Below are 144,179 nucleotides of genomic sequence, written 5' to 3'. Positions count from 1 at the left end.
TTTTTTTGGACTTCATGCATACGTTCCTTTCATGGCTTCCACAACTTGGTCTGCTTCTCAAGGACGTCCCTGTCCTTTCTCTCAGTGTGGCTCACAATCTGTTTCCACGAATCAATCATACCATGCTTTGAAAGTTTTCACCCATGGCGGACCTTTCTGATACACTGCTCTGAAATGTTTTTATACGGTAATTTGCAATTTTGTTTCATTAAACCACAGACAACACTGTGTGTGCTCCACACCATTGTATACCTCCATGGTGACTGCATCACATTTCCCACCAGATAAGCGAGGATAGGTCAAAAACTTGATGATATGGCACAAGGTTTGACATGCATCTGAATAAATTTCAGTCAGTTGTTTTGAAATCATTCATTGATACTTTCAGATAACTAATTTAGAATAACCCTATATGTATAGCAAATTGTATGTAAATTAATAGCATTTACCAACAGAGGATCCTGAATTAACTCAACTGGAGGAGGAGGTGGAAGTTCTCAAGGCCGAACTTGAGAGGGAAGAGAATGTTCATCAAGAGCTGAAAATGCAGCTGCATTCTGCTGAACAAGAGCATAAACGCTTGTTGAATGAACCTTCGACTGGGATTGAGTTCAAACAGTGAGTTTTGATTCATTCTTTTTATGTAAGAGAACGGCTATTGCATCTCTTCAGATTTTGTTTTCTAAATACAAGAATGATTTAAAAAACAGGTAACTAAAAATTTCTTTATAAGATTAAAATAAAATTTGGACTTTCATAATAATAATAATAATAATAATAATAATAATAATAATAATAATAATAATAATAATAATAATAATGAAATGAAACAGCTGCATGTTTTGGGACCAACCATGCTCATAGATAAGATTTACAAATGAAATACAGTAGTTAAATGATTGTTTAAGTGTTTACATTACTACAAAATATAGACAGCATTACAATTCACACTGGAATTATTTTCATGATTGAGTTAATCCTGAATTTTGCATATCACTCCCTGACATCACTCAGAAATTTGTTTTTGGAGTAAAACTTGACCAGAACCTTTGTGTTTATATTGGAATGTCCTTATATCTACTATTAAAGTATGTTGTGTAATCATATTTCTACTATTAAATTCATTAGCCCCAGAAGCCATAAATATAACCACCGGTATTTGCCTCATGACTGGGCATCAAAAAAGTAACTATATTTTTTTATAATAATGAAATAATTAACTGAATAAAATAATATGATTAACCAAAGTGTCCATAATTGGTTACCAAAGTTCATCAAATGGATCGCTCAAATTTAAATAGAGTATCTCTTCTCTCCCAGGTCGTATACATGTGTTGCATATTGATACAACTGTTATGTGCCTTACCTAGCCCTCTGAAAATAATTAAACATGTAAGAAGTGCACATAGGTTCTCTAATAACTTCTCCACTGATTATAAAATGATATTCTGACTGCATTAGTGCATGAGCACCTTATCAATACACAAAAAATACATCATTCACACTCAAAACATTTGACAAATGCCCTTCACTGTTTTTGTATATCAACACAAATTTTCAGACTCTCACCATCGATGCATGGTTTGACACTTTGATTCTGTACCTCATTATATACACCGATTCTAACACTTTATTTAATTCTGCTTTCACTTTGAACAAACATACACTATATATCTATGTCTTGAAACTGAGAAATAGGTTATAAAGCACTGTTATCCTTGACTACATATTTATTCATTGCACCAAATTGTATAGTTCTGGACTTTGTTTTTTACTTTAGGGCAGTCGCCCCCAAGTCCGCACCCCCTGCATGGTGATCAACACAAGCTACATTGCCTCTAATATGGTGTTAATACTGTAAAAGAGACAGCAGAGAAGGGTTTGGTAGTGATGATTTGAAAGAAAGTACCATGCCTGTCCCCATGTCAAACATGCTACGAAGTAGTTCTGGTATTAGGTTGCATGGTACTGGAGGATGGTGATAATAGCCAGGAGAAAAACCCACTTTTTTGCTTTGGTTTGAAACCCCTATCACTTGATCTGCACATTGAACATCTATAAAACATTGCAAACAAATCTTGATGGTATGTCAATTTCTGTATTGGAAATAAACTATACCTTCACTTTTACCTATAGGTAAAACCTGGACGTTCTGCATAGCAAATGCAAGGAAATGGGAATGTTCAGATAATGTTAGTCAAGAACAAGTATCATGCACAAGTCATAAACAAGTTCCAAGCTTGTCCAGTTATTCAGGACATCAGTCCTCCTAGGTACTGCCCCTCCTCCCAGCCTTAGGTCTGTGAGGGCATGGGCAACTCCCTGTAGCATTATCTCCTTCCTCCTGGCTGGGGGTGGTGTCGGTAGGCATTGGCACCTTTATGTTTTCCCTGGCCTGTAGAGCACATTTAAGTATCTACATCATGAAGCTGGTGCTATCAGGCTGTAATGGTTGGATAGCAGCCTCTGAACGCCAGGGGGCGTCTGTCCCCACTTCTCTGCAACCATTCTTAGTCCGGGGCACCATCTTGGATTATGCTTGGGTGATAAGGCCTTCCTGGGCAGGCCGTGCAGATGGAGGACATTCCTGACTGGCTGTTTTGGTTGCCTGTGTCCACCTCAAGAAACAGGGCAGGATGACCTGCGGCATGCCATCCAGTCCAGTCCTTGTGTCTGTGGCCTCCATGACTGCAGAGGGGCACAAATCCATGCCCACCTGCTTGTGCCTCAGCCTCTTGGCATGGCGGCAGTGGTCATCGTCATCTCTTCCCACAGTGTCTGGGTTGCTGCCCCCTGTCTGCCATTGTCCTCTGGCCTGGCTCCCATGACAGGCAGCCAGATAACCTGGAAATCATGAGACAAGTTCCTCTCATACCAGGTGAACCAGCTTTGGTTCTCAGGGCTAATGATGAACGCCTGGGGCAGGACCTCTTTCACGAGTGTCACTAGGTCCCCAGTGCCATACTTCATAAACTTGGTGAGGTGACTGAAGATAGTGCACATCTTCTTGAGCCTATCAGAGCTGGTAGGGCTGGGTCAGTTTGCTCGGTCTTTGTGGTGACCTCATGGGTGTAGTTCTCCAAGGCCACTTTGAGTTCATCTGCTGTAAGCTTCTCCATGACTGTAGTTGCTTCTGTAGTAGATCCTATGAGAAAAATAGTACTGATAAGTACTACACAAATACTCTTGATGTGCACATATAAGTACAAAACAAATTGCTCCTTGTGAGGAGATAGAGACTAACCATAAGGCACATTTATCTGTTTGCAATCACAGTCAGTTTTGCACCTTGTCCTGGAGCGGCTGCCATCACACATTTATATAGAGATCCCCTTCTCCCACTCCATCTCAACTTGGATTAGCTTGCATAGGCGTGTCTGTCCAATTAGAAGAAAAAGATTTGCCATGCTGAGATTCCAACATGGCTATCCCATGACCACGTCCTGAATCTGGGGCTTCCATGACAAATTCACTGCTCTCCAGTTCTGTCAGATGACCACACTTCCTAAAGTGGGCATAGCATGGACTTGCCTCACCCTAGACTTGGATTCTCTTTGATGACTCAGCAAACGTTTCCTGTGTTATTTCAACCCCTAAAAATAACATTGCATTTCCCAACTACTTGTACAAAATAAACTACTAGGATCCAACATAGAGACCTTCTAGCTTCAGATATTACTACATTAATACACAAATAATAATATTAATAATATATTGTAATAAATACACGTTTACAAGGATTAAGAGGAATAGTATGCACATGATCATATGACTGGATTCTTAGAAACCCAGCATGTGTAAAAATAATACATTTTCTTTCTTTTCCTTGTGTGAAGAAAATAAATAGATAGAGATTTTCAGGATTTTCCCTTTTAAAATTTGAGACTTTAAATGACCTAAATTTACCTGCATGCTTCATATTTTAGTTTTAATGTTCTCTGTTTCTCTCTTTTTTCCCCACACTTTTTGCTTGGGTTTGAAACCCCTATCACTTGATCTGATTATCTCTTTCTTCATGTACCTTTTTCAAGATTACAGGAGAGTTTGCGATGGTCCAAAGAGGAGACTGAGGCAATTGAAGCACAGTGTGAGACGCTGCAAGCAGACACTTTCAGGGTAGAACAGATGCTCCAGCAGAATATGATGTTATGCAGAAATAAGCATCTGGATCAGAATCCTTCTCCAGCTCAGACTCAAAAGCAAATGCGTAACTCAACACTAGGTATAACTAATATTTTTGAAATACAAATCTTTGGTAGCAGCAATACTGAAAATAAAATAATCTCACTGACAAAAAATATAAATGAATATTTAAATGATTTTCACGAAAACATCATGGATAGAATATTTTTTTTTTTTTTTTATAACAATGAAATTATACTAATATCTAAATGAAAAATTTTATGTTCAGTATTTTGTTATCCAACTTTCTCCTTTTTAGTGGAACTTTCACTTATCCCAAGTGTCAACCACCAAGGGATTAAGCTTGGACATTATTATTTTATTAATATTACATAACCATTTAACAAATATTTAAATGTTTACTGTTTCTCTCTTCTTCATCACATTTTTGCTTGGGTTTGAAACCACTATCACGTGATGGGCTGGTTGAATTCAGCACCAATCATAATTTTATCCTTGCTAATACTTGGTTCAAATACCACAAACAATAGCTGTATACGTGGACGAGACCTGGACACACTAAAAGGTATCAAATAAACTTCATTATGATTAGGTAGAGATTCAGAAACCAGGAGCAGATTCTGATTCTAACCACAACTTGTTGGTCATGAAATGCTATCTGAAGTTGAAGAAATTGAAGGAAGGAAGAAATGCAAGAATATGGAACCAAGATAAGTTGAAAGAAAAGAGTATGAGGGATTGTTTCGAGGAACATGTTGCAGAAGGACTAAATGAAAAGATTGAAGGGATCACAATAGAAGAAGAATGAACAGTCATGAAGAATGAGGTCAGTAGGGTTGCTGAAGAATGGTTAGGAAGAAAGGAAAGATTGCAAAAAGTGAGCAGGGCAGAAAAGAATACAGGCGATTAAAGAATGAAGTGGATAGAAAGTGCAGGACAGCTAAGGAAAAATGGCTGAAAGAGAAGTGCAAGGATGTTGAAGGTTGTATGGTCCTAGGAAAGGTAGATACTGCATACAGAAAAATCCAGGAACCCTTTGGAGAAAGGAAAACTAGGTTTATTAATATTAATAGCTCAGATGGAAAACCACTTCTAGGGAAAGAAAACAAGGCAGAAAGATGTCAGGAACATATCCAACAGTTGTATCAAGGTAAAGAAGTAGGTGATATGGTTCTGGAACAAGAAGAAGCTGTTGATGCTGATGAAATGGGAAACCCTTTGAGGTCAAAATTCGACAGAGCTTTGAGAGATCTAAATAGAAACAAGGCATCTAGAATTCATGACACCCTAAAAATTACTGACTGCCTTAGGAGAATCCAGCATGGCGAGCTGTTTGCAGAAAGTTTGGAGAATTTGCTGTGGTATGGACACTGTCTTGGAGAAGGAATACGAGATGAAGGAGAAGTGCCATCTGATTTTTGGTGGAATGTTGTTATACCTATTCCAAAGAAAGCCGATGCTGACAAGTGTGAAAACTACCACACCATTAGTTTAGTGTCTCACACCTGCAAAATTTTAACACATATTATTTACAGAAGAATGGAAAAACAAGTTGAAACTGAGTTGGGAGAAGATCAATTTGGCTTCAGAAGAAATGTAGGAACGCATGAAGCAAACCCGCTTTGCCCCCAGGAATTAACCTGGTACTCATTTTTGGTGTAGGCTGAGTGAACCACAGGGCCATATGCACCTCCGGAAGTGGAAATCTCGTTTCTTAAATTTTACGACTTCCTGATGGGGATTCGAACTCACATCCTTCCGGGCGAACCGAGCACGCCTTTACCGCCTTGGCCAGGCAGCCCCTAACTTGTTATAGACAGTGTTAATTATGAGGGTCAATTTTGTGTGTTTTAACTTTAATGTGTATCTTTGTATAATGACCCAATTTGGCTGATGATGATGTCCATGGATGTTGAAACCGCTACCATTTTATAATCTTGATTAATTAATTTCATTATGTTCCGTATTGATATCTACCATATATCATAGAAAGAAAAGAAAGATCCACCTGATCAATACTTATTTATTAAATTTCTTAATAACAGAACTGGTTTCGACTCCTCACAAAGTCATCTTCAGCTCTCTTGTACATTTACATTATATTACATATTCTTAAGTGTTGTGCCTTGCCAATTGAAAAGATTGTATTTGACAGTCATTAAGTAGTCATGTTTCAGAGTGGTTAGTCCAATGTTTGCATACTTAAGTTTGTTTGAAGACTTAATACACATATTAAAATGACAACTATTTAAACACATTAAAAAGATTAACAATACGTGATAAAAAAAATATTTCTATGTACATATATTCTATTACCGTCCAAGTTTTATGGGTAAAACATGTTCTTAAAACAACTTTGTTATCTTTCCTTATTATGATTCGTCTGATATAAAAAGATAATGTGCTCGAGTTCAGCTTTATTATGCTCTTGTAATGTATTGCATCTAGGCTTTATACTTTGTCAGATGAAAGAAAGTGTGTCAGAAGCTGAATTAACATTTTTCAAGTGAATAGTATTACGCTCATAATAGTGGTATGTCAGGTAACCTAAAACTTATGTTAAATGACCTATTAAGCATAAACTACATAAAGTACACCAAATACAACACAAGGTAAAAGTACACTTTAAGATGCAAATGTCTAGTTATAAAGTGAAGGGTATAAACATTCATGCAAGTTTATGCTGAGTTCGTATGGGGCGTTTGTATCATTACGTAAACATTTAATAAATCAGGTTGTAATTTTAATCAACAACATATCTTGTATTGAAAAGGTGGATCTTGTACAATTTAACTTATTGTTTTGTAATCTCTATTCAGTACAGACCAAACATGAAATTCTTGACTTTAAGTCAGTAGGATGTAGCGCCATATTGGGCCAGTTCAGTTTTAAAGGGAGCCATACAGCCGTATATTCTTCTGAGACAATGTTTCAGCTGATCTCGCACATTTTCTCTTAGAGACAGATTGAGGGACCCTGTTGGCCTCAGGAATGTCATATGTTGTACGTGTGGATGAATGTTGTCTTGTTGAAAGACAGGACACCAGTTATCACTTAGGTACCATTATGCCATTATGGTCTGCTGAATCACTACCAGAGATGAACTGTAGTCATATCCTATGGCCCCATACACCAAACTGCTAGAACTAATGCTGGTTTGTTTCTCCACAATGTTGGAAAGATGTGCCCTCTTGCCTCGGTGCCATCATACTCATCACACGATTTTTTATTTATTTTTTAAAAATTTTAATGTATGGCTTTTAGTGGGGAGTGTCTAAAGAACATGTTCAGCTCGCCTAGTACAAGTCATTCTATCCTATGCCCATGGGCAACCTGCTCATCTGTGTGTGAGATGATGATGATGATGAGGTAGAGAGAGGGTGAAACCTGGTGTCAGCACATAGCCTACTCCTGTCGAATAACACCAAGAGGCTCAAGGCTTAATATCCCATTTGACAGAAGAAATACCATCAGCAGCATCATATGCTCTCACTCCATATGAACTCTGTGGAGAGGTTTGGAGTTGAATCCAATCTTTACGCACCCAATCTAGTGATTAGGAATTGTATACCACCACCTCTCCTAGCCTGCCGGCCAACATTCTGATTTTTTTTTTTTTTTTTTACCAACAGGATTCGAACCAGCTAATGATGAGGTCAGACCATATAGACTTGACAACTTAATGATTATGGCTAACAGGTGGCTGCTATCACACATGATAACAATACTAATACTAATAATAATAATGATCATCATCATCATCATCATCATTATCATACATCCTCAGCTACTATGTGCAGGCAATGTAATTTAATGCCATTTAGGCCTGCACATCAATTTCGATGTTCCATTTTACTCTATAAGATGACAGAGTAAACTGGATCTCTCTAAGGCAATCTGTGGCTGAGTTTGCCCCATCCATCTTGTTGCAGTTCTTTCCCATGGTCTGATGCCCTCACCACTGCTTTCTGTGATTAAATTCTCTAGATTTTGTCCATGTTGTCTCACAATGTACTCAAAGAAATGAAGTATTCTTTCATTGAAATGAGAAGAAAGGCAGTATAAAATCTTCAGCTCCTGAAGAATGGACACATTGGTTCTTCTTGCGGTCCAATGCACACAAAGCATTCTATGCCAGCACCACATTTCAAAGGCATCGATGCATTTTCTGTCCAAAGCCTTTACAGTCCAGGTCTTATGGCCATATGAGAAAGCAGAGAATACAAGGGTTCCAACAAGATGGAAGTGGAGAGATTCCAATTCTTTTCTCGTGATCTTTTTCACGCATTTTCAAATCCACCTCCAGATAGCCCTCCTTTGAAGCTGAAGGTAACAATAAGGAAGTTAGTGACACACCAATATCCCCCGCTCCTCCACCTTCTCAAGTACATGAACAAGAAAGAACGCATCACTACTACACCAGACACAAGACCGTAAAAAAGACAGGAGATACTGTTCCAGAGGAAAGAAGGTTTAAAAAGAATTGACAACTAGGAATTAGTAATATTTTCATTACTATTGCAGATGAAATAGTTGTAAATCAGTGAAATTTTTGTTGGATATAAATATTGAAATTGATGATGAAAAGTGTTTTTGATCAATTTTCAAATGTAAAACAATTCAGAGCCACATATGATGAAAAATATGAACCAAGCCAGAAGAAATGGTCCAAGTACATTAAATTGTATAACAGTGAGGAACAATTTAATGAATTATTTAAAATTGTGCAGTTCTTCTTTGTAATGCCAGCCCATAACACTCGTGTTGAGAGGTTGTTCTCCATAATACAGGCACAGTGGACAAAGGAGTGAAATAGACTGACAGCTGATTCTGTAAAAGGGAACTGTTGAAATGATTCAGTCCCGTGAGAAATATTTTATTTTGCTTGTTTCTTTTGTCAATATAGCTATTTAACAACATAAAATTGAACTAATAATGTTTCATTTTGCAGTCCTAAAAGCATGTTGATCAATTCCATTGAGGGTGTCCTCATTTCAGGGTTTTAGAATATGGTAACCCTATGTTTAATCCATACACTGCATTTACATTCTTCACTTTTGCCAGTAAGTCGGGAAGTTTATCTTTGCTGCTGGGAAGGAGAGGGGTGTCATCAGCAAATCACAAATTATTACCCCTTTCACTCTGGTTGACTGCTCTAGCAGTCAGGAGGGTAGCAGTCATGCTGGAGCTGTGCCTCATTCTCGGTCGACCGCTGTAGAAGTCGCGTGTTTTTCAGCTGTTTTCCGTTTCGCTACGATAGACTGCTGGGGAAGTTCGGCCTTGGAGATCTCTTGTGGCTGACTTGGGAGTCTATAGTCACGGCTATGATCACCAGATGACAGGAGTGATCAGTTCGAAGACAATAGCAATCTGTCCAGTATGCTGCTCACTTCGCACCTAGTTGCTCCCCTGTGCTGATGTGTGTGTGCTTCTCGATTTAGCTTTCAATTGCTTTTAAATTGTTAAAGGCCTGATGATGGAGAAAAGATATACTGCGGAGGAAGCTCTTGTCCTCATATTGGGTAGTGATTTTGAAGATGATGATGATGATAGTGATTTATCACCTGATTCTGGTGACGGAACGACTTCAATCACACCTTTAAGATGAAGATAGTGAGGATGAAGACCAGGTGCCTGAACCACCGAGCAGAAAAATAAATTGGAAAAATAAGAATCTGAATCTTAAGAAACATAATTTCGACGCAGCTAATTCCGGACTGAAAAGTTTAGTGTACAATGCTACCATGTTAAATTTCTTTCAGCTGTATCTTAACACGAGTATCATAACTCTTGTGTGCAAGGAGTTTAATACATACTTTTCTCAGAAAGTGGCTGCAGGCAGAGTTCTGCATTTAAAATAAAATACATTTAATCTCTTCCCGTTCTTTCCTCACATCGTGAGCCGTATGCGGACAGGAGAGTGGAGCGAGACAAGTATCCCGTATAGCGGGCTCGGTGAGCCGCTCACTGCTGGTGTCCAGAGGGTCATGCCACCATACTCGCTACACCAGAGTAAAAGGGTTAATAATTTGTCTTCCAATTGAGATGCCTCCTGTCCATCCATCAAGACCTTTGCTGATGATATGCTGGGCGTGGATGTTAAATAATTGAGGAGATAGGAGATATCCCTGTCTGTCACCCATATATACCGGTACTCTGAAGATTTAAGAAACATCAGCACTTTTCTTCACAGCAGCAGTGTAATTTCTGTTAAGCCCAAAGAGTAATTGCAATACATTTTTCAGAAAACTGAGTTTTGTCACCATCTACACATGCATTAATGTTTATTACATACCTTGCCAGATCTGTTTTAAAAAATGAAGCAACACTTTGTTATACTTATGAAATACTGTCCATTTCTGAATGTTAGTTCAGTCAACAGTTGTTGTCATCATAATCATCATCATCATCATCATCATCATCATCATCATCATCATCATCATCATCATCATCATCATCACCGTTATCATCCTTCCCCTTGTCCAATTTGATCTTGGATTGGATTATGGATAACTGACCTCCATCTCTGCATGTCTTTGCACCATTCTTTATCAAAGATATCTTGAAAGTTTGCTACTCTCTTCCATAGCTCTTGTTCAGTTTGTTCCCTCCATTGTTTCCTGGGTCTACCTCTAGGTCTTTTTCTTCCAACCTCTAGTTCAGGCATCAATTTCAGAATCCTTGTTCTTCCTATGCTTTTCACATGCACATACCACCTCAGCTCCTCAGTCTCAATCGTTCTACCCTCTCTCCCACTGTGCGTACACCTAGTGTTCTTGTATTACTGTATTTTGTATTCAATCCTGTCTTGTCTTGGCCAACATACTTCTTAGGAATTTCATTTCACTTGCCTGGATTTTATTTTCCTCTGTTTTGGTTGTTACCCAAGTTTCTCCTCTACACATCAAGATTGGAAGAAAGTAGTTCTTGTATATGATTTCCTTGCATTACTCTCTTTCTCCATAGTAGTCCTCTCACAAACCAGTAAAAACCTCCAGCTAAATGCGCTCTTCTGTTTATCTCGTGTGTCATTCTTCCAACTTCCGACATCACACTCCCAAGGTACTGACATGTTCTTACTACGTCTAGTGGTTTCCCTTGAATTGTTACACCTCCTCTTCCATTCCTTGGTCCTCATGTAAGAACAACAGGTTTCCTCTTTTCTGTTTTAATTTTCATTCCTAATTTTTCAATCACTTCATACCATATATTTACCTGTTCATATCACGAAAGTTCTGGAACATGAGGAAGAAATCAGGAAGTTATTTTGTTGCTTAAGTACATCTGTTTTCAAAATGCTTACTCATGCCTATTGTACCTGCCATACTCAGCAGCCTGTTGGAGTGGAGAATCTATGATGATGTCTCATAATACTCATTGTTATACTATAGTACAATATTTTATTGACTGTATAGTGAAATAACTGGTAATTTGGTAGTTTTATAATCATCCCACCTACTTGAAACTTTATACCGGAAGAATAAATACATAAACATGTAGATATTGCTGAGCTATTCAATAAGATGATTATACAAATGTTCTCTGTAGACAGGCTCATGACTAAACTGGAGCCTTACTTAAGGTTATAGGACATTTTAAAACTATAAGAGATGCAATTGCATTTATTAACGTCAAGTAACTTTGTTTTTGAAAAGTACTCATACTCTGTACATATTGATTGTCATGAAATTTGTCTTATTTAGATTCATGGCTACGTTCAGCAGTCAGAAATGTTGATACAGCAGTAGTCTACAAACAGGAGGAACCTTTAGTTATATCCACTGACAACCCTAGTTGTTTCAACAGAGAGGCAACACAACTTGCAGTTCCAGCATCCACATCAAGTCAGAAAGGAGACATGGTATTTGTTTTTGCATTTAAGTTTATAATATTGTCAATTTGTAAAATTAATTTCAATATGTTATTTTTGTTCTTTCAACTTGAAATCTCATTTGTAGGAAAGAAACAACAATAACAACAATTACAAGAAAGGTGATAGAAAGGATGTCAATTATTACAGAGGCATCTCTCTCCTTCCCGCTGTGTACAAGCTATTGTCGTAAGCACTTCAACAGAGTGGAGGTCTACTTAGACAAGCAGCTGGGAGAATACCAGGCACAGTTTAGAAAAGGGCAGTCTTGTGCAGAAAAAATTTACATCCCTAAATTGCTGATTAGAATTAGGGCACTGGTACAGAAACGATTGATTATAACTTTCGTGGTTTTCAAGAAAGTGTATGATTCAGTGGATCGTGAGACACTTCTCAGTGAATTTGCAGTACATGATGAATTGCTAGCACTAATACAACGGACTGTCACTGACACACACTTCCAAGCAAAGTTCCTTAGTGAGCTATTGGAACCATTTGAGATAAGAGCAGGCCTGAGTCTTCAGACAGCAGTAAAAAAGGTGGAAATTCTTCAAGAAATAGCTTCTAAAACAAGCTTACGGATTTTCTTTGAAAAGACCGAGTATATAGATTTAGTAAAGACAGACTCCTCTCACAGCACTGAGATGGCTTATGGGATTGTCCAGAGGATCATAAAATATCTTGGCAAGATTATTATCCTGAATGACAATGAAAAGGAAGCACTGTGGGAGAGAGCAAGGAAGATGGAATTAGCATTTAAAATGAACCATGATACTTACAGATCCAAATCCATCTCCTACCAGGCTAAATTGAGACACTGCATAGTAGTGATATCAGCATGCCTTTATGCTGCAGAAACACTAGCAAAAATGGAAGATATGTTGATTGAGAAAAAGGAACTCGGAAAGATTTTGGGTCCTAAGAAAGTGTCCAAGGGTTTTGTCTTCCACCTGAGGTCAAACAAGGAACTATATGCGAGAGTCGAGAAGATCGCTACCGTTATAAAGAAATGAAGGTTAACCTTTTATGGTCACCTAAAGAGACGGAACCTGAAGAGATTGGTGCACAAATTGCTCACTTGACAGGAAAAGTGAAAATCTTATCCCCGCTGGCTGAAGGAGATACACAAAGACATGCAGATAAATTATATAAGGCAAGAAGACATAATAACTTACAAAATTTTCAGAAAACCAACCCAAATAGCAACCACAATACGGCAGGATTCTTCACACCCTCAAGCACATAAACGTGTTACTTATAACAGCCTAATTTTTCGTGCCTTCAACACCCCTATGTCTGAAAAAGATTTAAATAACAAATTGAACACCATCCGTACTATCGCTATATTTAATGGCTTTAACAACTCTTTCATAAACCGTATCATCAACAAATTCAAACACCGTCCTAAAAGCACGTTAACAAAAGACAAAACCAAACCCACTGCATTTTCCACTTTTACTTTCACTCAAGATGCTTATAAAATAACCAATGTTCTTATAAAACACAACATGAAAATTTCTTTTAGAACCAATAACATAAACCTTGATATATTACACAACTCTAAATCATTAAATAAATCTAATGCTTTTTCTAAATATGTAGTATACAGATTCAAATGTAACAACTTCAGCTCCTCGTACATTGGACAGACTGGACGCAACTTTAATATCAGATACTCCGAACGTATCAACGCATTAAATACAACAGATTCTCTGCTATAGGACAACACATACAAGACTCGAAACATAATTTCACCAATATTAAAAAGGACATAAAAATACTTAAAATCATTAACAAAGGCCCCCTTCTAAACACTACTGAAAATTGTTTTATTCACCTTGACCAATACTTCAACCCAAAGTTCAGTTTAAATGACATTTCTGAAAAACCCAATATTCTATTCGACTTCCTAATTCTTCTACTCAAAAATGCTAAATTTCTAAACCCGAATTCAATTTTCCATGCCTGACACAGTTCCTACCCACGTTTTCTACCTCCAATAACCCATCCTCCTAACCCACCCTAAACTACCCCTCCTTTATTTCCCTATTCTATCTTTTCCCATCTTCTTTTAACTTCCAGTTCTTTTAATCTTCTCTTATCTACTAATCGTCCTCCTTTATTACCTTATCCCATCTTTTCTTATCTTTTCTTTTCCCCTCTCCTCTAGATTTTAAAACAAAAATCTATTTTCTGAATTGAACTGTGTACTCTAATACCACCTACAGTTCAGATCATTACAACATTCAAATTTAAACTCATACCTTACGCTACCTTACGCTACCTCAAGTACGACCCGAATTCTTATCTTCAAAAAATAACACGCTATGCATATGCGTTTTTCATTTGATTCCAATATTGCACTTTTTAACATTTTTCTCCTCACAATTGTTTTTTACGTCAACTATTCTGCATCTCTAAAGAATCTACAAGATCCTATTAACATTGATATATAGGTACTTCAATTATATTAACTTGTATTATATATTTTTGCGAATGGAGCATTTGCAGGCTTGTTCTTTAAGCTATTCACTGAGTTTCGTCGACATTTAAAAGCACAGTGTCGGACATTGCGTATGTTGCGCTGATCTTCAGGAGCTAACATTTTACTTTATATAAGCGACTTGTCTTCCAACTTCTACACAATTTTGGGACTTCAGATTTATTAAATCGTATTGTGACTTTGCACCTGGCAGTGTTTGCAGGCTTGTTCAATGAACTGTTCTCCTCTTCTCCTAAACATTTTAAGGCACAGTGTCGGACATTGCGTGTGTTGTGCTACTCTTCAGAGACTTGCGCCTTGCTACATATATGTGACTGATCTTCTACTTCTTCTGGATTTTATGATTTATCGCGCAGTGCTAATCCCTATTGTCTTATGTTGCTTCTTGAACTCCTTTTGTGAAAGACTTATCCTTTAATTTTTTGTTCTCCTATGCATTGTTTTTGTATTTTTAATCGGCTGATGATGGCCCAGATTGGTGGTCGAAACTGGTACCGCTTTTAACCAAATAAGAATGTAACACTACATTTCTCATTTACTTGTATTGAATAGGTTGAACCACTTTATTTCTTGTTTCAATTTAATTCTGGTGTTGTTTAGCATCAATTTCACAAGTCTCACTAACTTTGGTGTTATTCCCAAATCCTGTAACATTTTAACAAGCCCCCTTCTGTTAACACTGTTATAGGCTGCCTTGAAGTCCATATAAAGTTGGTGAACCGTTATGTCGTACTTGTAACACTTCTCCATTATTAATCTGATGGTGAATATCTGGTCTGTTGTTGCTCTTTCCTCCCTAAATGCACACTGGTATTCTCCTATAGTGGCTTCTGCATATGGTCGTAGTCTCTTGTTCAATATCTTAGCAAATACTTTGTAAGGTGCATTAAGCAACGCTATTCCTCTATGATTATTACACTTTGTCCTATCACCCTTTTTATATATTGGTTTAATAATGGCTGTGTTCCAGTTTGTTGGCATTACCTCGCTTCTCCAAATATTCTTTATCAATCCATGCATTTCCTTTAATAACTCTATACCACCATACTGCACCTGGTATCTTATCTCCTCCCACAGCTCTATTATTTCTCATCTCCTGTGCAGCTTCAGTTACCTCTTCCAATGTTGGTTCTTCTTCCTCTTCATAGCTGTCATGTTGTTCACCGTGTTCCTTATATTCCCATTCCTGGATTTCATTCTTTGAAATATTCTTCCCATCTTCCAATAATTCTCATTTCATCACCGATCATCTTTCCTTCTTTGTCCCTGCATATTGTTGTACGGGGCTGCCATTCCTGTTTTATCTCCTTTATACCTCTAAACATTCTTCTTATGTCCTTTTCGTTTCTACATTCTTCAATGTCTTTCAATCTGTTTTTCTCAAATTCTCTTTTTTTCCTTCTAATACATGGTTTTTACTTTCTCTCTCTTTTCTTCATAGTTCTGTCTGGTGATGCATGTATCCTTTTGAAGCATATTCTTTCTTGCACTACTTAATTCTTCTATTGCCTTCTCACATTCCTCATTGTACCACTACTTTCGCTTATCTCTGTTTTCCTGAACCAGCTTGGAGTCCATTGTTTGCCTTATTGCTCTTTCCATTTTTCCCAATGTATCTCAGGGCTTTCCTCCTCCTCAACAGTTACCACTCTTATTGCTTCTTTCATTCCTCTCTTTCTTTTTCATTGGTGCTGATTCTAGTTACGTTATACTTTTTATCCCTTTCTACGTACTGTAGTTATAGATGGTTGTTGATATCCTCTGTCTGAACTTAACCACCACCATATAGTGGTCTGAATCAGCATCTACCCCTCTCATCACCCTAATATCCCTTATATCTGTACCATGTCTTCTTTGAATAAGCACATAATCTATCTGATTGACTGTGGTTCCATCCGTTGACATCTATATCCTTATGTGGGAAAATAGTGCTGCTTATGGTGAGATTTTTGCTTACCGCAAAATCAACCAGCCTTGTTCTGTTGTCATTGCACTCTTCATGTAAACTATACTTTCCCACATTTGGCTGATACACAGTTTCCCTTCCAACCTTGGCATTCATATCTCCTAGAATCACTTTCACATCATTTTTAACAATTGTATCATATGTGCGTTCCAGTTGTTCATAAAAGGAATCTTTAACCTCATCAGTCGTTTCTTCTGTTGGAGCATGAGCACAGATCATTGTCATATTGAAGAATTTCATTTTAACTCTCAATGTGCATATCCTGCCAATAATTGGTTCAAAGTTCAATGTCGCCGCCTTATATGCTCTGTGTGCAAGGAAGCCTGTTCCAAAATTAGCTGTCCCACTACTACTACAAAACATTGTGTAGTCCCCCGAATCAATCGTGCATGTTTCCTTCCGCCTAATCTCCTGTAAAGCTGCTAGTCCTATCTGGTACTTCCTCAGTTGATCTTTCACATTCTTGAAAGCTCCTGCTCTATTTAAACTCAGTACATTCCACGTAGCCATTCTCACATTAGTCCGTGTCCATTGTTTCATCGTCGCCATTGAGACTGTCCAGTTTCTACATGTGTTCGACATTTTTGTGACTACTTATTTTTTTTACGTGGCCCCTGTGCATAACCAACATGGTGTCTGCCCCTTCACAGCCTGTTGGGTGTCTGCCTTTTCTGTCGGGGATGTTCCCTTAGCCTTTGAGGATCCCTCCTCTTCCTCCAAGGCAGTAGGTTGCTACTGTTAACGTCAGTTGCCAGTTGCCAGTTGCCCCTTCTGCCAGTTCCACCGTACCAATAACTTTTATTTCCGCCTTCACTGCCATTGAGGTCTTTACCGTAACCCTGGTTAGGGCCCCTTGCAAGGTATTATCGCCCAGGGCAGGCGACCCAAGGTTTTTTAAAGAGGTGTTACTCCTCTATCACTCGCCATTGATCCTGACTTGTGACAGGCAGAGCCTGGCTTCCTCAACAGAGGTCCAGGTTGGTTGGGGTTCTTTCTCATATCTACCACAGCAATATTGAAGATGGAAAAAATTCTACTTACGATTCCTCTTGGAAAAGAAATATCAAACTCCATCACAAACATGTTAACACTTCTTAATAGACTTTAAACATATTATGGTAATAATTCTTGGAGGAGATTATAGGCATGTCTTCCTGGCAGTCCTACACTGCTTCTAGACAAACAATCATTGATACTGCATCAAGTTCTGTCCTGTTTGGAAAGAGTTTAAAAGTGAATTGTTTAGAAATATGAGGAATTAAAATTTAGTGAGTTTTGGTAATGGAAAGTTTTGTTTACTAAGTAAATTAACCATCAGGACCAACAAATGTTATTGATTCACCATCTACTTTTATATGGACATATCAGTATTTCAGAAATTTTTGGAGAAGGATTCACATTTCCAGATCATTTTTTAAACCTTTCAATTTTTTACTATTCTTGCTTCAAAAAGAGAATTGTAAATAGGACACAAAGACAAACTTTAGATCATGTTGATACCCTTGCCCCAGCCACCTATGGGAATCAACAACTATATCATCTGACGGCCAGGCAGGCATCAATTTTTGGAAGTGAGACATAGTCTCTCATAGTGCATTGGCACTGCTGGTGGCTTCAGGTGGCCTATGCAGTGGCCTCCACGGTATGCACTAGCCTTGCGTCTTGGTAGGTGTGCTAAGTACCAACTGATGAGCCTAACTTAGCACATGAGGGTGAAATGCAGGCAACCAGGAATGAGTTAGCTGGAAAATTTATAATGTCCAATAACGGCCCATTATATTGGAGCTAGGTGTGTCATTTGATGTTTCTCTGTTGTGTGTCATGTTTTGTTTATTGATTATCTTAAGGTAACCGTTTTTTAGGGCGGGGATGACTGTATTGAAGATGATGTTAGTTTATTCTGTAATTTTATTTATGTTGAAATTTGGATTGGTATACTGATCTAGAGAAATGTAAAATTCTTCTGTTATGTTGAGCAGGAGGCCCTTGGGGTTTATGTTCAGGATTTGCATGTTATTCTCGATGTTTGTGAAACTGTGTTTATAGTCTTCGATATATTGGCTTATTGAGGAAAAATGATTGTGTTTTACAGCATTTATGTGTTCATTATATCGGGTTAGGAAGTTCCTACCGGTGCGTCCGACGTAGCTTGTCTCGCAGTTATTGCATTTAATACGGTATACCCCTGAGTGGTTGTATTTATTGTTGCTGTTGACTGTCCTGACATTGTGTATGATATTGGTACTGTTGTGTGTAGTTTTAAATGCTATTCTTAAGTTATGTTTTTTAAAAGCATTAGTTATGGGGTATATGTGTACATTATTGAAGGTGAATAGTATGTAATCTTTCTTGGGTTTGTCTACTTTTGTTAATTTAGTTTTGGGTTGGGATTTTATTTTGTGAATGATTTTGTTAACCATTTCTTTCTTGTATCCATTGTTTTTAGCTATGTCATGAATTAGTTGTAATTCTTTATTTAAATCTTCTTTTGTTAACGGTATATAACAGTATAACGCTCTCGCGCCGAAGCTCCTGGAATGTTCATGTGTGTCCAGCTAGAGCGCTGACTCATGACTTGTGACGTCAGTCAGCCAGTATAAATTGGAGCTCCGATTCCGCCACTGCAGGCAGTCAGCTGTGTCCAGCGATCAGCTCTATGCTGTAAGTCAGACACAGAGGTACCCCTCATCAAAATGTGGACTGAACTCGGATCGAGAGGTCTCACTTCCGGACTAACTACCACCTGAAGATTCCCGCCTTCCTTATAACTTAGCCTACACAATTATAACATTCTGCTAGGAAGAACTGTGCATTGCATTCAAGCCAGACTTCCAGACATTAGATAGCCATCAGCTATCAGTCATATGTTAGTGACATCTACATCATCAATATAGATCCAATTGTACATAATAGGACAAAATTGTATAAATGTAAATACGTCTTATTCAAACAGCAAACTTACTCACTGTATTATTAGTGTGTGCTCCAAATATGAAACAAGCCTCAAATATATTTATTTTGTGTGTTGTGCGAAAGATTTCAAGAAAATAAACTTTTAAGTTGTGTTATGTATATTGTGCTTCTTGTATACAACATGCCTCTTACTTGGAGGCCCTGGGTTCAATTTACACCCAATCCAAAGATTTTAATTTCAAACTGAATGCTGGAACGGGTTTCACACAACCTCGTGAGACCTACTGTGGTACCGTCTGATATGAGAGGCAGTGGATAGCAATAAATCTGAGGCTGTCATCATACTGACCATGCTACACTCCAGTATCTGCAGGTCATCTTCTTGGGCAGCAGTTGTTCTGGCAGATCAAGGCCCTTTAAGTTAGCCATAATTGAAATTTGAAAGTTAAAAATTATTCATATCATTTCTATGAATTTTTTACCACTAATTGCTATCAATTTTATAACTATAACTTCAAAATTTTAAGTAAATTGCTCTTATATTTTCTGAGTTATTGAATATTTTATGAAATTAACTGCTGCATTACTAAAACAAGCGTTCCTTGTGCAACAAATTTTATTATATTCCATTGATGTTTTGTCTGTAAGTCACTATTTATGCATTTGGCTTCTAGATGTATTGGTTAGTATTGCCATTTTGGCTAAAACAATCTTAATGTATTTTTTATTTTCCCTGTCACATAAGATAGCAACTATTTAAGCAATTCAAAACATACCCTTATATGCAATCAACACCTAGATCCATAGCAACTTCTGTTTTCTGTATCTTGATGGACATCTGTACCAAACTTCAACCTTGCAGTACTAAAACAGTGATTCAAGGAATCCTTTAAAGGAAAAGGAGTGCAAATAAACTTAGGTTTGAGAAAGATGCAGATACATATTTTCATGCAATTTGTCTCATTTAAAACTGCCCAGGCCCATCAAGGGAGGGTCCTTTTGTGCTCTTTTCACTTGGTTAGCTGCAATCAACATTCATGCCAACATAACAGTATATGGCTACCAAGATATTGAAATAAATATTTCAAAAAACAATCAATCCACCACATTACAAAAGTTGACATGACCATGACCTCTCATGGCTGTTAATCATCCACATGCATCCCTTTAAAAAATATGCCCCCAGACATTTAAAATGGCACAAAGTGACAAAATTAACATGTTTCTTGCAGAGCAAAGTGTAGGGAATCTTTCAAGGCACAAGTGCAAATAAATTAATTTTTGATTTAATTTCAATTAAATTTCACTCATGGTTATCTTTAAGGGCTTTTATGCCATGGTATTATTTTACTTTTTTGGTCAAAGATGAGAAATTAATTGACTTTTCCACACATTTCACATTTTGTGGACATTTAGAAGCATTTGTAGAAGAAAGATGATCCTTTAAAACAGCTCAAGTTCCATGCTTCAGAGAGAACGTTTACAGTGCACACACATACACAAAGAGAACACAATATTCCCTTTGATTCAAGAAGGTTTATGAGATTGTTAGAAATTCTCCATAATAATCACATTGAGCAGTAATTTGTAAAATATTTGATTTCTTTATAGCATAAACATTAATTCCTTTCCTTCATGATAAGAAAATTTGACTAAAAATGATTATTGATTATTTGTTAACATCTCCATTGCATAAATTGCTGTTATTTGTCCATGTATCTGAAAACATTTTCCTAATCTGTTTTTCTTTTGTTTAGGTACCGGCACTAAAGTCTTCTTTAGAAAATAAACCTCCTTGCAGAATGTTTACTCCTAAGAGACCCAGTGCAGTTACGATGCATTTACAGAATAAGAAGCGGCTAAGTATGATTATCCAAGAGAATCAAGAAGAATAGGAACTTACGACAAAATTATAGAAGTTGAATTTCTAAAATGTTTTGAGAAATTAACTGCTTCAGACCACTGTGTGTTATTACTAGTACCTGAACTATTCAAATTTTTCTTCAGCTATACTACAGTTTTGTGTGATACTACAATTGTTACTGGCAGTAAAAATGATGTAAATTCCAAGAAAAGTATACAACAGTTAAAATATTAAAGACACACACACAAGCTAGTGGCTTTACGTCGCACCAACACAGATAGGTCTTATGGCGACGATGGGATAGGAAAGATCTAGGAGTTGGAAGGAAGCGGCCATGGCCTTAATTAAGGTACAGCCCCAGCATTTGCCTGGCGTGAAAATGGGAAACCACGGAAAACCATCTTCAGGGCTGCCGACAGTGGAATTCAAACCCACTATCTCCCAGATGCAAGCTCACAGTCGCGCGCCTCTAACCGCATGGCCAACTCGCCCAGTACACACACAAACCAACCAACAAAGGTGAAGGTTAAATATTTTCTTGAAAACTTTTTTTTTTTGTTGTTGACTCAGTTAATACAACTTTAAAGCTTTTCAGTCTGTCAAAACAGTAATTACCATATGTATAAAACTATAACATAAAAATTACATAACTTATAACAACCATTGATTTTTAGTTATTTTCCTCAATGTTCTTCAAAATTTGCATAATTGTAGTTTATTGATATGGTATTTTTTAAATCTGTTTTTCTGACTGCATTTAACGTGACCCACTTGAAATGTGGTTCTACATATACGAGTAAAATAATGAAAGGGAGGAAGTAAAATGTCATGTTGAGATTCCAGGGGCTTTATCTGTGAGGTGCCCAATACTAGGGATGTTCGTACACCAGTTTCAGTTGGTAATGTAAGTAAGATGCTTCCTTAGAAGGGCATTTATAACCATAATGAGTTTTCTTTCATTTATTTGTAAATTATGAAAAAAAAACAAAAGAAAACTATTCTTTTGGTCAGAAGTTGGGGACTGCATAACTTCTACATTTGTAGCACAGGTAGAATTGTCCATCATCAACACATTTAAGACTACAGTATTATGGAGAAGGGAAGCGAGGAAAGAGGACAGGAACAAACACGAAGGATGAAACCAATGGTCTTGATAAAGCATATGAACCTCCTGAGATTCCTGTTAGTCACTAACAACATGGACAGATATCTTGCTGAGAGTAAAATGTGCCACACTGCTCCTTTGTTGTCTTGATGAAACACCACTGTTGTCTTCTGAAGTGATCAGAGTGTAATTCTGTTGTGAGGAATTGAGAGTTTCAGTATGATCACAAATGCCTTTATGAAGCTCAGGATGAGCTTATGATACAAAACAAAGATTAAACAAGTTATAAAATTAGTACAAGATAGAGAACAGGTTATTTCTCTCTCTCACTTGCCTGTCCATGTATTTATCAGGTACCGAGCAAGTGGCTGCGTGGTTTGGGTCACGTAGGTATCGGCTTGCATGCGGGAGATAGTGGGTTCGAACCCTACTGTCGGCAGCCCTGATATGGCTTTTCGTGCTTTCCCATTTTCACACAAGGCAAATGCTGGGGCTGTATCTTAATTAAGGCCACAGTTGCTTCCTTCACACTTCTAGCCCTTTCTTATCCCATTATCACCATAAGACCTATCTGTGCCGGTGTGACGTAAAACAAATTGTAAAAAAAGTATATATATATGTTTACCAGGCTTTGTTCTTATCCAATACTTCCCATACCTAGAAATGGCTTTTCAGGAATGGACACCTCAGTGGATGTAGATACATATGATCTGCTGAAGCTGGGAATCAATAACAAGCTTGTGAAGGACTGGGGGAAACAAATGTAGAAAATCTGGGTTCAATAAGAAGAGAGTGCTGTCTGACTATGGGGAGTTTCTTTCACATTTTTCTTTGTTTCTGTTTTCTGTCGCTATCTCTCCCCACAGTAACCTTTCATTAGTTTCATCCTTCGTGTTTGTTCCTGTCCTCTTTCCTCACTTCCCTTCTTCATACTGTAGTCTTAAATGTGTTGATGATGGGCAATTCTACCTGTGCTACAAATGTAGAAATTCTGCAGTCCCCAACTTCTGACCAAAATAAGTTTTTTTTTTTTTTTTTTTCATAAATTGCAAATAAAGGAAAGAAAACTCATTTTGGTTATAAATGCTTTTCTAAAACTGGTGTACGAGCTAAATGTAATGACTAAATTTACTTCATGACTGTTAGAAGAATGTAAAATTAAGTCTAAATGGTGTTATCTCTAGCAGAACATAACAATTAATCTCTAGTATAAAAGAACATAGAAAAAATGTAAACAACTTTATACCTGGTAGAGGAATACCAGTATAAGAATAAATGTAAATGACTTTACCTTTGTTTGAAGAACACAATAATAAAATGTAAATGCCTTTATCTCTGTTAGAAGAACATAAGAATTAATGTAAATTACTTTATCTCTGGTTAAAGAACATAGGAATAAATGTAAATTATTTTATCTCTGGTTGAAGAACATGGGAATAAATGTAAAATGATCTTATCTCTGGAAGAAGAACATAAATGTAAATGACTTCTCTGGTACAACATGTAAAAGATTTTCTGTGTTAGAGGAAAGTTAGAATAAATGTAATTTATTTTATATTTAAGATTAAATTTTGCAAATCTTCTTGGCTTCTTTTTCCAAGTTTGTTGGGTTCAGCATTTTGTGGTGATTTGTCGCAGTTTTATGAATGGATGCCCTTACTGACACCAATCCTACCTGGAGGAAAGTATTCACTACTGTATTTCACATTCTTGTGGTATTTGATAATGTATCAGGCAGTGGCAAATAAACCTGATTCCCTAAGCGAGGCCGGATGAGCTCCTTTAAGTGGGTGATGGTCCCCCAGTGGAGGAAATGCTATCTTCATGGAGGGCATTTCATTGTCTCCCTTTTGATTTTCACATTTATTGGCACTTTTGTTGGGAGGGGGCATTTTCTTAATAGCAGTGAATGTGTTAAATATGGTCCTGCTCATGTAAGTATATCTGAAACATGGCATGACTATAGCAATTTGGGTAGGCATAATTCCAGGATTCAATGGCTGAATAACAGTGGCTTCTCTATAAATCTTCATGTCCCCATATGTGACCCGTTTAATGGAAAGGGATCTATGAAGACTCGAACTGCTTCATAAGTTGGTTTGTTAAGAAGACCCACAGGTAGCGCAGGAAGCAAGTTTTTCAAAATGTATGTTGAAAGTAACTGAAACTCTGGACTTACTATATCCAAATGGACAGGTTATTAGTGAGTTGATAAAGAAATATTTCATGACCTTGCAGTAATTTGTACCCCTTGTTTACCATGGTTATTATTATACCTTGAAGAAATCTACACTGCAGTTTGCAGACACCATTCCTGTAAATGATGATGCTGATGACGAAGATTAATGTCATGTGTATGTTGTCAAATGTTTGAATAAAGTTTGTATTGCAATAACGGCCTATTCCACATGTTTTGTGTAACGGCCAAATGCGCCAAACAATAGTGGCCTAACCCACACCAAAATGTCCAATAATCCATTTTTTTTTTTTACATAGTTTATACCCCCATTGGAGCACTTTAATCAGTCATATACATTAAAGTCTAATACTGTAGTATTAAATAGAGTCAGCTTTACAGTTTCTTCTTCTGCTTACAAAACTTATTCATCCAGTCAGACCTGGCTGCCCTTTGGTTGTCAGCAATGGTATACCTCCTTCGTTCAAACGTTATGAGTTTGAATTGTGTTTATTCCTTAGAATCCTCTTCTCTGCCTTCAATTTGGAGCATTGGTAAATTTAATTCTTCTAAATCATTCAATTATCTCTGTGAACCAAATGTTCTTTGTTACATTTTTCCAGAAGTAACTAAATAACTGCTTCACTAGTTGGGTTTTGGGCAGTCTGAATACATGACAAAATAATTCTTCTATCTACTTTCTGCAATTTATCGGTTGTTGATTTAGTGTTCACCTTGAAGAGTGTTTCACTAGCATAAGTTTCTTCGGGTTTTACAACTGTATTATAATGTCGGAATTTAGCATTCATGGAGAGAGACTTTCTTAGGCCAGGTCATTTGCTGTGCTGTTTTCAGTTTAGATGTTCTGCTGTCGATCAATGTTTTCTCTATTGTGTTCCAGGTTATAATTTCCCAAAGATATTTGAACTTATTCACAATCTTAATTTATTTGCCATTGTCGAGGTGAATGGTTGGTGTTTCAATTCTGATAGTTGGCATCACTTCAGTCTTTCAAACAAGATTTGCAGTCCGATTTTTGCAGCAAAATATCTCGAGTTCTTCAATTTGAAATTTAGCTTCTTCCACACTACTTGCTAGTAATGCAAGATCGTCTGCAAATGCTAGGCAATTAAGTTTAATATTTCTGCCTATCTTGATGTTTGAATGACATTTCTTTACCCATTCTCGTATGACTTCCTCCCGTGCACAGTTAAACAATAATGGCGAGGGTCCATCTTTCTGTCGAAGTCCAGTGTGGATTTCAAATGGCTCAGACAATTCACCTCTAAAGTTTTGGCTTAGTATTCTTAAGAGTGGTTCCAATAAGATTGATGAGTTTTTGGTGTAAACCAAATTCTTTAAGGATTTTAAGTAGTGACTCACGATGAACAGTGTCATAAGCTTTGTTGAAATCAACAAAAGTTATGATTAATCTCTTGTTACAAACTCTATGGTGTTTCATGATCCACTTAAGACTGATGATTTGTTCAGAACAGCTTCATCCTGATGGTAATTCTATATTCCCATGGAACGCCTGAAAAGCCATACATATAATTTTTGATCTGATTCAGCTTCATCCTGGTTGAAATCCTCCCTGATATTCTCCCAGTTCCTTGTCAAGTTGTTCCTGAATTCTCATATATATAATTTTAAATAAAATCTTATAAGTAACATCAAGCAGAGATATACCCCGATAATTACTAAGATCCGATCTATCACCATTTTTGTGCATTGGCTGGATTATTGCTGTAGTCCATTCCACAGGCATTTCTTCAGTGTTCCAGATGTCTATGATATGTTTATGTAAATTTTGAAGGGTTCATTTATTTGCATTCTTCCATACTTCTGCTACCAATTGATTCTCTCCTGCAGCTTTGAAGTTCTTGAGAGAATTTATTGCTTTGATCACTTCATTATAAGTTGGTGGTATAACCTTTCCCAGTGGAGTTTTATTTTTTGGGGAAGGATCAAAATCGAGTTGTTCTTTTGGATCTTCACAGTTAAGTAATTCTTTAAAACAATCAGCCATAATTTTAGCGTTATCCCTCTTATTGTATGCCATTTCCCCATTTTTATTTTTCATCATAAGTGTAGGTGGAGTGTACTAGATTGATATTGTTGGAATGTTTTGTAATAGTCTTTTCTTTATGTTGACTAAATGCTTCTTCTGTGGTATTCAGTGTTTCTTTTTGATGAAATGAAATGGCGTATGGCTTTTAGTGTCGGGAGTGTCCGAGGACATATTTGGTTCGCCAGGTGCAGGTCTTTTGGTTTGACGCCCATAGGCGACCTACGTGTCATGATGAGGATGAAATGATGATGAAGACAACACATACACCCAGCCCCCGTGCCAGCAGAAGTAACCAATGATGGTTAAAATTCCCGACCCTGCCAAGAATCAAACCCGGGATGCCTGTGACCAAAGGCTAGCACGCTATTTAGTCATGGAGCCAGACTTCTTTTTGATAATTTCTTTTAATTCTTCTAATTTCTTTGACTGTTTGTCTTCTGGCTTTGATAAGTTCTTTGCAGGATTTTTCGGTTTTCCGTTGTTGGTTAGATAACCATGCTTTATGGCTTTCTTGAATTGCACTGTCTCATTCCACCAAGCATGTTTCTTTCTCTGTTTAATGGGAGTAGTTTCCTCAGCTACAGTTTTCAGTTTGTTAATTATCGTCCCCAATTTGTCACTGAGGGGTGTTTTAGATCTCTCCATATATATTTTATTATTTATTAAATAACTGGGATCATAATTTCTTCATCTAGTGGATTGAGATTTCTTTTGTCTCCGTTTAGGGGTTAACTTTATTTTTGATATTTTTGATCTGAATCAATGTCGTTCCCCAGAGGACTTTCCACATTATAAACTTCTTTGTAGTAATCTCTATCCATGGCTACATGGTCAATTTGAAACACCCCCAATTTTACATTAGGACATTTCCAAGACATTAATTTGTGTGGTTGTCTCTTAAATCTTGTGGTTTCCAGAATAAACCCATGGTCCTCACAAAGTTCAATTAATCTTTGCCCATTTTTGTTTGTGAATTTATGAGCTGGCCATCTTCTCACTACTGCATGATATTTTCTTTCTTGCCCTATTTTTGCATTGAAATCTCCAAGCAAAGGTTTAATGTTTCCATCAGGGATGTTTAATAGTAGATGGTCCAGTTCTTCCCAAAATTTGTCAGTTTCTTCTTTTTCCTTGGCATTTTTGTCATTTGTTGGAACTAGGGTTACCAACTGAAAATTTCCAAATGCAGGACATTGCTTAGCAAAAAGCAGGACATTTAAGAAAAATGCCTGACAATTTCAATCGATAGCAAAATTATACATATATTACACACAACTTTTTACAAAAGGAAATACCTTACTTAATGATCAGTCCTTGCTGCAGTTCATTTCCTTGAAGCTGTATTTTTCAACAGAACCTACTTTTGAAAGAAGACGCGAGTTATTTTCTTGAAGTACATATTTATAAAATTCTTCACACGACACATCTTTGAAATTGAACTTCACAAGTAACATTCCTTTCACTGATTCTACCAACAAACGGTTCCTTTCCTTTGTCCATTGAGCATTTATGAATGAAAACACATGTTCAGTGGAGGCATTGCTGCCTGGTATGGCAAAGAAAAACTGGCAAATGTTCAAAAGTTCAGAAAATACCTCAATGTTCTGGCACTTATTAAAAAAAAACAGACCATTGTTGGTCTTGTTGTATCTTTATCCAAAGTTGAAGTTTTAGAATAAGCCCTTACGTTGCAGAACTGGTCGAATAATTTTGAATCATCTATTTCTACACCTTTTGACTGTAAGTACTGAATACATGGTACAATATCGTCAAAGCTGAGGTCTTTAATGTTTTGAAGTTTCTACCATTTGAAACACTTGAATTCCTCTATAGGATGCATCCATTTATCCAAGTACCATACTCAGTGCAGGTTTCATAGAAACAAGATACATTCTCCATAAACACTTTGCATTCTTTATCCAAACCATCTTCTGAAAATGTATTTAACATCTGTTTGACCTTCAAGTCTGCCTTTCAATGAAGATTGGACAGATTCTAATAGTTCAAGCACTTCTACAACTGAATTATGTTCTTTCTCAAGTGACAAAAAATTTTATAGTGAAAAATGTGCATGGTTGAGGAAAGAAGCAAAAGATAGAGCTCTGAAAAGTCATTTTCAAGGAAGTTTCTAATTGATGAAGACACTGACTTCCTACCGTGAGAAAGTAGGATTTCAGAGCTGGGAACAATTTCAGGATTCTTTCAACTGCTGGATACAATGTTAACCACCTAGTCTTAGAATGATTTAAAAGCTGCAGATAATTTACATCAACAAATTCACAAAAGTCTTTCAGTTCCTGAGTGCGCACTACATATATATGAAAGAAGTTGAACATTTTCATCACCACAGACTCAATATCAACAGGAAGAGCATCAGCTCCATGTTGCAAACAGTTATGTAGAATGTGAGCAGGACATCCAACACCTACTATGTTTTCATTCAAGTCTTTTTTGAGAGCAGAGAATACATTCTTCCCTTCCCTGCGTGCAAGGCCTCCAAAATTAACATTGGCATTGTCTCCAGAAAATGCAATGCATCTAGAAGTAATTTTATGCTTTTTGAGAGTATCTGAAATATAGGAGGAAATACATTCAGAACTTTCATTTGGACATGCTTGTAAATCAAGAACTTTTATCTGAATGCCATTATTTTTGTAATCAAAGAATTGGATGACAATTGGAAACAACTTTAATGAACCATGATTGCTTACATCTGTTCCTAGGCCAAAAAATGGAACTTTATTGTTAAGAGTTTTAATTACAATATCTGTCGAGTGAGAAGCAATAACATTATTTATTATGGCTTCTGTTTTAGTTCTTGCACAGGTCAGTTTCTGTGCTACTTCAGAACTTAAGAACATACTCTTACTCAATTTAGCTGTGCAGTCCATTGATTTGTACGACTGGTGATGGAAAACTGTATGAAATGACATTGTAGCTTCTGCGGCTTGAACTTTTTTATCATCTGGTGAATATGTGGGAGTGACAAATGATAACATTGAACATGATATTGACCTAGTTCTCACCGTCTTTTTGTGTTTTTCACTGTTAACGTGTCTTTCCAAGTCACCAACACCTTTGTATCCGACATTGACATAACTATCACACATTGCACATTTCGCTTCACTTTCACTGCATCCGTGAGTAAAGCAAGGATACTTATGTTTTAGTTTATCTGAAAATTTACACTGTCTTTTTTTAGATTCACTCCTTTCAGGTTGCAAAGATGACATACCGGTACGTAATAGGATGCAATGAGATTAATATTTCACTCCACTCGCTGCATACTCGCACTATAGTTTACGGCGACAACCAGATAACCAAACACGATAGCTGCAAATCATATGGCAAGCACATGTAAACTGTAGCTCTTGACACTTCCGGTTTCTCTCAACATAAACGTGGAAATGAAGCGCGTTGATTGGTTGATCGATGCCTGGACTTTGAGTTCAATATATCGAATATTAGTATTACTTATTTCCACCCTCGGAAGTAGTGCCCTGACCACATGGAGTTGATGTACGATACAATAACATGCTGTCTACAGCTCAAAACCTAAGTGAGCAATCTTGTAACAAAAAATGCCGGACAGTGTTGATAAATTAGAAATGCCGGCCGGACATAACCAAAATGATTGAAAAGCAGGACATGTCTGGCAAAAGCCGGATGGTTGGTAACCCTAGTTGGAGCATGGACATTTGTTTTAGAGTATAAGTTTCATTCCCCACTTTAACTGTTAACATTGCCATTCTTGGAGAGGTTGATGAGAAGTCCTTGATCGATACTGTTATGGACTAGTAATCCCATTCCAAATTGGGGAACATTCTTCAGTACTCTTTTACCTCGAGGGCCTTTCTAAAGGCGATATCCTCTAGATTCTATTGGATCTTGATCAATATTCCTAAGTTCCTGAAGAGCTGTTATTAAAATTTTATGTTGATCCATTATATCTGTTAAATATTTTTTCTTGCTGAGTTTCATTAGTGAGTTTATGTTCAGTGTGGAAAATATGAAAATTTCCCTGGCTTGTTGAATTTAAGTGTTCTTTTAGTTTGCTGTGGCCGCATACTCCTTTGGGCTTCCAGGCGCTTTGACTCGCCTTGATCTTCACGTGACACCCCACCGTATCCGAATGGTGCCTTTGCTCGTATCTGCGATGTTGTATGTCTGAGTCAGTGGATTCATTTGTTAGAGGACTCTTCATGATTGGCTGATTGTCTGATCATTACAATCGAAACATTTCTGACCGAGGTCAGGGTTTACAATTCCAGATGTGATCTGGAAAGGCGATTGGTGAGGTATGAATTGATGATTAATGAGGTTGTGAAGCGAGTGTTTGGTCCGCGAGAGCTATTTTATTTCGCTCAAGTCCACCGTTATACCTGTGTGGACCCCCCTACCTATTACGACACCGTAACAGGTTCATGGCAATAATCCATTATTAATATTAACTACACACATGTCCAACCACTGTACAGCATTCCACGTTATTTATACAATAATCATGTTTATGTATCACAGACTCTTCTTTGGATGCCAGATTTTCATTTTTATTATTTATAAATTTCATTTTCCGTATTGACAGATTCAAAGTATAGATAAGAAAAGTGTTTTTCCACCAATCAATACACAATTTATTTTAAATAGATTAAACTAGTACCGGTTTCGGCTCTTTAATGGCCATCATCCGAAACTGGTACTAGTTTAATCTATTTAAAATAAATTGTGTATTGATTGGTGGAAAAACACTTTTCTTATCTATACTTTGCCAGATTTTCAAACGATCATATCTTCCAGTTGCCATTCCCATAAACCAGAGCACCGAGGACTAGGCCACTATTGCGCTGTTAGCCTCAATTCTAAATCCCTCCTTAGTGTTCATATGGAGTGATGGCAAATGATGCTGCCGATAGTGATTCATCCATTGGATAAGGATGTTGAGCCTTGAGCAGACCCCTTGGTGTTATTCAACAGATGTTGGTTATATGCCAACACTGGGTTTCACACTCTCCTTACATCATCATCACACACAAACAGACATGCAAATCACCCACGGGCATCAACTAGATAGACCTGCATCAGGCCTCTCTGGAGGCCACACGACGTCGCAGTAGTATATCACATCATTTCTCTTCTCCCTGACTGCCAAATTGTACATGCATATCGGTTGCAAGTAAAGCCTTTCAGTCTATGCCCATAAGTCTGATTTTTTTAGTGAAGCTTGCACTTTATACGCTCTTGTTCCACTTGTTACAACTGGCACTGACAGTGCCCAATGGAAGTCTCTCGCATCACCAACTCTTCTTAGCCAGACACAGGCTGTTTCAATCAGTGCATTTTGCACACAGCTCACGGCCCGGTTTGTGATGGACAATACATTTAACTATCGGGACCAGTAACTTTTCTACTGCAGTAAAAATGTATGAGGGAGGGCAGATCATAATTTATCCTCCTTTTCTGCAAAGGATTCTTTGGTAAAATTAACATAAATACTGGTAATGGTAGGTCGCAGGAAATAGGTAAAAATCCTAAGATCAAATATTTCAGTTATTATTCATCAAAAAATCAATTTGTACAGTGGATACGATTGTAAATTTTGCTCTCTGTAGCAGTTTATCAATAGGACCAGCATTACACTGAACCGAGTTGCCGTGCACGAATACCCTATGGCTATAGAACCTGGCTTTCATTTGGGAGATGAGCAGGTTCAAACCCCACCATAGGCTGTCCCGAGAATGGTTTTCAATGGTTTCCATTTTAACTTCCAGGAAAATGCCAGGACAATTTATATTCATAGGCCATAGCCACTTCGTCCACCTCCTTACCAAATTTCATTCACCAACATTAGTTTCTTTTCATTAACTTCTCAACAAAGGTTGGCATCAGGAAGTTTAACTGGCGATAAAAACATGCCGTAGAATTTCATTTCACCTTAACCTTGACCACATATCAGAAAACAGTACTAAAGGGTAGACATACTGTGCGTGTATCAATATTAACAGACATTTGTACATTTATTTTTAGGCCTTCCCTTAAATTACCATTTCACCTTGTGTGAATAAAATTATTTATAGCCTAGATAGAAGTACCCTCTCCCCTGACCTTAAACACTGATTTTCACTAAATTCCTGTTCAGATGATTTTTGTGTGATGCCTGTACATGTACTACAGACAGAGGGACAGACAGACAGAGATGACAGGAGTTTAAAAATTGCATTTTGTTCTAATTCTGGACATGACCAATATATCAATACCAATTTTTAAAAATTCTGACCAAAGTACAGATCTAACTCTTATTTATATAGATTTATTTAGAAAAGGATTGGGAAGGAAACAACTGACATGAATAGTAGGTACCTACCATAAAAGGCATTTGCCTGGATTTGAAGTTGGAGAACAATAATAACCAATTCTAGGATGGCAAAAATTGGGTTTGGAACCACATCTTTTTGTAATATTCCTCACCAGGCTCAGTTCACCTCAGTCTAGCACTCATACTAAAATTTATATTCCATGGCTCAGCCAGGAATTGAACACGGGCCGCTTGGCCAGAAAGCTAGTATTCTGACCCAAAACTTTGGGGCACAGATTAACAGTTCTCAGTACTACTCTTAGCTTCTAATCCTAAGATATTTTAATGCTTTTAGTTGCTTCGTGCAATTCATTTTCACTTTTCAAAGTTCAAATAATGTTTGTGTAATGTCAGTGGAAGGATATAGGATTGGCTGCTAAAGATCAGTGAATTAATATGACCAATAGCATCCACATTAATTGGAGAGTCCATAGTCCAGTACTCTAGAACAGACTTACTCTGCTTTAATACCTTTGAGAATGCTTATGACTAAAACTGCAAGGGATAAGCAGATAAGAATCTACCTGCATTACAAGGTGAAAGGTTGACTATTATGCCACTGGTTCATCATGTCATCATATTAATCATATACTGTACTAATCTAATAGGGGCTGCCTGGCCGAGGCGGTAAAGGCGTGCTCGATTCGCCCGGAAGGACGTGGGTTCGTATCCCCGTCAGGAAGTCATAAAATTAAAGAAACGAGATTTCCACTTCCGGAGGTGCATATGGCCCTGAGGTTCACTCAGCCTACACCAGAAATGAGTACCAGGTTAATTCCTGGGGGCAAAGGCGGCCGGGCGTAGAGCTAACCACTCCACCCCATCATGTACCGAGGTTAACAATGGTGGAAGCCTTTACCTTCCACTCCTCCAAGGACCTTCATGGCCTGTATGGAGGTGACTTTGCTTTGGACTTACCTAATGTTTTTCTGTTGCCCATATAGTGTAACAGTGTTGTCTGGAATGATCAAACATTTGTATATTTTTCAAATAAACTGAAAATGGAATAAATACCAAGGTTGTATTTCATGTGTGTGTGAAATATTTCTGGGGATATGAGTGATTGCATCTATATATGTAAAATAACATGTCGTGACTGACTGACTCATCATCACCGAGCAAAAACTACTTGACATAAAGAAATGAAATTTTGGGGATACATTTATATTACAGTGTAGGTGTTCACTAAGGGAGAATTTTTGAATATTCTGTTGCTAAGGGGGTGAAAGGGGGAGTGAATTTTTAAAATGAGTATATCTATATCTAAAGAACTTAAAACTTAAAAGATAGGAAAATTGGTACCTTTGGAATCTCCTTTAAAAATAAACACATGTTTTTCTTTTCTGAAAATTCACTTGATGGGGTGAAAAGTATTTAAAAAGCAGTTGAATTTTTAAAATGAGCTTACCTACAGTATATCTCAGAAACTTAACATGTTATAGACATGAACACTGATATTCGGAATGTCCTTCAAAAATACAGGAACATTTTTATTTTTTGAACAGCCACTTAACAGGGTGAAAAGAAGTGAGAAAGGAGTTGAATTCTTTTTTTGAGGATACTTATATCTCCAAAACTGAAGATGTTACAGACATGAAAATTGGTATTTGATATCTCCTTTAAAAATAAGAAACACATACTTTTGTTTTCAGAAAGTCCACTTGAGGGGTAGGGGTGTGGAAAGAAGTGAAGAAGGAGTTGAATTATTTTTATGAGGATACTTATACCTCAAAAACTGAAGATGTTACAGACATGAAAAATTGGTATTTGGAATCTCCTTTAAAAATGAAGAAAAATGAATGTTTTTTGTTTTTGGAAAATCCACTTAGGTTGGGGGGCGGGGAAGACTGATGAAGGGGTTGAATTCTTTTTATGTGAATACTTATATTGTATTTGAAAAACTGAATATGTTACAGACTTGGAAATAGGTACAGTATTCGGAATCTTCTTTAAAAATAAACAGGAATCTTTTTTGTTTTCGACTTGAGAGAGGACTATTTCTCACATGCACAGTTCTATGTCACATGTTCCACTGTTAACTCTGCCAGTAGCCTGGTCATCTTAGCCCAAAAAGGTGTTACCACAAACGTGGTTTACACAGAGGTTCTGGGGTAAATAAAACTCAATTTTTTGGTGCGTTTTTATACTTTAGAGATTTTTAGATAATGTCTCAGTGTAGTACCGAGGAACGATTACTTTTATCAAATTATGAAATCCACGCAAGCAAAGCCACGGGTAACAGCAAGTCTAAAACAAAATATCTAGTTTGATATAACAGCAAAAGGCAATCTTATACAGAAAAGGAATGTTGTTCCACATTCTGTATACCTGTAATGCTTCTTAAAGACTTTTTTTTTTTTTTTTTTTTTTTTTTTTTCAGAATTTGTTTTACGTTGCACCGACACAGATAGGTCTTATGGCGGCGATGGGATAGGAAAGGCCTAGGAATGGGAAGGAAGTGGCTGTGGCATTAATTACGGTACAGCCCCAGCATTTTCCTGGTGTGAAAATGGGAAACCACGGAAAACCATTTTCAGGGCTGCCGACAGTGGGGTTCGAACCAACTATCTCCCGGATGCAATAAGGATATTCATAACATGTTTTGGAGTATTATGAACATACTGTATTTTCATATAATATATAGAGATTTGTAATAATTCAATAAATATAATCTTCTTGCTTATTAATTTACATGAACTGTTGAATACAGCAAGTCAGAAAAGTATCTATAGTATTAAATTTGTAGTATTAAAAATTTGTACAGCATAGTTCTTTTTACACAATATTTATTTACATTAAACTGATCTAGAAGCATTATTTTATGATCAGGGTAGTGAAGCAGAAGGATTAATGGCACGATACACTTCCACTCCTAATGGATGACAAACTTCATCTGGAACTTCCTTCCCTACATTGACAGATACATCACCTGTGAACAGATTCAAAAGAAAAGTCAGTTATCAATTCTGATATAACTTAATTCTATGTTTAAAGATAATGGAGTGAAAGAAAAAATGAAAAGGAAATGGAAAATATTGCAGTAACAATATATATATATATATATATATCTCACACACACACACACACACACACAGATAGAGAGAGAGAGAGAGAGAGAGAGAGAGAGAGAGAGAGAGGGGAGCGAATCAAAAAGTAAGTTACACTTCCAAGTTGTGGGGTGATAGGAAGTACTGGCTTTCTCCATGCTGGTGTGGTTCTTATTTGGACATAATTTACAACTGAAGCAAGATAACATATGTCATCTACTTAATTTCATGCCCTATTATGATGCATGAATCCAGGCATGAGACATTTCGATGTGCTATTAAGGGCGATATAATTCTGCAGTGCTGATGGGTGAAACGTGGCTTGAGGTAAATATATTGCAATAGTTTCTTTTGACTGCACCCTTACACTAACAAAATTTCATTTGAATCCAGTACATACATGGCTCGAGTTTTTCCCCTTTCTTTTACTGTATTCTCATCATCATTAATTGATTGATATTCTTCATGCTCTGCCAAAAGTATTTTAATAATTCATGTATTCACAGAGGAATATTTTGAAGCAAACAACATTAATCACTCAGACTTAATATCACTTGTGATTGGTTAATTGTCAATGCAAAAACGTGCTACCATATGTTTTCTTGCAGGTAGTTTTTAAATTTATTACTCAAAATTAGGAAAGTCATGTACAAAAAGCCGCTGATATGAACTGTTCCAGCAAAGCATGGTACTTAACATACGGCAGCTATTTGTGCAATCCGTGACCCTATACATGCATAAAAATTTAAAGCTCTTCTGCAAAGAACACAAGTCACAAATTTGCACTAGGCTGCAAGACAGAACTGGAATAAATATTCCATGCCAAAACACTTCACTCGGACAAAGAAATCTAAGTTGTCTAGGGCCATGGATATACAATGCATTACCTGCAGACATGTTCAGTGGCAACCAGAATACCCTGAAGAAAAGGCTATTCACATGGCTCATTAACAATTATTACAAAGTAAATCAGGTTATATATTTCCATTATAATATTTAAATCAACTAGCACGCTATTCCTCTCTACTAAGAAACCAACCTTCTCCTTAACCCATGCCTCTCATTTCCAGCTCCCTGATTATTGCATTAAATGCAGGAAAACCGTTCATAAAATCAGTACAAAAATATCACCAAAATGCTAATGGAGTAAATGCTATTCACTAGATGCCATGATGTACATATTCTAACTATTGTATTTTTGAGCCCACACACAAATTTACCTTATGTGGGATTCACACTGTATGTTTTACTACCTCTGTATGTATATGTACACTAGTTTAAGCATACGTTACGAGTAAGCAGGGCAACAGGAAATAGACCACAAATCACATGACATATGCACCTACCAGCCTTACGTGTTTGCTCTGTATAGGAAAGGAGTGTCCCCTGCTTCGACTAGCAGCGTAACCGCAAGGTAAACACAGCCAGTGCCTGCGCCCCATATTCCCTCAGTTGTGTTTGCCCTGTTATAGTGTGTGGAGTGTAGCCTCGTGGTGAACGTGACAACATAATGGCACAAAGACGCCATTTGGACCCCGTTTTGCAGGGTAGAATACTCGGCCGCTTGGAAGCAGGCCAGACACAGACCGAAGTCGCCGTATCCTTGAATGTGCCACAAAGTGTCATTTCCAGGCTTTGGAGACGATTCGAGACACAGCAGATGTTAGTCGTAGGCCAGTACCAGGTCGATCAAGGTTAACCATCTCACAGCAGGACCGATATCTGGACTTAATCGCCCGACGAAATCAGAGTGCACCTGCGAGACAATTGTCGGCGGAGCTTGCAGCCGTCTCAGAGGTTGCCGTTTCCCGGCAAACCGTGTACTGGAGGCTCAGAACAGCAGGGCTGTTTGCCTGACGTCCAGCGGTGTGCGTCCCGCTCACTCCAGCACAGAGACGGGCCCGTTTACTGTGGAGCTGTCAACATCGAAACTGGACCATGAATGAATGGAGGCATGTGCTTTTCACAGATGAATCCCGCTTCAGTTTGCAGAACTATTCCCATCGCACATTAATCTGGAGAGAACTGGATAGCCAATATAACCACAGGAACATCGTGGAACGGGACCAGTATGGTGGTGGTGGCGTCACAGTGTGGGCGGCATCATGTTGAATGGCCGTACGGACCTGCACATCTTCATGGGTGGTCTGAGGAACACTGTTAACGCTCGGATATACAGGGATGAGGTACTGAGACCACATGTTTGACTCTTCAGAGGTGCGGTTGGTCCAGACTTCCTCTTAATGGACGATAATACCTGACTGCACCGCGCTGCTCTGGTGGATGAATTTCTGGCTGGGGAAGACATTCATCGCATGGACTGGCCAGCAAGGTCTGCGGATCTGAATCCTGTAGAACATGCCTAGGATGCATTGGGGAGGCAAATTGCATCCTGTCAGCCTCCATAAAGGACCCTCCAAGACCTTCGCATTGCCCTTTTGGAGGAATGGGATCGACTGCCACAAGAGCTCGTGGACCATCTGATAGAGAGCATGCCACGTCGCTGCGAAGCATGTGTGGCCATTAGGGGTAACCATACACCCTATTAACAGCATATTTTGTTGTGGAAGACATTGCCAAGTTTTTTAGTTGATGTCATATGTGTACCTTAGCTATCAGAACCTTTCTGACACTGTTGTTTTGGACAATTTGTGTGACAAATGGTGTGTGATTCAGCTTCCGTTTGTCCAGCAATCTGTCTGACATTCCTATCAGGTGGTATGGCCTTGTTTAGTGATTATGCTTAATTTTTGGACACTAGTGTATGATACTGACCGTGAATAAAAATGTTTAAAATGTAATGTAAAATGTAAAGTTTCTGCAGACTGAAGAGCCTAACAGTTATAAAATAACTGAGTCGAAACTGAAAGGAAATGGCTTCAGATATTACAAATCATTCATTATCATTCATTTATCTGTGATAGTCATCAACTCTCAGCCCGTTTCTATAATTTGACACTTACTGGGACATTCTCTTCGTAAGGTAAACATTGTACATTGACAGTCACTAGTTTACAACCAATGCATTGTTGATAATGCTTATGTGCAAAAGTTTTGTGCACCAGAGCCAATATATTGATGACTGAATCTTGGAAAGCATACTGGCACTCCTAAATTTCTATTTTTACACTGCAAAATATTAATGCAAAATAACAGAAACTTTAAAAAAATCTTGAACAGCTTCCATAGATGGAATGCCACAATAATGAATTAACTTAATCTTCTCATGATGGTTACTAGTGCCTGCAATGAATGTTCATTTCCTTAAATGAAATGACTAAAAATAAGTTAAGAAACACCATGGCACAGTCATTATAAAACCTATTAAGTTTAATGAGCATTGAGCATGACGTTAAATTTGATAACCTAGTACACGAGTTTTTCATATCAAAGTGTAGAAAAGACACTTCATAATGTTAGTTTTGCTATGGGAATGTGTCTGGGTGGAAAGGAGTCTGTGTTAATTGAGTCTTGAATCCACCTATACAATTAGATACTTTGGACTTAAAATTTAGTGATTCTCCTTTCTTTCTTTCTTTCTTTCTTTCTTTCTTTCTTTCTTTCTTTCTTTCTTTCTTTCTTTCTTTCTTTCTTTCTTTCTTCTTCTTCTTCTTCTTCTTCCTGATCATTAGGATATGTGATAGATGGTCACACATCTCTCTTCCCACTTGGCGCTCTAGAAGGTTTTGATACAATTCTGGTTACAGCCCTGATTATATGTTCTACAGTGGATTCACATGTAGGCCTACTCATTTAATATTAATATGCACACCCTAAAATAACACAACCCAGCATTTTCAAACTTTTTTTTTTGCAGCAAGAAGTGTGATAGGTGATCATAACTAATTTTGGGTCGTTGAATTGAATCCGTTGTCCGTTTTTACATATCACGTCACATTTTCTTGCAATAGGTACCGGTGTATCAAAATAAGAGATAGACCTGAATATTGCATGTAAAAAGTACTGAAAAATGTTAATAATTTTGGAAATATTTATAATTTTTGGTATTATTATATATATATTTTGGAATAGTTGAATACTGTCTTCAATGATTAGATACAATGAATAATTATTGAGTATAAAATTACAATGAAATATTTAGCATTTATTGTAATATAATTCTGATTTACACAAACACACACAAACAATGAAAGCAATTTATGTTGACAATTAAACGTGATTTACAAGCAAACAATGTCACTTTTATTCAGTATCTTTATGAATTCATAAATGTGAATAAAATAAACTTTAACAGTCCTAGATGTCCCCTTGGAATGAACGCTTGGCTGCCCAGCATCTGACTGCATCAAGTTTGTCTCCTCTTTTCAAACACCAGCAGTAGTCTGCCATCATTGGTTCATCCCACCTCCCCTGGTATCTTCTTTCTGCCTCCTTGATGTCCTGGTGGAACCTCTTTCCCATCTCTTCACTAACAGCCACAAGATTTTCCAGAAAGTGATCGAGATGAGAATGAAGGAAGTGCGGTTTCAGACTCGTATTACACCCCAACTCTTTCATATCATCCAACATCGTTTTCACTATTCTTTCGTATTGTTCATCCTTTACATTTACTAGGAACTTCGTTGTGACATCTCTTATTGAATTCCATGCAGCAAGTTCCACGGCATTCATTGTCTGTTCAAAATTTCTGTCTTTCAGAAGCTTTCTAATTTGTGGCCTTCCTTGACTTTTGCATCAGATAAATGTGGAAATTTGCTTGCAATGTACTTGAAACAGGGGCTACTTTTGTCCAAGGCCTTAACAAACTGCTTCATGATTCCCAGTTTGATGTGTAGCGGTGGCAAAAATTTTTTGTGGGTCAACTAAGGCAGCATTTGTAACATTTTTCACACCAGGTGTCAAAACTTGTCTCTTGGGCCAGGAAGGTGTAGACCAGTGCTTGTCCCTAGCTCTGCTGTCCCATTCACATAAATATCAAGGGAATTTAGTGTAGCCTGCTTGTTGTCCTAATAGAATACCACACACCTTCAAGTCACTACACACATCTCACTGGTGCTCATGATATTTGATTTTATCTAAAACAGTTTGCATTGTGATATAATTTTCTTTTAGTGAAACGGAATGTGCCACAGGAATTGAAGCTAGAATGTTTCTGTTACAAAATAGTACAGCCTTTAAGCTCCTCTTAGAGGAATCCACAAACAATCTCCATTCTTCAGGATTGTAATCTCTCCCTAGCTGTTCTATCAATCCTCGAATGCCACAGCAGTAGGTCAGATCATCTTCCTTCTTGAAATACTTCCTGAACTCCTTATCTCTATGTATATACCAAGAAAAGGTAGTTCCAGGCGCAAGAAGGCTTTTTCTTTCAATCGTGACCTTAGCAGTTCACTCTTTTCCTTCGTGAGACCAAGGTCTCGTATCAGATCACTCAGCTCCGACTGTTCAAACAATTGTGGACCTACTGCATCTGCGGCAGGTGAAAAATCCATATCAACTTGCTCGTTATCAGAATCTGAGGAACCGTCAGAGTCAGGTAAACTGGTAGGAGGAGAAGGTATTGGAATTTCCAGTCCATGAGGAACAGGTCTCATTGCCGACTTTAAATTCGGGTACACAATACTATCCTTGTTTCTCTTATTGAATCCTGCTACTTTACACAGGCAAAAGTAACAGTCCCTGGTATGGTCCTGGGGCTCGCGCCAAACCATTTCTATCCCAAATGAAAGGGCCTTACGTTTCCCATTGCTCCACTGTCGTAGGTTTTCAAGGCACGTTTTAAGATTACATGGGGAGCCCACGACTTGTCCATGTCTCCTAATTTTGCCTTGAAATATGGATAATATAAACGTTTCACTGATGCAGTTATTGGCCTACTCTGTCCATAATATAACACCCACACATGTAACAGAATGAGTTTGGCTTATTCACACATCTTCTTCTAATTCCTGACACTTTTGCCATTTTCGCAACACAACATTAGTATAAAAAGGTCAGACTTCTGCCACACTCATGACACAACTGACTGGCTTCACCGCATTGCCGCTACCATGAGCTAAGAATAGACTCTGTTATCTGACTAATTCAATGGAGGGGACATAGTCGGTAGAGGAGGTTTGGACTGACAAACGTACTCAACATTAACAAAGCAAACCACGGCCACTCTAACAACAGCCGATTCGCTGTTATCACAAAGCAGCACTGTGCCGCAATGCCACATTTTCAGACAGTAAATGGCAAATAACATGAAAACTAGATGTGATACAATAGAACCAATGATAATTCTGAAATCAGGAGACCTTATTTAGTTAAAATCACATATCAGATGCTTTGCCACAAAAATCATGCTGGGTAGTGTAATCTTTGGTTCCTCAAGTTTTTATTCTTGCTATATTATATAGCATCCTATTGGTGCATTATAGAATCTTAATTTTGTGTAACCATTTAAAGTTAAACAAATAAACTGAATCACATACTTCATATTTTATACATCTAATCATGTTTTAAAACATTTTGCATAATTTCAATGGCTTCTCTTCCTCTTTCTACTGTTGATGTTGGCCATTTGATGAGATAGTTTGAGTTGAAGGGCAGAAGGTGTTCCTTAGGTTAAGTGTCAAGAATATGGTTTTGATTTCTCCATCAAAACTAGTTTCCTTCTCTCCTACTCACGGATAATTATAGGTTAGCTCAGAATGTCCAGTTGCGCCTACATTATTGTATGCTTAATATAGAAACTCATTGGTATGAATTGTCAGGTACACATGTATAGATGGGTTTTTGTTATCAAAGTACACTAGTGTCCAAAAGTTAAGCATAATCACTAAATGAGGCCATACTGCCTGATACGAATGTCAGACGGATTGCTGAATCACACACCATATGTCATACAACTTGTACAAAAAAACAGTGTCAGAAAGGTTCTGATAGTTAAGGTACACCTTTGACAACAACTAACAAAACTTGGCAATGTCTTCCACAACAAAATATGCTGTTAACAGGGTGTATGGTAACCCCCAATGGCCATACATGCTGCGCAGCGATGTGGCATGCTCTCTATCAGATGGTCCAAGAGCTCTTGTGGCAGTCGATCCCATTCCTCCGAAAGGGCAATGCGAAGGTCTTGGAGAGTCCTTGATGGAGGCTGATGGGATGTAATTCGCCTCCCCAATGCATCCCAGGCATGTTTTATAGGATTCAGATCTGCAGACCTCGCTGGCCAGTCCATGCGATTAATGTCTTCCCCAGCCAGAAATTCATCCACCAGAGCAACACAGTGCAGTTGGGTATTACTGTCCATTAAGAGGAAGTCTGGACCAACCGCACCTCTGAAGAGTCGAACCTATGGTCTCAGTACCTCATCCCTGTATATCTGAACGTTAACAGTGTTCCTTGGACCACCCATGAAGATGTGCAGATCCGTACGGCCATTCAACATGATGCCGTTCCACACCATGACGCCACCACCACCATACTGATCCCTTTCCATGATATTCCTGTGGTTGTATCGGCTACCTGGTTCTCTCCAGATTAATGTGCAATGGGAACTGTTCTGCAAACTGAAGTGGGATTCATCTGTGAAGAGCACATGCCTCCATTCATTCATGGTCCAGTTTCGATGTTGACTTCTCCACAGTAAACAGGCCCGTCTCTGTGGCTGGAGTGAGCGGGACGCACACCGCTGGACGTTGAGCAAACAGCCCTGCAGTTCTGAGCCTCTGGTACACAGTTTGCCGGGAAACGGCAACCCCTGAGACAGCTGCAAGCTCCGCCGACAATTGTCTTGCAGGCGCACTCCAATTTCATCGGGTGGTTAAGGCCAGATATCGGTCCTGCTGTGGAGTGGTTAACCTTGATCAACCTGGTACTGGCCTACGACTAACATCTCCTGTTATCATCCTGTTAACATCTCATACACTTTTATTGTTTTATTCCACAGACTTCAACACACCCACCAGCCACACAATACATCTTGAATCCAGTGAACTGCTCTTCAACCTGACACTGAATAACCTCAAAAAGCTCCACAACGAAATAACATACAACAAGTTTATATGGTCATGTATTAATCCGTTATCTAACAAATCTTGATCAAACTCTCTAACAGCATTCTTGCCTTTCCACTTTAAGACACCTAAATATTGATGCTCATTCTTCTAAGGAGTGATACTGATCTATAGAATATTTAGACCTAAAAAAAACAAACAAAAACAAAAAAAAAACATATAAGGTGAACATGTTTCAATGTCCTACAAATATAAAAAGGTACATTTAAATGCTATGACTTCAATAGACTATAATGCCATCCCAGCATCAGCATTTTCTCCATTTGACAGGATATGAATAAGAAATTCCATTGAAACTTCAAGACAAGTTCAACCAGTTCAGTTCCAAAATGTACCATAAGTTTGTGTATATATTATGTAAATTGTTGTAAAACATAATGTTTAAGAATAGTTCTAGCATATGTTAATCTCCAATAAGTTGTAAAAATGTACACATGATTTAATTCCACTTGCAGCAAGCCGTTCTCATTACCGACATTATGAAAGTTAACAGTCAATATATTCCATTAAATGTGAACATGATTAGAATGTCACTTTAGAACTTTAAAACATGGACGGCTTAACCACTCCTTTGTAATATTATATAAATAATATTGACTATGATTAATCCTAAAATAGCACCCACTCAAAGCTCTGACTTGGAGATAGAATGAATGGCTGATGATGCCTGCTATGCTAGGCGAAACATGTACCATACTCAAAGTTAATGTAATGACATTGTTATAGTCATAAAGACTTAACCAGTATTGAATAGGTGGTTTCAATAAATTAATGTTCAACATTTAATAATTGATTTTCAATACGGTCAAAATGAAAATAATCACTTGTTATAACATCTCCTGTGTCTCGAAATTGTCTCCAAAGCCTGGAAATGACACTTTGTGGCACATTCAAGGATAGGGTGACTTCAGTCTGTGTCTGGCCTGCTTCCAGGCAGCTGAGTAGTATTCTACCCTTTAAAACGGGGTCCAGATGGCATCGCTGTGCCATTATGTTGTCACGTTCACCATGAGGCTACACTCCACACACTATAACAGGTCTCTTATTTCTTTCCAGCAAACAAAGGTTCTGGAATGCAAACTGATCATATATGCAAATTTTAATAATGCAGCAACCAAGCATTTCCGGACCTGTGTTGTTATAACCTTCTTGCCTTCACTTCTTAAGGCGGCCGGGCATAGAGCTAACCACTCTACCCCATCAAGTGCCGAGGTTACGGATAGTGGAAGCCTCTACCTTCCACCTCTCCAAGGGCCTTCATGTTTTTTTGGTTTGTTTTTCCGTTCTCTTCTTGTCTTCTCTACAGATGAGGAATCCCTACCTGAAGTTTTGCCTACTTTTTTCATTATACCCTGTATACAGCTGCAGACTGAGGTCAATGCAGTCATTTATATTGTCAAGTATGTTTACAGTTTTCTTTAAAGGTGGATTCTAGGAGCTAAATTTGTATATTATGTCTATGTATATTATGTAATTTTATTATGGACTAGCTGTTGTAGAGCTCAGCCAGGAAGTTGTGACACTTGTGCATGAGTTTAGCTTCAGTGTGCTAAATGGACTTGTCCATCACAGTGAGCAGTGTCAGTTCTGCCTTTAACAAGTTATCCAGCTGGTAACACTTCACTGAAGAATGCTAATTTTGCTGTTGCACATTCTCCATCAATACTCTGGAGTAACCCACTCTTGTTCTTCCACGCTATTCTAACTCACACCACATGCAGGTTGGTGCCATGATAAATTGGCACTGGGCTGAGTGGCTCAGATGGTTGAGGTGCTGGCCTTCTGATCCCATCTTGACAGGTTCGATCTTGGCCCAGTCCAGCAGTATTCGAAGGTGCTGAAATATGTCAGTTTTGTGTTCGTGGATTTACTGCCGCGTAAAAGAACTCCTATGGGACTAAATCCTGGCACCTCAGCATCTCCAAAAACCATAAAAAAAGTAGTTAGTGGGACGTAAAGCCAATAACATTATTATTATTATTATTATTATTATTATTATTATTATTATTATTATTATTATTATTATTATTATTATTATTACTGAGCTCTACTCATTTTTGATGGGTTAGTTTTTTTGTACAATAGCAGCAGTACTATTATCTATTAGAGATGATTGGCTGTGCAAAAGAACAGAGCCACTTCACCTAACAACAGTCAGTCAGCCAGTGTAATGTTAATGACTGTCACCTCTTGAACAAGTGCTTTAACATGTAAAACTATATCCTAGAGAATGGTTGGAGTTACAAAGAAATTACATGCATATATTTTTGTAGAGCTGGCCCCATGGTGTAGGGGTAGTGTGGCTACCTCTTACCTGGAGGCCCCGGGTTCGATTCCCGGCCAGGTCAGGGATTTTTACCTGGACCTGAGGGCTGGTTCGAGGTCCACTCAGCCTATGTGATTAGAATTAAGGAGCTATCTGACAGTGAGATAGCGGCCCCGGTCTAGAAAGCCAAGAATAACGGCCGAGAGGATTCATCGTGCCGACCACACGATACCTCGTAATCTGCAGGCCTTCAGGCTGAGCAGCGGTTGCTTGGTAGGCCAAGGCCCTTCAAGGGCTGTAGTGCCATGGTTTTTTTTTTTCTTTACAGAAACCTAAATTTTAAGTACACAAGCCAGGCTTTATTTCATGATAGGGCTAATCGTTTGCTCATTATTTTGGTTTATAGCAGATGAAATATGCACAAGTCCAGTAAATACTGTATCTATATATTAATGGTTGCCAATTTTGAACGATTACTTATTGCAAAATCAGAATAAGCCTATGTTTTGACTGAACATCCAAGATACATCTACACCAAATTTCAGCTCAATTGGTTTTATAGTATTGGCATAACGGAGTGACAAAATAACAAATACCATCTCATTTTAAACCATTACACAATTTTTTACAAATAATTTCCCAAGTAATATACATTCAGTTCTATATTTCCATATAAAACAGTTATAGAAGTGACAGTTCCCCCTGCAAACATTTGTGCAAAATTTCATGAAATTCTGCTCAACAGTTTAGATTGATAATGTTTCTAATCAATCAGTCATCAATGATCTGCATTTAGGGCAGTTGCCCAGTTGGCAGATTTCCTATTAATTGTTTACCTCATATGTACATTTATTTATAATTGTTCACCTAGTTTTTCTTAAATAGTTTCAACAAACTTGGAAATTTATCGAACATTTCCCTTGATAATTTATATGCTCCAATCTATCCTCATGATTTCCAACTTTATCTTCATACTAGCTGATGTACCCGTGCTTCGCTACGGGATTCTCAGAAAGACTGACTTTGTGGTTTTCTTAACCTGAAATCAACATAGGTCATTACAAAAACGTAAGTATGAATGTAGGGATTAAAAGCAATGCTATCATATAAAATACTCGATCAAATGGAAAGCCGCACGTTTTATCACTTTTAACGAACAGTGCTGCGGTTAGATTGCGGTGCCAATCTAATAGTCCAAAGTTCCAGAGCTGGGATGACCAGACCGCAGATTGCCATGAACACTCATCTGACATTATTCCGCTAAATATGCACACTGTTCATTCCAATCAGTGCCTCAGAGTAGGGATTGAATAGCCCGAATGCTATGATGATCCAGCGTGTTACGTACCAGTAGTATCAGAAAATTTATAAACCAGGGGAATGTCATGCTAAAGAAGAAAGTTATCTAACTCCCCAGCTACTTCCCATCAATATTCAGGCAGGCTGTTACACTCTGTACGACTGGGCGAGTTGACCGTGTGGTTAGCGGTGCGCAGCTGTGAGCTTGCATCCGAGAGATAGTGGATTCGAACCCCATTGTCGGCAGCGCTGATGATGGTATTCCGTGGTTTCACACTTTCACACCAGTCAAATGCTGGGCCTGTACCTGAATTAAGGCCTAAGGCACTCCTAGCCCTTTCCTATCCCATCGTCGCCATAAAACCTATCTACGTCGGTGCGACGTAAATCAGATAAAAAATACTCTGTACGCCGCAGTAATCCTATCTACCGGAGATGAAGGGCAACAGATGACACAAAGCACATCACGACAATGGTCAATGTAATGTTATTGTTGATCAATGTTATGAGCTTTATATATTGTAGGCCTTCACATTTAGTTTTCTTTCGACTCTGTGATTTGTAAAATATTTTATACCATAAACTGTAGTTTCTTATTCTCCGACTTTACATACTGATTTTCATTAAATACTGTTTACCCATTTCTGGTTACTCGGCGCTGATATGGACTTAGTAACAAAAATCCAAAATTATGAATATCTTTGTGATCATAGCCAGTGCAGTAACAATGTATAAGACATGAATAATAGGAAATTTAATACTATAAAACCCTAGTTATGTAGCATTCATCGATTACACCTCTTAATAATAAATATTTGAGAATTACATTTTAGGCATTCCCCTAAACTACCATTTCACTCAGCGTGAATAAAATCATTTACAGCCTAGACTATAGCGACTTATTTCCTGACTTTGCATACCGATTTTCATCAAGATAGGACTACTAATAACAACAATATTTGAGAATTAAATTTTAGGCCTTCCCCTAAACTACAATTTTTCTCAGCGTGAATACAATTATTGATAGCCTAGATTGTAGCAACTTATTCCGCAACTTTGCATACCCATTTTCTTTAAAATACGACCACTAATAACATAAATAGTTGAGAATTCAATTTTAGGCCTTCCCCTAAACTACCATTTAACTCAGCGTGAGTAAAATGATTTATAGGCTAGATTGTCGAGGCTCATCCCCCGACTTCACATACCAATTTTCATTAGACCACTAATAACATAAATAGTTGAGAATTCAATTTTAGGCCTTCCCCTAAACTACCATTTCACTCAGCGTGAGTAAAATGATTTATGGCCTAGATTGTAGAGGCTCATCCCCCGACTTCACATACCGATTTTCATTAGACCACTAATAACATAAATAGTTGAGAATTCAATTTTAGGCCTTCCCCTAAACTACCATTTCACTCAGCGTGAGTAAAATGATTTATAGCCTAGATTGTAGAGGCTCATCCCGTGACTTCACATACCGATTTTCATTAAATTCTCTCCAACCGTTCTCTCGTGATGCGTGTACATACATACAGACAGACAGACAGACAGACAGACAGACAGACAGACAGACAGACAGACAGACAGACAGACAGACAGACAGAAATTACGGAAAAGTAAAAAGTGCATATTCTTGTTACTATGGACATGAACGATACAGAAATACCATTATTTTCAAATTCTGAGCAATGTACAGACAAAACTCTTATTTTATATATATAGATTATGATCTTTCCTACTTTTAAAAGCTCGACTGAAGCTTATTTTTCTACTTATGTCATTCCACACCAACTCACCACTGACAGCTAGAAACATACCACATTTCAGAAGACAGACAGACAGACAGACAGACAGACAGACAGACAGACAGACAGACAGACAGACAGACAGACAGACAGACAGACAGACAGACAGACAGATAGACAGGCAGGTAGACAGACAGATTTCATTTCATTTTTATATAGAGAAGATAATACAGAATGTAAGATTGGGCAGCGCCTCCTCTAAAAGGAGATTTATGACATCATCCATCCTATTATATCACTATTTTTATACATGGTCTATACCGACTACAAAGGTCACCCATCTAGAAACTACCCTAGAAATTAGAACTTCTGTCCCTCTAAGTAAATGATTATGAGACTTACCATGAGGACATACTGACAAAGCAACAAGCAGGTCCATTTCTGCTATAAATTCAATGTAGTCTCCTTTGCGTGCTGGACTGGCCTTCGAAAAGTACTGATGTGTGTCCTGCAGGCAGTACAATAATGAAATTCACTTCCTTATAAGACTTTATTCAAGAAAGTTATGTTCATTATAACACCAAATAGTGAGACATGAATTTCAGTTTCAATAGTATTTATGTCTACCCCTTGGTCCTTGGGGTTGGGGATGAGGTGAGAGGGCTGGATGCCCTTCCTGACACCAACCTTAGTTGAGGAGCTACTGAAGGAAATGATTGATGGTTAATGAAATTGAGTAAGGAGGTCGAAGGAATTGACTGTGACCTATGAATAGGAGCTGTCCCAGCATGTGACTGGAAATGAAAATGAGAAACCACAGAAAATCATTCTCAGGACAGCCAGCAGTGGAGTTTGAACCCACACATCCCTCAGATTCAGAGCTTGGCTCTATAACTATTGCATGTTAACATGCGCAGCCACTCTAATCGGTAATGTCAATGATCATTGAATCATTTATTTGGCATTAAACAACAAGTGCAATAGCCTTTGCCATACCACATTAATATGGTACAGATATTCTCCATATAAGCCAAATGAGCTTGCACCAATGATAAAACTATATACACCTCAAAACATCTTACATGCCAATGATACACTTCTGTATCAATATAAATTTATGCTCTGTAAAAACTACACAATTATATACAAATGTAAATTGACAGATGTGAGTAACAACAAATTAATTATAATATTGTACAAAAAAAGCCTATTGGTTGTAGAATAGTGGAAAGTAGGAAATTTGAAAAAAGATAATTAGCTCCCTTCCCATATATGATTTTTTAATAACACTCTGAAGAGATACATATCATGAACTAAGGAGAGGGACAAAGCTGGTAGGTATTTGATATTTTTTAGTTTTCCAGTATTTCCTTAACACTCAAATTATTTGCACCCTTTTATCACATAGACTAGTCAGTAGGTAAATGAATTCTTGCCGTAGATATTTAGGGACTTTATAATAACACAGGCAATAAATAGTTAAAGATATCAACTACTATGCCTTTGGCTTTAACATTTGCTAAGTTAACTGTAATTGATGTTTTTTTTTTCTTTAATATTTAAACAGGAGAATGTATTACATAGTCCTATTTGTCTATTTCATTGTTATATCCGGTCTGACACTCACCTTTGTGAAACCTGTACACATAAAGATGTTCCAAACATCATGTATATCCTCTTCCTGAAGACCCCAGGGCTTTACAGCCTTTGTTAGGTAGACGTGGCAAGAGTCAGGGCTATCCTGGCCAGTGATCATCTTCATAGTATAACTATCACACCTGGTTCCTGTAAGACAATAAGTCTTAGTTAAAACAATAGGAGCAATAAAGTAGCCCTATAGTCCATACCTATACATTTATCTCTAGCAATTGTCATTTTTATCTAATCTACTAAACTTGATTCCAGTTGAAATTATAGGAGAGTATCAAAGCATGCTAACTGGTGAGACTTGTTGCACACTTCTAAGAGGTGACATATTTATAATAAATTTACGAGGGTTGAGTCATAAGTCATGGCAACATTTTTTTTCTCTCACGAATAGGAGACAACATAGAAAATCTAAGATGTGCATTTGGAAATATAGGGCATGTACTTATGCATTGAAGACAAATTCTGACACCAGGAGATTCTCGTAGGAAAGTGACAAAACACAGGCCATCGGTAAACATTATTTTATTATGATATAGACAGCAAATACACAAGACTACGTACAAAGGACAGGTCTCCACGGTTACAGACCTTCGAAATAATCAACCAAGGTTTCCACTGTGCGTTGTGAGCGGTAGGGCAGGCACTGAAAACCATTCGCTGCATGTGTATCGCTAACGTGTGACACCTCTCTCTGAAATGCTGTTACGATGTCCTCTTTGTTAACAAACCGTTGTCCACATAATGGCTTCTTGAATTTGGGGATTAGATCATAATCCCATGGACTCAGATCAGGCGAATAAGGTGGGTGTGGAAAAACCTCCCATTCCCATGGACACTGGATGGCCTGGGCGAGGCAAATCGGCAGTTGATACTCTACCCCGTTTGAACGTCTCCACCCACCTCGCCACTGTTCTATAGCGCATGGCATGCACACCTAATGCTTCCCGCAGCTCTGCATGGCATTGGCATGCATTTCTGCCGTGGAGAACTGGTATTTTAATATACGATCGTTGCTCCTGCTTGTTGACATCCATTTTGTGACGCTCTCACTCACACACTGAACTTGGGGGCATGCTTAGACCCACACTGCTGTTTACATACACCATCTAGTGGCATCATACACAAGTACATACTGAACGTTTCCAAATGCATATCTTAGATTTTCCGTGTTGTCTCCTATTCGCGAGAAAAAAATAGTTGCCATGACTCCGTATAATTATATTAAAAACTTTTCATTACAACATATCAGGTTTGAATCTTAGATTAATGGACATGAAATTTGTACTGAATAAACCAAAAGTGGGACAAGATTTCTCCTGAATCTTTTGTGTCCCTTATCAATTTTATTCCATTATCATTCATTATCATATTTTATAACTGTTACGTTCTTCTGTTTGCCAAAAGTAATTTTGAGTAATAAATTTGTAAACTACCTGCAGGAAAACATATGGTAACAGTATTATACCAGAAAAAGAAACAACTGAATTAAAATAGAATGACATATTCTTTTAAGAACGAAACATGTTCCAAACATCATGTACATCCTCTTCCTGAACGTAATAAAAATGACATGTTATTTTAAGAATAAAACATTGTTCTATTTTAATTAAGTTGTTTCTTTTTCAGGTATAATATTGTTACCATATGTTTTCTTGCAGGTAGTTTTTAAATTTATTACTCAAAATTAGGAAAGTCATGTACAAAAAGCCACTGATGTTTCCAACATATTTACTGTTCCAGCAAAGCATGGTACTTAACATTCGGCAGCAATTTGTGCAGTCAGTGACCCTATACATGCATAAAAATTTAAAGTTCTTCTGCAAAGAATACAAGTCACAAATTTTCATTAGGCTGAGAACAGAACTGGAATAAATATTCCACGCCAGAACACTTCACTTGGACAAAGAAATCTAAGTTGTCTAGGATCATGGATATACAATGCATTACCTGTGGATGTGATCAGTGGCAATCAGAATACCCTGAAGAAAAGGCTATTCACATGGCTATGAATCATGTGACCTTGCCACGGTGGGGAGGCTTGCGTGTCCCAATGACACAGATAGCCGAGCCGCAGGTGCAACCATATTGGATGGGTATCTGTTGAGAGACCAGGCTAAAGAATGGTTCATCGAAAGGGGGGTAGCAGCCTTTCGAAAGTTGCAAGGGCAGCAGTCTGGATGATTGACTGATACGGCCTTGTAATAATACTCAACATGGCTTAGCTGTGTTGACACTGCTACACGGCTGAAAGCAACGGGGAAACTACAGCCGTAACTAACTCCCAAGGACATGCAGCTCTCTCTGTATGAATGATATACTGATGATGGCTTCCTCCCGGGTAAAATATTCCGGAGGTAAACTAGTCCCCCATTTGGATCTCCGGGTGGGGACTACACGAGAGGGGGCGATCATCAGCAAGATGGATACTGACATTCTGCGAGTCGGAGCGTGAAATGTTTGAAGTTTGAATGGTTGTGGTAGGTTAGAGAATCTGAAAAGGGAGATGGACAGACTAAAGTTAGATGTAGTTGGTATAAGTGAAGTACATTGGCAAGAAGAACAGGATTTTTGGTCAGGCGACTACCGAATTATCAACACGAAATCAAACAGGGGAAGTGCAGGAGTTGGTTTAATAATGAATAAGAAAATAGGGCAGCGGGTAAGCTACTATGACCAGCATAGTGAAAGAATTATTGTCGTCAAGATAGACACCAAACCAATGCCCACCACAATAGTGCAGGTCTATATGCCTACTAGTTCAGCGGATGATGAGGAAATCGAAAGAATATATGAAGAAATAGAAGATTTAATACAATATGTAAAAGGTGACGAGAATCTAATTGTGATGAGAGACTGGAATGCAGTGGAGAAGGAGAAGGTAATACAGTAGGAGAATTTGGATTGGGACAAAGGAACGAAAGAGGAAGTTGGCTGGTTGAATTCTGCACTGATCATAATTTAGTCCTTGCCAATACTTGGTTCAAACACCACAAACGACGGCTGTATACGTGGACGAGACCTGGAGACACTGGAAGGTATCAAATAGACTTCATTATGATTAGGCAGAGATTCAGAAACCAGGTGTTGGATTGCAAAACTTTCCCAGGAGCAGACGTGGACTCTGACCACAACTTGTTGGTCATGAAATGCCATCTGAAGTTGAAGAAATTGAAGAAAGGAAAGAATGCAAAAAGATGGGATCTAGACAAGTTGAAAGAAAAGAGTGTGAGGGATTGTTTCAAGGAACATGTTGCACAAGGACTAAATGAAAAGGCTGAAGGAAACACTATAGAGGAAGAGTGGAGAGTCATGAAAAATAAAGTCGGTAGGGCTGCTGAAGAAATGTTAGGAAGGAAGAAAAGATCAACTAAGAATCAGTGGATAACTCAGGAGATACTAGACCTGATTGATGAACGACGAAAATACAAGAATGCTAGAAATGAAGACAGAAAAGAATACAGGCGATTAAAGAATCAAGTGGATAGAAAGTGCAAGGTAGCTAAGGAAGAATGGCTGAAGAAGTGCAAGGATGTCGAAGGTTGTATAGTCCTAGGAAAGGTAGATGCTGCATACAGGAAAATCAGGGAAATCTTTGGAGAAAGGAAATCTAGGTGTATGAATGTTAAGAGCTCAGATGGTAAGCCACTTATAGGGAAAGAAGACCAAGCAGAAAGATGGCAAGAACATATCCAACAGTTGTATCAAGGTAAAGATGTAGATAATTTGGTTCTGGGACAAGAAGAGGCTGTTGATGCTGATGAAATGGGAGACCCAATTTTGAGGTCAGAGTTTGACAGAGCTGTGAGAGACCTAAATAGGAACAAGGCACCTGGAATTGATGACATTCCTTCTGAATTACTGACTGCCTTAGGAGAAAGCAGCATGGCAAGGTTATTCCATTTAGTGTGTAAGATGTATGAGACAGGAGAAGTCCCATCCGATTTTCGGCAGAATGTTGTTATACCTATTCCCAAGAAAGCTGGTGCTGACAGGTGTGAAAACTACCGCACCATTAGTTTAGTATATCATACCAGCAAATTTTAACACACATTATTTACAAAAGATGGAAAAACAAGTTGAAGCTGAGTTGGGAGAAGATAAATTTGGCTTCAGAAGAAATGTAGGAACACGTGAAGCAATCCTGACTTTACGTCTGATCTTAGAGGATCGAATCAAGAAGAACAAGCCCACGTACATGGCGTTCATAGATCTAGAAAAGGCATTCGATAATGTTGATTGGACCAAGCTATTTATGATTCTGAAGGTGATTGGGATCAGATACCAAGAACGAAGATTTACTGTATCTACAATCTGTATAAAAATCAGTCTGCAGTGATAAAAATCGAGGGCTTTGAAAAAGCAGCAGCAATCCAGAAAGGAGTGAGGCATGGCTGCAGTTTGTCCCCCCTCCTTTTCAATGTTTACATAGAACAGGCAGTAAAGGAAATCAAAGAGGAATTTGGAAAGGGAATCACAATCCAAGGAGAGGAAATCAAAACATTGAGATTTGCCGATTATATTGTTATTTTATCTGAGACTGCAGAAGATCTCGAGAAGCTGCTGAATGGTATGGACGAAGTCTTGGGTAAGGAGTACAAGATGAAAATAAATAAGTCCAAAACAAAAGTAATGGAGTGCAGTCGAATGAAGGCAGGTGATGCAGGAAATATTAGGTTAGGAAATGAAGTCTTAACACATTCCATGCGGTTCGGGTCACCATGTGCCCCGAAGCATGTTACTCTTATCCGTCGGTGCGAACTTCCCAAAATTGCGACGTAAGTAACTACGTCCTAGTTACGAATTTCCGTTAACTAATGGCAGCATAGTGTTCTAATTGAAGTAAAGGATCGAGGCATACTGCTAGTTTTGATCGGCCCACCGGTGACCCGAAGGATTTTTTTTTCATCTTCCATTCATATCGCTTCGGGTCACCCTGAGTCCCGATTGTTGTCTGACCTATATTTTTACGCGGGAATCGCTTAGCGCGGTTACGGTGAATGAAGCCTAGAGTGTTGCTGCCCGCAGATGGTAGATTGTTGTTTAACGAGTACCACCCTTCTGATATCTGCTTTCTACATTGCTCTTAGGTAAGCGAATAAAGGTTATTGGAGTAGTTATTGACATATTTATTATCTTCCGTAGATAATATTTACAAGCAATTTTACGTCCGTTTTTTAGGCATGGAGCCTTCACATTCTGATACACCGGTGGCACGGAAATGAAAGAGGGTTAGGACAGCACTGGATCCCGGACGAATTGTTCATTATTTGGAACAAAGTGACGACAGTGACAGTGATTTCTCTCCTGTATCTGAGGATGACCCTACGTACAACCTCCAAGATAGTGACTCGTCTTCTGACACAGACAGTGACTCTGAAGCATGTGGGTCAGCTATTTATGAGGACGAAACGCTAAGTGATAACTCTCCAAGTCAGATTGTTGGTAATGGCGATGTATGTGATGACGATGTGCCAAGGTGGGGTCCAGTAGGGGGACATGACATTGGCATACCCATTTTCTGTGATGACACAGAAGTGAACATCGTGACTAATTTTGATAGCCCTTCTGATATTTATAACATGTTTGTAACACAGCAAATTATGCAGACTATGGTAACTGAAACAAACAGGCTTGCTGCACAAAAGTTAGAAAAGTGTCCACCAAAGAAAGGGAGGCGTTTATCCAAATGGATTGATACCACTGAGGAAGAAATGGCCAAGTTTTTGGGGATATTACTTGTTACGGGGTTAAATTATGTCCCTGAACTGGCACTTTATTGGTCGAAGAACTCTTTATATGAGAATAAGGTAATAAAAGCCACTATGACTCGTGATCGCTTCTTAGATTTGCTCTCCTGTTGGCATTTGTGTGATAATGAAGCCCCTAGGGAGAGAAATGAAAGAGTGTATAAAGTGAAGCCTCTAGTAGACCAGCTACAGGAAAATTTTCAGAATGCCTTAACCCCTGGGAAAAATGTTGTAATAGACGAGTCTATGGTGCCATGGAGGGGAAGATTGCTTTTCAGGCAATATATTCCGAACAAATCACATAAGTATGGAATTAAACTATACAAAGTGTGCACGGAAGATGGGTATACGTTTGCAGTAAGAGTTTATCAAGGGAAAGACGATGAGCTGCAAGGGACAGGTCACGCTGAAGCGGTCGTCATGAACATGTGTAAGCCATTGTTGGGAAAAGGTCGCATCTTGTTCGCCGACAATTTCTATACAAGTGTTCAATTGGCACAGAATCTCTTGGACAAGCAAACACTTCTCTGTGGAACAATTCGACCTAATAAGAACGGTCTCCCCAAAGATGTGGTTAATAAGCGTCTTAAAAGGGGGGAAATTTGTGGAGCAGAGAATGAAAAGGGGGTCAAGATAATTAACTGGATGGACAAGAGGAGAGTTTTGATGATATCCACTGTACCAGATCATGGTGATATTCTGGAAGACACCGGAAAAAGGAACAGGAAAGGAGATCCAATTTTGAAGCCGAAATCGGTTTTGCACTACAACAAGATCAAAAAGGGTGTTGATCTTGGTGATCAAATGTCCTCATATTACACCCCATTGAGAAAGGGTGTAAAATGGTGGAGGAAAGTTGCCATTGAACTTCTCCTGGGTACTGCAGTTGTAAATGCTTGGATCCTACATAGCAAGCGCAGTTCTGGAAAAAAACAATCTCTTCGTCATTTTAAGGAATCTCTTGCCTTCTCTCTATGTCGGTACAGCACTGCTACATCTTTTACACCTCCAACAAGGAACAGGGCGCACACACTGGGTAAACTGGAAGGACCAGCCAGAAAAATGCGGCGACATTGCACAGTGTGCTACAAGAAGATATTTGCACAACGTGGTAAGAAAATTGCCGATAACAAAACAAAGAAGGTGGTGACATTCTGTGCAGAGTGTCCAGGAGCACCAAAAATGTGTATCGAGTGCTTCAATGAAACTCACGTGAAAAAGTGCCAATGAATGTGTAAAACGCAATGGTGACAGTGTTTGTGTTATATCTCGTCTGGAAATCAGTACTTAATTTTATTTCATGACCTTTCTGAAAAGTATTGGCAAATGATGTTATATTTTTGTTCCGTTTTTACTGTAAATAGCTGGGATTGTTTTCGTGTCTAATAAATATTGTTCTGAATGTATATCCTTTCTCTTTTGTGATATTACTTTTTTACTAAGCATAATATGAAAATAATTAACATAGGCCTCTCATATTCACATAAAACCAGATCAATGAATTAGAATCTAACAATTATTTCCGGGGTCATTTCTGTTTCACGCAATTGTTGAATAGGAACACTGTCGCACAGGTACATACACTGGAATGTCTCCTCAACAATAGCGCACACAACAAGTGCACATGCATTGTATAGGATGTCATACTAGGGAGTAAACAAAGTCAAATTCGTCAGGTCACCGGTGACCCGAACCGATTATAACTAAAGGCAGCATCGGGTCACCGGTGGGCCGATACGACGTAACATTAAGTCATCGAAATTCACTGCCGCAGGGAACGTGTTAAAGGAAGTAGATGAATATTGTTACTTGGGTAGTAAAATAACTAATGATGGCAGAGGTAAGGAGGACATAAAATGCAGACTAGCACAAGCAAGGAAGAGGGTTCTTAAGAAAAGAAATTTGCTCACTTCAAACATTGATATCGGAATTAGAAAGATGTTTTTGAAGACCTTCGTGTGGAGCGTGGCATTGTATGGTAGTAAAACATGGACGATAACTAGCTCAGAAAGAAAGAGAATAGAAGCTTTTGAAATGTGGTGTTGCAGAAGAATGCTGAAGGTGAGATGGATAGATCAAATCGAGAATGAAGAGATACTGAATCGAATTGGTGAGAGGAGATCGATTTGGCTAAATTTGACAAGAAGAAGAGATAGAATGATAGGACACATCATAGGACACCCAGGACTTGTGCAGTTGGTTTTTGAAGGAAGTGTAGGTGGTAAGAACAGTAGGGGTAGACCAAGGTTTGAATATGACAAGCAGATTGGAGCAGATGTAGGATTCAGTAGTTACATAGAAATGAAAAGGTTAGCACAGGATAGGGTGGCACGGAGAGCTGAATCGAAGCAGTCTATGGACTGATGACTCAAACAACAACATGGCTCATTAACAATTATTACAAAGTAAAACAGGTTATAAATTTCCATTATAATGTGTAAATAAACTAGCATATTATTCCTCTCTACTAAGAAACCAACCTTCTCCTTAACCCATGCCTCTCATTTCCAGCTTCCTGCTTATTGCATTAAATGCAGGAAAACATTTCATAAAATCAGTACAAAAATATCACCAAAATGCTAATGGAATAATTGCTATTCACTAGATGCCATGATGTACATAATTTAACTATTGTATTTTTGAGCCCACACACAAGTTTACCTTATGTGAGATTCACACTGTATGTTTTACTACCTATGTATGTGTAAGATTGACCATGAATAAAAATGTTTAAAATATAATGTAAAATTTCTGCAGAATGAAGAGCCTAACAGTTATAAAATAACCGAGTCAAAACTGAAATGAAATGGCTTTAGATATTACAAATCATTCATTATCATTCATTTATATGTGATAGTCATCAACAATCAGCCTTTTTCTATAATTTGATGCTTACTGGGACATTATCTTCATAATTAACACCTTGTTTGCTGCAATAAAAATTAGATTATTATTTACAGATTAAAATGACAGAGAAAACCAAGCCATCCAGATAAAAATAAGTCCTGTATTCACTATTCCCACCTCCAACTACACAAGATGGAACTGTAATGCAGTGTCCAAATATACTGATATTAATCTGACCCTTGCTTTACGTCGCACCTTCACAGATAGGTCTTATGATGAAAAAAATGAAAAGGGAGAGGAAAGGCCTCTAGGAGTGGGAAGAAAATGAACGTGGCCTTAATTAAGGTACAGCATCAGAATTTGCCTGGTGTGTAAATGGGATACCATGGAAAACCATCTTCAGGGCTGCCGACAGTGGGGTTCGAACCCACTATCTCCCAGATGCAAGCTCACAGCTGCGTGCTCCTAAGCACATGGCCAATTTGCCTGGTCTTATATCTTTATTATTTATTAAACTATAACAGCTTACCGGGTGTTATAATGGTTATAGAAGGAATTTTCTGGGTTTGTAGACTATGATCCAATAGGATTTCTGGTTTCTGACATTTCAGTAGGGCAGGGTAGGACATTTGAATTTCAGCCCCTGGTCAAGACCATGATATTGCCTAAGTGGTCCACCAATCCTATATAAAAATAGTACTGAAAAAAATTCAAGTAGGTAGCCTACTTACTCAACATATTTGTTAAAAAACTAAGGGGGTGAATGTCATGAGGATGACCACATCTGAATAAGGCTGTGCATAGATTTTGTTACTGTCTAGTTCACTTGCATGGAAAAACAAATGTTTTTATGTTTAAATAAAAGACAAAGCCATAAGTAAAAGATTAGGTGTACATTAACTACACAAAAATTGGCCATTGCTGAAGATGACTTTCTTTTCAAATTTCTTTGCTGGCCAAGTTTTGTGCAGTTGAGTGCACATTACACTATAAATTTTCTTATACTGTAAATATATTCAATAAGGAAAACTGATGCATCATGAAGAGTGTAAATTTAGACCTTGATATAATCCACAACTGAATCAGATAAAGATATGAGAGCCACATAGTGGATAGTGCTACTAAATGGGATAAGTGCTGAAGAAGAAGGAGTCGAATATCCAGCATCATGCAGAGCAGTTCTCCTCATGCTGGGTTTTTCATTCCTGAGGCACACAGCATATGAGCGTGTGTGTGTGTGTGTGTGTGTGTGTGTGTGGGGGGGGGCTGCATACATGCTTGAGTCAGAGTGACATTGTGGTTATGTCACAGGACTTGAATGTCAATGGCGGGTGAAGGTCTGCCAGTCAATCTCTATCATTATGGTGATATCTGACTTTGAAATGCAGGCATAAACTTATGAGAAAAAGAGGGCTTCATCAAATCTGACTGCAGAGAGCCAGTGGGAAGAACAGTATTCTTTTGTACAAGCAGGAGAGGTCAGATTCCCCCCTATTTGGGCATCTGTTGTAACAGAAAGATAATGTATAATAAAGAACTACAAAATTCAATGAACAGGAAAAGTCACATAATACACTGTGCAAAATGAAGCATTATTTTTTGATTGGATTATTATCATCATCATCATCATCATCATCATCATCATCATCAAATTTATTGGCCATATTGGACCACTTGAGTCGTTCCACATTCACTTTCTCTTTGAAGGTTGTACTGTTTGGTTCTTGTGATCTACCCTGTACTTTTTCATTTGTTCTGATCATAAATTTTTCAATTTGTCTGAAATCTCTGCAGCCCTTCTATGTGTTATTTCTGCTGAAAATTTGTGAGTCTTAAGAAGGATGTTAATTTTATTTTTGTTTTATGCATCTGCTACCTCAAATCTGACTACTTTGTGATCTTCGTGAATTTCGCAGATCCATTGTTGTCCTGTCTTCTTTCCAAGATTTCTCATCACTAGTTGTCATAAAATCTGGTTTGCTGGAAGTCATATGATGTGAAAGAAATATGATATTCTTTCCTTTTTCATTGTGGTGGTGAGTGGGTCAACCTCTTAATAGACAGTTTTATTAGGAAGGATTCTCCAGACTCCTTCGAGCTGGTATTTTTTATTTATGCATGTTCTGATGATACTTCTTTCTTGTTTTGAGGAGCTGATCAGTTCTTCTTTCGATTTTAATTTGGAATGGAGTTTCACAAGTGTCAGTGGTTTCTGAGAGAGTTATGGTTTTATAGTGTTGGATCTTAGTGTCTATTGATAAGCATTTGTTATTATACAGTCATTGACCAGGTTAGAATTCGTTTTTATTTTTTATTTTGTTAGTTCTATTTGCCAACATTGCTTTTGCATTTAAGTTGTGTGTAATGATTTCTCAAAGAGAATTAAATTGTAGAACTATGTTAATTTATTGATCATTTATACTTTATTTATGGTCAAGGGTTTCATGGCCATGATCTCAGTTTTCTCAAAGGATATTTGCAATCCTATTTTTAGGGCAATTTTTTGGAGAATGGTGATCTGGGCACAGACTTCTTCCAAGTCAAAGGCTAAGAGAGCTAATAAATCATCCACAAATCCCAGTCTGTTTCTTCTTTTGAGGGTTTTTCTCCAATTTTGTTTTTTGGTGCGTTTTCCTTTTACCAAATTTTCATGATGTAATCGAGAGCCATACTGGAAAGCAGTGGAGATCCATCACCTTGTCTGAGGCCAGTTTTCATTCTAAAATCTTTTGACACTTTTCCCCTGAACTTTACCTTGGAATTCGTGTTGGTTAAAGTTAGTTTGATGATTTTTATTAATTTGGAATGAAGACTATGATCTGAGCATTTTTAAAAGTGTTGGTCTATGCTTTTCTTGAAATCTATGAATGAGATAAAGGGCTGTTTATTTCTGTACCTGTAATACAATATTCCATTATAAGTTTTAGGGTAAGAATTTGGTCTGGATAGCTTCTTTATGTGCAAAATCCTTCTTGGTATTCTCCAAGTTGTGGTTCCAGAGTGTTTTTTTTTTTTTTGATCCTGCTGTAAATTATGCAAGAGAAAATTTTGTATTTGCAGTCCAGAAGTCCTCTGTAATTGTCTGGATTGGTTTTATCTTTTTTTTAAATAACAGATGGATTATTACTGTGGTCCAGTGCTTGTTTTATTATATAAATATGTTACATTTTAGTGAATCATCTTATTCTTCTTCCTCCTAGTCTTTTCCTAATTACTTGGGGTTGGCACTTTGTATGGATGTGGCCCAGTTTTATGGCTGAATGCCTTTTCTGACACCAATCCCTATATCGAGGGATATGTTTACCACTGTGTGTTTCCATGGTGGTTTGTAGCGTGATGCGTCATATGTGAAGATGCGTATTAAGATGAACACAAACACTGAGCCCCTGAGCTAGAGAAATTAACTACACATAATTGAAATCCCTGATCTGATCAGGAAACAAACTTGGAACCCTCTGATCTGAAGGTCATATGCTGACCATTCAGCCAAGGAGCTGGATTATGTTTTAATAAATAACAGGAATTTTACTTTTATTAGTGGAAATTCTGTCATTCCCATCCAAGAAATAGTAAATCATAGCCTGCAAGGTTAAACCCCATATCTTAGTACAATGTAACAGAAAAATTGTAGCATGTCATTATTCTTTGAAGAAATATCGAAAATAAAACTGTGCCCGTTAATATTGAGCACAGTAGAAATTAAACACAGGTATTTTAAAAATATAGGTTTATTGTACAATTTTAGTGTCCTTTTTTTTTTTTTTTTTTTTTTTTTTTTGTAGTGTACTCCAACATTTAGTTGAAAATGGTGAGAGGAAAGCTTCGTAGTCAGCATCAAACATTACTTCTCCTGTAGTATCCCAAGTGCGTTTGCTTTCTAGCTTAACTGTGACGTATGTGCGGCACGTAATCTGCCTGCATTTCAGTCATGCCAGTTTGGCCATACTGGGCTGATCTCAGTGGGAGCCCAGCTCTGCAACTCTGGTGTAGAAAAATAAACGAGAGGATAGCTTGTCACCATCTTCTTTTTTTTCATATATAATAGGCAGCTTTTGAAATGGATGTATTCTTCTTCAAAGCTGCTTTCTATGTTGCAGTTATAATAACCATTAAAAACTTTTAAGAACACTCTTTGCATGTATGCCTAACCATTAATCCCGTTTCCTAATACAGGATTGGGGATGAAGTGAGATGAAATTATATAGACCATTTTTATGGCTGGATGCCTTTCCCGTTGCCAACCTCGGTTGAGGAGCTAATGAAGATTAAATCAATTATGGTGAATGAAATTGGGAAAGGAGATGGAAGCAATCGGCTGTGGCATGTGAATAAGAACTGCCCTGGCATTTGCCTTGAAGTGAAAATGGGAAACCATAGAAAACCATTCTCAGTACAACCAGTTTTTCCACCCTCAGAAGTTACAACAAATTGGCTACATTGACCATTCCAGTCACACATAACATCATATGAGTCAGTATCTGCAGATTTCTTGTCATGGAAAATATATATCGTGGAAAGTACTTAAGTGACTTCATTGGGTCCAATGTCCGGCTCCATGGCTAAATGGTTAGTGTGCTGGCCTCTGGTCACAGGGGTCCCGGGTTTGATTCCTGGCAGGGTCAAGAATTTTAACCATCATTGGTTAATTTCGCTGGCACGGGGGCTGGGCGCATGTGCCGCCTTCATCATCATTTCTTCCTCATCATGACGCGCAGGTTGCCTACGGATGTCAAATCAAAAGACCTGTACCGGGCGAGCCGAACATGTCCTCGCACACTCCCGGCACGAAAAACCATACACCATTTTTATTGGGTCCAATCTATCACATATTTGCATAATGGAATTTTACTGGATAGATGGGCTATAATCAACAGAAAGATATGTAAAATATCTTGATGAATGAAGAACTTCTCTCAAATGTTGTAAGATTTCTCCTCTAAAAATGTGCAGAACCTTCTGGACTTCCCAGTAGTTTATGAATGTATTATTATTTTTTGTTTTGTTGGAAAATTAAGATTTTTATGAGCAGACTTGATGTTTGGCTTTTCAAACAACAAACATAATCACTTTAGGAACTCAGTCCTTACTGTGATTGCAACTAATCTGAAGATAATTACTGGTACCGTACCGTGATATTTTTCCTACAACTCTCCAGCAAAATAATGATACAGAACCTTATTTTTTACTCTCAGGCTGCCAGTCCTAGGTCCAAATAATTACAATTACTCCCACTCCCACAGAAGTAATATATATATATATATCAATCAGTTTCTACCAACTAACAATGCCTAGTGGCTGGTACAATGGATAGTCTGTTGGTGGCTAATGACTAATGTTCATGAATATGATGAATTTCAAGTACCTAGTACTCGCACAGTACTGGAACTAATATTATTGTAATATTAATTTTTAATCATTAACATATTTGTACATAAATACTGTTTGTTTTATCTGCACTTTGGACACAGGCACAGCTTTATTAGCTATTAATTAATAAAACATATTAAAACACACTCTTCAATTTATCCCAGTTATTTCTGAGGTTGCTGAAGCTACTTCAGACTTTTTTTAAATTTTGACTGGGGTTTTTAGTTTGGATGGCCTACCTGGTGATCTATGATTACTGAGATGAAAATTTTGATCCAAAATGGACCAGGATTCAAGCCTAAGCTATCCAGGTGGAAACCTATACAAAGGAAGAGAATTGTTCTTTGCTGCATACAACGGATTTCATGAATGATTGATTCAAATTGATTCTGTTAATTATATTCTATACTAAAACCTTTTTTTATACTGTAATGTAGAATCCAGTTCATATAATGATGACACTCTTCATTCAAAATGCGTATGAAAGCTGTTGATTTACTGGTTAGGTTCATTCAGTAGTTTGTAACATGGGGGCATACCAATCAATTTTCTTGTTTTTTTAGTGTAACTTTCCTAGGAATTATAATATTGAACTGAAAAATTGTGTTTGATTATAATTTGCCATTATTTTGGCAATGAATTTAATTTTTCCAGTTTTCCATAAAATAGATAAAAATTGTTTATTATTATTATTATTATTATTATTATTATTATTATTATTATTATTATTTAATGTGCCTCAAAGTGCAATTAATGTCAAGAGATGCTATAGTGTGAGAATTTTCTTATGCAAAGTAAGTCTATTGACGAAGGTCTCTTCCATTTTAGAGCTTAATTGCCAATGGATTGTTCATGGATATTATCCTGCAACCTTGAACACAGGAAGCAAGTACCTAATTGACTGAGCTAAGCAGCTGGTCTACAAAAGATCAACATCAGAGAGGGCTCTATTATTTGGGGCTTACCAATTACATCATGTACTCCTGCACCATCTTCATCAATACCATACTTCAGGGAGTCAGCTACCACAGTAGCCATTGGCCGGAGGTAAGGCAAGCAGCTCCATAAACGGTCATACACTGTCAAGTGAGCAGAATGCAACTGACGAGTTTTGCCTGAAAAGAAGTTACGAGCCTGTTTTAGTTTACATTGCTGATGATACCTGAGAAATACAGTCAACTGGAGTTACTTTGTCCACTCAGGGAAACTTTATCCATTCTGTTTCTGTCACTTATTCTCATCTGCCATCTAGAAATTAGTAGCAACATTAATTTCAAAAAGTGCAAAGAGAAGCTGATAGAGGTATTTGTCAATATTTGTATTTCATATTTTCCTTCACTCACGTGGATTTCATAATTTCACAATTTCATAATTTCTTCACTGCACTAAAACATTATCTGAAAATCCCTAAAGTATAAAAAGGCACCAAAAAATTGAGTTTCATTTACCCCAGAAAGTCTCTGTAAATCATGTTTGTGGTATTGCCTTTTGGAGCTAAGACGACCATGTGATATAGAATTGTACTTGTGAGAAACAGTCTTCTCTCAAGTAAAAAAAAAAAAAAAAAAAAAAAAAAAAGAAGGTTTCTTTATTTTTAAAGGAGAGATTCCAAATACCTATTTCCACATCTTTAACATCTTCAGTTTGTGAGATATAAGTATCTTCATAAAATATAATACAACTCTTTTTTCAATTCTTTTCACCCCCGTCAAGTGCCTTATTCAAAATCAAGAAATGCATGTTCCTGTATTTTTAAAGGACTTTCCAAATACCAAGTTTCATGTGTGCAACATGTTAAGTTTTTGACATATACTGTAGATATACCAGTAATTATTTTTAAAAACACCTGCTTTTTTAATTTTTCAGCCCTGAAAACAAGAAAATACATGTTTATTTTTGAAGGAGATTCCAAATACCAGTTTTCACATTCATAACATCTTCATTTTTTGAGATATAAGTATCCTCATAAAAATAATTAAACTTCTCCACTTCTTTCGACCCCCTTTGACCCTGAAGTGGTCTTCCCAAAAACAAAAAAATATGTGTTCCTTTTTTTAAGGAGATTCAAAATACCAACTTTCACCTCTGCAATATCTTCAGTTTTTGAGATATAAGTATCCTCATAAACAGAATTCAACTCCTCCTTTACTTATTTTCATCCCCCCTTCCTAACTCGCTTTCCTGAAAACAAAAATACATTTCTTTATTTTTAAAGGAGATTCCGAATACCAATGTTTAAGTCTGTAACATCACTCATTTTTTTTAGATATAAGTATCCTCACACAAATAATTCAACTAATTTTTCAATTCTTTCACCCCCTTTAAGTAGATTTTTTGAAAACAAAAGAAGGTGTGTTTTTTTTAATTGTTGAAGTATATTCCAAATACCAATTTTCACGTCTGTAACATCTTTAGTTTTTGAGATATAAGTATCCTCATACAAAGAATTCAACTAACTTTTCAATTCATTCACCCTCCCCCACTAAGTGGATTTTCTGAAAACAAAAGAGTACGTGTTTCTTTACTTTGAAAGAAGATTCCAAATACAAATTTTCATGTCTGTAACATCTTCAGTTTCTGAGATATAAGTATTCTCATAAAAAGAATTCAACTCCTTTTTCACCCCCCCTCCTCAACATTAAGTGGATTTCCTACCAAAATGCGTGTTTCTTTATTTTTAGGGGAGATTCCAAATACCAATTTTCACATCTGTAACATCTTTAGTTTTTGTGATTTAAGTAACCTCATACAAACAATTCAACTAATTTTTCAATTCCTTCAACCCCTCTTAAGTGGATTTTTCAAAAATAAAAGAAAACGTGTTTCTTTATTTTTAAAAGAGATTCCAAATACCAATTTTCACGTACGTAACATCTTTAGTTTTTTATATATATTGTATCCTCATACAAAGAATTCAACTATCAGTTCTTTCACCCCTCCCTTAAGTGGAATTTCCAAAAAAAAGTACTTTATTTTTAAAGGAGATTCCAAATACCAATTTTCCCATCTGTGACATCTTCAGTTTTTGAGATACGCATCCTCATAAATACAATTCAACTCCTTTTTTTCACTTCTTTTCACCCCTGTTGCCTTTTCCAAAAAAAAAAAAATTTTCATGTTCCTGTATTTTTAAAGAACTTTCAAAAATCCAAGTTTCACATCCGTAACATGTCAAGTTTTTGACATATACTGTAGATGTGCTGGTACTCATTTTAAAAATTCACCCGCTTCAGTGGATTTTCCAAAAACAAAAAATATGTGTTTCTTTATTTTTAAAGGAGATTCTAAATACCAGTTTTCACATGTGTAACATCTTCAATTTTTGAGATATAGTATCCTCATAAAAAGAATTCAACTTCTTCTTCACTTCTTTCCACCCCTCTCCCCCCTGAAGTGGACTTTCCGAAAACAATAAATGTGTTTCTTTATTTTTAAGGAGATTCAAATTACCAACTTTTGCGTCTGTAACATCTTCAGAATCTGAGAAATAATTATCCCCATAAACAGAATTCAACTCCCTCTTTACTTGCTTACATCCCCTCCCCCTTAAATCGATTTTCTGAAAACAAAAAATATGTGTTTCTTTATTTTTAAAGGAGATACTAAATACCAATTTTCACACCTATAACATCTTATTTTTTTTTAGATGTAAGTACCCTCATACAAAGAATTCAAATAATTTTTCAATTCATTCACCCCCCCTTAAGTGGATTTTCCAAAAACAAAAGAATATGTGTTTATTTACTTTGAAAGAAGATTCCAAATACATATTTTCATGTCTGTAACAGCTTTAGTTTTTGAGATATAAGTATCCTCGTACAAACAAATCAACTTATTTTTTGATTCTTTCACCCCCCTCTCTTAAGTGGTTTTTCTGAAAACAAAGAAATCTGTATTTTTAATTTTTAAAAGAGACTCCATATATCAATTTTTTCCTCAGTGACATCTTCAGTTTTTGAGACATCTCAACCTAGTAAAAAGAATTTAACTCCTTTTTCACCCCCACCCCTCTTTAAATTGAATTCCCTCCCCCAATGCACATTTCGTTATTTATAAAGGAGATTCCAAAAACCAATTTTCAAGTCAGTAACATCTTTATCCTTTTTAGATGTAAGAATCCTCAGATAAATAATTCAAGAAATTTCTCAATTCTGTCACCCCCTTAAGTGGATTTTCTGAAAACAAAGAATACACACTCCTTTATTTTTAAAGGAGATTCCAAATACCAATTTTCACGTCTAAAACAGCTTTAGTTTTTGAGATACAAGTATCCTCATAGAAAAAATTCCTTTCACCCCCTCCCCCTTCCCTTAAGTGGATTTTCCGAAAACAAAGAAATACGTATTATTTATTTAAATGGAGATTCCAAATACCAATTTTCATGTTTGTAACATCTTGAATTCTTTCACCCCCCTCTCTTAAGTGGATTTTCTGAAAAGAAATCCGTATTTTTAGTTTTTAAAGGAGACTCCATATATAAATTTTTTCCTCAGTAACATCCTCAGTTTTTGAGACATCTCTACCTAGTAAAAAGAATTTAACTCCTTTTTCACCCCCACCCCTCTTTAAATTGAATTCCCCCCCCCCCCCCAATGCATATTTCTTTATTTATAAAGGAGATTCCAAATACCAATTTTCATGTTTGTAACATCTTGAATTTTTGTGATATAAGTATCCTCATAAGAGGTATTCAGCCCGTTTTTCACCTTTTTTTACCCTTCTTAAGGGGATTTTCTGAAAACAAAAATGATGTGTTTCTTTGTTTTAAAGGAGATTCTAAATACCAATTTTTTTATCTGTAAACTTTTAAGTTTTTGAGAAATGCTCCTTTAAACAATTTAGCCCCATTTCAACCCCTTAGCAATTGAATATCAAAAAATCATCTCTTAGTGCGCACCTACACTCTAATATAAATGTATCCCCAAAATTTCATTTCTTTATGTCCAGTAGTTTTGGCTCGGCGATGATGAGTCAGTCAGTCAGTCAGGGCATGTTATTTTATACATATAGATGTGGTATGCATTGTTCCAAACAAATGGTTAAACAAAACATTTCAAACTTAATAATTCACTGTTTTCATGTGTGAATTTAACTAAATTTAAACTTTTAGTCCTTTAAATTGAAGCACATGTAAAATATATTTTCAGATTCTATGAACACATTTGTTTCATTCTTCCTGGCATGGCAATTTACACAATCTTTAAGCCTGTAAACACTGAGTTATAACTTCTGATAACTACTGACTCCCCTCTACCCATGCTTATACCTCGTCAAGCTTCCCTGTTAAGACTTGCAGTTTGTCACAATATTTTTTTACCATTAACCATTACCTACTGATTGAAGTGGCCTAAGCAACCTGTGCAAAATAACATCTTCCATATTACACTTACATTCGCTAAAGTTACCCCACGTCTGCGGAAACTTTAGTCACAATTTATTTTAATCAGTTACGTGGAGAATGACACAGAAAAGAACACCGTGCGAGTTGGCCGTGCAGGTAGAGGCGCGCAGCTGTGAGCTTGCATCCGGGAGATAGTGGGTTCGAATCCCACTGTCGGCAGCCCTGAAAATGGTTTTCCGTGGTTTCCCATTTTCACACCAGGCAAATGTTGGGTCTGTACCTTAATTAAGGCCATGGCCGCTTCCTTCCAACTCCTAGGCCTTTCCTATCCCATCGTTGCCATAAGACCTATCTGTGTTGGTGCAACGTAAAGCCCCTAGCAAAAGAAAAAAAAAAAGCAGAAAAGAACATGATTGTAGTGGACAATCTCAATTTACCAGATGTTAACTGGGAAGGTAATGTGAATGACTGAAGGCATGGCCAACAAATGGGTAAATAAGTTTCAACTTGTAAGGTGGTATTTCTGAGACGTACACTGGCGGATTTTAAATCCCAGTACCAAGAAGGAGTTGTGCTAGATAAACAAAATTCAAAAGGCATGTTTGCACATCTGAAAGAAGATGCCTATTCATATATTCATGCTAGTCGATGAAAAGTGGTGGTAGTAGTGCCACTATAACAATGCAAGGCCAGTTTGTTTTAAATACATGCTATACACTTCGTGAGTGTCAGTCATCATCCAGTGTTGTTTTGAGGTAGGTATGAGTCGAACATGCCTTTAAAGAGGTGGAGGAAGCAGTATCAGCAGCTTACTGAGTTTGAACGAGGCATGTAATAGGGCTACGAGAAGGTGAATGTTCTTTCTCTGGTATCACAGAAAGACTTGGCAGGGATGTATCCACAGTGCATCGGTGTTGGCAGTAATGGTCACGGGAAGGCACTGTCTCAAGAAGACCAGGGTCTAGCCCCACATGGGCCACTACAGAGAGGGAAGATCACTGTATTCGCTGAATGGCTGCGGTGGATTTTACTGCATCTGCAGCAGCCATTACAGCTTCAGTTGGCACCAGATTGATACAGCGAACAAATCGATTACTTCAGGAACAGCTCCGAGCCAAACATCCTATAGTGTTTATGCCACTAACTCTGAATCACCGCCATCTGCGACTTCGTTGGTGTCAAGCCAGAGCTCATTGGAGGGTGGAGTGGAGATCTGTTATGTTCTCAGATGAAAGCTGTTTCTGTCTTGGTGCCAATGATGGCCATAGGTTTGTAAGAAGGAGACCAGATAAGCGCTTGGAACCAAGGTGTCTGCGGTGTCAACACACTACACCTACACTGAGAAGTTATAGTCTGGGGAGTGATTGCCTTTGACAGCAGGAGCAGTCTCGTTATCCCAAGAACCTTGACAGCAGATTTGTACGTCAGACAGGTGATTAACCAGTTGTGCTACCATTCATTTGCAGTATTCAAGGGGGTAATGCTCAGGATAATGCTCGTTCTCATACCACTGCTGACAACAAACATGCTCTCCAGAGCATTGACCAGTTACCTTGGCCTGCGAGATCACCAAACCTTTTGCCTATTGAGCACGTGTGGGACGACAAATCCAGCGTCATCCAGTACCATTATTAACAGTTGCTGATCTGAATGACCAAGTGCAACAGGCATAGAACTCCATCACACAAAATGACATATGGCACCTGTACAAGACATTGCATGCAGATTTGCATGCTTGCATTCAAAATTGTGGCAACTACAGCAGTTATTAAATAATCACCATGTCACATGTATTCTCGTGCATACATGAACCAGTGACCTGGAAACTGTTATCAAATAAATATGTTACCTAGACAACTGCTTAGCCTAAATTGAATTCCTCTAAACTAATGACTTCTTGGTGTTGGAATTTCATTTTCAGCCATTATTAGAGACCCTTGATGTATGTTAGTTACACATAGCCACACGTAATCAAACTATTGACTTAAAATTTCTTGTATTGGTACTTTCATTCATCTAACATGAGTTAAAAATGCAAATATTTCATAAAATCAAGCATGCACCTATTATTCTTACTTTCACCCCTAATAGAGAACGGCAGAATCTTTTCCCTGATCATCAGTTTAAATTAACTTTAGAAAAGGGAACCTTTACAAACCATCATTATACAACCAATATTTAGGAACAAATATACCGGTATGTGACTGATAGACTGAAACAGTTAAACAAGTTAAATGACATAATTTTGTCGAAAATCACAGCTTATAAAGTACATAAGTTTTTAGGCCACAAAATTCTTCATTTTGCCTCTTACCTGGAGGTCCCAGGTTCAATTCTCAGATAAGTCAGGAATTTTTATCTGAATCTGAGGGCTGGTTTGAGGTTCACTCAGCCTATGCAATTACTATGGGGTGAATGTTGTTGACCTAAAAGGTCACTGAAAATGATCGATGGAATGCCCTTAAATTTATGGAAAAATTGTATCAAGTAAGTAAAAATGACTTTAATAAAATATTTGACCAAACTGAATTCTGATGACTGTGTAACAGTGGTTTTACGAGTAATATATCCCATTTTACGAGTAATATATCCCTTTTCTATTCACTGCACATCTCTTGTTTTCTACAGAATTATCTCCTAATTTACTTTACTTGGAAGTGTACAGTTATATAATATGATTTCTGAATGTAGAAACTGGGAACCCTTGCTGTTCTTTGCACTCTTTACAGATTTCTGATGTTTTTCTCATTTAGTGTGTTTTTGTACATTAAACTTCCTTTCCACACTCCCTTTTAACACTGCAAAATTTACAATACAAAACATGCCCGTCTGTTGTAAGCACGCCTTTTCCAAATTCATTCACTAGCCGGTTTAAAAATACACTTTGGGGTGGTTTCACTTTTGGCATTTTTGTTGCAGAGACTGTTATGCAGGTATGATTAAAATTCAGCCACCCGGTAGTGCTGCCTTCTGGAGTTATTCGGTGTTTTGTCCTTGACCATGTGCAGCCATATTTGTACAGTTCAGTTCGCGCTGCTCACTTGACGTGTTGAGATGTATTCTTTGTGTTAATCTTGTTCTACTCTTGTGTACAATAAACCCGCACTTTAGATTAATGAGCGTCGTGTTTCACCTCACAACCCATCATTATTAATAGGTTATGGGCCCAGTTATCATGTGTGAGAAAGTAAAATTTTAGAATGACGTGAAAATGTAGTTATGTTATTTGTAACGCGGTGAGAAAGAACAAGAAATGGAGTCGTATGCAACAATGTGCATTGACAAGCTTTCAACAGACAATTTTGATACATGGAAAATTCACATGAAAGCATTATTCATTAAAAATGATGCATGGAACTACGTGAGTGGTGCAAAAGTGAAGCACAAGGTAAATGCAGAGAATGCGGCTGCAGTAACGGCGTGGGAATCAGAAGATAGTGAGGTTATGTCAGACATATTTCTGGGAATCTCTTCAACCGAGTTGAAACAAGTGAAAGGTTGTATGACATTGAGAGAACTTTGGCAAATGTTGGAAAGCGTCTACCAGTCCAAAGGCCCTGCAAGAAAAGCTAACCTGCTGAAACACATAGTGCTTTAACACATAAACAAGAGCGACGATGTTCGTGATCATCTGTGAAGATTCTTCGATGCTGTTGACCGACTCAGTGATAAGGAAGTGCTGATAAATGATGACCTTCTGTCAATATTGTTACTCTACAGTTTACCGGCGAATTTTGATAATTTTCCTATCACAATTGAGTCACGTGATGAACTCCTGAATCCCGAAACATTGCGCATACAAACAGTCAAGGAAAGTGACGTGCAATTGAGTAACTGACAAACATGTCTGCAGAATGCGATGTTAGTGCAGAAACAGAACAATAACAACAGTCAGAACTGTGGTAAACCAGGTAAATCGAATAAGCATGGCAGTGACACATTCATGTGTTTTAAGAGCAAAAAGCTGGGTCACAAAGCAGCAAATTGTTGATTGAGAGTGAAAACTGACCAAAACAAAAGCAAGACTGAAAACATGTCATTGTACACTGTGCCAGTTTCGAGTGTGTGTCATGAAGAAAACGTCTCGTTTGGTCCATTCGACAGACAGACAAGAAAGGTGTTTGGATAGTGGGTATACAGCACACATGGCCAAGGACATTGACAGATTTAAGTGTATTGAATCAAACATTTGTGAAACGTTTAACTTGGCAAACTCCAGCTCCACAAAAATCTGTGCCAAAGGCACTGCACAGTTTATGACACGAGTGAGTGAACCTGAGTGAAGTTTATCACGTGCCAGATTTAAGAACCAATCTTCTGCCTGCCGGGAGGATTGTTGACAAGGGTTATTGTGTGACATTTGATGAACACAAGGCTGAAATTATCAACAAAATGGATGGCAATGTAGTTTTGTATGTGGATCTGGTTGGCGGACTATACTTTATGAGTGGTTCATGTGTGATAGAGCTGCAGAAACCTGCTCTGGCAAGCTGTGAAGACAGGAAATGTTTGATGGACTGGCACAGGAAGATGGGACATCTGAATGTCAAAGATCTTCAAGAAGTAGCGAGAAATCACACAGTGCAAGGATTTGAAAATAGTGACATTAACTGTGTCGTCAAATGAGAGATTGTTTTCAGGGGAAAATGACACATCAGCCATTTCCTAAATCATCTCAAAGGAAATTTGCTCCCGGTGAACTCATAAACACGGATGTATGTGGGCCCATCAAGGTCGAATCAAATGCTCATGCCGGATACTTTATTACATTCATTGATGACTCTACATGTGGAGTGAAGTTTGCTTTCTACAAAACAAGAGCGAAGTACTTGATGAATTCCAGACCTTCAAAACCATGATTGAGACGCAGTTCGACAAGAAGATAAAGTTCCTGCAATCCGATAATGGAATGGAGTACATCAACAAGCAGTAGACAACTTATTGAAGACCTCTGGCATTAAACATCAATTGACAGACCCAAGCAACCCTGAGCAGAACGGGGTAGTAGAACGGATAAACCACACCCTAATTGAAATGGCTCGGTGTCTACTGATCCAGTCTGGCCTCCCACATTCATTCTGGGCAGGAGCAGTGTCAACTGCAAATTACATCAGGGGAACCAACTGACCAACAGCTGCATGGAAGGAATATACCCCCTTCGAAGCATGGATGGGAGAAAAACCAGATGTGGGAAACTTTCAGGAATTTGGTTCATTAGTCTACTGTTTAAATCGAACCAAGTGCACAGGCAAATTTCATACATGTGCGTGAAAGGGCGTGTTCCTGGGCTTTGCTGCGGCTTCCAAGGCCTTCAGAATATTGATCCCTGAGGAACATCGAGTGGAGATTTCGCGTGATGTCCAATTCCTGAAAGAACTTCCAAAGGTGTATCGTCGTCATGATGAAGATTTCCACTCAGAGCAGATGACAGTTATTGTCGGGACTGTTGATGAGAGAGCAGGAGAACATGTATTGGCAGTAGAAACATTCGATGTCATGGTGAACAGGGATGACTCTATCAACGTTCAAGTTCAGCAAGGTGATATACAACCTAACTTGACAGATTCAGAGGAAGAACCAGATTTCTTGGGCTTCGATGTGGATCCACTGCAGAGGCCAGGTAGGCCTAAGAAGGTTCTCGCGGGAAATCCAGGCCGACAAAGGAAGCACCAGATTACTGAAGAGGAAGTCAGATATCATCCAAATGTTGTATACATAGCGGAAGTTCCCGTTAAGTCCACTATCTCTGGTCCCGATGAAGAAAAGTGGATGCAGGCAATAACTGACGAGTTTTCTTCAATACTGAAGAATGATACCTGGGACTTGGTGGAGTGTCCGAAGAATTGTTCAGCTGTTGGGAGTCGGATAGTATTGAAAAAAAAAAAATACAGTGCTGACGGCTCTATAACTAAACGGAAAACTAGGGTTATCACGAGGGCATTTTCTCAATGTTCTGGGATGGATTATGGCAAGACCTATACTCCCATGGCATGACTCATTTCCAGTCGTCTAGGTATGGGTCATGCAGTACAGCGTGGGATGCATGTGCGACAATTCGATGTCTCCACTGCCTTCCTTAATGGCGCTGTTGACAAAGAGATTTGGATGGAAGTTCCAGAGCGGAGTATACTGAAAGAATTTTAAAGTACATCATTGAAAGGAAGTATGGCACTGAAGATGTAATTGATAAGGCCAAGATGATGTTAACCGAGCTACGGAAAGGAAACAGAGTATGCCACATGAAAAAGTGCTGTACGTGTTGAAACAGGCTGGGCATTGTTGGTATCAACGTTTGGTTGAAGAGTAACGAAAGTTCGGGGCATAGCCAACCATCGGGGACGTGAGAGTCTACGTAACAACTATGGGGGACGACCTACTGATAATTATCGTTTATGTTGACGATATTATTGTTCTATATCGGAATTCCAGAAGAATCAATGACCTCTACAGATTCTTGAAGAAGTCTTTTGAGATTAATGAGATGGATGACATACGATAGTGTTTGAGAATCGAATTCAATTGCACTAATTCAAAATCACCATGAGTCAACGAGGGTACATCTTGGACATACTTGATCGCTTTGGAATATCATCATGTTGCTCAGTCTCTACACCACTTGATCCTAGGATGAAGCTATCGAAGACAGACACTTGGGCCATTGAGGACGGAGCTCGTCAGTGCACTCATGTACCTGTCTGTTGGGACACATTCCGACATATCTCATGCAACAGGTGTACTAAGTCAATTCAGTGACTGTTTTGGTGCTAGCCATTGGCGGGCTGTGAAACGTTTGCTACGTTACCTCAAGAGGACATTGGACTTAGCCATTACCTTCACAGTGAGAGGGGGCATTCTAGGTGGTTATGCTGATGCTGACTGGGCTGCCTGCAATGATGACAGTAGATCCTAAACTGGATACGCCTGCACAATGTGGGGAGGTCCTGTTTCGTGGGAGTCAAGAAAACAGCACACAGTTGCACTTTCATCTACAGAGTCTGAGTACATGTCTCTCAGTGATGCCTCCAAAGGGGCAATACACCTATGACGGCTGTCTGAGGAGATTAGCAAGAGTCTGTTGCCAGCTGTCAATATGCACATTGAAAATCAAGAAGCAGAGAAATTGGCCGAGAGCCCTGTGTTCCACTCATGCACAAAGCATATTCATGTGTATCATCATTTTGTGAGAGAAGCTCTGTCTGTGGATGAAATCAACTTGAAGTACTTTGTGATGGAAGAGATGCCGGCTGATGTGCTCACAAAAGGACTACCCAGTGTCAAGCATTGGAAGTGTTTGAAGAACCTCGGTCTCAAGAAGTGAACTATTCGCGCGATCATCACTTTGAGAGGGGGTGTTACGTATGATTCAAGTTGAGCTGCCCTCTAGTGCTGCCTTCTGGTGTTATTCGGTGTTTCATCCATGACTATGTGCAGTAATATTTGTACAGTTCAGTTCATGCTGCTGAAAGGGACCTGTCAAGATGTATTCTTTGTGTTAATCTTGTTCCACTCTTGTGTACAATAAACCCGGACTTTAGATTAACACGTGTTGTATTTCACCTCACAACCCACAACATTATTAATACAGACCTATAGTACATATTTTGGAGGATAATTCTGAACTTATTTATTTATTGTATCAGACGCACTAATATATAGATATAAATACAAACTGTACAACTAAAAGATAAGGAAGATAGGACTCCCTCAAACAATGTACAGGTTACAGTAGGTGTACAAGAGGGAGGGGAAGGAAAGGGAGGAGTTGTAGAAGACAGGTGGTCTAATGTTCTAAGGGGAAGGAGATTGCAGGCCAAGGGCTCTATTCAGGATCAGAATGCAGGACAGGTGTCTGTGCGAAATCGGTACGAGTCACTCCAGGTAGAACAACAGAGGGAAGATGAGGGACAGGGAACTGTTGCTGAGATGCATGGAAGTAGGAGGAAGGGAAAAGGTAGGAAAGGGAAAGGTAGAGTAGAGGATAGGAAAAGACAGGTGGAACAGGGTCATGGGAAGGAGAAAAGGGAGGAGGAAGTAGCTTCTGCAGCTATCAGGAAAGATAGGGCTGACCAGGAGGGGAGGGGATCAAATGAGGTGGGTAGGGTTGAGGCTCTGGTCATGGGGGATTCCATCGTTAGACACGTGGGGAAAGTGTGTGGAGGAAAGGGAACCAGGGTAGAATGTTATCCAGGAATTAGGTTGCGGCAGATGTTGAGGAAAGTAGAAGAGAGGGAGGAGGGGAAGGAGAAGGTGGTAGTGTTTCACGTTGGTACCAACAACGTAAGGCAAGCTGATATAAGTACCAACATAGTTGGAGATGTGTGGGATCTGGTAAATGCAGCACGGGTGAAGTTTAAGAAAGCGGAGATTGTTATTAGTGGAATACTGTGTAGGAGGGATACTGACTGGAGGGTGATTGGGGATTTAAATGAGACTATGGAGTGGGTATGTGGGAAACTGGGAGTGAAATTTCTAGATCCTAATGGGTGGGAAGGAGATAGGGATCTGCGCTCGGATGGCCTTCATTTAAACCGCAGTGGTACGTATAAGTTAGGAAATTTGTTTGGAAGGGTAATAGGGAGGTACATTCAGGGAAAAGGGATGGCCTAGGGAGCGGTGATAAGGGAACAGGGAACTGGAAATCAAGTAGGGATGACATAAAATTGTTAGTGTTGAACTGTAGAAGTATTGTAAAGAAAGGAATAGAATTAAGTAATTTAATAGATATATATTTACCAGATATTGTAATAGGAGTTGAATCATGGCTGAGAAATGATATGATGGATGCAGAAATTTTCTCACGGCACTGGAGTGTGTATGTCTCAAGTATTATTACAATACGTCAACTTCAATACGGAACCAAAATGAGAATAGTTACTTGTAACTGGAGTGTGTATCGTAGAGATAGGATAGGAAAGGTGGGAGGGGGAGTTTTCATTCTGGTGAAAGAAGAATTTGTAAGCTACGAAAAAGTTAAAGATGAGACACATGAAATTCTAGGTGTAAGGCTCATTTCTAAAGATAATAGGCAACTTGATATATTTGGAGTGTACAGATCGGGAAAGGGTAGCACTGATGCGGATTCGGAATTATTTGATAGGATAGTCAGCTATGTGGGAAACGACATGGAAAGAAATGTGATTGTAGCGGGAGATCTGAATTTGCCAGATGTCAATTGGGAAGGGAATGCGAACGACAGGAAGCATGACCAACAAATGGCAAATAAGTTAATATGGGAAGGACAGCTGATTCAAAAAGTGATGGAACCAACCAGAGGGGAAAATATTTTGGATGTGGTGCTGATAAAACCAGATGAGCTCTATAGGGAAACTGAAGTAATAGATGGTATTAGTGATCATGAAGCTGTTTTTGTGGTAGTTAAAAATAAATGTGATAGAAAGGAAGGTCTTAAAAGTAGGACTGTTAGGCAGTACCATATGGCTGATAAAGCAGGCATGAGGCAGTTTCTAAAAAGTAACTATGATCGGTGGAAAACGGTAAATAAAAATGTAAACAGACTCTGGGATGGGTTTAAAGAAATTGTTGAGGAATGCGAAAACAGGTTTGTACCTTTAAGGGTGGTAAGGAATGGTAAAGACCCACCTTATTATAATAGAGAAATAAAGAGACTAAGAAGGAGGTGCAGACTGGAAAGAAATAGAGTTAGAAATGGCTGTGGAAGTAAGGAGAAATTGAAGGATCTTACTAGAAAATTGAATCTAGCAAAGAAGGCAGCTAAGGATAACATGATGGCAAGCATAATTGGCAGTCATACAAATTTTAATGAAAAATGGAAGGGTATGTATAGGTATTTTAAGGCAGAAACAGGTTCCAAGAAGGACATTCCAGGAATAATTAATGAACAAGGGGAGTGTGTATGTGAGGATCTTCAAAAGGCAGAAGTATTCAGTCAGCAGTATGTAAAGATTGTTGGTTACAAGGATAATGTCGAGATAGAGGAAGAGACTAAGGCCAAAGAAGTAATAAAATTTACATATGATAACAATGACATTTACAATAAGATACAAAAGTTGAAAACTAGAAAAGCGGCTGGAACTGATCAGATTTCTGGGGATATACTAAAGACAATGGGTTGGGATATAGTACCATATCTGAAGTACCGGTACTTATTTGATTATTGTTTGGTCAGAGGAGCTACACAAGATGAATGGAGAGTTGCTATAGTAGCCCCTGTGTATAAAGGAAAGGGTGATAGACATAAAGCTGAAAATTACAGGCCAGTAAGTTTGACATGCATTGTATGTAAGCTTTGGGAAGGCATTCTTTCTGATTATATTAGACATGTTTGTGAAATTAATAACTGGTTCGATAGAAGGCAATTCGGTTTTAGGAAAGGTTATTCCACTGAAGCTCAACTTGTAGGATTCCAGCAAGATATAGCAGATATCTTGGATTCTGGAGGTCAAATGGACTGTATCGCGATTGACATGTCTAAAGCATTTGATAGGGTGGATCATGGGAGACTACTGGCAAAAATGAGTGCAAATGGACTAGACAAAAGAGTGACTGAATGGGTTGCTATATTTCTAGAAAATAGATCTCAGAGAGTTAGAGTAGGTGAAGCTTTGTCTGACCCTGTAATAGTTGAGAGGGGAGTTCCTCAGGGCAGTGTTATCGGACCTTTATGTTTTCTTATATATATAAATGATATGAGTAAAGGAGTGGAATCGGAGGTAAGGCTTTTTGCGGATGATGTTATTCTCTATAGAGTGATAAATAAGTTACAAGATTGTGAGCAACTGCAACGTGACCTCGAAAATATTGTGAGATGGACAGCAGGCAATGGTATGTTGATAAACGGGGCTAAAAGTCAGGTTGTGAGTTTCACAAATAGGAAAAGTCCTCTCAGTTTTAATTACTGCGTTGATGGGGTGAAAGTTCCTTTTGGGATCATTGTAAGTATCTAGGTGTTAATATAAGGAAAGATCTTCACTGGGGTAATCACATAAATGGGATTGTAAATAAAGGGTACCGATCTCTGCACATGGTTATGAGGGTGTTTAGGGGTTGTAGTAAGGATGTAAAGGAGAGTGCATATAAGTCTCTGGTAAGACCCCAACTAGAGTATGGTTCCAGTGTATGGGACCCTCACCAGAATTACCTGATTCAAGAACTGGAAAAAATCCAAAGAAAAGCAGCTCGATTTGTTGTGGCTGATTTCCGACAAAAGAGTAGCGTTACAAAAATGTTGCAATGTTTGGGTTGGGAAGAATTGAGAGAAAGAAGAAGAGCTGCTCGACTAAGTGGTATGTTCCGAGCTGTCAGCGGAGAGATGGCGTGGAATGACATTAGTGGACGAATAGGTTTGAATGGCGTCTATAAAAGTAGGAAAGATCACAATATGAAGATAAAGTTGGAATTCAAGAGGACAAACTGGGGCAAATATTCATTTATAGGAAGGGGAGTTAGGGATTGGAATAACTTACCAAGGGAGATGTTCAATAAATTTCCAATTTCTTTGAAATCATTTCGGAAAAGGCTAGGAAAGCAACAGATAGGGAATCTGCCACCTGGGCGACTGCCCTAAATGCAGATCAGTATTGATTGATTGATTGATTGATTGAGTATTTAAAAAAAAACCTGAAGTGGAAAGGTAACTATTGTTTCCAATCTCCTCTCTTTCCCATTTGTTCTTGGCCTTGAGGTTCATACGGCTGGGTGCAAAGGTTGGTGCTTGAGACACGTTAGGAAGTACTTTCTCCTAATTATCAGAGTTATGTATTATGTTTCTGCACATATCTCGGATACAATGGACTCATATTTATAAATACTTTTCTTATCCTTTCTTAGTCACCAACAACTGCTGGTCAGTTTGCTTGACCATGAGAGATATTTGGCAAATTTAACTGTAAGAAAATTTTATAAATTTTTATATTGTCATTTGTGGATTTTTATCAGTCTCACTGAGCGAGTTAGTTGTGCAGTTTGGGGCGCACAGCTATAAGCTTGTATTCGGGAGATAGTGGGTTCAAACTCCACTGTCAGCAGCCCTGAAGATGGTTTCCCATGATTTCCCATTTTCACATCAGGCAAATACTGGGGCTGTACCGTAATTAAAGCAATGGCTGCTTCCTTTCCACTCCTAGCCCTGTCCTATCCAGTCATCATCATAAGACCTATTTGTGTCAGTGTGATGTAAAGCCAATGTTAAAAATTATCAGTCTGACGATAAAGAATACATGCTTAAATAAAAAAAAAATAAAAAAATATAAATAAAAACTCTTCAAAATGCTATATATTGACCTAAAACCTTCTTGGAAGATGAAATAATGACTGATCACAAATCGGCAAAAAATGCAGTATTATCCTTCATTACGGCACAGAAAGAATATCTATACTATTGAGCAATCTTCTAATGCAAAGGGAAAAAAAAGAGATGGCATTTCAACAACATCCGCCCCCTAGTGATTACAACTGAGGAGTTATCTGACTGTGAGACTGTGGCCCCGATCTAGAAAGCCAAGAATTATATATTTTTTTGCTACTTGTTTTACGTCGCACCGACACAGATAGGTCTTACGGCGATGATGGGACAGGAAAGGGCTAGGAGTGGGAAGGAAGCGGCCGTGGTGTGAAAATGGGAAACCACAGAAAACCATTTTCAGGGCTGCCGACAGTGGGGTTCGAACCTACTATCTCCCGAATACTGGATACTGGCCACACTTAAGCGACTGCAGCTATTGAGCTCGGTAAGCCAAGAATAACAGCTGATAGGTTTCAATGTGCCGACCACATGACATCTCGTAATCTTGTAATCTCGTAATCTGCATGTCTTCAAGCAGAACAGTAGTCGCTTGGTGGGCCAAGGACCTTTGGGCTGGTACACCATGAGGTTTGTTTTTTTGTTTTGTTCTTTATTTCTTCACAAGTTTTTATGTGCTCAAGTTTTACACATCTCTTTTTAGTACACTTTAGACAGACTAGGTTTCTTTTTTGCATAGTTAGTGCAAGTAATTTATTTTCCTCTTCTTTCATCTTCTGAGTAGAGCATTTCTTCTTTCACTCCAAGCACTCTTGCTATGCATGCTATTACTTCCTGGTTTATCTGCAGACTTGTGACTCTCCTTTCAAGCTGCAGTTTTACAAGTCTACCAGCCAGAGTTTAAAAAAAAAAATCTAGCCTGTCAATATATGATGCATAAAAATTAGTAATTTTGTTATTAGAGCTAGTTCAATCATAGTGGTCAGAAAGTACCCCATGCCACCATTCACGTTGCACCAACAAGCGCCACCTGTCCAGGGTTAACCTATATGTCAGGACAATGCTTCAATGAATGTGACTGTGGTGTTACGACTCTTTAACAGTCCTGAAGAAAAGCAAGTCTTTTGAAATGTCGTGCTGGCAAAGAATGTTAGCTATACCTTGGACAGCTTTTCGCACCCATGACTCTACTGTTAGACAGCCCCACTTCAGAATCAGTTTTATTATCAATGTATCAACAAAGAGTTTTAAAATTCTTTGAACCTACTATGTTCTGTGGGAAAGACATCTGAGAAAAACTGATCCTCCTTGGAGATGTTATCAAGAATTATCAAGAACGTAGCTAAGTTGGACCTCTTTGGTGCAGTATGTCTGCCTAAGGACACAAGAGATGGAAAAGAATACACAGTAGCTCCTCAGAAATTACTATTCTTAAACTTGAGCAAAAGATACGAGAGAATTACTTCATAAAATCGTGGATTTGATGAGAAACTAATGTCAAATCAAAATACATGTTTTTAGATCATGAACTTCAGCTGCCATGGGCATAAAAACATAGGCAAATGTTCTTTGCCATGAATTTAATGAATGATGTACCGGTAATAATTATATTTATAAATTCTATTCTCTACTAACCTGAGTAAAACCTTTCCTTTGTATTATGTAGATTCCAGAAGTTCAAATCTCCTACCTGTAAACAAAAATTGATAAGTATATGTTATTTTGCTCTGGACATTTATTTGTCATTAGAATTATGATTATTATAAATGGTGTAATTATTCTAATACTGGTAGAGTAAAGATGTGTAAACAAACAGATTCTTCTATTCTCAGACAGTCAAGCAGCATTTAAGGTTTTGCTGAGTCCCAAAGTGACTTCTAAACTGGTAAGAGAATACCACAGAGCACTGTTAACTTGATGAGTGCTACTCCCGCTTCTGGACGGGCTGACATGGCCGGTTCAGCACTGCTACGGCCATCTACAGACGGTCTACAAGAACTCAAAATTTGAAGGTAATCCCAAAAATAAGGTCTATTTTTTTAAATAAATACATAGAGCTGTTTATTTCTACAATTGTTTACATCATTTTACAGCTTGAACATTTAGCTATTTTTCTACATAATCACCATTTCGGTCGATGCATTTTTGTAGATGCCGTGACAGTTTCTGTATGCCCATGTCATACCAGCTCGCCGCCATGCTGTTCAGGAAGATGTGAACCTCATCTTTCACCTCATCGTCAGTGCTGGCACCCATCTTGCGCACACCTTCCGGTATTTCAACTTTTCTGTTAAAATTCTGTGAGCGGAACTTCGGGAAACCTCATGAACCAAAGTGCAGAGATCATCCAGGGTGATCCACTGATCTTCACGCATGATTTACTCAACCTTCATGACTGTCTCGATGGAAATTGACCGTCTCCCGCTCCTTTGTTCGTCGTGAATTTCAGTTAGACCGGCTGCAAACTCTCTACACAACTTACGAACAGTTTTGACATCCGTGCACTTAAGAAGTAAGTATAAATAACCACCTAATCGATACTTTATTAATGCCTCAGGCAAAATTGAATAAAATTACAGGACATGTTTCGACCACTTAGTGGTCCTCTTCAGCTGTATAAATAAAGAACTGAAAAGAAAAACATAATGTTTCCTGCTTGGTTAGCATTCGTATTACAAGTTGTCCATTTCATGACCGTATCGATGTTTAATCAAGAAGTAAGTATAAATAACCACCTAATCGATACTTTATTAATGCCTCAGGCAAAATTGAATAAAATTACAGGACATGTTTTGACCACTTAGTGGTCCTCTTCAGCTGTATAAATAAAGAACTGAAAAAGAAAAAACTTCTTGATTAAACATCGATACGGTCATGAAATGGACAACTTGTAATACGAATGCTAACCAAGCAGGAAACATTATGTTTTTCTTTTCAGTTCTTTATTTATACAGCTGAAGAGGACCACTAAGTGGTCGAAACATGTCCTGTAATTTTATTCAATTTTGCCTGAGGCATTAATAAAGTATCGATTAGGTGGTTATTTATACTTACTTCTTGATTAAACATCGATACGGTCATGAAATGGACAACTTGTAATCCGTGCACTTGGCGGTAACATCCAACGGGAGCTCCATTCTCAACGGCTGCCAAGCCAAGACTGAGTGCCTCAACGTGGCGTGTGCATGTTTATAAGTGAGCGCGGGAAACACTCTTCACAATATTGTGACCAACAGTCACACGAACAGAGTTCTGATTTATAAAATATTAGGTGAACTTATTTTTGGGATTACCCTCATAATATTGAACATAAGTGTAGGATTTTCCATTTGCACTTAGCTTTATAAAGAACCAACATTTATACACATTTAAAGCTAATAACCCCACTGATAAGTTAAAAATTGAGGCTTCTATAAACTTTTTTACATACAAATGAAAAAACTCAGCACTGAGGTACCAAACAGTCAACTGCTAACTCAGTACTTAAAAGGTTAAACCTTGGAGAATACAATGATTTGCATACAAATTTGTACTTTTTATTTTTCTATTCCACCTTTTCAATACAGTTGATTTTGTGTTGTTAGAAGTTCACATTGCTACAACACTACAATAAAAGGGACATGTTTCGCTTGGTTTCAAGCATCCTCAGCCTTTGTAATTTATCTCAAGGTTAAGACCTGTCATTGTTAATTTGCTTATAACTAATTTGTACTTTATTATGATTTTAAACTAAGTGGTAAAATGTGTATACATAGGCATTTGTAAACACAATGGACAGTTTAACAATTTAAATGACAGTGCTAAAATTGGGATATTCGTTGATTCTAATAACATTGACATCCAAAACACAGTTATATCTTCACAATAGCGAGATTTGGCTAAAATTCTCAAATCAACACATGAAGCAGAATATTTTCAAAGCATTTAAGATTTTAAGATTTAGACAATATTGAGTTTTAACAGAATTTATGACTCAAATTTTAATACAATAAGTCAACTAACAATTCTTTTTAAAAAACAAAGAACTTGCTCGGTCATATCAATATTATGCTTTATAAAATATGTATTTTATTGCACAGACGTAGTTTTAAATTTAACCTAATCCAATTTTTGTTTTTGCTAGTTGTTTAATGTCACACTGACACATCGAAGGATTTTGGCAATGCAAGGATAGGAAAGGGCTGGGATAGGAATTTTGGCTCTGCAAGGATATGAAAGGCTGGGATGGGGAAGGTAGCGGCTGTGGTCTTAATTAAGGTACGACCGGGCAAGTTGGCCTTGCGGTTAGGGTCGCACGGCTGTGAGCTTGTATCCAGGAGACAGTGGGTTCGAATCCCACTGTTGGCAGCCCTGAAGATGATTTTCTGTGGTTTCCCATTTTCATACCAGGCAAATGCTGGGGCTGTACCTTAATTAAGGCCACAGTTGCTTCCTTCCCACTCCTAGGCCTTTCCTCTATCCCATCATCGCCATAAGACCTATCTGTGTCGATGCGACGTAAAGCCACTAGCAAAAAAAATTAAGGTATAGCTGCACGACCAACTCACTTGGTCCTAGTCCAATGTAAACTGCACATCTGTTACATGGAAATTCCTTCAAATTTCTTACGTGCTAACATTGTCGTCATGAGGTAAAGATGGCTTGCATGTGAAGTTAGTACATCAGAGCAGAAATTTTTAAACCTCTCTTGAATGGCCTTCTGTTTATAAGCTTATTGCCAGGGGCTTTAAATTTTCTTATCTATATAGTGTTATTTCATAATATTATGTGATTCTACATGCCTTGAACCTTGATCAGTGGATCGTATCTCACTGAACAAAACTTTGTTGGATTGTGTGTTATCTTCTCTATTCTTTGTTCATTGTTCTTTACCACTAGGACTGATATTCAATTAACTTATGTAACAATACTTTTTATCCAGAATATGACTAGACATGTTGTAGCTAGTTCAAGAAATATTTTTAAATACTTAAACTACTTACTTGAGAGCCCGAAACAAGAGAAATCCGACATAAATCTCCACGTTTAACTTCCCATGCTTTTCCTGATTTCTTGGGTACCACCATCTCTAAAACTTTCTCGCCTAGTAGAGCTTCATGACGTAGCGTGTCATACAGAGAATGTGAAACACAGGCAGCAGTAGGTTTGTCATAGCACACCGTTGGCTCACGCTTAGGGAAGACACGAGGCTTATCACCCCTTCCACACCAGCCGCCAGACATAATAGACCTGGAGAAAATAAATTACATTCAACCTCAAAAGAATATTATGAGAGGTTTGGGTATTCTTAATATATCGTCCAATGCACCAAGAAGCTATTGATGCAACATGTCAAAGAACTTCAAACTAGGATGTTATTCAATTTACTGTAAGCTGAATAAGGGAGCCCAGATTTTTAGGTAATATCAAAGTACATATCAGTGAGAGATGTTATTTATGTAATATTCAGAAAATATGTAGAATTATTAGTGAATTTGCACAAAAAAAAAAGTTTGTATATTCCTTTTATTATGAGTTATGGTTTTATGATGTGAATCAATAACATTGTTTTAAATACCTTCATATATTATGACAAAGTCATCCTTGTTACTTTAATTCTGACAGTATTAAATAAAAAAATAAAGACAATCAAAATACTTAAAATATTTAAAAATAATGCTATACACTGTAAATCATACAGTATATTACACAATGTATTATTGCAGCTACTTTCCTGTTGTCCTCATGCCCTGAAAATAAAACAAATAAATATTACTAAATAAAGTGAATATAGAATCTGTTTTTAAACCCCTATTAAGTAACACAAATACTATGGTAAACTTTTTATTGTGATACGCAGTCTGTCACCGAGTACTTCTCCATATTTTTCACTAGCAAGATACCCATGCTTCGTTACGATTTTAAACTGAAAGTTATTATTTAAAGTTTTACAGTTTGGAGAGTCCACTGTCAGCTTAGCCTGTAAAATACGCCCTCAGTTCGTACGTCAAACGGTTTTGGGAGAATGATTATTTATTTTCTGAATTAAACACTCATTTGAACTCCATATGGAAGAATTTGAATGTTTTAAACCCTATCTTATTTAACTTCTAGGATGTAAAAGCAACCAACCTGTGAATTATTTTTTTTTGTATCTCGAAGAGTAATGGAAGAATGAATACTTTTTTGAGGGGTGAATGTTTTTAAATACAGTACTTACTAACATCTAGGATATAGAAGACCACACTTCATAAAAAAAAAGTTTGTGCCTGAAACGGTTTTGGAAGAATGGATATTGTGTTTTTAAGAGTCAACCACCATCTAAACCCTCATGGGGAAAAATATTTTGAAGTATACGATATTTTACTCGTAGGACATAAAAGAAGACCCTTCTCGTAAAATTACAACTTTGTACGTCAAACGGTTTTGGAGGGATGAATAATTTTGTTTACGGAGCTAACCTCATTTAACACTTTAGGGATGAAATGTTAAAAAATATTTCCTACTTCACACCTAGGATTTAAAATATATACTGCCATTTGGAATTTTGTCTTCATAAGTTAAACTGTTTTGGAGGAAGGAATGAATATATTTGTTTTTGGATCTTAACCCCTATTTAACTCTCTGAGCGGTTAAACTTGTTTCAAACCTTCTGTAACTACCTAAGATATCATTTTAAATTTTAATTTCATAATTCAAACAGTTTCATATAAATGCATATTTTTGTCATCATTCCTCCCCCTCCCCCCAGTCAAAACCCCTTTATGGGTCTATTGTTTTTTAAGTCCACTAGTCCACTTCTTATTTTTATCCTCACAAAAAGAATTCAACTCCCTTTACACCACCTTTAAGTTGATTCCTCCCCTCTCAAACCTGCCACAAAATGCGTGTGTCTTTACTTTTAAAGGAGACTGCAAATACCTCCTTTGTTTCCAAGATATAAGTATTCTCAAAGAATTCAACTCATTTTTCATTTTCCCTCTCCCCTTAATTGGATTTTCTGAAAACAAAAGAATACGTTTACTTTTAAAGGAGATTCCAAAAAAAATGTTCACGTCTGTAACATCTTCAGTTTTTGAGATAAAAGTATCCACATAAAAAAGATTTCAACCCCCCTTTTCAGTCAATTTTACAACCTCCACCATTTAAGTGATTTTTCCAAAACCTAAAATATACATGTTATTTATTTTTATTTATTTATTTTTAAAATATACTAAAAATACCAAATTTCACGTATGTAATATGTTAAGTTTTTGAAATATACTGTAGATATGCACAATTTTAAAATTCTCCCCCTTTAACACTTCCCCCTAAGAGGATTTTCAGAAAACCAATTATGCGTGTTCCTTTAGTTTTAAAGGAGATTCCATATACCGTACCAATTTTCACATCTGAAACATCTTCAGTATTTGATGTGTATGTATCCTCATAAAAATAGTTCAACACTTTTTCACTTCTTTTCACCCACCCCATCCCCTTCAGTGGATTTTCCAAAAACAAAAAGTATGTGTTTCTAAATTTCTAAAGAAGATTCCAAACACAAATTTTCATGCCTGTGACATCTTCAGTTTTTGAGACATATGTATCCTCATAAAAAGAACTCAACCCCTTTTTCAGACCTTTTAACAACCCCCTTAAATGAATTAAAAATATATGTTTCCTTAATTTTAATAGGAGATTCCAAATACCAATTTTCATGTAATATCTTCAGTTTGGAGATACTAGTATACTAATAAAAAAATTCAACCCCTTTATTAGTCATTTTTACTCCCTTAATTGCTTTTCCAAAAACAAAGAAATATGTGTTACTTTATTTTTAAAAGAGATTACAAATCTGAATTTTTATGTCTGTAATATGTTAAGTTTTTTAGATTTTAAAAATGAGCATAACTACAGTATATCTAACTCCCTCTAACATTTCCCCTTAAGTGGATTTTCAGAAAACAAATTACACATGTTCCTTTACTTTTATAGAGGAATTTCCAAATACCAATTTTCACATCTGTAACATGTTACGTTTTTGAGATATATTGTACAGTAGATATACTCATTTTCAAAATTCACCCCCTTTGTCACTCCTGTTTTAACTACTCTTAAGTATATTTTCCAAAAAAAAAAAAAAAAATGTGTTTCTTTATTTTTAAAGGAGATTCCAAATAACAATTTTCATGACTGTAACATCTTCAGTTTTTGAGATTTAAGTATCCTCATAGAATGTATTCAACCACTTTTTCACCTTTTTTCACCCCTCTTAAGAGGATTTTCCAAACACAAGAATACATGTTCCCTTATGGTATTCTAAATACCATATTTCATAACTTTAAACTGTTAAGTTTTTGACATATAGATACACCCATTTTAAAAATCAACCCCCCCTCCCTTTTCACCCCTTAGCAATGGAATATCCAAAAATCCTCCCTTAGTGAGCACCTACATTGTAATACAGTAAAACTTGCTCAAAGCGGAATCACAAGGGTCCGAGTTTCTTTTCCGAATTAGACAAGTTTCTGGATTGAACAAAATTATACAAAAAGATTCACAAATTACCCCTGACCCACTAGCCTAGTTTTGGTGATGCAAATCTCAGTAACACAATATCTTGATGTACAGTAGGTTTTTATTACTCTCGCAAAGGCCCGCACTATAACACACGCAACATATTATGTGCAGTATGTACTGTATGTACTGTACTCAATGAAAACCAGACAATTTCTGCCTTATTCCACATGTTTAATAGACAAACTACAGTATATGTATACTGTAACACATATTGTATAGCACAATTTCTGCCTTATTCCATATGTTTAATAAACAAACTACAGTATACATATAACATTACACATAATGCTGTATTGGTCAAATTATTTCTTCTTCCACATGTCTAACAAAGAAACCTGTTTTACCTTCTTTGATGTCATATCTTTCTCAATGCAATCTTTAGCGCTGTACAGTAGCTCAAGAAGTTGAGATGAATTCGACTTGACAGAAAATTTCATAATGTCTCCGACACACCCAATAGCTTCTTCATGAGTGCGTATTTTTTCCTGACTTTCTCTTTCCTCCTCCCCCTTCTCCTCTTTCTGGTCTTCGTCCCTTGGATTATCATCATCTTCATTCTCTGTACGGCGGATCTTCAGAAGCTGTACAGCAGACTGGAAACTGTAGTGAGTAGCAAGCTGGTCGTCGCTGCGAATGTATTCGTCTTCAGTACATGCAAAATTCTGTTGTTGGCTCAGTGTAGATATCAGTGCAGCATTTTCAGTCACTTCCTCAGGTGTGGCGACGTCATCATTTTCTGCTAATCCCGCTTTTGCAAAACACTTTACGACTGAGGTTTGATCTGCTTCATAGCCAAACTGATCCAGCTGACAGCATCCAGTATGGAAATTCGTTCAGCCATTCTTCCATTAGAGCACTGGTCATCCAGGCTTTCCCACTGCTCCTCCAAGTTACCTGAAGCTTGCGCAAGTCCAAGTTTTTTAAAACACCTTGGTTTTGCTGATTTTCTGTTTACCAGGACTTTTCTATTTCCCCCTCCATTTTACTGCACTACAGTACTGTAAGTCTTTCTTTCGACATTTTACCCCACCACACTTTTCCCCACGAAGCGCAAGTGACTTTGAAGGCAAGGCTTGAAACAATCCTGTTTCATCGGTGTTGAAAATGTCTTTAGGTTCATAGCCAGAAATTAAATTTTGTAGCTTCGATTTCCACTCAGCTACTATATTTCCATCCATATCTTTGGACTCACCACAGACTTTATTCCATACGATATTGTGTCTTGTTTTGAAACTCTCCAGCCACCCAGCTGATGCTTTAAAGGCAGTGTCGCCAAGTGATTTAGCAATGGCAGGAGCCTCATTCTGTAGCATAGGTCCACTAACTGGTAGGTTTCTCAAACGGGATACTGACGAACTATTCCCACACAAAATCATTGATTTCTTCATTACCTGTTACCTTAGATTTCCTCTTCATTGTCCATTCCCCTCCATCCACTGCTTAGTAATGTCATCCTTATGTTTTAAAGTCTTATAAACTTGAGTTTTTCCACATCTGAAACGCGACATAATTTCACACCCAGACAACTTTTCCTTTCCACTCGCTTCAATAAATTTCACTTTCTCGTTCAGAGTCAAGTCATTGTGCTGTCTTCAAAACTGACGGGACACAAAGTAATGGAACTGTTTACCTTAGAATTGGGGTCAAGTGGAGATTTAAATCCCATTCTACTAGGAATTTGGGAAACCTGGACCTCACTAGAACAGCATGTTATGGTTTGTAAACACCTGATTCTTCCCTTGGCGAAGTATTTAAGTATCTGCAGTACCGGGTATGCCTAAATAAATTTCTCAGCTAAAGCATAATTTCCGCATTATACAGTAATTATTTTCATAATTTCTTTCCGTTTCCACGTAGAACAGATTTCGCTTTATGCAATATAAATAACATGCAAAGCCATATCCAGTGTGCCGGGACCATAACTTTCGTACACATTGGACAAGTTTCCGCTTTATACTGTAGACATTCTGCTTTGAGCAAGTTTTACTGTATAAACGTATCCTTAAAATTTAATTTGATTATGTCCAATAGTTTTGGCTTGTTGGTCGGTCGGTCAGATTGTGATGTTTTGGTGCCAATTCAGTAAAATTCTCTTGTAGGCTGAGAACATTGCTGGGTGAAATGTCCTCTGGGGGCACTTCTTGTTCACCATTAATGATCTTTCAAACACATAGATAGCATGAATAAATTTCATTTCAAGACTGCATGGAGTTAGTTACAAACTCTGACCAATGAATGGCACCTAGCCATCCCAGATTCTGAGAAAGGATTAGTGCTGTTGTATGCAGTTGAGGCACTTGGACCTACTCTGTTTTACAGACAGACGGTTAGAAATCCCAATTTTATAGAAATTTCAAAGCCAACTTTATCAGTTGAAATATATTCTATAATATTTTACCATAGTCTAAAAATTAAACGAGCTGACACAAGTTTTAATATTTTGAATAATTGTATAAAAATGTTACATTCTTTACATAATATGTAAAAATATGTAACATTAGTAACATTACTAAGAATATGTAAAAAATGTAAAATGAAACACAGGTATAACTATACCAGAACCACAGTTTGCCAACATTATTCATTTTCAGTTGTCTACAAGTAAAGGAATGGAATATTCAATCATAAGAATCTGGGCCCTACCGATGGTTCTTTTTTTTTTTTTTTTTTGCCATTTGCTTTACGTCGCACCGACATAGATATGTCTTATGGCGACCGATGGGATAGGAAAGGCCTAGGAAGTGGAAGGAAGTGGCCGTGGCCTTAATTAAGGTGTGAAAATGGGAAACCACGGAAAACCATCTTCAGGGCTGGCGACAGTGGGGCTCGAACCCTCTATCTCCCGATTACTGGATACTGGCTACACTTAAGCGACTGCAGCTATTGAGCTCGGTACCGATGGTTCTAAACATGAAAAAGGCCTTTGTTACAAGAAAGGAGATGAGATAAGGTCTGAATACGTACTAGGCAGTTGGATAAGAAAGATGCAAGCTAACAAGTTTGTAGGGTGTCAGGATCTTTCATCCAGCAAACTTTCTCCATAGGTACATTTTGTCCAGTAGGGCACTTTGTCCAAAGTCACATTTTGTCCTACCAGCATTGCCCACAGACATCTCAAATTCAAGCCAGTGAAACCAAATACCTAAGAAGTATGATAGGAAAGACAAGGAAAGACAGATTGAGAAACGAAGATGTGAGAAAAGAGGTCAGAATGGAAAATCTAAATGAGAAAATTGATAGGAGTAAACTAAGGTGGTTTGGACATGTAAAGGGGATGGAAGAGGAAAGAATACCAAAACAGATGATGGAGATGAAGTAAGAGAGCAAGAGGGAGACCTAGAGCAAGGAGGTTCAATTCAATAAAGAGGAGTGCAAGAAGAAGAAAAAGAAGAAGAAGAAACCTGGACTTGGACAAACTGATAGAAGAGGAATGGTGGGAGGAGAGGTGAAGGTGGAGAAGTGCCATAAATTCCCTGACCTGGCAGGAGCTGGATAAGGGGAAAGGAGGATGATGATATCTGATACTGTAAATAAAATGCAGGCTGGAGTTCAATGTTCATTGAAGTTTCAGTGTTTGCTCCTTTGTCATGTCAACTGAACCAATATCACAATAATTGAGAATAGGGATAACTAGCGTGTTTATTGGTCTGGCCTTTAGATTATACAGAAACACATATCTATGTCATTTAAGAGAGTGATTAATATAAACACAAGCAAGCGTCCGAGAATTCTGCCCTGTGGGGCACCACTAACAAGTAAGTTTCATTTTCCGTTTTGAGGCCTTGTCATTTACTGTTACCTGCTGTTGACGGTCATTCGAATAATAACTTATAAAGGAAACTTCAGCATAGCTGGGTTGAAATTTAGTGATTCCAAAATTTGAAAATCTGAGGTGTCAAAAAATACTTCTTCAATGATATGAGATGGAAGAAGAACGAGAAGCTCGGCTGTTTCAGAGCAACAAATCACCTTTCTTCGAGAACCAATGAGAATTAAAGATAATACAGTTTAAGGGATAATTATAATCAGATTTGAGTACTATACACTCCGAGTGAATTATAAACTGTGAGCTTTAAGCAAGATCTAGAGTGCAGAGTTGGGATTCAATAAAGTAATAACAACTCATTGCTTACAGTACACTGATCATTACTCTGGCGTAGTGAAACAGACCACATTATCAAGTATTAGAATTACAATAATTTTTTTTTAATCAAGTAAATGAGAATCAAAATATAGGGGAGGGTGGGGAAAGCAACTCATACAGGACAAGAGAGTCTACCCCATCTAATTTTCGGAACTGTAGTATTTTGGATCCTGTGCGAGGTTACATGTTGTGAATTTGGTTTGTGAGATGTGCAAGTTGAGTTAAGAAATGCTCTGCCATGAAACTTCGATGTTACTTGTTTCTTTATTTTAGTAGTTTTTTCTCTAAGAAATACATTTTGTTTATTACCAGTCAGGCATATTCATAAAATTGTGGAGCTAATTTTAAGACTGCATTTTGTAAACACATTATATTAGGTCTCTCAGGGTGGCTTGGTAGCAGAGGAGCCAATCTATTTGAAAGTATAGTGCAGGGCAAGGGAATCCAGAGGAATGTGAAGTGGACTCACTTGCCCCACTGGCATCTGAACTAACTAAAACTTTGAAATGGTATACTGATATATGAATTATAATGCTTGGGCAATTTTATTCACTCCTTTCTTTGTGATAATGGTCAGAAATTACATAATGGAGACAGACAAGGGATTGATGATGATGATGCTTGTTGTTTAAAGGGGCCTAACATCTAGGTCATTGGCCCCTAATAGTACGAAATGAGACGAAATGCAATGACAATTTAAAAGTTCAAAATTCATCCACTGACCAGAATTCAAAATGTGACGAAGAATGAATGGATGAATATGAATTTAAAACAATCAGTGGATCCGACCCGCAATGCCTTACCTTCCCAGAAACTATATTACTGACTAAGGGACTGCTTCCAAAGCACAATCCTGAATCGATGTTGCTTGTTGTCTAAAGGGGTTCAAAAACCAGGTCAAATGTCTCTCATAAGGCTACTTATAGTAAAGTAGAACCATGGTATTTCTCAAGTTGCGGTACTAATAAAAAATAGCGTAAACTCAGGATGTACCAAACATGATGGTGCTACTTACAAGTATTGTATGCCACATGGTTAACGCAGACCTATGGCGTTTCTCACATAATGGTGCCACTCGTAGGCAATGTAAGCCCATGACGTTCCGCATATAGTGGTACTAATCACAGGTACTGGAAACCCACAGTGAACCTCTCTCTGCTACTACTAATCACAAACCTATCCATTGTGTACCTAACATAGTGGTACTACTCACAAGTAAAGGCGACCCATAGTGTTCCCCGCATGATGGTACTAATCATAAGTAGTTTCATGGTTCTAATTCAATCATCTCTTGGTTGCCCCTTTTAGTTGCCTCTTACGACAGGCAGGGTATACCGTGGGTGTATTCTTCATCTGTGTCCCCCACCCACAGGGGGTGACAAGGAGTTGGCACGGCGCGAAGATGATTTGCAAAATGCTTGGGAGGATATAAATACCGGCCGTCTATCCATGATAAAACATTTTATTAAACATATTATACCACTAACAACATTACTTTCCAGAATTAATCGATGCACTCTCTGACGTTAGCTGAAACTTCCCCAGATCAAAAGGTGACAACCCATAAAATAGATTTTTCTAAGGAAACCGGAAACTTATTCAACTTCTCCGTCTTTAAAGTGGAAACTAGTTTAAACATTATCGTATTTAACATTCTTTCTGTAGAAGAGGGTCAAATTTGAGTTCACTGAAGGCAATGGACTTATTTAGAACAGGAAAATGGCAGGAAATGACTGGCAGCAAGCATTTCTGCAAAGGCTGGGGATCTTTGAATGGACTGAGCAAACTATCTACAAGAGTAGTTTTCTTACAAGTGACTACAAAAACATCCCATCCATTTATGACATAATTGGTTAGAAAAACTTCTTTGTTAGCACCATGCCTATTTATGCCATTATTTGCAATTTTTATATTTTTCAATTTTTGTTTCATGTAAGCCCAAAATTAAGTGGATTATTCTGATCAATATAACCAGTTGTAAAATGAGACTCACTTGCTGCACCCTGGTGGACATTTTTGCCTTGCTAGTTGGGGCAAGTGAGTCCATGTGCTTAATGTTGTTGATGTTATTTCAAGCATGCATATGTTTTATTTACTTCTACCGAGCGAGTTGGCTATGTGGTTAGGGGCGCACATCTGTGAGCTTGCATCTGGGAGATAGTGGGTTCGGACCCCACTGTCTAAAACCCTGAAGATGGTTTTCCGTGGTTTCCCATTTTCACACCAGGCAAATGCTGGGGCTGTACCTTAAATAAGGCCACAGCTGCTTCCTTCCTACTTCAAGCCCTTTCCTATCCCATTGTCACCATAAGACCTATCTGTATTGGTGCGACGTAAAACAAATTGTAAAAAAAAATTGTAGGCCTATTTACTTCTTTCGATTGTTGCATGTAATTAAGAAGGTTTTAGGTTATGTTAGCTGTATTTTTTATTAATTTCGAATAATTATGCTGGTCGTTATGACATATTTTGCCTTAAGGTGACTTACTTGGTCCTCTCTCTTCCTACATGAAATCATGTAAAAAGGAAGCCCGTTCAAAGATGCCTTTTAAGAGACTATAGAATGCCATACAGAACAGTTCCTGATGTCACAAAAAGATATACTGTAGTGTTTTGTTCCACTTGACTCCATGGAGTCCCCTTAAGTACTGAAATTTTCTACCAGCAGCCATGGTGGCTGCTCGCCATCAGACTGAGAGGACTGCACGTCTCGGCATCAGAGAATAGTGTTGAAACTAAATACATCAACCGGTGTTTCTTAACCCTCAGCAGGTATGGTAAAGTAAACTCATGTCCTCATCCCGAGGTGGTGCAACTCTTGTCAGGTACACCCCCAATGGAAGTGAGCTGCATGTACCATTTCAACCACATTCCAGCCCTCCTGCCATTCTTAAATTCCCGGCAGTACCGGGAATCGTACCCAGGCCCCCGAGGATGGCAGCTAATAACGCTAACCATTATGCTACAGAGGCAGACAGCAGGTATGGTGGATTTTAGTAACACAACTAGTATGGTGCGGTTCTAAATGACCCAGAAAATTATTTTCCTTTTCTAACAAATCTAAAGTGAAAAATGAAACCCCTATTTCATCTTACACATCTTTGTTATGTATTAAATACATAAAACACTGTTCCACACAAAATTATAGTTTGTGTCAGACGATTTCTCAAAAAGTGGAGCACTGTGTAAATTTTAGTCACAGAGGAAAGCATTTCATTCGTCAAACTGGAATGGCATTTTTGAGCAAATTTAAGATATTTTATAGTCATATTAATGAAAAAATGATATCTTGTTGAAAGTTTAAGGAAATCTCGGTTCAGATGCTACATTTCTCGTTTCTCAACACACTCATTTTGGATCGCAGTTGAGAAAGTATTACACGCTGCACATTCCACACATAGGTCGCCGGCATGCTTTACAAGACTCCTTTGTCTTTCTGTCCATTTTGGAGGGACAGATACAGCACCTCTTCCTTTTTCCAGTAGGAATCGTGTTGTTGTCACCCCTAGAAGCTGAACTCCACAAATTCGACTCATCACCTGTCGAAGTTTCACAGGTAAGCGATTATTGTAAATTCGCTGCAAAATATTTGGCATAATGAGTTGTACACCTGAGTTTTTCAGAAACAAACAACGTAAATCAGCATTTTCTATGTTAACTGAATAGTAGATGATATAACTGTTTACCCTAGCAATATCAAGCATGGTATAAAACAAAGCTATTGGCCACTGCTGAGTACGCCTAGCTGTCGAATAATTGGCACACTTTTGATCTAGACTGTCAACTGCTCCTTTTGCAGTTGTAGAATTCTATGATCTCTTTGTTTCCTGTGTCCTTGTCTTTTCCAAACGTATGATGCATATTTGAGAGTAAAAGAACTGATTCATTTCGTTTTGGGACATGGGATAGCAAAGTCATATTTTTAGTGTACCCGTGTAATAACGAGCCAACTGGACGAGATTTGTTAGCCTGAAATTCTGCTGGTATTTCTGGTTTATTTTTCCTCAAAGTACCTACTTAAGTCAGACCTTTGATTTTTAAAGTCTGAACAAGCTCAACTGACGAAAACCAGTTATCGTTGTTAGGTTGCGTTTACTACCAACCAGAGGTTTGCTCAGACTCAGTACAGCCTGTGTTGGTGTAGAATAACTTTGCATCTCAGATCACTGTGGAGGACTTGCAGTGCACTTGAATGAATTAGTTCCCTTGCCATAGAAGAAGTGAGCATCATTACCACCACTAACTTCAACACTTTCTTCATCTTCTGACTGTTCACTTTCTGTACTATCTTCTATAATGTCTTCAAAGTCTGAAACATCACTGTTAATTTCAAGACATAGATCTTCTTCATCCATCTGCTCATCATCCAGAGTCGTATTTCACCTTAAACTACTTGCCATAGCTGCTACACACCATTTACACACTGCATGAATATCTACCCACACAGACTAATTGAAGAACGAAAAGAAATGACCATGGGAGGAGACCGTGACAAGGTGAATGTATGTCACACTCGTGGTATGGAGCGGGTCAGACAGACCCAGATGCACCGGAAACAATGGAACAGCTTTGTTTAAGGTTCGAACGTGCACTGATCTGCAAGACAGTGAAGAGACAGGCAGCTACTGGCAGGTGGAACCCTCTGGCAATAAAGCCAAAAAAGTGACAATACATGTTATGGGCACTGCAGCGATCCGACCCGTACCATACCATACCAGCTGTGGGTTAAGGCACATCTTAGTAAGAGACCGCCAATGTGTGTCTTTGGTACAGTAGAATTGCAAACACCTGCCCTAAGCACTCCCTGGCCTATTTGGACTGCCCGCTGTTGATCAGCAGGTTAATTCATTAGCATCATGAGTCATCGATGTGAAGGTTCATTATATCATAACAATGTCATTGGTTTTATGTCCCACTAACTACTTTTACGTTTTTCACAGACTCCAAAGTGTTTTGCAGAAGTTCTTTTATGTGCCATTAAATCTACCGACACGAGTTTGGTGAATAAACTCCAGACTGAGCTGGGATCAAACCCACCACTCGCTCAGCCTTCGTAACTGAGCATGTTAATTCAGTCTCACTGAGCGAGATGGCAGTGCGGTTAGGGTCACGCAGCTGTGAGCTTGTATTCGGGAGATAGTGGGCTCGAATCCCACCGTCAGTAGCCCTGAACAGTGATGGCGATTGGGGGGACGGCGAGGGGGGCAGTTGACCCCACTTTGTGGGGAAAAAAATATTTTAAATCCTATTTTTACATACAACTAGGAATTATTAAAAAAAGCAATTTATACAAACCCTGTTGCCTTTTACCTAATTATTTCCTTTAATTTTTTAAATATTCAATCAATCAATCAATCAATCAATCAATACTGATCTGCATTTAGGGCAGTCGCCCAGGTGGCAGATTCCCTATCTGTTGCTTTCCTAGCCCTTTCCGAAATGATTTCAAAGAAATTGGAAATTTATTGAACATCTCCCTTGGTAAGTTATTCCAATCCCTAACTCCCCTTCCTATAAATGAATATTTGCCCCAGTTTGTCCTCTTGAATTCCAACTTTATCTTCATATCGTGATCTTTCCTACTTTTATAAACGCCATTCAAACCTATTCGTCTACTAATGTCATTCCACGCCATCTCTCTGCTGACAGCTCGGAACATACCACTTAGTCGAGCAGCTCTTCTTCTTTCTCTCAATTCTTCCCAACCCAAACATTGCAACATTTTTGTAACGCTACTCTTTTGTCGGAAATCACCCAGAACAAATCGAGCTGCTTTTCTTTGGATTTTTTCCAGTTCTTGAATCAGGTAATCCTGGTGAGGGTCCCATACACTGGAACCATACTCTAGTTGGGGTCTTACCAGAGACTTATATGCACTCTCCTTTACATCCTTACTACAACCCCTGAACACCCTCATAACCATGTGCAGAGATCGGTACCCTTTATTTACAATCCCCTTTATGTGATTACCCCAGTGAAGATCTTTCCTTATATTAACACCTAGATACTTACAATGATCCCCAAAAGGAACTTTCACCCCATCAATGCAGTAATTAAAACTGAGAGGACTTTTCCTATTTGTGAAACTCACAACCTGACTTTTAGCCCCGTTTATCAACATACCATTGTCTGCTGTCCATCTCACAACATTTTCGAGGTCACGTTGCAGTTGCTCACAATCTTGTAACTTATTTATCACTCTATAGAGAATAACATCATCCGCAAAAAGCCTTACCTCTGATTCCACTCCTTTACTCATATCATTTATATATATAAGAAAACATAAAGGTCCGATAACACTGCCCTGAGGAACTCCCCTCTCAACTATTACAGGGTCAGACAAAGCTTCACCTACTCTAACTCTCTGAGATCTATTTTCTAGAAATATAGCAACCCATTCAGTCACTCTTTTGTCTAGTCCAATTGCACTCATTTTTGCCAGTAGTCTCCCATGATCCACCCTATCAAATGCTTTAGACATGTCAATCGCGATACAGTCCATTTGACCTCCAGAATCCAAGATATCTGCTATATCTTGCTGGAATCCTACAAGTTGAGCTTCAGTGGAATAACCTTTCCTAAAACCGAATTGCCTTCTATCGAACCAGTTATTAATTTCACAAACATGTCTAATATAATCAGAAAGAATGCCTTCCCAAAGCTTACATACAATGCATGTCAAACTTACTGGCCTGTAATTTTCAGCTTTATGTCTATCACCCTTTCCTTTATACACAGGGGCTACTATAGCAACTCTCCATTCATCTGGTATAGCTCCTTCGACCAAACAATAATCAAATAAGTACTTCAGATATGGTACTATATTCCAACTCATTGTCTTTAGTATATCCCCAGAAATCTGATCAATTCCAGCCGCTTTTCTAGTTTTCAACTTTTGTATCTTATTGTAAATGTCATTGTTATCATATGTAAATTTTATTACTTCTGTGGCCTTAGTCTCTTCCTCTATCTCGACATTATCCTTGTAACCAACAATCTTTAGATACTGCTGACTGAATACTTCCGCCTTTTGAAGATCCTCACATACACACTCCCCTTGTTCATTAATTATTCCTGGAATGTCCTTCTTGGAACCTGTTTCTGCCTTAAAATACCTATACATACCCTTCCATTTTTCACTAAAATTTGTATGACTGCCAATTATGCTTGCCATCATGTTATCCTTAGCTGCCTTCTTTGCTAGATTCAATTTTCTAGTAAGTTCCTTCAATTTCTCCTTACTTCCACAGCCATTTCTAACTCTATTTCTTTCCAGTCTGCACCTCCTTCTTAGTCTCTTTATTTCTCTATTATAATAAGGTGGGTCTTTACCATTCCTTACCACCCTTAAAGGTACAAACCTGTTTTCGCATTCCTCAACAATTTCTTTAAACCCATCCCAGAGTCTGTTTACATTTTTATTTACCGTTTTCCACCGATCATAGTTACTTTTTAGAAACTGCCTCATACCTGCTTTATCAGCCATATGGTACTGCCTAACAGTCCTACTTTTAAGACCTTCCTTTCTATCGCATTTATTTTTAACTACCACAAAAACAGCTTCATGATCACTAATACCATCTATTACTTCAGTTTCCCTATAGAGCTCATCTGGTTTTATCAGCACCACATCCAGGATATTTTTCCCTCTGGTTGGTTCCATCACTTTCTGAATCAGCTGTCCTTCCCATATTAACTTATTTGCCATTCATATTAAAAGATACTTAGTGGGAATACGCATGAAATTTAATTTGACTCGCTAACCAATTCGTATAACGCCATAGCAAGTACCGGTAGTGGAGTCTCATGCAGCAGCGTGTAGAAGCACGATTAGTATCTGATGGCATAAAACCTTAGTTGCGCTCATGTGTAATTGTTCCTTTGGTGAAAGTTAATTTCACTGAATAGTACTGAATAAAGAAAAAAACTCTTACCAGTATTACTGCAGTTTTGGTAAAATGTCAACCTTTACTTCTCTGTCAAAATTTCGCTCAGAGAGCATTAAAAAAACCCTACTATTTTGTAGCTTTATTTTTGCAATTTTTGTCTACCCCCCCCCCCCCACTATATTCCCTAGACCCCCAGTACTTTTTTTGTTGTCTATAAACTTTTGTGCCCTCCCACTTCTAATTCCCAATCGCTGCTGCTGGCATGTTACCATGTCACCCATTTTCACACCAGGAAAATGCTGGGGCTGTACCTCAATTAAGGCCACGGTCGCTACCTTCTCAGTCCTAGCCCTTTTACATCCTTAAGTCGCCAGAAACCTGTGATGTGTTAGCACGACGTTAAACCACTAGGGAAAAAAATCAGTCTCCATTACGAGGATGAGAAACTGCACAATTTGGAGCGCCGAGGTTGAAATTCTAGTCCTGACAGTGACTATGATATGATTCATTATCCTCCGGGAGCAAATGGCGGATAATACTCTGCACCAAGTCCCAGATACCTATCCCATGTCCAGGCCCAAGGAATTACACATACGGGGTCTCCGGATAAGAGGCAACAACAATAACAAATGTACACCTTTTTCTGCTTTGTCGGTCTGCAATCCGCAAGAACGAGTTTTCTCTTTTAATTCTCATTATTTACTTTAGTGAGGTGAAAATTACTTAGCCTACAATATCCCGTGGTTGAATGCCAATGAAAATCCGTCGTCGATGGGCTGAGTAGGCCTTTAATAATGCAAGATTTAAAAAGCATGCTTCGTGGTTAATTCGTACTTACCGTCTATAAGTAGGTATGCAAAGCGCGTAGGCGATGTTGAGTTCTCGGCGGAGCGAGATCTACTACCAAAACAGCCAATGCGATGACTTGTGTCCAGCGCCTGACAATAATAATAACAGAGGAAAAATTCGCACAATGTGCATAAGCGCCTGACAACGTGCAGCCACTCGGAACAACTCGGCTAAGTTCGGTCGTGCTTTGCAATGGGCAGCCACTCGGAGCAGCTCGGCTACGTTCGGTCCTGTTCGTTTAACATTCTGTCTGGCGCATATTTTCACATGAACTGGGGCCTACAGCTGCTTTTATAGGTACAGTTTCCCGCTGAAGCGTTGTTGTTTAGTGTTGAGAATTGGTGAGTGAAGTACGGTAGATAGAACGATCTACTGTCTTATAATTAGTAAATGGAGGTGACAAACCAGTTCCGCGGCATTCTTAGAATGGAGAAATTCAGGTGCGATGTGTGCAATAAGGATTTTAATTAGAGGAAAAACTTAAACAGTCACGTTAGATCGAAACATTCGAATTCCTCTCCCGAGTTTCAGTGTGATTTGTGCTCCTTTAGTACGAATAATAAATTCAGTTTCATTCGCCATAAAAATGTAAAGCATAGGAACCAGATTTCTGAAACTCAATCGAAAGTGAAATGCCCCCTTTGTGTAGAAGATCGTGGAACAAGAGACGAAATTGTTCAACATTTTATCAGTGATCATGACATTCCCGTTAAGGCTGAACTTTTAGAATTTTCAAACGAACAAAAGTTTAAAGACTGGAAAATCAAAATAGAAAAGGATGATTTGTGTGAATTTGTTACATGGCGGTCAAAATACATTCGAAAGATTGATGGCTCAGTGATGTTCCTATCGATGCCACAGAGACGGTAATTTGAAATGTCAAGGAAATGAACTGCACCATCAAAAAATACTTGGTAGCAATAAAATAAATGGACACTGCCCAGCGTCAATTGATGTTACATTTCATGTATCAGGAAAAGTATCAGTGTCGTACTGTAAATCTCATGTCGGTCACCAGGGCGAGTTAGGCCGGTTGAGACTTTCTGAATCAGAGAGAAAGGAGCTGGCAACAAAAATGGCCATGAAAATTCCATTCGATAATATATTGGATGAAATTAGGGATTCCGTCGGTGGTACTGACGTAGAGCGTCTGCATTTAGGCCTACTCACTAGAAAGGATCTTTTAAACATTGAGCAGCAGTACAATTTAAAGTCCGAAGCTGTACGCCATGGTAACGATTGTACGAGTGTTGAATCGTGGATCCAAGAGATGCAGGAAATCTGTGGCGTAGTTCGTTTCTACAAAGGTCAGGGAATACCTTCTGAAGCAAATCCTGAGCTAAAATAGGAAGATTTTGTCCTCATTATTATGAATGAAGCGCAGAAAGAAATACTTGAACGTTTTGTAAGGAACATTGTTTGTATTGGTGGTACCCACGGTCTAAGTAAGTACGCTTTCGAATTGACTACCGGTACCCTCTTAGTGATAGATGATAAATGCCAGGGTTTCCCTTGCGCTTTCATGTTATCAAATAGGTCCGACACAGCAGTATTTGAAATTTTATTTACGACAATTAGAAATGCTCATCCAGACGCGTTGAACCCTAAAGTGTTCATGTCGGACATGGCTGAAACATTTTATAATGCATGGCTTGCAGTCATGATGCCCCCCAAGTTTCGTTTATTTTGTTCGTGGTATGTAGACCCTGCATGGAGGAAAAATTTCTGCAAAATCAAAGTGCGCGAGAAACATGTTGAGATCTACAAAGAGCTTAGAGTACTACTGGAGGAAAGAGACGAAGTTGCCTTTTCTACGATGCTGGGTAACTTAACAGCTGACCTGAAAGGTGATCCCGACACCAAGGAATTCGGCGAGTACTTCGATGCTAACTACAAACGGACGGTGACCGACTGGGCTTATTGTCATCGCCTCCAAGCAGGACTCAACACTAATATGCATGAGTTTAATCAGCATCAGAGACGGAAGTGGTGGGAATGAAAGTGCCAGCCCAGGGGATGAACTGACTATTCAAGAATCGCCCTCTTGTGACGAAAGTGCGACTGTTTTCAAGGAACTGCGGAATCCTCTCAAGAGAAAACTTGACAGTGACTTGGAAAAGAGAAAGTTACAACTTCGAGACCATTTTGAAACAATACTCACCGAAATCCAGTCACCTGAGCATGCAGACATTGTTGAAAATCAGCTTAAACCTATAATTTCAATTATCCATGCCCAAAATAAAGGGACAATACTGACTCCATCGAGTTCATCACCTGGCGCAATCAAGTTTCAACTTCAAAGAAGACTGTTCTCCACGAAGAAGGCCCATAAAAAGACACCGTTGAGTTTATCAAGGCCTGCCGATAGCGAGTAAGAAGCTATTGCTGCCAATTTATTGCTACGCTGATTTGTATAAGGGTAAATACGTGAGTGTACATAGTGGATTTTAGTGTAAATATGTGCGTGTACATAGTGTATGTTAGTGAAAATACGTGAGTGTACACAGTGTATGTTACCGTACTGTACGTGTGTGTCTGCATGCCTGAGTGGGTGACATAAATATAATTTAAGAAAGAATATTCATGTGCACGTGATAGGTGAAGACGAGCGTGAGACTCGTGTGTAACCATCGTACTGAAGCATGATCACTTTATTCTGTTATTTTCATATCTGAAATGCTGCTGACGTATTCGTGGAGATGTCTGGAGGACGAAAAAGAACTATTAGGTAAGCTCTATATTACGAAAGCCATAAAAATGTATACTAGTTAATACTTATGTAGTTACGGTATTGCAATTTTAATTACGCTATTGCCTTGCCATTCGCACGGAGGCACGATCAGTTTATTTTATTATTTTAATAGGTTGAAGTGCTCATTTAAGTTTAAAAGTTTACTAGGAGATGTCTTGAGGGAGCAAATTAGGTCAGCTCTGCATTACAAAAGCCATAAAAATGTAGGCTACTACTTAGTAACTATAGTCTCGGTACTGCCTTGCCATTCGGTATTGAATTTTAAATTACATTAAAACAACGTAATATTTGAATACTGCATAATATTTGGGCACTCAAATTCCATTACTATCGGCCGAATGACCTCACCGAGCCCAGCCGAGTATATTCGACAGATCTCACCCGAGCGTACCCAAGGCCGCACTAGATATCTAATTGGCCTTGGCGTAGCCGAGTGGCTGCACCAACGGGCTGCACACTGTCAGGCGCTAGACACAAGTTCCCTGGCCTATTTGAACTGCCCGCTGTTGATCAGCAGGTTAATTCATTAGCATCATGAGTCATCGATGTGAAAGTTCATAATATCATAACAATGTCATTGGTTTTATGTCCCACTAATTACTTTTACGTTTTTCAGAGACTCCAAAGTGTTTTGCAGAAGTTTTTTTTTTTTTTTGCTAGTTGCTTTACGTCGCACCGATACAGATAGGTGTTATGGCGACGACAGAAATTCTTTTATGTGCCATTAAATCTGCCGACACGAGTTTGGTGAATAAACTCCAGACTGAGCTGGGATCAAACCCACTCACTACTCGCTCAGCCTTCGTAACTTAGCATGTTAATTCAGTCTCACTGAGCGAGATGGCAGTGCGGTTAGGGTCGCGCAGCTGTGAGCTTGTATTCGGGAGACAGTGGGCTCGAATCCCACCGTCAGCAGCCCTGAACAGTGATGGCGATTGGGAGGAGGGCGAGGGGGCAGTTGCCCCCCACTTTGTGGGAAAAATATTTTAAATCCTATTTTTACATACAACTAGGAATTATTAAAAAAGCAATTTATACAAACCCTGTTGCCTTTTGCCTAATTTTTTCCTTTAATTTTTTAAATATTAAAAGATACTTAGTGGAAATACGCACAAAATTTAATTTGACTCGCTAACCGATTCGTATAATGCCATAGCAAGTACCGGTAGTGGAGTCTCATGCAGCAGCGTGTAGAAGCACGATTAGTATCTGATGGCATAAAACCTTAGTTGCGCTCATGTGTAATTGTTCCTTTGGTGAAAGTTAATTGCACTGAATAGTACTGAATAAAAAAATTAAAAAAAACCTCTTACCAGTATTACTGCAGTTTTGGTAAAATGTCAACCTTTTCTTCTCTCTCAAAATTTCGCTCAGAGAGCATTAAAAAAACCCTACTATTGTGTAGCTTTATTTTTGCAATTTTTGTCTACCCCCCCCCCCCCCCCCAATATATTCCCTAGACCAACAGAACTTTTTTGTTGTCTATAAAATTTTGTGCCCTCCCACTTCTAATTCCCAATCGCTGCTGCTGGCAGGTTACCATGTCACCCATTTTCACACCAGGAAAATGCTGGGGCTGTACCTCAATTAAGGCCACGGTCGCTACCTTCTCAGTCCTAGCCCTTTTACATCTTTAAGTCGCCAGAAACCTGTGATGTGTTAGCACGACGTTAAACCACTAGGGAAAAAAAATCAGTCTCCATTACGAGGATGAGAAACTGCACAATTTGGAGCGCCGAGGTTGAAATTCTAGTCCTGACAGTGACTGTGATATGATTTATTATCCTCCGGGAGCAAATGGCGGATAATACTCTGCACCAAGTCCCAGATACCTATCCCATGTCCAGGCCCAAGGAATTACACATACGGGGTCTCCGGATAAGAGGCAACAACAATAACAAATGTACACCTTTTTCTGCTTTGTCGGTCTGAAATCCGCAAGAACGAGTTTTCTTTTCTAATTCTCATTATTTACTTTAGTGAGGTGAAAATTACTTAACCTACAATGTCCTGTGGTTGAATGCCAATGAAAATCCGTCGTCGATGGGCTGAGTAGGCCTTTAATAATGCAAGATTTAAAAAGCATGCTTCGTGGTTAATTCGTACTTACCGTCTATAAGTAGGTATGCAAAGCGCGTAGGCGATGTTGAGTCCTCGGCGGAGCGAGATCTACTACCAAAACAGCCAATGCGATGTTGTTATATTAGCTTTCAAATGCCCCCCGGCAGAAGGCCAGATCTACTGCAGGCAACGCACTGTTGTTACGTAACGCGTCATCAGATTCTCCCGGCACGAGTAGCGTGACTTGCTAACTTGCTATTATCACTCGCGCTCTAGCCTGATAAAGAGAAGTTTACAACTGCTTAATCAGAACCATGACAGAAGCACAAAACTTCATTGGCAAAAATGACTACCGGTAATTCATATTTCTCGTTTTGGTGCTGGGTGGTAATGATAAATCTAGATATTATAATCGCTTGTCTGTGCTTTTTGGTTAGCGTGCTGGCCTTTGGTCACAGGAGAACCGGGTTCGACATGTTCGGCTCGCCAGGTGCAGGTCTCTTGATTTGACGCCCGTAGGCGACCTGAGTGATGAGGATGAAATTATGATGAAGACGACACATAAACCTAACCCCCGTGCCAGCGAAAGTAACCAATGATGGTTAAAATTCCTGACCCTGCCGGGAATCGAACCCGGGACACCTACGACCAAAGGCCAGCACGCTAACCATTTAGCCATGGAGCCGGACAGTAACATCACGTTACGTATTTTGTATCGCTATTTTCAGATCACCTCCCCCCACCCCGGCCGAAATACATATTTATGTCAATATCTGCTAATATCTTCCTGAAATAATACTGGAATAACCTTTCCTAACCTAACTGAATTTTCACTATTGAACATAAAATGTCAAGTCACTTATGTCACTTTTCTCGACTTCCTTTTTGAGAGAGTTGATTAACGTCGCGGGTTCATCGCCGGTTACGTCTCCACGTCTAGCCACGGGTGAATTTTTATAGTGAGGGTCAATGTTAATAATAATAATAATAATAATAATAATAATAATAATAATAATAATAATAATAATAATAATAAGTTAAGTAGAGCCGCACACCAAACACTGAACTTGGTTGTATGATTGAACATACTTATACTGTACTTGGGGACAAAACATGACGACCTCGCCTCACACCACTACTCTCCAGCGGCATTCCGGTGTCTATTACGTCTTCTGTAGCCAGAGTTGCAAAATCGTCTACTGCACTTGACACGAAGTAAGGTTAAAGAATGAAGAGAGTGTGTAACGTTTCAAATCCCGTTACAAGGTGATATATGTATTTTTATTATCATTTCATCTGTGTTATTATACATACATACATAATCATTATAGACTGTTATGCCTTTCAGCGTTCAGTCTGCAAGCCTTTGAGAATTTACTAAACGTCGCCACAATCCTCGATTTGCAACTATTGTTGTGGCCTCATTTAGTTCTATACCTCTTATCTTTAAATCGTTAGAAACCGAGTCTAACCATCGTCGTCTTGGTCTACCTCTACTTCTCTTACCCTCCACAACAGAGTCCATTATTCTCCTAGGTAACCTATCCTCCTCCATTCGCCTCACATGACCCCACCACCGAAGCCGGTTTATGCGTACAGCTTCATCCATCGAGTTCATTCCTAAATTAGCCTTTATCTCCTCATTCCGAGTACCCTCCTGCCATTGTTCCCACCTGTTTGTACCAGCAATCATTCTTGCTACTTTCATGTCTGTTACTTCTAACTTATGAATAACATATCCTGAGTCCACCCAGCTTTCGCTCCCGTAAAGCAAAGTTGGTCTGAAAACAGACCGATGTAAAGATAGTTTCGTCTGGGAGCTGACTTCCTTCTTACAGAATACTGCTGATCGCAACTGCGAGCTCACTGCATTAGCTTTACTACACCTTAATTCAATCTCACTTACTATATTACCATCCTGGGAGAACACACAACCTAAATACCTGAAATTATCGACCAGTTCTAGCTTTGTATCACCAATCTGACATTCAATTCTGTTGAATTTCTTACCTACTGACATCACTTTAGTCTTCGAGAGGCTAATTTTCATACCATACTCATTGCACCTATTTTCAAGTTCCAAGATATTGGACTGCAGGTTTTCGGCACAGTCTGCCATTAAGACCAAGTCGTCAGCATAGGCCAAACTGCTTACTACATTTCCACCTAAATGAATTCCTCCCTGCCATTTTATACCTTTCAGCAGATGATCCATGTAAACTACGAACAGCAAAGGTGAAAGATTACAGACTTGTCTAACTCCTGTAAGTACCCTGAACCAAGAACTCATTCTACCATCAATTCTCACTGAAGCCCAATTGTCAACATAAATGCCTTTGATTGATTTTAATAATCTACCTTTAATTCCATAGTCCCCCAGTATGGCGAACATCTTTTCCCTCGGTACCCTGTCATATGCTTTCTCTAGATCTACGAAACATAAACACATCTGCCTATTCCTCTCGTAGCATTTTTCAATTACCTGGCGCATACTGAAAATCTGATCCTGACAGCCTCTCTGTGGTCTGAAACCACACTGGTTTTCATCCAACTTCCTCTCAACGACTGATCGCACCCTCCCTTCCAAGATGCCAGTGAATATTTTGCCTGGTATACTAATCAATGAGATACCTCTATAGTTGTTGCAATCCTTCCTGTTCCCTTGCTTATAGACAGGTGCAATTACTGCTTTTGTCCAATCTGAAGGTACCTTACCACCTGTGTTATTATTATTATTATTATTATTATTATTATTATTATTATTATTATTATTATGTCCGTATTATTATTATCTGTGAGATTAGTATTATTATATTATTATTGTTCAATTCAATTCTGCAATGCTTGTCGCTTGCGTGATTGTAGTTAAATGTATGTATATATACGTGTGAGTAGATTAACACTAAAACATGTATAGTAAGAGTTGCTGTATATCAAATGTAGATGTAGTGTGTGCAATAACTTGTGACATCGTAACATTGCGAAATACTGCTGGCGTTATTACAGAGTCATCGCTACGTCATCGTGCGCGTTTAGCGGCGAGCTAACTTTCTTTGAGATACCCAGGATGCCGGGGGCGGTTTCACCATAGGGTGTAACATTTGTCGCGAGGTGGGAGTAGATCATAGTTATTTTTGGAGATTGCGTAGGTGTGCCAACTAACGTCTATAAAAGGTGGCTGCATATTGTAGCGTCAGTCATTGAGTCAACGAGAGTCTACGGAATGGAGAGGCCTCAGTCGGTCATTAGTGAAGAAGTCAAATGGATAAGTGATCAGTGATGGAGTCAAGTGGAAGGTGAGACCTCAGTCGGTCAGTTCAGTTAGAAGGATAGGCTTGCCACGAAGTCATAGACGGATAGGCTTGCTATGAAGTCATATAGGACAGACTTACCAAGAAGTCCTCTCGATGGAGGAGAAGCAGTCACATGGATACTTCGTCGTCAGTGAAACAAAAAGGATACATTACCAAATCAGGCTTGATACATCTACAGCAAACACCAGATCAAAGGAATACGTCGTAATTACACTCAAAGTGTTGAAGGTACAGTCAAGTGAACCAGTGAGGGATAAATTTCGTGTATAATTGTTAAATGTCCGGTCAAGAAGAATTCAAATTCATGCCTAGTTTCTTTCAGTTGCAATGTAAAAATTTAATATTCTCATCTGTTTTGTCGCAGCAAAACTTACTATTTTTTCTATACAATTTAAATATATTTTGTTCTATCAAATGAATTTATCGTATTCAATGACAAAAATAGATAACCTCAAATTTAATGGGGAAACCGAACGCCAGTTCCTTTTCCCAGAACTTATATGGTATGTTGTCAAAAGCAAGCTTATTACCCCACACCCTAGAGATAGTCAAGATTCTCATTCTATTATTGCTGCACTGAGTTGTAGCTGGCGCCCATCAAATAACGTATGTGTAAGTAATCAGGTAAGAACCAAGAGTGAGTACAAGGTCCGACGATTGTGTATTTTATTTAATGAATATTAATTTTCATATTTTTTCTATTTAAATGCAGTTTTATAATTTTTAAAGTCAGTAAAGGAGTCAAGAACATATTACAAGTGTCGAAGAAAGTGGTTTGGCAACCTCTCCACACCACGTAAGGATCACTTAAATTTAGAACTTCTTAACTCAGCAGGCTGCAGGGTGTAATTGACTGCTGCCTTCCAGCTCGTTTCCTGGAATTGTGACCGTCATATTTTGTCCCCAGATCTGGCAAACGTCACCCATTGCAAGACAAGCGCCTCGCTTCCTCTGCTTCCCAACACTAGGAGCGCGGATGGCCAGATGCCCATCTCTGTGTTACAGCACCATGTTGGATAGGGTCTTAAATGAAAGAATAAATGTCTTCATTAGATCATTCCGATTGAATGAGTAGGGACAGCACATTGAGATTAAAAATAATATTTAATAATAAATTGCCCCTACTGGCACCATATTGTATGAACCTGCGTGTAATTGGAATGGCGGTAGTGTGGAATGTTGTGTGTGAGGAAAGGAAGATTAAGGACATCACAAATACCCAGTCCCCAGGTCAGGGATAATAATAATTACAATTAAAAATGCCTGACCTGGCTGGGAATCGAACCCGGGACCGCCGGGTGACAGGCGGACGGGTTGCCCCCTTCATAGTGGGGCCGGACAACGCTTGTCATAGTCTATCATATATATTGCACTTCAAAGGTAATATAAATATAATGAAAAAGGTGTATTCAATTTGGATGGACTTTTATCGGATATATATATTGTAACCGTAAAAGCTTAATTTGGCGACTAGCTCTACATAAGACTCGGCCCAGGTTGTGACCGGTCACTATCTGAATGGTTACAGGTGAGAGGGAAGCAAATAAGTATAATGAAGCAATAACTGTTTAAAAAAAGTTTATTCATGAAAGAAAATCAGGCTTCAACATCATCTCAGCTCTTCAGTTGTAATGGATACCTCTCCCTGGGGTGGAATTGACTCTGATGCATTGTGGGTCAGAAAGTCTACTTGTGGTGCCACCATCTTCCGAGCTGGTCTTGAACCTCTTGAAGGACCTGAGTGTCTCGAAGTCCGGATGGTCGAGGAGCAACTGTAGTTTTAGTTGTAATGTGGCACTGGACAGGAAATAGACCCTAAGTAACTGGCCTGCACAGAGTAGATAATGGTTAGTAGTGGTCTGCACATTTGACTTCACGGTGGGATCCACTACAAACACAGTTGTTGCTGATGAACTGAACTCAAAATTACATCTGTAAGGTCTCAACCACGGAAATAAATATGTCACTTTATCAAACTTAAAGATGAAAATTTCGGTGGAATCGTGACGTAGGAAATACAACATTCCACACAGTTCAAGTCCGAATTAGAAACAAATGAAATCAAAGAATTTATTCTGGGAGGAATTTACTCCCGCTCTCGATAAATGAAGAAACACTGTCTTTTCTAGAACCGTCCTGGGTTCGATACGAGAAATAATAACTATATCTGTTTATTTAACCACAGTCTTAAGTTCAATGGCATTGTTAATTTCAACTACCTGTGTCAGTAGCTTGTAAAAAAACGTATAGTATCACTGTCACTAAATTCAATCACCTGTACTGAATTACGTCTTACTATCGGCACAGGTTTATCACTCGTTAGGACCAAAGACAAAATTATGTACAGTCGAAGTTTCTCGAACGACAAGGTTCTCTCACCATTAGCAGTCAATGTGAAGTTTAAATACTGTCATTCAATTTCTATCATCACTGGTAATTTAAACTTTAAATTACATTTAAGTACTTGGTAACGTAGTATCGTACTAATTCAAATTGCACTGTTCCTGTAAAGAGTTACACGCCTAAATTGTTCGCGTCTTAACTTGTACACAACTCCTATTACCACACGCAAATCACACTGTAATTTTTCTAAGTCTTGGAGATGCGTTCGTAGAATCAAAGTCCACTGATGCGCGAATTTGAACTCCCATCGGAAAGTAGAACTGGCGACGAGCATCACGGTGACAGCAGGACCAACAGCCGATCGACCGGCCTCGACTGTGGCACAAGGTACACTGATCTGACGAGCGAAATGCTCGCCTATTTATCCACTGTTCCCTGGGCGTCGTGAATACCAATATCTGTCGTATCGTTAAACGGATTTCCATAAAATTTAGGGGTTATAACTATAAAAATCAGGCTATGCAGTGATGTTCATTTTTTAATACCAATAATCTGTCTGAAAGAAATTAATGATGGAAGGAAATGGAACATTCCACCTGACGTAGCACGACTCTGGAACATGTTACTCAGTCGTGACGTTTCACTTCCCCGCTACGCGCAGCTGACATGGCCGCAGGGGTTCGCGCCTTCGACTCAGGATTTCGCTCGGATGTCTCATTTCGTCTACCAACATTCTCTTGGTATTCTAATGAAGCGGCGCCTGGTAATCCATCGTCCTGATTCCAACGTTGGATATATTCTCGTGTGTCCCTCCATCTTTTTTCGAGTTCAGCCCCATGTGTATTTCGGTCTTGGAGAGCTGATTCAGTTGGCTTCTTCCAATTTTGATTACGCCCGTAAGAAATTTTATCCCCATATGAGCGTCTTCGGAATCCACGGAAACGAGAGGGTGTATCTCTCCTCTGTTCCGTGTCCATGGGCGGTTCGGAATTCGGTCTCTGTTGTGACCTTATTTCCAAGCGGTTATTCGTGACTTCTTTCTGTTTGTTAGTCTTAATATGATTCTGCGTGTGAGCGGTGTCCAACCTCCTAAGAACATCGTCAAGCTGTTCTAAATCTTGGACATTGGCCGCAACAAGAATCTCTTGAACATGCGTAGGAAATTGAAGTATTACTACTTGAATTAATTCATGTTCGGGTAGTGGTGGATCAAAAAATTGCATCTTTTTTAATTGTGATAGTAAAAATTCGGAATAGCGTGAGGAATTAATTGCTGTGGTGTACTTTCTTGAATATAGCTGTAATTTAATTAAATGTTGAATCTCTGAATTCCAAAATCTTTTCGAAAGTGCTTCTTTAAAATCATCGTAAGTTTTAATATTAAACTTGAATGCCGAGTACCATGTTAGCGCTCTTCCTTCGAGTAATCGGGAAGCTATTCTTAACTTACAATCAGATCTTACTTGATTCTCTAAAAATATTCATCAAGATTGAGGAGAAATTCCTTTGCGGTATATTCTTCCCTTCCGGAGAACCTCGCAGGTTTGTCATCAGACATTCGTATAATTTGGGAAATGTGAGAAGTGCTTCCGCTAGTGTCGAGAATGCTTGGTGCTGTCCCGTCCTTTTCCACTTGAGAAACTCTATCACTGAGTGTTTCAATTTTACCTTGCAGATCTAATTTAATGACTTTGAGCTGACTACTAATGGAAGTTTCTACATTTTTAACTTCTTTTTCGAGATCCTTTTTGACTTCGACAACGTCATGACTTATGCAAGTGATCTGTGTGTGTGCGTTATTTAATTGGGTTTTAACATGTTTGTCAGTTTCTTCTTGTTTAGTTTTCAATAAGTCTACTTCACTAGTTAGCTTGTGAATACCACTCTTAAAAGACTCACGAATATTATCCTGTATTGACGCAATCTTAGCTTGCGCTTGTGAAAGATGTGCATGCGATTCTTGGAATTCTGCTTTTAAACTCCCTACTTGATCAATTAATTGTTGGGATGTAGGAAAGGCAGTCTTTAAATCCGCGACTTGTTTTTATGTCCTCTTTTACTGTGTCTAACTCACGGGTGAGGCGTTCATTGATCTCTGTAAATTGAGAATTAATTTTAGCATTGGTATCAGAGAATCTCTTTTCGATTTCTGAACCAGCCTTGGTGAGTCTACGTTCAAGGTTTGTATTTATCTCAGAAAATTTACTATGTACATTTTCCGTCATTTGAGTAATACGAGTTTCAAAATTGGTATTAGACTCGTTAATACGTGCTTCCAAGTTAACGCCGAGTTGACTAGTAGCCGCGTTTGCTTCATTAATGCGAGCTTCCAAGTTAGTGTTTGACTCATTAATGCGAGCACCTAGGCGAGCTTCTAAGTTTGCATTGGACTCCTGAATACGTCGTGATAAATTGGTGTTAGATTCCGAAATCCTTTCATTCACGCTAATTTTTAAAGCTTCAATAGCTGCTAATATACTTTCCATTTTGACAATATTATATTTGATCACTTATAAAATTTGCAAATATCACCATTAATGTTCAATGGTAGACAGTTTGTAAAATAATCACTGAGGCAAATATTTCACATACAACATCAAAATCAAAATCACACTTTGAAGAGAGAGAGAAAAAAATATTTGTGGTAGTTCAGTGTCCGAATATAACCAAGTATTGACTTTTGAATGAATCCAACTAAGTTCAAAATTAGTCCGTTAATTTAAGATTGCTCTCATTATACAGCACACGATCCATGTTAATATTTTAAACACAGCACTTCACTAGACTTAGTATGATCTGAAAATTATTTCTGTACTTTAACATGATTGTAAGATCCATTCAGGTCAAGTTCTGAAAGTCTGATCTTCATCTAAGTGTTTCTTATGTTATACTTGTACGCTGTAGATAACTCCTATCACATCTGAGTGTCATTTACACTTATGTATCCTGATATGTTATTCAGATCGAGCCCCACGTTGGGCGCCATTTATACTTATCTTCCCTCTCTGTAACCGTAAAAACTTAATTTGGCGATTAGCTCTACATAAGACTCGGCCCAGGTTGTGACCGGTCACTATCTGAATGGTTACAGGTGAGAGGGAAGCAAATAAGTATAATGAAGCAATAACTGTTTAAAAAAAGTTTATTCATGAAAGAAAATCAGGCTTCAACATCATCTCAGCTCTTCAGTTGTAATGGATACCTCTCCCTGGGGTGGAATTGACTCTGATGCATTGTGGGTCAGAAAGTCTACTTGTGGTGCCACCATCTTCCGAGCTGGTCTTGAACCTCTTGAAGGACCTGAGTGTCTCGAAGTCCGGATGGTCGAGGAGCAACTGTAGTTTTAGTTGTAATGTGGCACTGGACAGGAAATAGACCCTAAGTAACTGGCCTGCACAGAGTAGATAATGGTTAGTAGTGGTCTGCACATTTGACTTCACGGTGGGATCCACTACAAACACAGTTGTTGCTGATGAACTGAACTCAAAATTACATCTGTAAGGTCTCAACCACGGAAATAAATATGTCACTTTATCAAACTTAAAGATGAAAATTTCGGTGGAATCGTGACGTAGGAAATACAACATTCCACACAGTTCAAGTCCGAATTAGAAACAAATGAAATCAAAGAATTTATTCTGGGAGGAATTTACTCCCGCTCTCGATAAATGAAGAAACACTGTCTTTTCTAGAACCGTCCTGGGTTCGATACGAGAAATAATAACTATATCTGTTTATTTAACCACAGTCTTAAGTTCAATGGCATTGTTAATTTCAACTACCTGTGTCAGTAGCTTGTAAAAAAACGTATAGTATCACTGTCACTAAATTCAATCACCTGTACTGAATTACGTCTTACTATCGGCACAGGTTTATCACTCGTTAGGACCAAAGACAAAATTATGTACAGTCGAAGTTTCTCGAACGACAAGGTTCTCTCACCATTAGCAGTCAATGTGAAGTTTAAATACTGTCATTCAATTTCTATCATCACTGGTAATTTAAACTTTAAATTACATTTAAGTACTTGGTAACGTAGTATCGTACTAATTCAAATTGCACTGTTCCTGTAAAGAGTTACACGCCTAAATTGTTCGCGTCTTAACTTGTACACAACTCCTATTACCACACGCAAATCACACTGTAATTTTTCTAAGTCTTGGAGATGCGTTCGTAGAATCAAAGTCCACTGATGCGCGAATTTGAACTCCCATCGGAAAGTAGAACTGGCGACGAGCATCACGGTGACAGCAGGACCAACAGCCGATCGACCGGCCTCGACTGTGGCACAAGGTACACTGATCTGACGAGCGAAATGCTCGCCTATTTATCCACTGTTCCCTGGGCGTCGTGAATACCAATATCTGTCGTATCGTTAAACGGATTTCCATAAAATTTAGGGGTTATAACTATAAAAATCAGGCTATGCAGTGATGTTCATTTTTTAATACCAATAATCTGTCTGAAAGAAATTAATGATGGAAGGAAATGGAACATTCCACCTGACGTAGCACGACTCTGGAACATGTTACTCAGTCGTGACGTTTCACTTCCCCGCTACGCGCAGCTGACATGGCCGCAGGGGAACGAGTTTGGCGGGTAGCATAACTCCGCATTCATCGGGACTTTGAACGAGAATCGTGTTACGGGTATTATATATATATATTATTAAACACTAACGATAAATGAGAATGTATATATTTCATATATTCGCCTTCTTCATACTTATAAAGCAGTATTTACTACGACGCTACCACATCCGTTGCGCTCCACTACTGGAACTGCAAGCGAGCACACATTGAGTACTGTTCCTCCGTCCTCCGCTCGCTCACCGAAAACAACGATTTGTTACCAAGCAACAGTTTACTACCGGAGAATACCGGAGGGAGCGCTGCACTCGCACTACCGATTGCAAGCATAGGAGCAACTGCTCCGTTCCCAACTATAGTTCGAGCCTTTCAAAGCCCATTGCAGCCTACTGCCGAAGCAGCTCATGGGCTGGGCCTCTCTGCAAGACTCTGATTTGTACAAGTTTTCAATTTTTTCCTTTAATAAGGGGAGGAGTCTAATAAAATTGACCTGCTTGCACAGATCAATAATGTCGCCTAAATCACCAGTCAGAAAAGGTCGTCGCAGTGCTTGAAGGGCGCTGGCTCGGCAGTTGATGAGTGTAGAACTGAGCGTTACTCTTTTCTGAAATATTGTGTTACCAACTTATAATCGCCTTCAGAATCGAAGTGAAAAGTAGGGACATCCCTAGTGTTAACGGCCCTCACATCACCAGTGCAGCGTGTGTGCAGGTGCGGAGGGGGCAGCAGCGCAACCAACAGCGTTCGAAAGAGAACTATTTTTCAGAGCTTTTAAGTGCTGTACTATTTTCTTTTCTTCGTCAGCCTCCTTGAAGAGGTTGCATACTCTGCACGATGCTGGTTGTTTCCCGCCGCAATTAACACATTTCGCTGCCGGCTCCGGGGTGAGCAGGCAGGCTGCAGATCAGTGGTTTTCACCGCATTTAACATAGCACTGGGGCATCTTACAGAAACTGGCTGTGTGTCCCAGCCTTGATTATTTATAACACTGGGAGAGCCCTTCCCTACCTCGATAAGATTCAACGTTTACCCTGGAGACACACAGGTCGCGCCGCAGGGAATAAATGGTATGTGAACATTACACTAAGTGGGATTACGTTATTGGTGGCAGTATCCTGGCTAGTGAACTGAAAAATGTGCTTGGATAGGTACCTGGGTGCAATAAGTTCTTCCCTCACCCAGTCAACATTTCCTGTTGACACAGTATTTCGAATGATTACCTCGAGGACGCGTTGCCTCGGTGATTGATGAGTGCAGAACTGAGCGGTACTCTATTCGAAAATTGTGTTACCAGCTTAGAATCGCCTTCAGAATCGACATGAAACTTAAGGACATCCCTAGTGTTGATGATCCTTATGTCATCAGTGCAGTGTGCTTTCAAGTAGCGGTTGTGCTGCTGATAGTGCTATTTATCGTACACCACTATCGGCGGAAACGACTTCTTCTTGGGTATGGGGGCTGTCTCCACTCGCTCGAGCCCCTATCAGTAGCAGTGCTCTTGGCAGTCGCCTTCTGAGCAGACTCAGACGCACTGTCTGAAGGGCTGGCCTCAGTCTCTTTTCGAGGCGTATCGTACTGGGCGGGACAAACGCCTCAGGAGCTCTGCTATCACTGGTCAGTGTTGAAAGAGGTTCGAATGAGTTAGAAAGTGGTACAAAGTCCACATGTGGGGGGGGGGGACGTTTAGTGAGAATCATTTTTTAGGGAAACATCGCCCAGGGAAGGTCGGGTTGACATTAGTGTGGTTGTTGTTGTTGATGGTGGTGGTGGTGGTGATGATGGTGGTTTGGCGTCATGCGCCGGTTGATTTGGGTCAAACCCGTCGCCTGGTGGGTTTCCGACATGCCCGTGAAGATCGCTACGTTCAATCAATCAATCAATCAATCAATCAATCAATCAATCAATCAATCAATCAATCAATCAATCAATCAATCAATCAATCAATCAATCAATCAATCAATCAATCAATCCATCCATCCATCCATCCATCCATCCATCCATCCATCAATCAATCAATCAATCAATCAATCAATCAATCAATCAATCAATCAATCAATCAATCAATCAATCAATCAATCAATCAATCAATCAATCAATCAATCAATCAATCAATCAATCAATCAATCAATCAATCAATCAATCAATCAATCAATCAATCAATCAATCAATCAATCAATCAATCAATCAATCAATCAATCAATCAATCAATCAATCAATCAATCAATCAATCAATCAATCAATCGATCAATCAATCAATCAATCAATCAATCAATCCTGATCTGCATTTGGGGCAGTTGCCCAGGGGGCAGATTCCTTATATGTTGTTTTCCTAGCCTTTTCTTAAATTATTTCAAAGAAATTGGAAATTTATTGAACATATCCCTTGGTAAGTTATTCCAGTCCTAACTACCCTTCCTATAAATGAATATTTGCCCCAATTTGTCCTCTTGAATTCCAACTTTATCTTCATATTGTGATCTTTCCTACTTTTAAAGACGCCACTCAAACTTATTCGTCTACTGATGTCATTCCACGCCATCTCTCCGCTGACAGCTCGGAACATACTACAGGTTGTCGTTGGTATCCGGTGAGGTACAATTAAAACAAGACGACGAAACCAACAATCACAAATACTACTACAAAATGTTTTCATTCCTCCCCTGAAGGGGAAGGTGGACCTCGTAGACGGCGACGCCGTCTCTCAGGCCGAGAGATTTGTATCGGAGAAGGTGAAAGGATTGACGGCCGTGGCCTATACTAGGAATTGTCCTGGCATTCGCCTTAGTGCAGGAGAATATAAAACCTCGGAAAACCATTCTCAGGACAGCCGATGGTGTCTCCGTCTCCCGGATACAGAGGCGTAGAGCCATGGTAGAGCCGTGGCCACCGCTCCTCTGCTCGGTTTGCCAGTCGGAGTACGCAGCTGTCGGACCACAGACCAGTCGTGGCCACTTGTAGGTCGAGACTCACTTTGCATTCGCCGTCACAAACATAGCACAGAAACAGTCAATACACGTATTGGGTGGTTCGTTCGTTGGTAATCTGTTTACCCTCCAGGGTCGGTTTTCCCTCGGACTCAGCGAAGGATCCCACCTCTACCGCATCAAGGGCAGTGTCCTGGAGATTCAGACTTTGGGTCAGGGATACAACTGGGGAGAATGACCAGTACCTCGCCCAGGCGGCCTCGCCTGCTATGCTGAACAGGGGCCTTGTGGAGGGATGGGATGATTGGATGGGACAGGCAAGGAAGAGGGAAGGAAGCGGCCGTGGCCTTAAGTTAGGTACCATCCCGGCATTTGCCTGGAAAAGAAGTGGGAAACCACGGAAAACCACTTTCAGGATGGCTGAGGTGGGAATCGAACCCACCTCTACTCAGTTGACCTCCAGAGGCTGAGTGGACCCCGTTCCAGCCCTCATAACACTTTTCAAATTTCGTGGCAGAGCCGGGAATCGAACCCGGGCCTCCTGGGGTGGCAGCTAATAACGCTAACCACTACACCACAGAGGCGGACGTATTGGGTGATGTGAATAAAATGAGCACGCACTATTTACTCGCGAATTTAGAGCAGGCACTCGCAATGAGGTGAATAGAAACCGCCTGTCGGAAGCAATCACTCACAGCAGACATCTGACCTTGAGCACACACTCCAGTCGCTCGAGTAGCAGAGTGGGCTCTCCAGATTTCTGGTGAATAAAGATAAAGCACGAACTCTTTCCGGTAAGCGCCTGCTCATGTTTCCTTGAGCTAATTCAGTAGGTGACTTCAAATGATAACATCAAGTTCATTGGCATGGCAGAGGTTATGGTGGTAGTTAATCGGAAAAGAAAATTATATAAACTTCAAAAAGAATCATCTCAACTTGATTACAGAGAGTTATATATCTATAGGTCCAGTAAGGAGCATGCTGAAGAGCCTCTGTGGCCCAGGCGGCAGCGCGCCGGCCTTTCACCTTTGGGTTCCGTGGTTCAAATCTCGGTCACTCCATGTGAGATTTGTGCAAGGCAAAGCGGTGGCGGGGCAGGTTTTTCTCCGGGTACTTCGGTTTTTGCTGTCATCTTTCATTCCAGCAACACTCTCGAATTTCATTTAATTTCATCTGTCAGTCATTAATCATTACCCCAAAGGAGTGCGACAGGCTTCGGCAGCCGGCACGATTCCTATCCTCGCCGCTAGATGGGGGCTTCATTAGTTCCATTCGTGACCCAGTCGGATGACTGAAAACAGGCTGTAGATTTTCAAGGAACATGCTGAATGGTTAGCGGAGCATTTCCTCGTGCACTCCAAAGAAACAAGAAGTGGTGCACTAACAAATGAAGAAAACATGTAAATCTTCTTGCGTTATGTGGTGACCCTAGGTTTCAGAGTGGAGTTGAAGACATCTCGGAACACTGTGTCAAAAGCATTTTGGCAGGTTTTGACATGAACAGAAATGAAAGCAGATTATTAGATAAAATTCCAACAAATGTTGCTTAGATGCAGGAAGCATGGGCTAACTGGCAAGAACGTTTTGGCTTCCCTTATGCTCTCGGAACTGTAGACTGTACTCATGTACAAATTAAGAAGCCACATGTTCATGGGAATGACTACATTTAAAGAAAATGCGTCCCTAGTATATGTTTGCAGAGTTATGACGCCTCTGTTGGAAGTCGAAAGGATGACAACTTCTGCAGATCTTACAACTTGCTTTACGTCGCGCCGACACAGATAGATCTTATGGCGACGATTGGATAGGAATGGCGTAGGAGTAGGAAGGGAGCGGCCGTAGCCTTAATTAATGGGAAACTACGGAAAACCATCTTCAGGGCTGGCGACAGTGGGGATCGAACCCACTATCTCCCGTATGCAAGCTCACAGCTGCGCGCCCTTAACCGCACGGCCAACTCGTCCGGTCCTGCAGATCTAGCTCCTTAAAAATTACACTCAATAGTCAATATATATTATTTTCGTCATAATTAATTTTTGTTATATCATTTTCCTCAATTTACTAATTTAATATTCAGGCTATGATTTCCTACCTTTCAGACGGCCGATCGTAGGGTTATTCTCCCCCTGCATCAGATTCATCAGCCGCTTCTCGCATTATTTTAACGATATGCATTTGTTTCCCGTACGCTTTAATTCTACTTTATATTTTAGTCTTGTTTTCATGTTTTGTAACATTTTACCAACAGTTGCTGGACGTACATTCTTCTTCTTCTACCGCTTTTCTCACCTCTGTGGGGTCGCGGGTACGAATTGTGTCGACATGTGGATTTGGCCCTGTTTTACGGCTGGATGCCCTTCCTGACGCCAACTCTAGATGGAGTGTTGTAATCACTATTGCGTGTTTCTGTAGTGGTTGGTAGCGTAGTGTGTTGTGTTAATATGAAGAGGAAAGTGTTCGGACAAACACAAACACCCAGTCCACGGGCCAGAAGAATTAATTAGAGGCGATTAAATCCCCGACCCAGCCGGGAATCGAGCCCGGAACCCTCTGAACCGAAGGCCTCAATGCTGACCATTCAGCCAATGAGTCAGACAGTTGTTGGACGGAAATGTTTAAGTTAAATTTAGCAAGTAGTTCACGATGAACTGCATTTATTGCACTTGTTTTCTTGTGCTTCTTATCCGGTAACTGTGACTTTGAAAACATAATTGTGTGTTTCTTTAAAATGGAGATAGAAGCGGACTGGAATTCTACACTGTCGTCTGCCATGTTAAGCACTGTACTATCCGGAAGTCATCGAAGTGTTATATACATGACAAGTGCACGACCTTGATCAGTGACACTGAGTGGCTGCTCCAGACATTCGAGTTTACGCTGTGCTTCTGCTCTACATTTTTATTCACCGCAAATGCTGAGTGGCAGCTCATCGGCAAGAAGACACTCAGGCACTTAGCGAGCACACGCTCACTCGCTTAGACTCATTTTTATTCACACCACTACGTTTGGATTTTGGATTTTAATACACTGTGCAGCTGTCCACTTTGCGAGATATTTCTGACCAATTAGGGAGTTTTCTCAGCTGTGCTTAAATCGGGCTAATGGCTACGACAAACAGATCATATCAGCCACGCTGTTTTAATAGCGAAGACAATTCTTGGATGAGCTATGAAACTTTTGATGTATATAAACTCTAGAGATAAAGAACGCAACTAGTCATTCACCCTACGTCACGTAACATTTTTGTCAAGGAACGCAATCTCAGGACATACAATGACTGCAGTAGATACGAATGCCAAAGTAATTCTCATCTGATCCGCGATATATCTTCTGTTTAATGCTATCAGTTTGAATGAGTTGGTCTCAGTGAGGCAGTCGGTTAGACCATGGCCTTCTGTTCCCGAGATAATGGGTTCATCCCCACTGACGCCAGATGCATTTAAGTGGAAAGATAACAACACCATTAAGACAAAAAAGAAGCTCATTGAATCTCTAGTCTTCTCAGTCTTCTTGTATGGCGCAGAGACGTGGACCATCCTCAAACGTGATCGTGAACGGATAGAAAGCTTTGAAATGTGGTGCTGGAGGAAAATGTTAAGGATTCCTTGGACAGCTCATCGCACGAACACATCAACCCTGAACCAACTTCAGATAAAAGTTCGTCTATCGTGTAATGTCTCTCAGCGGATTGTACGCTACTTTGGACATATAATGCGCCGAGATGGTAGTCTTCAAAAGCTGATTGTTGAGGGCAAAGTCCAGGGAACCAGACAACTAGGACGAATACCAACGAGATGGATTGACATGGTGAACGGCCCCCTACAGAGTTCTCTGAGAGCAACCACACTGAAAGCTTTAGATAGGGAAGAATGGCGGAGTATGGTTCATCGGCTAGAGGGCTGAGTATTATGATAGTCACGACGCCTCAGTCATGAGGCAAAACGAAGAAGAAGAAGAAGAAATACAGCCTCCGACACATTAAATAATTTCTGCTGGGTAAAATATTTTGGCTCCCTACCGTCTCTTAATAGACACCGTAGTCAGAACGAACGTTAAACGAGTTTATTAGACTGAATGAACAATATCTTAAACGTTGCATCTTTAGAACCACCATCATAACAATGAAGTAGTGAAGTTTTTTTAATTTTTTTGCTACTTGCTTTACGTCGCACCGACACAGATAGGTCTTATGACGACGATGGGACAGGAAAGGGCTAAGAGTGGGAAGGAAGCGGCCGTGGCCTTAATTAAGGTACAGCCCCAGCATTTGCCTGGTGTGAAAATGGGAAACCACGGAAAACCATTTTCAGGGCTGTCGACAGTGGGGCTCGAACCTACTATCTCCCGAATACTGGATACTGGCCGCACTTAAGAGACTGCAGCTATCGAGCTCGGTACACCTGTGAAGTGAATGATGTGCCATTAAGTGTCTACATGGTGGGTCCCAGTGGCGTACGCAAGAGAGAGGGGTTTACATGATTTAACCCCCACCCCTTGAACATTTGAGCTTCTCATTTTTAATTGAAACTTAAATATATACTAAATATTACTTACTGAATCTGCTTGTTACTTTCTCACATTCAGTGTAACACCTGCAACCAATAAAATAATAATAATAGTCATCATCATCATCATCATCTGTTTACCCTCCAGGGTCGGCTTTTCCCTCGGACACAGCGAGGGATTCCACCTTTACCGCCTCAAGGGCAGTGTCCTGGAGCTTCAGACTCTTGGTCGGGGATACAACTGGGGAGAATGACCAGTACCTCGCCCAGGCGGCCTCACCTGCTATGCTGAACAGGGGCCTTGTGGAGGGATGGGAAGATTGGAAGGGATAGGCAAGGAAGAGGGAAGGAAGCGGCCGTGGCCTTAAGTTAGGTCCCATCCCGGCATTCGCCTGGAGGAGAAGTGGGAAACCACGGAAAACCACTTCCAGGATGGCTGAGGTGGGAATCGAACCCACCTCTACTCAGTTGACCTCCCGAGGCTGGGTGGACCCCGTTCCAGTCCTCATACCACTTTTCAAATTTCGTGGCAGAGCCGGGAATCGAACCCGGGCCTCCGGGGGTGGCAGCTAATCACGCTAACCACTACACCACAGAGGCGGACAATAATAATAATAATAATAATAATAATAATAATAATAATAATAATAATAATAATAATAATAATAATAATAATAAGTGAGACTGCGCCAGAAGATAAATCCAAGTACCTCTATCATCAGGTCAGACCCAGACACTACAGTTCTGTAGTCAAACCGGAAAGTTTATACGCTAGTAAAAATAGATCAAGAGAGATTCTCGGAAATAGAGAAGAAAAAAGGTACCTAAGGAAGATTATGGGACCCAGAAAAAGGTAACAGCAAACGAATTTACATTCCACTTGAGGACCGAATGAAAAACTATAGGCCTACGAAAAGTTTGAGAAGATCTTGATCTTAATGAAGAAGAGGTGAATGGCTTTCAATGGACACATCAGGTGAATGGCACGACAAAGGATAGCAAAGAAGATGGAAGATTTCAGGGGAACAGACAGAAACAAGTACCACGGTTGAAAGAAATCCATCATGATATTAAAAAATATGGGATCAGGAAGAACACATAGTAAATAGAGAATTATTTATGATCGAAATTGCGGTGACGAATCTGAAAGAAGAGAAACCAAAGGGACCAAGAACGAATTCTCTCAGGGTGAACGAGTAAGGGCGAGCCAGAGAATGAAGGAATATTAGCGAAAGAGAAAGGAACTTCAGAAAATAAGGGAGGTTGTTTAATCGCAGCCCATAGGTGGCTGAATAGGACAAACATAATAATAATAATAATAATAATAATAATAATAATAATAATAATAATAATAATAATAATAATAATAATAATAATAATAATAATAATAATAATAATAATAATAATGTCTCTTGAACTACAACCTGTTTCAAGAGCCAAGTTGGTGTTTTGCCCTGCTGTGACAACGTTCGTGTACTCGTATTCTGGATGGCGATTTTGTAATCAAAACAACATGAGTTCGAAAGAATAGAAGCAAGTCGGTATGACGATCTGCTTGGGTGGAGTAATAATTTATTTACAACGAGTGCGCTGAGGTACTCAACGGTTTGCCGCGGATGTACAAATACAAGAACAAGATAGGATGTTAGAAGGCCTAGAATAAAAATCCGCAATCGCCGGATGCCCGTCCTGATGCCTCGTAATTTTTAAGAAGAAAATCTCAACCCAGATCGACCAGCATTCGAACTTCAACAAGGTGGGAAAACCTGCAGCTAATCCACTGCACTAATCAGCACCCGCCACCCCGCTGTTAGTTCAGAAACTCCTGTTGAAAATGTGTATATGTGTTTCAATGAGAAACTGTAGTTTAAAAATATTTCATGTCATCTGGAATCAATGATGAACTAGAAGTAACAACAGTAGTATATAAACTATCTGGGCCTGACGAGTAACAGCCACTACTTTATGTTACCTACAAACATTAGACGCGACAGACAGTGCGAGCTTTCTGAAACAGGTGCGTGTTCATTATTAAACTCTTAATTAGAGGAGCATATTTCCAAAACGCCCTTTCTCCACATTTTGAGGAAATTGACTTATGGGTACATTGATAATGTCCATCTCTTTCTCCATGGAATGGTGATGAGTTTTTGAGGCAGAATGTCCTTTTTATAAGCACAAAATTCGCTTAATTATGAGCTAAGTTTCCAAAGATACTCTTCTCCACGGCAATATGGCTGACTGGAGTGCATCACAATTATGTTTACAACATGTCTTCTCCTGTATACTGTATAACAAGGACTGCCCTTATTGTTTCAAAGCTGTCTCGTATAAAGGCAATGCAAAACGAGCATTTAATGCAATTACTTTGCAAATATGTTGATAATTGTGTAGTGGTGACATTGTTGCATGACTATGAGATGAAGCAAAACAACAGGTTATGGTGCAATAATGCATTCAAGTCCTTGTGCTTCGTGTGCGTTTTCTGCTAAGTTATAGTGGTTTTACGTACATTGTTTGGTATATTTAATAAGTTTGGACATACTTTAAAATGTCAGGTGTTTACTGTTACGTTCGTTTCCACGCAGGATAATGGCAGAAAAACAGTCAAATGGAGATAGTGTGAAAAACAGTGTAGTAGTTCCTGCTCCCTTGAGAAAAGAGAGAAAATGTGCTAGAAATGAGGATGAGTGGAGGTAAAATGTTAACAAACGAAAACTCTATGCTATGAAGAAACTACCCCAGATGCCGAATTGTACACATGTCAGCAGTGTTTTGAAGTGTAAAAAAGTTATCTATGCAGGACGTTCGTAAATTTTGTCAGTCATTCTATGCTGAGAGGGGAAAAGTTTATCCAGACATTTATTGGTTCTGAAATATTCTCATAGCGAGTCCCCACGAAGATGCAGAATCGCAGGTGAAAGGAAACAAACAAATGGAAGTTGGAATCGCCAGCACCAGGGACAAGAAAACACAGCTAATACAAGTATGCAATAAGGCTTTCTGTAATATCCTAGATATAAATGAGAAGAGAGTAAAACGAATTTACAAAAGACACTTTCATTCTGGATTACTCCCCAAAGAGAAAAGAGGCGGTGACCATGTTTCTCACCGCTGTCAGTCCAGAAGGGTTGCTGTGAAGGAATTTGTTGAGAGCCTTGTCCCTGTAGAATCACACTAATGTAGGGCAGCCCAAGTAACATGCCAAAACACTTGCCAAGCTACTTGTCAATAGCAAAACTTCACCAACAGTATAATATTAATGTCACTGATAATTTAAAAGTGAAGTACTGTTATTTTCACAATATCTTCGTAAAGGACTACAACTTAAGTTGCTCCAAATGCATCCAATACCGACTCAGAATGAAAGGAGGTGACACTTCCTGTAAAACAGAGTTAGCTGTGCACAAGCAGAAGAGTGAAGCATTTTCCTCCCTTTTGAGGAATAAAGGGGCAGGAGAAATTACATTCTCCTTTGACTGCCAGAAAAAACCAGGTATTACCCAAAATACCTGACCAGGCAGCTCATTATAGCCTCCAGTTGTATCTATACAACAACACAATCTGTGAGGGCACTTCTAAAGATAAACAGTCTAAAGACAAAGTTTTTAACTATGCATGGACTGAGACAGACAGTGTCAAAGGTTCAGCACATATTTCTTCAGCAGTATTCCACCGTTTACAAAATTCAACCATGGAAGGCTACAGTAAAATTAGGCTGTTCGCAGATAGGTGAGGGGGCCAGAGTAAGAATTCTTCCATGATCTGTATGCTTATGTATTGGTTGAGTGTCTGTGCCCCAAGCAACATTAAAGAGATAGAGCTCATATTCCCCATACCAGGTCACTCGTTCATCCCACCGGATCAAGTTTTCGGAAGAATAGAACGTGAACTCCAAAAGATAGACACAATAATTCAACCTGCTGACTATCTGAAAATTTGTAATAATCATGGGACTGTTTTCAAGTTAGTGGATGACTGTACAACTCACGACTGGAAAAATATATCGCTGGTTTACATGAAGAAACCTCAACAGTGGCACTTCAGCTTGGCAACAACAAAGCGGTTTATCATAAGGCGCAGACCATTGCCAAATGGTTCCATTCTTCTCAGAAGTGAGCCACATTATAACAATAACATAGGAGCAGCGAAGAAAGTCCTCAAGCCTGGTATTAATTTTCCTGAATTTAACCTTCCTAGCATTCCAAAAAACATTCTTATTAAAGAAGTAAAGAAAACAGATGCGAAGAAACTGCCGAGGTTGAATTTTGGTGATGAATGGGAGGCAAATCAGGACCTCAAGTTCTATAAAGACGTTGTTAATAGAGACACTAATGCAGTTACTCCGTCTGAGGCTGAAAATGAAGAGGGGGATTGATGGAAGACGTGGATGTTGTTTAACCACTTTAAAAACATTTTAAGTTTTTAAATCATTGGAAACTTATAATTTCATAAATATTTACTTAAGAGTTAGATGCCTTAGATTACTATGAAATTCTTGAACTTATTTATAATTTAATTATGCTGATTACTGGTACACATTATTTTTAATCTAGTAGTCAAGTTTCTGCATGTTTATTAAGAAATCATTTCAAATATATTTCCAAAACGTCTCTTATCCTTTACATATTTCCAAAATGTCCCTTATCCAACTCATCTGTATTAATATCTAATTAACGGCATTGTAGTAAATGCATACTTTGATTGTGGGGAATTATGGAATGTATAACAATTAACTAGAAGCATGTTTGAGGGAGTCAAACTCAAAATTACATTTTCTACTTGAATTTTCTCAGTCCTGTGAACTAGAAGCTGCTGGAGAAAGGCCGTTTTGGAAATATGATCCTGAATTATGGAGTACTTACAGTAAATGTGTAACTAAAGCACATTTGCACTACCACTTCGCAACTTCACGACAGCAGCTAGCTTCGCAAAAATCTCCGCGGGAGGAACGGATGTTTATTGTCAGGTCTTGAGACTTGATGGTGGTGGTGAGATTGGCACATGCACAGCAGCCATGCTTTCCCTTCGCACCCCTTATCGTTCATCCACACGACTTATCGTCAGACGACCATAGTACTTACGTACCATGGAATGAAAAATCGTAATTTTACACACAGAAATACTCGCATTTCTCAATTCCAGCACTGAAAAAAAACTTCTCAAAACTGCGAAGTTAGGAAACAAATACAGAAGGTCGTTCTGGATCTCTGGTGACGAGTTTGAAGGCCACTGGCGGCGCTGTTATCAACTTGAGTACATCAAAACGGGGAGTGATGATTCACGTGAGTACTGAGAACGTGTGTGTAGAGTTTCGAGACATTAGATGCAACAATGCCGCAGTGGATTAATCCTTACTGAGAAGGCTACATAACAGCCCTTTCCGATCCTAAACATAGTTATTCTGTAATCCAAAGAATGTGCAAGAAGCATGATTTCTTGTTATACAGTAAAAGAACGGGATGAGTGCTGTATTGAATAAAAAAGGCAAAGGCCGACTGGGCTTAATTCCAAAGGGGGAAAAGCAGAGAAATCCACTACCAGCCACTAGCCGTACACTAGAAGTGGTGGGGAAAGTGAAGGCCCTTGTCTCAGGTGGTAACTCTGCTCCCCAAAAGGACTATCGCACGTAAGTTGGGGATGTCTGTTTCAACAGTTAACATCATAATCAACAAAGAACTGCAATTAGGAAAGCGGCATAAATGCAGAGTTCAAAAGCTGTTGCCTCGACACATTTCGGATCGTCGCACTAACAAAAGAAAGAGGGCTATCTGGCAAGGGACAGATGAACAAATGTGGTGAAATATGACGAACCTTAGTGACTGTAGCACACTCCGCTAGATTTACTACCGCCCCGGAGACAAAAATAATAATAAAAAATCAAACATTGTATAAAGAATGCCAGGAAAGTTTGCCAAGGGGTTTCATGATCATCGTTGAATACTACTACAATGGCAAGTTAACCATTCGCCGTGTTGCTGATAATGTGAAGGTGACCTCTACATACTATCAACAAGAGTTTTTAACACCCATTTACAGCACAGATATCCCAGCACTATGAGAAGGCAAAAATCAGATATGGGTACAGTGTTCTGTACATCTCATTGTAAGTATCTGTATCTTCTTATCCCATTACAATCATATCAGAAATTGCGTTATTTTCAGCATGTTGGGCAAAAGGAATATACCCGGAGCTTGATTACCTAAAAACTGCCGATCGAATTGCAATCACACTCGGATCACGTGAAAGAGGGAATCGAGGTCTATAATACGCGCTCTTTAAATGTCTTGAACTCCAGTTATTAATTCAGCATGAAGGAGTCTCCCTACCAAGGGCCAGCGAGTTGACAATATAAGGCCGGCCCCGGCCCACGAAGTCATTTTTGATCGCGGTCGTAAACTTTATAACCCGGGTGTGCAATTTGTGAACTGTGTATTAGGAAATGGAACAATAGCCAATCGAGCCTAGGCAAAAGTCTCAGTGTTGTGAATAATTAAGTAGGCTACTAGAATGAATAAATAAATAGTGGGAGTTGGCTATGAACAATGCCCGACATAACATTACGACCCGCTATCAGTCAATTTGTGGTATCCAATTCAGAGCAGTAAAATTCGGCGGTAGAAAAGCGTCGACAGGGACAATTCCGCTATTAGGAGAAAGGGTTTCTCAAGTCTTATGAATCACCCCACTCATTTCAGTTAGTGCGTGCCGCCCTTGACCAGAGTGACCTGCCTCCATAAGGGAAACTCCTGTGTTAAATTCTTCGTACGTGTCGTCCGGCTCCATGACTAAATGGTTAGCGTGCTGGCCTTTGGCCCAGGAGTCACAGGTTCGATTCCCGGCAGGGTCGGGCATTTTAACCATAATTGGTTAATTTCGCCGGTACGGGGACTGGGTGTATGTGTCGTCTTCATCATCATTTCATCCTCATCACGACACGCAGATCGCCTAAGGGAGTCAAATCGAAAGACCTGCATCTGGCGAGCCGAACTTGTCCTTGGACACTCCCGGCACTAAAAGCCATACGCCATTTCATTTGTGTATGTGTCGTTGTAGCCAAAAAGGAACGTGTGACGAGTGATGGAACTGATACCAATTGTATTAATTCAAGATTTGTAGCAGTTGTACGAGCCGACCAGCGTGCTGGACTGTCACAGACCGGGTGCGAACGCTGATACTCTCGTCTACAGCGCCGAGAGGATGAACGAGTAGAATTCTACCATGGGTTTCCTGTGGAAGGAAAAATGACTCAACTGATGAGTTGATGTAATTTTATTTCTTACCACTATAAAGGATAACCGGGTGACATAATGTAGGATTTTCTTTTAATACATAAATGCTGTAAATAATTTATGATTATAATTTTTCTTTTTTCCCTGCTAACGTAAAATTAGGAGAGCTAAATTTTCCGGAGGCCATAATTTTCTTTCTGAGAAGCATTTCGTGAGGAGTAGTTTTGTTGTTAGTAATTAGTAATATGCTAGTGAGTATAGGAAAAAGGATAGAATAGCATGTTGAGTTCCCCTAAACGGGTTGGAAACAGTAGAGAGTGATGAATGAGGGATACCATGTCCAAGAAGTTGCTATTCATGTTCAATATGGTTGTCGTGGGGAAACAGACAGCCGGGGGAGCTCACGGGTCATTTAGACAATGCATGCCTAGCCGACGTTAGTGTTAAGGCATGCGCGTCAAGAGTGAAGAGTTCTGACAGTGATAGATACCAAATTGTGTTATTTACGTAGATAATGTTAGGGACAATATGCAAATTTCCCTTGATTTTTGATTTTTCTAGAATCTGTCCGGAGTGTTATTTTTTGTGCGAACTCATTGTGAGGTGCTGTGGTACCGGGGACTTGAAAGATTGGTCAAAATGTTTACGGCGAGCGAAGAGAAATATGAAGGGTTGAGAAAGGAATAATGATAACCCTATGCCCTAGGAACTAGGACACGCGATATGAGAAGTAATGAGAAGGCCGAACGCCAGAAAGAGTCTACGATGAGATATGAAATGAGGAATTCGAATGTTATAATGCCTCAAGGTAATCGACGTGAAGAATGAGAGAACAGAGAGTAAGTGAATAATATACATTGGGAGCTCTGCGCTGATATGAAATAAGTGGGATAAATAAATGAATTGGAGCGATAATAAGTGTATCCTAGGAAGGGAAAAAGTTACTGTAATTCGAAGGTTACGGTCCGTCCTAGCCCGTGAATTGAAAGGGTGACGAGTGACCATTCTCCCGGCTAAACAAAGTAACATTTCTTTTTGTTTCGGTCCCCTTTGCACAGACTTGCTGTGTATTGGAGTTAAAAGTTATGGACACTTGGATTTCACACTCTTTCAATAGTTCGGTTTAAGAACACTTGTATTAAATGATAATATAACGATAATGTAGATGGCAGTTAATAGATCTGTATCCCCCATGTATAGTATACGAGGCAATGGATAGCTAGGGATTTTCAGATGAGTGTCTCTCAGTCAGAACGAGCCCAGTTCGAACCCAGATGACGGCCAGGATGAGCCGGCATGCGCAAGCTTGCCTCAAGCTATCGCCGAGGGTAGAAGAACGTGATATCCAAGGTTTCCTTACAGGAATGGCCCCATTTGTACATAAAGTGTGTATATGATCAGTTCAGTGTATTATTTTATTTCTTTGAGTTCAAACAGAACCGATGTTCGTCGTTGTTTGTCTTTGTGTCAGAGTTTATGGGGGAGTCCGGAGAATTTTGCTTATTGTTGTGTGTTTTTTAATGTACCGGTAAATATTTTTCTCATGTGTTAATTATGTAGCATAGGGACAGGTTAATTACGTGCTAAGAATAGAGTGTGTTATGTAGGGGACATTTCTCAAATTATATGATGGCAATCGACCGAAAGAAAGGACAGAAAGGTGGATGATGTTTAATTGCCAGATTTCGATTATTCTGTATTGCCAAATGAAGTCTGTGATGAGTTGATATCATTAAACGCCCTTCAAGTGAGTCAATTTAATTCGCGTACTGTTTTTTCTTTCGTCCTTTTGTGAAGAGTTTTGTTGTGATAAATGTTTCTCTCCTTATGTCGCAATTCAGGAGTAAATTGATATTCGTGACCCCATTACATGGTTCTTGTAATTTCTAGCAGTGCTAAGCAGTATCTGGTAAATAGTTGAACCCAGAAATCCTACTTTCATATTATATAAGACTCCATCTTAAGATTTTTCTACTTACTTTTTTCGAACGTCAGCAGCCCCCAAGTGTTCGAGTATACCGAGGCTCTCACAGAAAGTAGGAAGAGGGCGGCTCGAGGCCCGTGTTGGCAATTCAGGCCGCTGTTCGATATGGTCACATCCATGGTTGCTCGTCGGTTTACGCTGACACATTATTTGCTTGGGTCTCCTAGTCAAGCCCAGGAAGGCTGTAATGTAGTCCATCCAGACAAAGCATCCAGCCACACCTCTCGTTCGACTCGTCTCTTCTTAGAGGGAATGGAGATGGAAACTGGAATCCGTGCAATTCCATTTACTGTCGTACCGGTGAAGGCTCCCGATGGGTCACCCATGGAATCCTGTGGATTTAGACTTAGGAAATAGACGTCCACGCACTATCAATAGCCTCTGGAAAGCCTATCACGAGGAGTGGGATAAAATAGACATGGTAGCTCCGCGAAAAGGTCTGTTACAATTGAAATTACGTTGTCGGGCTATAGCTAGAAATGCTGGCTTTCCGACTGAGCATGATCGTTGGTGGAGACATGGCTTTTATAACCTGATTACCTTTCAAACATTGTCCCCAGAGATCCCGAACGACCTTTATAATTGAGGACCTCTAACTGAACTCGTATCAGATCCACCTGGACCCAGTTTTAATTAAACCTGCCTATGCTCTTATTTTATGAAATGTATTATATAAAAATAAGCTACACATTCTTTAATAATAATAATAATAATAATAATAATAATAATAATAAATTGGCAACCTCGTTGCTTTCATATTTTTAGAAATACGAAGAAATGCCTGCAGCGTTACAGATGACGTGGTCCAAGACAAAGATCGACGACAGTTTTATCTATGTGCGAGGAATAAAATTTCAGCCGTTGCAGGAGATTAAGTGCCGTGTATGTCGCGTAAATTATCTGTATATAATTCCCGGGTCTTGTCTTCATCTTGATTATCCTTATAAATAGGAACGTGATTGGTCATAATTCATTTCATTTGTGCTTACGTGTTGACTAGACCTATACAGTATGCTTGTAAAAACTTAAACAGGAAATATGGTATACTGTACTGAACATTTTGGGGTAGGGAACCTAGGGTCTGAGAAGCCAGCTTAAAGAGATATGGGCTTAAACATGTCTAGAAGCTGCGTCGGTGAATGCGTGGTAGAGTGCCGAACTCATAATCCCAAGTTCACAAGTTTGAGCCCGACTGAGGTAGTCGATTTTTGAAGGACGTTCAAAAATCTTCGTCTTCCGTATCATTGCTTCTGGCATGTTGAAAATCTCTGGTGGTGCACTCTGTGTCTCCTGACAAAATTAAATATACTCAGCCACAGTATCCGTTCCAGTATAATTCGACTTTCACCGTTAGGTAGCAGCACAATTGAAATGGCGAAATTGGTGGACAGGTCTGCACACCGGTAGCTGAGGCCATATTATTAATATTATAGTTTTCTGAATTATTCAGACCTAATTTCTAGACGGATTCATTTACATTTATTTTTACATTATTTACTACAGGCGTACAGTTAATTTTACATGTGTTTTTTACATTTAATTTGTATTTTTTTAAATGATTACTGTGTAATAACATATCAATGATAAATCTGAATAAACGTAAATAATCCAGAAAGCAATAACAGTGTGGGAGAGTTGTCTGGGTTTGTGTGGCAAATTAATATTTTGATCATCTTTTCCATTCCGAATCGAAATACTTGCAAACATTCTTTAATAACACACAATATTATGACACTTTCTTCCACTTATATCTATAAATCTATTCTGTTTATTAAGCACAACAAAACACTGAATATAGGTAACAGTGAGGTCCACAATTATAACACAAGAATTAGGAATGATTACCACATGAGTTTCCACTGCACTAACAAGATGGACCACAGCCCATATGTGAAGGGTATGTTATTCTATAACAAACTGCCTAAGGACATAAAAAGTCAGAATGGTAAAATATTTCAAAAGATTAATAGATCTCTTAATTAACAGGTGTCTGTATTCCATAAATGAACTATAAATCAGAATGTGTGGTTTTAATTTGTATATACATCGGAATATATGTTTTTGTTATGTACTGCATATGGTACAGCTTGACATTGTCTGACAACTGTAAAGTTCTATAGACAATAAATAACAATTGAATTGAATAAATGGGTATGTTTAAACTCATGTCTTCTTAAGCTGGCTTCTCAGATGCTAGGTTCCTTATCTCAAATGTTCAGTACAGTATCTCTATTTCCTTATTATTTTTTCAGGCTTTTATTGAAATACCCGTAGATTAGTTAGAACAAGTATTGAAAATAAATATTATTTTATACTGTAACATTCTTCATTTGACACATGGAGGTAGTTACAGTCTTTTCTACTGATTCCTTGCTTATGCTCCTGATTTTAACTCATTATTTGCCTCACGAATCTTGCCTACTGATGTAACATATGTAGTGTCTTTGATAGTAACACCACTCAATGAATATTTGTTTACAGAACTATAGGAATGGCATTTTCTTAAGACGTGGCTGCAGCGAAAGCTATGCGCTGCTGACGGGCATCTTGAATCTTCTCCCGAAGTTTCTGGAGGGCTGGTGTATCCAGTCTCTTTTCTCCAGCCGTGGATACTTTCTTCTTCTGCTTCTTTAGGAGCTCTCTGCATAAAACAACAAGAATAATGTTTATGTTAAATGTTATACAGTTAGAATTTCAATTTGTCAACGGGTGTTTACATTCCAAATTGCACTATTTTTCGACAGGTGGTCGAATTAAATAATAATTTATTAGGTATGAACAAAACTAAAATAAGGGATATAAAATATTGTAAGAAATAAGACACATGTCACCAAAAATTATAATCATCTGAAAGAGAAAGTCATATTACAGCATATGCTCCACATTAAGTTAGAGGGATGGATAGAGGGACCAGTCATCCCTACTAATCGGGATTATCCCGTTTCTGAGCCTTGAACAACCTTTTCCGCCTTAAGAGGATAAATAAGTTTTTGTCCCGAAGTTTGGCGTAAGTTTGCAGGTTATAAAAAATTGTTACGACTGTCAGCCCTGTTATGGTTACCTTTGTTGTTTTATGGAAGGAATGAGTGGGTGAGTCAGGCCGGCGACCAGCCAGTCCGAGGGCATGTTCCAGCCTCTCCTTGTAATGTGCTTTTCGTTTTGTGTCTCCGTGGAATTTCTGGAAGGTGAAACTCAAACCTTTTCATACTGGACGCACCCCTAAGACACTAGAAATTTATCACCAGATATATACAAGAGCAGGCTCGCCGCAAACAAACTGTTGTGGTTGTTGCCGTCGTGGGAGTCGTTATGTTGGAGCCAGTGTTAGCCGAGAATAGTATGCTGAAGATTAACATTTTGTCGCTGTTTAGTACTGCTGGAGTGGAGAGTTGTCTTTGTTTAGTGGCTGGTGTTAAAGTATTTGCTGTGTTCTTGTCTTGTCGAGCGATACATGCTGAGTAGTTAAGTGCAGTGATGGGAAAAGTACAAAAGTTAAAATGAAAAAAAATTGAAAAATAAAAATGATAATCCATAGCCTGTTTCCAGTCACTTGACCGGGTCAGGAATGTATTGAATGAAGCCACCATCTAGCGGCGAGGATAGAAATTGTGCCAGCTGCCGAAGCCTCTCTCACTCTACTGGGTCAATGATGAATGAACTGACAGGTGAAATGAAATAGTATTGGACAGTGTTATCGGAATTAAAGATGACAGGGAAACAGGAGTACCTGGAGAAAATCTGTCCCGCCCCCGCTTTGTCCAGCATAAGTCTCCCACGGAGTGACCGGGATTTGAACCACGGGACCCAGCGGTGAGAGACCGGCGCGCTGCCGCCTGAGCCACGGAGACTTTTTTCAACAAATAATCGGTAAAATTACAGTTACAATTACAATTGCTTCACAGAACTCCTGTCTTCAGGAAGTAATTGACATTTTTATTCACATGTGGCGTGGAATAATACCACAGTTTGCATGAAAAAAAGGCGTTACTTCATTTTCTGTTCTTTGTTTTTGTTTTTCATAGAGACATTAAGTGAGTATTATCACTAAGTTAGACTAAACCACGATGGTACCTTGAAACTCTGAGAATGATTGCTCCCAAACAAAGTTCACATTTCCCACTCATGTTCTCATTACTTTGAGGGCCAATTAACTCAAAATATTTGTTCAAATAAGGGAATGGAAATTCCTTAAAACCTTCGCCATCAGATGTTTAGTCTGATTCCATTATCGACCACGTGCTAACTCACAAAGCTTCAGTACACGATTACCTAAATATCAGTCAGTAACCCCAACACGCTGCGAGTAAATGAACAAGTCTGTATATTTACCCTTTGCATTATACTCTTCGCGTGATGCCTCGCGAATGCTGCGGTTCAAAAGTTGCCAAATTCTCGATGCAATATAGACCTATATCGGTTACTAGAATGTAACGATTACAATTTTATTTCAATGAATAATTACGAGTAAAATATACATTTTGTGGAAAATAACTATTACAAGCAGAAATTACCATACAAGTATTTGTTACAAGTAATTCAATTACTTTTATTCAATTACTTATCAACTCTGGTTAAATGTATGAAGTGGTCACGTGAACTGATTGTGAGAGTTACGGGTCTTGTGTGTTATGATAACCAAAGTTTATGTATTCGAACATTGTCTGCGAGGGGTTGTTTTATGAAGTGACTGTGTCTGCGAAGCCGAGTGAAATGTGAGGGCTGTCAATCAAGATTACTGATGGGCCACCCATTTCAGGTAAATACTAGCATGTGGAGACCTGCTGTGAGAACTAGAAACTTTGTAAATAGCCACTAATTAATGAACTGTTGTCAGTCATTCTTCAAGGATAATAATTATACCTGTTATTGTGTGTGTGCATATGTGCGAGTACTGATTCGGTCATTCTACATTAAATTCGATCATAAAAACAAATAGTGTTTCATTCAAACTATGCTACTGATTTTATGTACTACTAATCATGATTATTTTCAAGTTGATACTACCTACTTTGCTTATTGATAAAACTATAATATTTGAGCCAAATCAATTCTCCTTATAACAACATCAAGTAGGCAATGTCAATTTACAGCATAGCCTGGAACCTGAAAAGAAGCTTCGTTGTTTTAGAGCTACAGTATATAACAGCTGAATATTGCTGTGTCTGTGTCTCATGGTTGAAATGCAGACTTGAAGCATCGTAAAGCTTCTGAACATAACAGAATCTTCGATCGGCAGACGCATCTCAGAAAGTGTCTTCCTTTTTCGTGCTTCCAGACTCTTTGGAATAGCAAAAAGTATCAGCAGCAGAAGGTCCAATGCCATTCCATGTGGTGAAGCATCATCTAAGCTACCGTTCTGATGACTACAGTATACAACTCCATAAAACAATTTATCCTGATTCGTTAATTGCTCAAAATGTTTTCCGTGGAAGAACCAACTGCGCGGTAATTCTTAATAATGTCCTAGCTGCACATTCTCAGAAACTAGTAATTAATGATACGGTACTTTTTATATCTACTGATGCCAACAACCATGCGCATCAGATTAAAAAAATTAATTCGGTATTTTTCATTACGTAAAGGAGGATTAAAAATTAAATCACTTAATGTTAAGGAACTGCAAAGTCAAAATGTCTGAAACAGTTTCTATTTGAAGCAAATGATAAAAACATTGAACGTAACCTGCAAGTGTGTTGCATTCGGTGCTGACAATATGAATTGTAACGTTTGGGAACTTAACAGGAAACAAGGCAAACATATTTTCTCGCACCTTAAAGAACAATAAAACACTCTAATTTTTTGACATAGCTTGTCCAGGTCATGTTGTGCAAAATACCCTCCAAAGTGATTGTAGGCGATCTGTATTACCAGTGGATGTCATGAAGGTATTTAACCATTTTCACATACAGTTTCAATTCCTGTACCTCAGTTAATTGAGTTCAGTGATTTTGTAAACGTTTCGATGTTTTGAACATCACAGCATGTACATAAAAATATCAAACTGTGGAATTAATTGGAAATATGTATATATTTAATTTATGGTAGGTCACTCTAAATTATTATGCGAAAATATAGGGTTTTTAGTCAACTATTTTACACTATCATCTTATTTCTTTGTATCATGGCCATAACGAAATCTGAACGAGTTAAGTCTTGAGTAAGGTATTTCAACATTAGTCGTAATAATAGCTTGCAATAAATTTCCAGTAGCCCGAGGTCAGTCGACCGGACACGCCATACTAGTTTTAGCCCTGTACCACGAAAAGGACGTCATCGGGATTGCAGAATTACCCTGCCCCTCCACTTTCGAACGAGGCGGATAGAATTTCTCAACTCTCAATTTTTGAAGCTGGCTACCTGACACTTACGTACCCCGCGAACGTTCAACCTATGCGAATGAACGATACGAAACAAGATGATGGATATACACCGATGGGAAGAAGGGATAGACCATCAGATCTGAGTGGACCATATGATATGGGAGATGGAGGAGGGAGATTTTGAGCTGATATACTTCAAGGACAAGAGCTCGAGAGTGTCTTAATATCAGAACATCTTTACATGGGAGCATCTGAGGTTTTAACATCTTAGCGTCTGACAGCCTTCACGTCTGAACGTCTTAGTGTCTGATATTCATGATTATAGAGGAAGAAGGCATTTCTCATCGTGCTTATGTCCACCTCCGTAGCAGAATGGCAAGAGGGCTGGTAAGTGGCTGAAATGGTACATGCAGCTCACTTCCAATGGGGGTGTGCCTGAAAAGAGCTGCACCACCTCGGGATGAGGACACGATTTTACTTTACTTTATCATTCTTATTCTACGAGAGAAGAAAGGGCAGATAGCAAGAGGAGGTTCTCCGTTTAGTTCACAAGTCCACTTGACATTTGAGTAGATCACTACTCAAAGTTACTCTCATTGAGAACTGGCTATCTTAATGACAAGAGATAAAGCGATAGACCGGTTTTGACTTGTCTGGAACAGGAGATAATTTTGTTATATCTTTAGTTACGCTACATTCTGTAATACGGAAAAATTCAAGTGTATTCTCACTGTGAACGTAACCTAAGGTGGTTTTGATGTTGAAATTAGGGCTCATTACCATGTTATGTAGGAGCTTCCGTGGCTCAGACGGTAGCGCGTCGGCCTCTCACCGCTGGGTTCCGTGGTTCAAATCCCGGTCGCACCATGTGAGATTTGTGCTGGACAAAGCGGAGGCGGGACAGGTTTTTCCGGGTACTCCGGTTTTCCCTGTCATCTCTCATTCCAGCAACACTCTCTATTCTCATTTCATAGCATCTATCAGTCATTAATAAATCACCTTGGGAGTGGCGACCCCATCGTACTAATAGCCTATATCTGCTTCATTCATTACATCCCCGACCCGGTCAATGACTGGAAAACAGGTTGTAGGTTTTCATTTTTCATTTTCACCATATTATGTAATGAGTATCATAGGAATTCTTAAGGTCAGGAAAGTCGTTGTCCAATTAGTGGGCAATGCACGAATGGGAAAGAGGACTGGTACTTACTACGAGAGGTGACAACGGCAGTATGAGAGGACCATTAAACAACAGCTCCTACATCGAACGTGTCCAGATATCAGAATCCACAAATGGTGAGCTAATGGCAAAAATTACTACAAGTCTCCGCGTAACAGTTCATTTTATTAAATTTTATTTCATTCCGTTTTTCTTTTGTTTCCGTTAAGTTCAGGTTTCGTAAATACGCCGTCACGTTTATAATTCTAATAAATCGTTATTTTACTTGCTACTTTCATAAATTCTTATTAATGATCCTTTGTTTCCTAGTTTGAGTGTACTTAATTTTTAGCGTTCTGTCACCCCACCTCTGAGAGTATCTGGAGTCTCGTTACTTATTACTATTAATTATCAACTACTGTCTTCAAGTTTGAAGGCTGACGCCCAAGAGATATTGTTTATGGAGAGGGAAATGAGCGAGTATTTATTTATGTTAAAATTAAAGTGATCCAGCAAGTCACATATTGGCGCCCAACGTGGGGCACGAAAACCATCATGTACTTGAATAAAACGGCTGTAAAGAACATAGAATCAGTGTTTTGAGGTAACTGTTGTTTTGTGTGTTTGATTTTTGGGGTAGCATGGCTGAGCAAGAGGAGAAAGACATGATACTGCGTAATGGGCACGTGCTAAAGGATAGTGCTTTAAGTAATTCTAAGGAAGAGGTAGACAAGAGTATAGAGGAGGAAACAGAAAATAGGAGAGAAGAAAACGAAGGAAATAAGAGTAGGAATGACGAAGTTGCTATAAATTCAGGTGATAGTACGATGGGGGGGGGGGCGAGGCGAATATTAGCCCTAACAATGAAAGTAGTAATAATCAATTACTGGAAATGATGCAGTTAATGTTAAGGAAAATAGAGGATAGTAAATCTAAAATAAAAATGAATTGAAACAAACTAAATGTGAATTAAGTAGGGAATTGAATGAACACAAGTTCGAAGGTAATAAAAGGATGGGCGTACACAGCAAAAGTTAAACGAGTTATTAA

General features: G+C 38.7%; 1 protein-coding gene across 2 annotated transcripts; it reads right to left on the bottom strand.

The window, feature by feature from the left end:
• Positions 1–35,563: 35,563 nt before the first annotated feature.
• On the bottom strand, positions 35,564–108,944 carry LOC136875622 (uncharacterized). 2 transcript variants are annotated; one of them, XM_068228138.1, is made up of 7 exons: positions 108,808–108,944; positions 87,508–87,754; positions 84,161–84,215; positions 65,930–66,079; positions 50,981–51,138; positions 49,756–49,861; positions 35,564–35,892 (listed from the first exon to the last, which is right to left on the bottom strand). In XM_068228138.1, exons 2-7 carry the CDS (start codon positions 87,745–87,747, stop codon positions 35,789–35,791), a joined length of 813 nt encoding a protein of 270 aa, XP_068084239.1. In that variant the 5' UTR covers positions 87,748–87,754; positions 108,808–108,944; the 3' UTR covers positions 35,564–35,788. The 2 variants fall into 2 exon arrangements, with proteins under 2 accessions (XP_068084239.1, XP_068084237.1); XM_068228136.1 differs by lacking the exon at positions 108,808–108,944 and adding an exon at positions 103,935–104,034.
• Positions 108,945–144,179: the final 35,235 nt, after the last annotated feature.

This window comes from Anabrus simplex, chromosome 1, assembly GCF_040414725.1.
Source record: "Anabrus simplex isolate iqAnaSimp1 chromosome 1, ASM4041472v1, whole genome shotgun sequence".
NCBI lineage: Eukaryota > Metazoa > Arthropoda > Insecta > Orthoptera > Tettigoniidae > Anabrus > Anabrus simplex.
Note: the sequence above shows the minus strand (reverse complement) of the source record. Positions and strands in the feature narration are given on the sequence as shown.

Bases quoted from the DNA above. Each gene is read 5' to 3' on its own strand.
- LOC136875622 (XM_068228138.1), bottom strand. From the start codon at position 87,747: ATGTCTGGCGGCTGGTGTGGAAGGGGTGATAAGCCTCGTGTCTTCCCT. The intron at 66,080-84,160 runs GTTAGTAGAGAA...ACTTCTTTTCAG, and splicing joins AAAGGAAAGGTTTTACTCAG to GCAAAACTCGTCAGTTGCAT. The intron at 51,139-65,929 runs GTAAGCCCCAAA...ATTGTCTTACAG, and splicing joins AGGAGTACATGATGTAATTG to GAACCAGGTGTGATAGTTAT.